The sequence below is a fragment of the Malus sylvestris genome, chromosome 3 (assembly GCF_916048215.2).
Source record: "Malus sylvestris chromosome 3, drMalSylv7.2, whole genome shotgun sequence".
In the NCBI taxonomy this organism is placed as follows: Eukaryota; Viridiplantae; Streptophyta; class Magnoliopsida; order Rosales; family Rosaceae; genus Malus; species Malus sylvestris.
In genome coordinates, this window is record NC_062262.1 from 21,862,677 (window position 1) to 22,006,855 (window position 144,179).

Genomic DNA, 144,179 nt, shown 5'->3' on the forward strand with positions numbered 1-144,179 from the left:
ATTTGGTATAAAGCTAACTGTCAGCGTTTAGAAAATTTACTCTCGTTGCTAGGGAAGGTGAGAAAGTCATCGGTTAGACCACTACAAATTCGACAAGCTACAGAAGAAAACCCGAGTTCCAAAAGTTGGTCAAAAAGACCATCAACTTGAAGTAGGGGTTAACAGTCTTTAATCATCACCTGATTGAGTTTCTAAAATCTAGGTACGATCCTAAGGTTCAGTCTTCCGCCTTCGCGGATAGGTTTGAGGTCCCAAAGTAAGGTGTTTGGTTCCTGGTTGGGTAAATTCCCAATCTGTAAGCTTTTATAACTAAGTTTTCTTAAAGATGTAAAAGTCATTCGAAAATGCAAAAGGAAAACTGGTGTAGTATGAGAAAATGGATCGATGGTGTACTTCATTTCACAATTTGGTGATGTCCCAAGTAAAATTTTGAGAAATTACGCTAGAAATATTGTTCATTGAAACGTACCATACTACTTCCTTTCTATATGCCACGTATAAAAGGTCTTTCACAGCTTTCTTGATACTCAAGTCACTCTTACAACGGGAATTAACTCGTGCCCCAATTCTAATGTTTGTCTATGAAAGTGACCTCAAGGATGACTGATCGAGAATGTTTGGGTTACCTAAATAGGTAATGTGGTTAGAAAAACTACGAGTTTACTATCCCCCTACAAGGCTTGCCCTTAAGTCTTCACGATTTTAATTTCTTTGGCTCACATAGTCACTGTTAATCAATCTATCAGTTGCGCTGCTAATTAATGCACATATGATATTTTGATATTGTTCGCTACCCTGAAACTGTGAACCGACTTTTTGGCATAAAGGTATAACTTCCAGATACTAGTACTTGTGTCCAGTATCTGAAATCATACCACCTAAATACTAGCTGACATGTCATGGTTATCAGACAGTATCGTCAATTAATAGGTTCACCATAGGCTGATTACAGGTTAGAGCCCGTTAAGGTAGATGGTTTCAAATGATTGGTAAGGAATTGGTATTGTGAGGTGGTTTCGTGTAGAGGTATTCTGACATGAATATGACTGGGTGTAATAATGATATACGCTCTAGTACTATAATCACGAGAAGATTGGCGCTAGGCGAATCAAATACAAGTCCTAATTGCCTATAGCAATCTAGGATAGGACTGACACCTACAATGGATCCAAAGTGAGCGTACAATGCGATGTGAACATACACGTGAAAAGACTGGCCATGGTCCAGGCGAGTACTAACACCAGTACAACATACAATGAGCAGATAACACAAATATAAACATGCAATGGTAAATCGATAATTCGATAATTTAACAACCCTAGTCAATGAAATACTATTCATAACCATAAACACCATTAAAGCATCCATACTAATACGCATACTTGTGCATCCCGTAGGACGTAGTATAATTGCATGAATTCCGTCAATGCAGTAACTTTATATACGTTACCCTAATCTAGGTGTAACGTAGAAAATTCTTTTTTCAAATATATAAATGTAAACAAACAAATATATATACTACATAAAAGAAAAGACCCACTCACAGTTACTTGTGTGGTCGTAGCCGTTCGAACTAGGATAGCCAGAGTCTTTGATAGTAATTGAACCTAAGTATAATATTGGGATCCATTAGTAAAACTCAATTAAAACATTTGAATTTGGAGAAATGGATTGTGAATTCAGAATCAATGCATCGAAATACGCTAAGAAGGGTCCCGGGCAATTTTCGTAAAAAGTCAACGAAAAGTCAACAGTCAACCCTAAAAAGTCAACCGAGACGCCCTGATAGTCAACTACGTTAAATATTTAGAATTTCACTAAATGGATGCCAAAAATGGACTCAGGGTGTTGAAATTAGCCTAGGAGGGTTTTCAAGAAAATTCTGAAAAGGTCAACAAAAGTCAACTAACGGTCAACAGTAAACTTTAACAGAATATTCTCTCCTCAGAAGGAATATTCTGTTAAGTCACCATTTAACTTTAATAGAATATTCTTCGGCCGGTTGCCGCTACAACCGCCGGAATCTAGGAATCCTGGTTTGAAAACTTTCCCGGCTCTTCCTAGCTTCGAAACTCAACTAAAACTAGCAATCTAATATGCCAATTTAAAGCTCAAAAGGAGAAGAAGAGAAATATACCAACATGGGGTCCTGACGTGGCTGGAATTGGCCGACAAACGGCTCGAAGCCTTCAGATCTCTCGCCGGAAAACTGGGGAAAATCCTCCTAATGTGTGTTTTGAATCAAATCATCCCCCAAACTCATTTTTAAGGTTAAAACAACATAAGAGCTTCAAATTAAGAAGGATTTAAGGGTCTCGAGGCTCACCATGGTCGGAGAAATGAGTGAACAGTGATAAAAGTCACTGTGTAGTTCCATTTTTCCACTTGGGCGTTCTTAGCAAACTAGGTACAAGAGTGGTAGTCTTCTGCAAGGTTGATAGTGGTGGTTTGGTTGTGAGGTTTGCCGGAGTACGGTGAGGTGGTGGTGTTGCTGCTGCTCGGCTCCATTGTTTTTATAGAGAGAATAGATGGATAGTTTAAGGGAAAAAGAGAAGAGAGAGACAGTCAAGAGAGATGAGATCCGGAGAGTGAGAAGGAGAGAACACAAGGACAAAAGGGATAGAAGACCCATATTGGTGGGTCCCACCATGCAGAAAAATCATACATTAAAAAAATATTAAAATAATAAAAGGGTAGTTTATCTTGAATAATGAATTTACCAAAATGCCCTTGGACTTCATAAGTCCAAAAAATCTTTGTCATAGCTCCAAATTTAATTATGTTTGTGCCCACGCGTTTGTATCATCAAGTACTACACAAATATGTTAAAAGAACAAGTTATACGTTTCTCTAAACGATGGTCAACGGAAGTCAAATTCCTTGCCTCTAGGGGCATTTTCGTCAATTCACTCATTTAAAATTAATAAAATCGTAAAGTTAGAGACGGGTTGCTACACATTCACTGAGGGGTTCCCTACTCTCTATGATGCAGAAATCTGTGATCCTGGTAACCGAGTACACCAGTGTGGAGTAGGATGACGCCAAGGCTACTAGGGAGATAGTAGCAGCCATGGTAGCAAAAGCTTGCTTGGCTGCTAAAAAAAGTAAAGAGTTGGAATCTAAACTTGCCTTTTTGAAGGGATCTGATGTCTCTGCCCCCATTATTCTGCAGCTTGAGACTGCTCACCAAGAGATCAGTGACATGAAAGGTCAGCTAGACATGATTTAGGGGAAATACAACGCTACAGAAAAACAGATCGACGTCGAAGCGATACTAGTGCAAGACTTCAAGCATGTCATTTCAGAGCTTTAGATTGCCCGCGATGCAAATGACGTAGAGTTGCTCACCGTGCATAATGACGTGGTTCGACTCAAGAAGGCTGCCAGTAGACTTGAGTCCAAGGAAATGGAGCTACAATAAGCGTTATCTGCCTGCGAGAAACTGACTTCAAGCTTATGTTAAAACCATAATATGTACTTAAAACTCCTACATTACCTAGATATACATATATATTCTTGCTTTTTTTTTAATAAGGTGTTACATAATTTTTATTCATGTATTATGTTGTAGTTCTAGTTAATTTCTATGATATTTAATAATTTTACATAAATCCACCTAGCCCGCCTAGGCGATGCTAGGCCTCAATCCACCGTCCGACTAGCACCTAGCGTCTTTTAGAACTTTGGTGATGAACATCAAAATTTGTTGTTAGCTGAGGTGGTGGTGGCGTGGAGGTGGGGATAATGGCTATAGGATGGTTGTGGTGGTGATGTCATGGGAAAGTGGTGGTGGTGGTGTTGTGATGGTTGTGGTGTGAGGGTAATGGTGGCGGCAATGGCACTGGTGGTCATGGCAAAGTGACTGCAATAGCAGCGTTGATGGTGATGGGACTTGTGGTATCGAAGATGGTTGCAAGCATATAAAAGAGATGACCATGGGAGTGATGTTGTGTTTGTCTTGGTTTTTATTTTAACGCTCTCTCATATGAAATTTAAAGAAAAAAAAATCAACTATTATGATGAAATTTAAAGTTAAAATTAAGGGCTACAAATTTCAAAATTTTTCCACGTTGGATTTCTTAACTTCTATACTTGTGAATCCAAACAAGTAAGGGCTAGTTTGGTATTGGTGTGTTTTAAAAAAATAAAAACTGTTTTTGCTGTGCTATAAGAATAAATAGCTATAAAATAAAGTTGTTTAATGTCTGGTAAACTTTTTTACAAAAAAAAAAAAAGTAGTGTCTGAGTGTTTGGTAAATTTTTATATAAATTGCTTTAAATATATTAAATGACTAAAAAAGATATGGTACTTAATGTGATATTGTCAAAGACAATAATGTAGGGCAAAGATTGTAATTTTGTAAAACATGAGGGGGTATACTTGTTATTTAAAAATTTCATTAAATAAGCATTGGTTATTATGCTTAAAAAAAACACTTTTTATAGAAGCATTTTTTTTATCAAGAAACAAATTTATTAAAACTTGAAACCACGAATACAACTATTTCCTATACAATCAAATTTAAAAGTCTCCATAGCCAAAATTGGTAAACAATACTCCCATAAATATGGGTTCACTATACTAAGGCCAAAGTGAGCTAAAGCGCCAGCCACAAAGCTTGCTTCCTTTCCACCTTATGCAAGAAAATTCAGAAGCCAGCCTTCTAATATCATCCACAATTGGCTTAAGGTGCCAAGGAGTATCCCAAGCGCCTAGCATTGCCTGAATCATAAGTCTGGAGTTCCCTTCCACCATTAAGTTCCTAAAACCTTTGTGCTTGGCGTACAAAAGGCCTTCCTTTACAGCAACGGCTTCCACAACATATATAGTGGCGCAATCTAGATTAAAAGCACTTGTACCGACCGGTTGCCCTACCTCATTCCTTAGAACAAAAACAGCAACCACTTTCTCCATCCTGACTAAACCATCAAAGTTTAATTTAATAAAACCAGGAGGAGGGGAATTCCATTTAATGCGATGCAGGGTATTGGTTTCACCCCAAGAAATCTGCTTAGAATTAACCTTGAAGTAGGACAATCCTACATTTGCTACAATCAATATACTCCGAGTAGGGATTCGATTTATACTCCTAAACACTTTATTATTTCTATCATTCCAAATTTGCCAGCAATTAAGAAGAGCTTTACTTAAGTCACTCAAACCACATAAAAAAAATTTATTAACCACGCAAAATGTTACTCGGTTGAATTTTGGTATGCAACTTTTCATGTATGAGGAGCCACGAAAAAATCTTTACCTTTAGGAGAATCATCAACTTCCACAATTTCTTCAGCAACTTATGTCTGTTTACATCTTGACGATTATGGTTCTGGATCCAAGTTGCCGACTTTATTAAAAACTCACCATGAGCCAAAGGACCCCAAATGAAATAATCATTTCCATTTTGAACAGGAATAGGGATAATACATATCTTCCTAACAATATCTAAATCTAGGACTTGAGAAAGACGAATTATATCCCAACAATTATTAACAATGAAATCACTTACTCTAGCTTCCCAATTCAAAGTTGCCCATTGATTCTCTGGGATAAAATGGAACAATGGGTATGGAGAAACCCAATGATGGATTCAAAATAGAATATCCTTACCATTACCCACATTCCACCTCATACCCTTGTAAATAACATCCCTACTCTTAAGAATGCCTTTCCAAGCCAATGAATGCTTTTGTTTAACTTTACAACTCAAGAAATTATCTCGCTTTAAGTATTTCCTTTTGACAATTTGAAGCCACCAATTATTCTCATTTGTGAATACTTTCCAACCTAATTTGGCTAAGCATGCATTCTTGAAATGATCAACTCTGATGATACCAAGCCATCCATGCTCCTTTGAGGTGCAAACTTTCTTCCAAGCAATAGGCTTTAATTTTTTGTCCCTCGCCCAAAAAAAATCTCTGCACTCTTTATTTATCTTTTCAGTTACTCAATTAGGACATTTGAAACACGACATTACATGATTAGGCATACCAATCAAATTTGACTTAATAAAGATCAATCTTCCTACCTTAGAGAGAGTATTAGCCTTCCAACCAGCAAGTTTTTGTTTAACTCTTTCATTAACTCACACTCATTCACTAGGTCTTTCCAGAACGCAATATTATGAATACCTAAGTATTTACCAATGGTTGTTTTGTGTTGTATATGCAGAATGGTTGTAATCGCAGTTCTTGTATGAGCATTGGTATTACATGAAAAATAAAGAGAAGACTTATGAAAATTTACATGTTGTCCTGAGGCTTTAGCAAACATATTTAATGTGTTCAGAACATTCCTTGCTCCTTTTAGAAGCATGGTAGACCCTACTTCTGCTTTTCTATATTTTTCTACTGTCATTGACAGCACTTCTTTTTTTTGTTTTACCAAACATATTTATTGTTCCAGATTTTTTAATAAGTTTCTTTTTTAGAGCATCACAACCTCAAACCAACCCTAAATTAATGGTGGTCAATTTCAAAATTCTAACTTTGTCTAAATTTTAAGAGTTCGTTTTGCTCACCAGCTGAGTGACATTACTATCAAATCACAACTCGCCACATGACAAGTCTTGAATATAATTTGTTATTATTTTTTATATTTAAAACTCTCATAATCACTTTTCGTGGTAATTAATATACACCAAGAGATTAATCTAATACTTCCTTCCTCACTCTGTATCTTCCCTTTCTTCATAAGAATATTGGGGGAGGGAATTAAGCCATTAAAATTTTCTTCCCAAATTTTCTCTACCGTCTTCTTTCCCACTTTGTGGCTTCGTAGGCGGTGCTAATTGATTTTTCACTGCCATATCTGCATGCCCCCTCTCCGGATCTTCTTTCTTCTCTGGAAGCAAATAGTGAGGGTTTTAGATCTTTGGAAGCAAATAATAGAAGAAAATATTGAAAACCCCAATCGAAGGCTATTCAACAGTGAGGCGTAATGTTGTAAAAGTTTTTCTGTTGAAGAGAATGGTAAATATTGAAAACTTGAGTTTGAGTGTCGTGTTAAAATCTATGGAAAAGAAGTTCGTAGAGAGTTTTGTGACCAGATATCTCCACCAAGTACCTCAAATTGCAAGTGTGTATCATATGGAAACATTGAGAAGAAAGAAGAAGATGGATCCGGAGGATCCAAAGAGAATACCATCCCAAAATTTAATGAAGAAATGAAAAACACAGATTGGGGAAGAAGATGGTAGAGAAGATTGGTGAGAGAGTGAACCACTAAATTACTCTAATGGTGTATATTACTTAAGTATGAAAAATAATTATGAGAGTTTCAAATATAAAAAATAATGAAAGATTATATTTGAGACTTGCCATGTGACTAGTTTTGATTAGGTTATAGTGCTATTTAGCAATGTTGAGTGACAAGTAAAGCCCCACAAAAGTTTTGCTCTAACCCAAGATAACAGTTACTCTTCCTTCATAATGGTGCCCCGTGTCTATTAACCAAGATTACCTATGTGTTTAATTTTTTTTTTTTGAACAAACAATATTATTTACACAAAGCGAGAGGGGGTGGGGTTAGCCTCTCAATGAGCTAGCAATAATGTGGTTCAAACTCGCATTTGATGAAAATCAAACCTAAGACCTCTCACTTACAAGTGAAGAGGATTACCTATGCGTTTAATTAAATCTGCATGGAAAAGAAAATTAATTAAATGATTAAAAAAATTACCATCGTATCAATTAAATAAGGGAACTTTAACAAAAAACTCTTGGTACTGTTCACTTTAACGAAAAACCATATTATTAAACTAAAAAGTCAATCCTAGTACTATTCATTTTACCCTTTATTTTGTCCTTATCACTAAAACTTAAAGTTTTCAAGCTATTTTCATTAGTTTTCCTATTAAATAATTGATTGAATTATGCTAAATTCAATGACATCAATTCCTCTTCCTTTAAATTTTAGGAAAACTAATGAAAATGGTTTGAAAACTTTGAGTTTTAATGATAAGGACAAAATAAAATGTAAAGTGAATAGTACAAAAATTGACTTTTTAGTGTAAAAATGTGGTTTTTCGTTAAACTGAACAGTACCCAGAGATTTTTGTTAAAATTCTCTAAAATTTTTGGACACACAAGTTTCCTCATTTTATTTTTTATTTTTTTCTCTGTTCAGTTTTTTTTTCTTCTTCCTGTTGTAGAAGAAGATTTATTCTCTTAAAAATAAGGTAGATTTGTGCTGTAGCCGAGAAGAGAGGAATAAAAATAGGATAATTCAATTAATTGTCTAATTAACTTAAATTACTTATAATAAAATATTTTTTTGTCAAATAAAAAAGAAAAGATAGACAATTTGGTCTTCTAGCACAAAATAAAATCATAACTCGTAATTTCGCACAAACCAAATTTGTTTTTTTTTTTCAAACCTCACCCATATATAATCACAGCATCTCTAATTTGAAAAAAAAAAAAACACATGTATTTTGTCTCTCTCTTCCTCTCTCACATTTCTCTTTACCATAATATAGTTTATTTAACAAACACTATTATCTACACTTAGGAGTAGAGAGTGGACTTAACCATACAATGTGTTAACAATAACGTGGTTCAAATTCACCTTGGCAAGAATCGAACTTAAGACTTCTCACTTACAAGTAAAAAGGAGTACCACTAGACTATAGTACTAAGTGACAATATAATTTTTTTTTTTTAATTTTTTTGTTTATACACACATAGTGTATGGGCTTCATTGAGTTGGACATTGAGCAAGAAATAAATGGTATCATTTAATTATTATTTTCTATAAAGTTTTTAATTAAATATATAAGGTAATCATGGTTAGTCAAATGTACGCGAGCACCATCCCGACCTGCTAATGAAGAGTCCGTTTGCCCACCCTAGTGACACGATTACGGAGAATAGTAACAGTTACTTTAGATTAAAGGGTGAGCAAAAAAGCACTCAAATTCAAAATTTATTTCACTCTTCCAAATTGAAAAAAATATGATGTGCCTAAGTAAATGAAAAATAATAGAAAAATTATTATTTCACTTGTCTTGATGAATTAATATTAAAACACACTGAAATAAAAGAAAAAAAAAAAGAAAGACGTGAACGTCATTTTAACCTCTTTAGTCGACGCTAAGAATTTTCTTAATAGATAATGCTAGGGAGACCATACACCGAATGACCAAACTGATTGATGGTGGACAATTTCAGGATAACTTTTGTTGATTTCAAATATCTTGAGACTAAAGTGAGGAGTTAAGTAAACCTCAATAACCATTTTGATTAAAAATCTTTAAAAAAAAAAAAACTAAAACGATAAAACCAACAATAAAGAATAGGAAAAAAAAAAACTGTAAAAAGTTAATTTGGATGAAGAGAAGCGAAACCGAGATAGCAAGTTGGAAAAGAGAGGGAGAAGAGAAGAAAGAGAATTCCCCTGCCTTTCAACCTTTTCCCTTTCTCTCTCCAACATCAAAATTGAATTGGGTGCAAACCAAAAACATGCAGGCTCAATTGTGTACTCCTTTGCTTCAATCAATCTGCCCAAACAGGTCTAATGGACCACGCTTTTTAGCCGTATAGAAGTCAAAAACTAACAAACCGATAGTTTCCCCGGAAACTCACACCATGGAAGGTATCGTCGTTTTCCGCTGCATCTGGGATCGTTTTTGAGATATGGGTTTTCTGTTTTCTGATTGATTTACGTTAATTTCTGGTATTGCATTGTTTGTTTGTATTTGCCATTTGGGAATTTGATTATTTTGTATGCATGGGGAGCTTGTTCTTATGGTGATGAGGGTAATCTGGGTTCTTTAATTTTGGGTAATTGATTGCTGGGAAACTTTTAAAAGTGAAGGAAAATGGCATTTTGATCATGATGGTTTGTGTTTCCTACTGTATTTGAGGACAAATACTTAGCCTAATAATTTTTTCATATATTTACAAAGGTTTATGTTTTCCACATTTGCCTTTCGTCACGATTTTTGGGCTTGGGGTTATTAATTTTCTAGTTACTTTCTGGATTTCCTTCGGTCTACCGGCACAGAAGCTCTGGTGACGGCATTAGGCACCACGTTAGGGGGATCTCAGGAAATTCTTGAATGTTTGTATAGATGATGCTAATTCTTAACCTGGGAGGTTGGTTGTACTATATGAGTTCTTCTGTAAATGATACGGTCTCTGTTTAAGGTGTTTTCCAAATGTTCTAGTGCTTGAATAACAAACCTCATGTAATTGAATCTTGTATGATTGTATTGGAAAATCTGTTTTGAAACAAGAAAGTTTAATATGGATAAGTTAGGTAAATGCCGATTATTTTGGGGAGCTTCAATTGAGGGATCCCTCCAATAAGATTATTTGAGGGACACCCTTGTGAGGCTTTGTGGTGTATTTTAATGATCTGAACCATCTAGTTTTTAGGTCTTTCATCAAGTATCGTGCTTTCAAAAAAGTTATTCTAATCCGAAACCATTTAACCACTTGATAAAATGGTTGTCATTTTAGTTGTTTTCTTGAAATAATGTGCTTGTGTATTTTCTTCACTATAATTGGATGTCTTACACTGTTTGGATGAGGGAAATAAACTTGGAATTTGGATAAAAGTCAGAATTTATAAATTGACATGCACCAATTCCCTTGTTTGGATTAATAACATAGAAATTTAGAATTTCCGCGTGGAAAAAAAACTTGGAATTTGGGACCTCCAATTTCCTAAGTTTAAATTCCATGTAAATAGGTGTCATTTCCCAATTTCTATGATTGGGAGTTTAAAATTAACAAATTCCGTTTTCAATTCCATTGTTCTTTTAAGTTAACCAAACAACAAAATTCACAAATTCTAGAAAATAAAATCCCTTCATTTCAATTTCCGTCATTTTAAAATTCCTTAGTAATCTTAAATTTCTTCATCCAAACATAGTGTGATTTTCGATTTGTCTAATTTTTTTGCAAGCATGATCTTTGAATGATGGATAAAAAAGCAATTATGATGATTGAAATTAAAATCTTAAGCCGGCCTCACAGTGTATCACAAAAGATTTACTGAAGTTGGTAAAAGAATAAGAATAAAAAAGCTTAATCCGGTTTAAAAAAAGATTGTGAAACAGGATAATGTTAAGCATGCAACTATGACCTTCTTCCATGTACAAAATGTGTGGAAAATTTCTTGTGAAACAGGATGCTGTTAGGCATGCTACCATGACCTACGTACTTTTATGCAAGTGGCACATTTGACTCATTGGTCCAGGTTGTGGAAGGGACTTGCACAGTACATAAGCCTTTGAAGCAGGAAGTTGCATGGGAGATGTAGCTTTGCAATTATGACTTTCATTTTCCTTTATGAATGGTTACAGGGAATCCCCCCTAGTTTTCCAATTTGAGCACTGGGTGACTAGTTTTGGAAATGTATATTGGATAGGCTTAGTTTAACCTGTAATCATATAGCAGATTCCTGCAACCCAGTAAGGAATTGCATAAACTTCCCACCATTTTATATTTCTCTCAGAAGGTCTTTCTTAGATATGGTGGTTGTCTTATTATTGTTGTCTTAAACGAGAAAGAAAGTTCATGGGAACAACCATAATCATAATAATGGTAATGAAGAAAGTTATTCTTGTGACTATCATTGCTAGAATAACTTTGTAAGAGTTCTCAGTTTCAAATTTGTAATCTTTGATATTGTTGAATCCAGAAGTGACCATTCTTAGTGTGTTTCTCACTCTCTCAGTTGTTTCTTGGAACCCCTTCTTTTGGGGGATATTGAATTGACAGAGTATTTGTGGAACTTTCTCATTTGGTGTCTTGCATTATTAGTTGGTATTGCATCTTAGTCGTGCTGAGAGGAGAATTTGGGCTATTCAGGATCTGTGGTATTCTGTCGTATGTCCTTTTGTCTTTCATTGCTAGATAATCCGAAGAACCGACCACTTTGGTCCTTGTAATTTCAGTTGGAAAGCCTTGGGTGCCTACCAAAATCTTAATTCACTTGCTTGGCTGGTGGTTCTTGGTGAATTAACACATGTAATATGCCAGAAGAGAAGACAGTACTCTTCATTATCTCCTTGGTGTGCACTAAGAAAACCTGTGGGAGAATCTTCTGACCATGTCGTTCTTTCCTTGTTCTGCCACATCACAAATCTAGAGTAGATTAATTCTGGCTTTTGGTTTGGAATGGGTGGTTTGTGGGAATTGCTACTATTGACTATATTTATTCATCATGGGGAGGGATTTCAAGAAGAGAAATGTCAGCCTGTGGCGATAGGCTGTTTTGGCTCTATTTGGGTGTTGTGGTAGGGACAGAATAGCAAAAGCCTTCATAATAGTAAGGTAGAGTTGGCTTCACTGGTGACATAATAGAATATCATGCCAGGAGATGTTCTTGGAGAGACATTTCTCAAGGCTTTGGTGTTTTGTTTTCTGATTTGGTTGCAGGGAATGGAGAGATGAGCCGTTTGTGGAGACAAAAAGATTGGAGATCTTTTATCTGTGCCCTATGTCATGCTTTTTTTGGTTTTCTGTAAAGTTCCTGTTTCCTATTAAATAGAGAAAAACTGGGTTGGGTTAACTAGGAGGAAAGCATCTTTAGTTTCCAATAAGTGGAGATGCCAATAAATCGAAAGGGTTTTTCTAGAAGATCAGAAGTGCAGGATTTGAAATAGTGAAGGATTTTTGTGACTGAACTCAAGCAAACAGGGTTTGGTTCTTGTTGAGTTCTATCTTATTCCACGGGTCGTTGACATGCCCTGATATTAGCCATGTTTATCTTTACCACCACAATTTATAGTTGAACAAATGAAGCATTATATTCATACATAGAAGCTGGTTCAAAAACAATTATGCCCTGATGGATGTTTATTTATCTTAATCATTGATTTCATTTTGTGACTAATGCATCCCTGTTCACTTTTTGGTTGATATTTAGAATCAAATGAACTGCATTCTGAGGAGAATAAAAATTCCCAAGACAACAATAAGAAAAGAAAGCTCAAGACACCAGCCCAGCTTATGGCTTTGGAGAAATTTTATAATGGTAAGGATACTTCTCTTGGCCTATGTTTTGTCTTGCTCAGTGTTGAGCCATCAAATTTCTCAAAAGAATGTTCTTTTTTACTTTTTCCAGAGCATAAATATCCTACGGAGGAAATGAAATCACAACTTGCGGAGCAGTTAAGATTGTCAGAAAAGCAGATATCTGGATGGTTTTGCCACAGAAGGTTAAAAGACAAAAGATTGTCGAGAGATGAAACACAAGGTAATGGACGGCAAGATCGTTCAAGTGGTGTTATTCAGGATCGAGCTAGTGGACTTGGGCAGGACTCTTGTGGCAGCACTAAACATGGAGAGCATAGGTTTATTGATCCAAGGGAAGTTGAAAGTCGAAGGCTTTCTGGGCATGATTTCGCAGCTGCAGATATCACCCGCAATTATAGTAGTCACTATACAGAGAGAGTTGGTGACATGGAAAATACATCTTCAGAAAGTAGCTCGTCTTTACAAGATAGGTTCTTGACTCAAAATGAGGATCCGTATGATGTGGAAACTTCTAGATACCTAACACATACCAAGGGCATGGAAAACATGGGATATAAGCCCTCAGGGTTTTTGAAAGTGAAAGGTGAAGCAGAAAATGCTGCTATTACAGCTGTTAAGAGGCAACTCGGGAGGCAGTATCTGGAGGATGGTCCTCTGTTAGGTGTAGAATTTGATTTGCTTCCTCCTGGTGCATTTGAATCACCGATTATGGATTCAGGCCATGGTACGTCATAATATACTCTGTTCATAGGAACAAATTTCATATTCCATGAAATAGTCGTCTGAGAACAGAAAGATTGTTAATTGTTTTTCGGATCTTGTTACTTAGCTTGTATTGATGCTCTCATATTTTTCTTGTGTGAGTGATTAGTGTGAAGTTTTTATTTTTGTTGTATAATTTCAATCTGCTTTGTGCATAAGGTGTAAACATAAATATTGTTAATTTGAGTGAAAAAAAAAAAAAAACCATTGAAACGAGATCTTTAAGGTGTGACATTTAATTTTATTATGCAAGTTGTTCTATATGGAAGGCTTACGTTTATCTGCGGGCACTGGGCCTTGTTCGGTGAAGTAGCATAGACATGGAAATTTGAACTTGATGGAGCCTTTAATTTAGTATATTGTTTTATAAAAAGCTCACGAAGATAAAATTTAGGCCTTTGAACAGTGAAACACAAGTGCTTGTGTTTGCTTTCCTATTTTTTGCATTTATTTTAAAGCATGGGTAGTTAGCATTTGGAACTGTTGCTTTCATGTGTTTCTAATGTTTGATTTGGCTTGATCTTGGTAGTTATGATGATTAGTGGATTGAAGAACTTCTATTTCTTTTAGACTAATAGCATACATTTTTTTGTGTGTATGCAAATGCGAAACTGTAGCTTTAACTGAAATCATTTTCATTTTGCTTCTACTTACTCTTTATATTTTTTTTTAATGTTGATGAAGACGGAATATTGTTGGGGAATATGGTATTGTGGGCAATTATGTTAAGAAGGAATGCAGTGGGAAGTTAAAAAATAAATAAATAAATATTGTTCATGAAAACACCCAGCTGCTTACTTTTATAAAGTAAAAAAAAAAGGTAAAATAATAAAGTTGCTGGGTTGGCATTAGCAGTTGAGTCCTGTAGCTGTAATTCTTGAAATATTAGATGTACATGGTATTCTGAAGCGAAAAAATATTTAGTTGACACCTACTTGGGAGTTGTTTATTTTCTGAGCATGTTTCTTAAAAATGCTAAACATTGCTTCTCCTCTCTTCTATCTTGACGCTATACTCTAGCAGTGTGTGATTGGCTTCCATTCAGATTCTTCAGTCTTTCAGTATTCACCTGTACTGTTTGAATACTTATATATTAGGTTCCTGCAGACTAGTCTTATATGTCTGTTTTGTTCATTGCTATGCAGAACCATCCACTCTTGGTAATCCTGTCCTCCGTTCTCCTGATATATCTGGAGTGAAAGGGCAACTAAGTCCAAGCACTGTAAGTGGACCTGATGCATTTTCGTTACACTTTGACATATCTGGTGGGGGAGAGGGTGTGAACTTTGTGACGGGGCTAATTTATTGGTTTATTTTCATTATATACGAATCACAGCAAGGAAAACTTATCAAGTCAATTGCTATTGCATGAATGTATGGTTCAGATTCAGTCTGGCAACATAAATCTGGCAAGAAAACATTTATAGCTGGATCTCACCTCCTCATTATCTCCTGGATGTGAGAGGAGGTCGCCTGACTTATGTATTGGCAGTCAACCAGCCCCATTTTTATGAACCATTTGATCTCTTGCATCATTGTCTTGGCATATAAGCAAATTACAGTTCCATAAGTTGAAAAAGTTGGGATTAGCACAACTTTCTCCTAATTTGTGTTCTTGAAGCAAATAATTGGTTGTTAATACTTGGTTTCATGGAAGCAAAATAAAACTCTTCTATGATGTCTTCACTCCCACCCCCGCCTAACTGAAATGCTTATAAACAATCTCTCTCTCTCTCTCTCTCTCTCTCTCTCTCTCTCTCTCTCTCTATTGTGATACTCTTTCTGCCTTTTAATGCTCTTGCAGAGATATGAAGTATACAACTCCAGGTTGAATTCCCAGGATTCATATTTACAGCAGGAAAATCCTAGCATCATGCATGGGTTTGATCTTCAGGAGAAGAAATCAAGCAAGCAATTGAGACAAAAGTCGACTTTTCTCAACAATACCAATCCTTTCCCTGGAAAAAATTCTCCCTTGGATATTTACGATAAACCTTCTGGAGGGATTTCTGCTTATAATAGCAATAAGAAAGATAGAATGAGATCTAAGGGTTACTACGGTAGGAAAGTTACTAGTGAACAAACAGAGCCTCGCTTAGATGAGTATGATAAATTTAGTAACCCCAAGACTGTCCAAAGGAATGATTACTTGAAGTCAAGGCCTTCAAGTTCTATAGTTAAGCATTCTGAGACTGCCTTTTGACTTATATGCTCTATTATTCAACGAATGTCATATCAAAAGTACTTGCCTTGTGACTTTTTTTAATTGCTTTTTGTTCCAGGAGGAGAAGTTTGATGGAGAATGTAAGGCCATGAAGGACTATCACAATCCGCTTAGAGCAAAAATGAATTCTACAGATGAATTGGTGGTGAGTTTGAACTTTAGTGGGACAATGTTAATAGGGCATGCCTGGCATTGATACATAATTGCATACAATTACTTATTTATGTATAGTGGTTGGCATTAGGTTGACATCCTTTTTTTCTTACTGATCAAAGGTTACAAAACAAGCCAGAGTTAATCTCCCTCAACGAGACTATGCACCAAATTCATTTGCTCAAATTCCACCTCGTAAACATCAGATTAAAGGGTTAGTATAGCTTAGGGGCATCCTTTCAATTGTGCACGTGTGCATTTTTCCTCTTTGATTTTGATCATCAATTTTTGCCTCTTAAAAAAACATGACTAATATATATATATATATATATATACACATGTATTAGGGCTTTTTTCTCTCTATTGACTGCTTTAGTTAAGTCTGCAAATGCCACATTTTCCCCAGTCAGTTTAAATAATGTCTGCATGTTAAATGTTTGGCAGCGACCTTACATGTCAGAGCTAATATTGCAGATACGGTAGATGGCAAAATCTTTTCTAGGTTAGGCTGTTATTGTTTCCCGACTAGCATTAGAGTTCATACTGAATTGCTTCACTCTATTGTTTCAGTTACCGGGCCATTTCCTTTTACCAGGGTGACATGCTATTATTTTGTAGTAAATTGTATATGCTCTAAATAAGGATCTTACTTTGAAGAGGGATTCTTCGTCTTGTTGATTTCTGTATAACCTAAACTCAGATTACGGATGGTTGGAATGGCATTAGAATGAAGCTGTCGCTAGATGGAATCTTGATCGTCCACTTAATCGTAGTTTTTACACGAATTTAGCTGCATTTAGTTGCATGAAATAGGAACAGTACCCAAAGTTTAGGGCATCACCCGTAAGTGGCGCGCTGTCAAAACCAAGCGCAATAGCGTTCTAGGATTCATATAGCCGACCCCACTTAGTGGGAAAAGGCTTTGTTGTTGTTGTTGTTTTGAATATATCATTACGAGGATTAACTAAATGTTACTATGTCTGTGTTGTGATCATCAAGGATTAAACTTGTTGCAACATAAATATTTGACGGATGATCGTACATGTCTATTTCAGAATTGCCATGGAGATGCCATCTAGCTTCAGTGAGGATGAAACTGCAGAAACCAATTCTTCTGTGGATTGAGGTCCCCATAGTTGAAGGATGGAAGGCCGTAAGCGATTCACAAGGCCCTAGGGATGTACAGTTGAAGAGAACATGTATTCTATTTAAGCACTTGTCGTCGGAGGGAATCGGTTTTGGCCTTTCAGTGATCATTTGTTAATATGTGTAGAAAGTGGTTTTGTGTACTGCTTTAATTGTTACCGGTTTGTTTCGTGGAAGAAAGCTGATCAAACTCACATTACTTCTTTTTTGTTGGTTAAATGATGCCCTTGCTTTCAGCAACTATATTTGGCTTTGCTTTAATTGACGTGAACTGAGGGATTGTCACTTGTTAATTGTTTCCAGTTCACGCAACTTTTTGGGTAAAATTCCAAATTGGTTTCAACCTGTTATAACCAGTGTTCTAAAAGGTGGCCTAGGCGGTGGAGAACAGATGCAATTTAGGCCGAAACGTGGAGAAAAATCGGGTACAGGCTAAAGGCCCTAGCCCGCCTAGGCACGCTAGGAGGAGGCTAGGCAGTTCCATTGTTTTTAATTTTTTTAATTAGGTTAAAAGGGTTTTTTGAATAACCTACTTAATTAGTGAATTTTCAAATTTGGTTTTAAGTTTTTCTTACTTTTGTTGCATTTGTATGTGATGATTGCAATATGGCTTAAGTTTTAAGTTTTGACTTTCTTAAATTCTCAATAAAAGTATAGTTTTTATTCTTTTAGTGTAAGTAGCCACTTATTTATATGTTATGTAATAAATTTAATTAAATCCGGCTAGTCCGTCTAGGTCCCCATCCTAGGTTCCACTGCTAGGCCCCAGTCCGCTGCTCAACTAGCGGCTAGCATCTTTTAAAACCTTGGTTATAACATTCTAAATAATTGCCTAAAAATTAGACATTTAGTAGGCCAATAGCGTTAACATAGGTAATAAATACCCTAAATTGAAGTGAGTTTTGACTCTCCTGGCATTTATGAAGCTCTAATACATGTGTGTATTTTTTTAAACGTTAAATAGTTATTTGGAATATTTTGAACTTTTGAGATTCATTTGAAATATACCTAGAAATTAAGAGTAGTTATTCGTATTGTAGCAGTAGTAGTAGAGCCCCAAGCCCATCTTTTGACGTTTAAGATATATAGCTAGGCCCAAGCCCCAACCTTTTCAATGTGTACAATCCAATTTACCAAGTCATATTTGCATATGCTTAAACTGGTGAACGTGGGACAAAAGGACTTGTGTATTTTTTATTCAAACCTCCAACACAACGTATTAAAATGGTGAAAGAAAGCAGCTTTTTAGTATTAATGATATTTTTTTTCATTTGTAAGGGAGCTGTTTTATGTTTGAATTTCGTGGATGGTGAGCTTGATACTAATTTATTCCTTCACTTGTTAGTGTAATTATATTGTTGCATCAAGAAAATAGTATAAAAATGCAAGTGGCCATTTACCATAGTGGTGGAAAGGTATTGAGCACTTACAGTGTGGGTTCAAACTCCGTCGTTAGCTAATCTAATATCTAATCTACAAAATCTATCTTCTGACCAAAAAAAAAATAAGTATAAAAACAAAGTGGTGGATTTCGTTGGGTCGTTAGGATGGGAGATATATTATGCGATTCTAGTCATATGCTTCTTATTTGGGGCAGAGGCAGATGAACAATCAACGTAGTTGTAAAGGGGATGCTTTGCGTATAGCTGTGACATTGTGAGAACGTGGGATGTCTCTTCCTTAAGACTTATTTGTCATGCATTCCCCTCCTTTAGATTTGGCTGATGGCTCCTTCCAATTAACCTAATATTGTAGGGTACGTGTCACATCCTGGCCCGGGGCGGATCATTTTCCGGGCCCGCTCCACCCCCGTAGCACGATATTATCCGCTTTGGGCTTACCATTCCCTCACGGTTTTGTTTTTGGGAACTCACGAGCAATTTCTCAATGGGTCACCCATCCTGGGAGTGTTCTGGCCTCCTTTTCACTTAACTTCGGAGTTCCTACGGAACCCGAAGCCAGTGAGCTCCCAAAAGGCCTCGTGCTAGGTAGGGATGAGAATATACATTTAAGGATCACTCCTCTGAGCGATGTGGGATGTCACAGTACGTAACTTCCATGATGAAGGCATAAAATCTAACAACTTTTTATTTGTGTTTTTTGTAAATTTCACTATTCCAATGTTACAAAAGTTTCCAAAGTAGTAGTGGAAAGTGATAAATTAATGAGAAAAATATTAATACATGAGAGGCGGAGGAGGAGTTTTTTTGTTTGAATGAAAAAACAAGAGCATTTTTCCTCGTATTAAATTTGATATAGAATAAAAGTAGTATGAAGATATGCTTGATATTAGACACATATTTTCTTCACATAACACATGTATATATAATTGCAGTATGCAGCTTAACCAACGAATTATTTGATTGGGGTATTGCCCCCAGTGGGCATTCATTGGCTCCGTCTGTGTCCATTGACATGATTTACAACCTCCCTACCCTTTTATCATCTTCAGTCGCCTTCTGCTGTGTTGAGGTATTGGAGGAAACAGTAAGTGGCGTACGTAGTTTACCAACAGTAAATAAGTTGCAATTAAGACTAGGAACAAGAAAAACACAAATGAAAGCTAGAGTCGGAGTAAAGGAGATAATGCCTCCACCCGCCACAGTGAAGGCACGCCATTGGCACTGGTGGTAATCTGAGGAGTATGAACCTAATCACTCAAGTCATATAATTCGTGGTGGTCAATTCTCCACGTCTTAGTCCAAGAAAAAGGCATGGTAAAATTAACAACGATAACATAACAACGATATAACATCATAATACGCAGCGGGATTAAATAGAGCACTGTACCAACATAGTATATTTCTGAGTGTAATGCTCAGATGTCAAGTTAAAATGAAAATGGAGAGTTTCTGAGATGTTATTTTTCTTCAATGTACAAGAATATATGGCGTTCTAAGATTCATATAGCCGATCCCACTCAGTGACTTGGATTTTCCAAGTCTCCAACCAAGAAGTTTTCCTCACTCGGGAAATTAAGGGAACACTACCCCAACCTACATGCTCCACTCAGAAAGCTTCAACATACAAGCTTCAACAAAAGAAAATTCAAAGAACTTAGCGAAGAAGGCTTTGGTGTATTTAACACAATACGTTGAAATGAAGGAAAGCTTATTTATTGATATCCCCGATAAGCTACAAATATGTACATATACATGAGTCAAAATAAACACACAAGAGGGAGCCTTCACAAAGGTTGCTTAGGAGAAGTCTCAGCAGTCGGTAGAGCCCCAGAAAGAGAAGGCACCGGAGGGGGATCATTTGGAGCCTCAGTACTGGACAGAACCCTAGGAGGAGGAGGCATCAGAGGTTGATCATTTGGAGCTTCATTACGCGGTACAGTTCCAGAAGACGAAGGCAATAAATGCCTTTGGAACAAACCCACAAATCTCTGATGATCAAGTAAAACCTGACCATCAGTTTCCTTCATCTGGTCAAGCTTCCTCTTCATGTTTGTAGCATAGTCATGTGCGAGCCGGTGCAACTGTTTATTCTCATGCTTGAGCCCTCTAATCTCCTGTTTGAGACTCATCACTTCAGCCGCCAATGATTCAACTTGGCGGGTTCGAGCAAATAGGCGTTGGGCCATATTAGACACAGAACCTGCACACTGAACACTGAGAGCCAGCGAATCCTTAACAGCTAACTCATCAGACCGTTTGGAAAGTAGTCTGTTATCTTTGGGAGTGAGAAGGTTCCTGGCCACCACCGCAGCGGTCATATCATTCTTCATCACGGAATCCCCAACGGTAAGAGGACCAGTTTGGGAGACGAAGGATGGGCGCCATATGTTGTCTGGAGAAGGCGGGGCTGCCTCTTCAACAAGGTTCAAGTCAAAACGACGGTCGGAGGGGCCAGACATTTTCAAAGGTGTTGAAGAGAGAAGAGGTCGGACAAATCAAGATATTAGAAGTGCAAGAATGAAGCTTCTACTGGTGGAGATTTAAGTGTGCTTTGAAACTTAATGCCAGCCTCTATAAAAATCTGCACTCGACGGAGCTTCAGAAATCAAAGAGGCGCCTGCTCAGAAATCGAAGAGGCGTTTGCTTTCTCAAAAGTTGGGCTGCTTAGAGATCACGAGGGTTGATCTCAGAAATCGAAGAGCCGTTTGCTTTCTCAAAAGTTGGGCTGCTCAAAGACCACAAAGGCCGATCTCAGAAATCGAAGAGGCGCTCGCTTTCTCAAAAGCTGGGCTCCCTAGAGACCACGAGGGCCGATCTCAGAAATCGAAGAGGCACCTACTTTTCCAGCCTTGTCAGCACCTGTCACACGCACACTCAGCTTTGCGGAAATTATGGGCATTCTGTCAAAGACTTCTGGGGAAGTAGAAAACACATGAATCTTACTGTTCAATCACCCACTTCCCACACGCAACAATAGCTCATGGGTACCACAGATAACTTTGCCAAAGTTCTCTGCCAAAGTTGAGCACGTGAAGCTTGCAGCTCCCACTACATCGCTCTGACCAAGAAGGGTAAAAGAATAGCAAAGAAACAGCACTAACAAAGTTTAGACCCATAAATTTTGAAGGTCTAGCTACCATATTATTACCCACAAGGGTAAAGGAACAGTACCACTGCTGGATAATTGGAAAGTCCATGTATGTCAACCTCTGTGCTTCGTGGCAAGGTAGACTAGCAAACATGCCCAACCTTTACTCACATTCGAGAAAACACTCCCAATAAGATTGCTTGCTCCAAAATCGAAGAGGCACCGTCCTCCGAATCTAAAGAGCCAGACTCCTAACATGACTACTTTCTTAAAAATCGAAGAGCGGGTAAAGGAACAGTACCATTGCTGGATAATTGGAAAGTCCCTGTGTGTCAACCTCTGTGCTTCGTGGCAAGGTAGACTAGCAAACATGCCCAACCTTTACTCACATTCGAGAAAACACTCCCAACAAGATTGCTTGCTCCAAAATCGAAGAGGCACCACCCTCCGAATCTCAAGAGCCACTCTCCCAACATGATTACTTTCTCAAAAATCGAAGAGACACTGCTCCCCGAATCTCGAGAGCCAGACCCCCAGCATGATTGCTTTCTCAAAAATCGGTGAGGCACCGTTCTCCGAATCAATCGAAGAGGCGCTCGCTTTCTCAAAAGCTGGGCTGCTCAGAGACCACGAGGGCCGATCTCAGAAATCGAAGAGGCACCTACTTTTCTAGCCTTGTCAGCACCTGTCACACGCACACTCAGCTTTGCAGAAATTATGGGCATTTTGTCGAAGACTTCTGGTGAAGTAGAAAGCACATGAATCTTACTGTTCAATCACCCACTTCCCACACGCAACAATAACTCATGGGTACCACAGATCACTTTGCCAAAGTTCTCTGCCAAAGTTGAGCACGTGAAGCTTGCAGCTCCCACTACATCGCTCTGACCAAGAAAGGTAAAAGAATAGCAAAGAAACAGCACTAACAAAGTTTAGACACATAAATTTTGAAGGTCTAGCTACCATATTATTACCTACAAGGGTAAAGGAACAGTACCACTGCTGGATAATTGGAAAGTCCCTGTGTGTCAACCTCTGTGCTTCGTGGCAAGGTAGACTAGCAAACATGCCCAACCTTTACTCACATTCGAGAAAACAGTCCCAACAAGATTGCTTGCTCCAAAATCGAAGAGGCACCGTCTTCCGAATCTCGAGAGCCAGACTCCCAACATGACTACTTTCTCAAAATCGAAGAGAGGGTAAATGAACAGTACCATTGCTGGATAATTGGAAAGTCCCTGTGTGTCAACCTTTGTGCTTCGTGGCAAGGTAGACTAGCAAACATGTCCAACCTTTACTCACATTCGAGACAACACTCCCAACAAGATTGCTTGCTCCAAAATCGAAGAGGCACCGCCTTCCGAATCTCGAGAGCCAGACTCCCAACATGATTACTTCCTCAAAAATCGAAGAGACACTGCTCTCCGAATCTCGAGAGTCAGACCCCCAGCATGATTGCTTTCTCAAAAATCGAAGAGGCATCGTTCTCCGAATCTCGAGAGCCAGATACCACAGACCACTTTTTCAAAGTGCTCTGACAGAGTTAAAACATGTGAAACTGGCAGCTCCCACTACCGTGCTATGACCAAGCAGGGTAAAGGAATAGCATTACTACTTGTTGTTAGGGAGACTCCTATATATGTCGACCTCCATCCCCAACGGACAGGCAGACCTGCAAAAATGCTCAACCCTTCATCATATCTGAGAGGGCACTCCCAACAAAGCCTTTCGAAATATTCAGCTTTCTTTCCCCCCGATAATACCTCTGCAAACAAGCTATACTAGAGCAAGAATATCTCATATCATCAGGGTTAAAAGCAAGAGTATCTCATATCATGCTTTTTCCCTGTTTTTTCTTTTGGCCTTGTTTTTACCTGCAAGACAAGGAGAAAGAGAGCAATCAGTCAGTACTTGGAATCAAGCTTCCAGCCAGGAATTGACTGCCTGGAACCCCTTACCTGATTACTTACCTGGCATTGCTCTCGAGTACTCATCTTCATCATCTTATGTTTCCAGGGAAGATTCCGCATCTGCTTGAGGAACAGATAGGGCAAGTGCGAAGGATACAAGGAAGCATGTGGAGACAAGCGTAACAGCACACGTGCCGATACATCCATTACTTTGTCAAAAGCAAAAGTATCCCATATCAGCAGGGTGGAACGTACTCTAGATTTGATGGACTTGTTTTGACCCTCAAATTCTTCAGTCGGCCTTATACTCTGGAGGAAACCAGAAAACCCTCCAGCTCAGTTCAAGAATAAGCCTGTGGAAAGTTACTTCTTCAAAAGCAAAAGTATCTCATATCATCTCTTCTCATTTTTCTTCTCTTTATCCTTCATGCTGCTGCAAGATGGGGAGAAGGTGAACAATCAGTCGGAGCTCTGATTGCTTACCTTGTCTGTCACCTCTTTCAGCAGACCCCCTAGCTCGGCGACTTGGGGGACTCCTACTACATGGTTTGTATCGCGCTTGACCAAGCCTGAAACTACAAGTAAGCTTCAAGTGAAATTGATACATTACCTTGTGCATCTCCACCAGTTAAAGATACCACCCCTGGATGGAGGAAGAGTACTTCCAGAGAAGATGCCACATCTACCTATGAGACAGATAAGGCAAGTCAAGACGACACCACACTCCGATACTTAGAAGTTTCGTGATTACGAGATCATTATCCCACAATATTTCCTAATGTCATTTGTACTAAATCATTCACTCGTACTCACTAAAGGAGAGCTTGAACCTATGTACTTGTGTAAACCCTTCACAATTAATGAGAACTCTTCTATTCCGTGGGCGTAGCCAATCTGGGTGAACCACGTACATCTTGTGTTTGCTTTCCTATCTCTATCCATTTATATACTTATCCACACTAATGACCGGAGCAATCTAGCGAAGATCACAAAAAGCGACCGTTTTCGTTACCTAGGATCTATCTTGCAAGAGAACGGAGAATTAGATGGAGATCTCAACCATAGAATACGAGCTGGATGGAAAGAGTGCATCCGGCGTGTTGTGTGACCGTCGTAGGCCACTGAAGCTCAAGGGAAAATTTTATAGGACGGCAATAAGGCCAGCGATGTTGTATGGCAGAGAATGTTGGGTGGTGAAGCATCAACACGTACACAAAATGGGTGTAGCGGAGATGAGGATGCTTCGTGGGATGTGTGGGCACACGAGAAAGGATAAGATTGGGAATGAGGATATCCGAGGTAAAGTAGGAGTAGCCGAAATTGTAGGAAAGATGAGAGAAAATCGGCTCTGGTGATTTGGACATGTGCAAAGAAGGCCGACTGACGCTCCGGTTCGAAGATGTGACTACGGGACAGAGGTTCAGGGCCGAAGGGGTAGAGGAAGACTTAGGAAAACTTTGGAAGAGACTCTAAGAAAAGACTTAGAGTACTTGGATCTAACGGAGGGCATGACACAAAACCGAGCGCAATGGCGTTCTAGGATTCATATAGCCGACCCCACTTAGTGGGAAAAGGCTTTGTTGTTGTTGTTGTTGTTGTTGTTGTACAAGAATATATAGGAATTTACAAGAGTGCTTTACCAAGTAATTAGAGATCCAATAAGACGCCTAATTACAGCAGTGAGACTGAAAATGAAACAAAAGGCATTGCCCTAATTAAAAATATTAATAAAGATCTCCACTGGCTCCATTGCTTCTTCCTTCTTAAAACGGTAGGATTAGGGTAAGTGGTGGATTGCCCTAATGGTTATAAGATCTTCCTCTTTAACGTACTATGTCCTAAGTTTGAAACTTCTCCCTCCTCTTTAGTGTAGATTAGTGTAGAATATCGCTTGTACTGAAAAATAACAAGATTAGAAATGATGAATTTCCTTCGCAACTAATCCTCTTCTAATCCTTCCAAATGAAAAACATTCACTTCCCCTTTCAATATGCCTTGAAATATGACAGCTTTATTCTAATTCAACCATGTGTACCAAATGTGCTTTCAAGGGTTTAGCTTTGGAGCTTCCAGGGTGTATTAAGCATATTAACGTATTTACAATGTATCACTGCAATCCGTGTTCGCGTGTTGCCCTTTCATATTGGTGTCAACTACTAGATAACCATATATGGCTTTTCGAGGAGAGTTTTTTTAGTGTGACCGTAACATGGGATGATACACTACCTGTCATCATACAAACGGTGGGATATGTGTGTTAAAAAATTAAAAAATAAAATTTCTCACTACTTATATAAAAACACGTGGTATACTATTCGTATTCCGGTCACAATGAAAAATTCTTCCCTACAAACTATTGTTTATATAACTATATTAATTAAGGACTCATTTTGAACTGCTTTAAAAAAGCGTTTATGCTTAGAAGCATTTCTATTATAAACCCTTCTAAAGCACATTGACATTATTAACAAAAATACTTGCATTCTAGAAAAGCACTTGAAGTACTTTCTAAAAGAAACACACAATAAGTGTTTTTTTGAAAAAAATAAAATAAAAAAAGCACTTCAAATGCTTTTTTGAACCTAGAAGAACTTGTGCCAAATATGATTACAAGTGTTTTTGGCGATTCGAAAACAGTTCAGTTATTTGAGTAAACATGACAAACACTGTAGACAACATGAACTTTGTAAGCTTAATATATATCCTGTGCTACATCGTCTGTAACATCATGCAAATGCTAGCTGGCCTCAGTTATCCGATCCATTGCTATTTTTCACATTTCTCCATTTGGCAGAATCATTAACCTGAACTCTACAATCTATATAATTGCACAAACAAAGCTCGTTCTTTTTTTTCTTGGACCACTTATAGCTTTAGCCTCACAGATCGTCAAAAAGTTGAAAGGCATGACGAACTACATGCTTTAGAACACCGACAGAACGAGGGATGCCTCACCCACGTTGGTAAAACATTGACTTGTGCTAACCTAGCAATTCTTTTTTGTTGGGCAATAGTAATTAGTTAGGGTTTATGTGGTAAGGAATGTTAAATCATGGATAGATAAGAACACCGTCGATCCCACTGAGACTAGAAAAGGTTTGGAGTTTGGACCACTGCCAGGAAGAAAGTATAACCCGCTTTTTGTAAAAAGTGAACCTTTAAAGAAAGTTAAAGCTGAGTTTCCCTATAAATCAATTGACAATATGAAGAGTAGCATAACTATTTATAATCACATCCAAGGTCCTTCTCATCAATAAGGGATTTATTATCAACATGCTCCCTCAAGCATGACGAATTTTCAAGCTTAACACGTGGATAACACAATGGAGTGATGTGGAGCACGTGTGGCCATTGAACTTCATATGGGAGACAACCTGCTCTGATACCTTAAAGAAAATTAGCGTTTCACCATAGAACCAATTGACAATATGAGGAGTAGTCCAAATACTTATAAGCACACGCAAGATTCCTCTTCTTATCAATATGAAATTCATTATCAACAATTTTCACGTGTTGTTGGTGTCAACCAATGGAAAAGCCAACTGCTCTTGTCAAGAGCATCATGCAGGAACGTTTATTAAGGACACATGCATGGTTATAATTTACCCATAAACAAGTAATAGCGTCTAGCAAACTTCATTTTTTTTGGCTGTTTTAAAGTCCCTAGTTAATCATGTATCCCTATTGCTAAATATGTATCTGACATGCATGCCATTTTGAAAAACTATTAATATCTCTCAACATCATATAGAATTCACTTAACGAGGCGTCCAACTTGATTGTTAGACAACATAGCGGCATGAGATTGTACTTTGAACAAAATATTTTATTTATTTATAATATTGTAAAGTAGGTATAAGTCTCTATTTTTCTTGCACATCTTTTTTTTTTCCTTTTACGCACATATGTTTAGTGCGCTCGTTATTTTCATTATAAATTGATTTGAATTGATATTAGGCGGAAATATCATGTAATTAGAAATTAAAGTATGCTAGATTGATTAGTTAATGACACACCCTAACCCGAAGACTAGGACGTGCTGGCCGTCACGTGAGTGTGACGTAACCATAACGCAAGCGGAAACGATTTAATAATAAAATACGAGTCAACGAAAACCACTAATTTCAGTTATTTACAACCTAGCATTCTATGTGCATAAGAGTGTACTAAACACACATAAACAGAGCATAAGCATCTAGGTGCAGTCAAGTAGGAACATAACTAATTTACAACACCCTCGGGTGAATCCTACATTTATTTAGTCTGTCAGAACGCCGAAGCAGTCCTCGTAGGCCACCAACGCCTCAACTACCAACTAGAACCTGGAGGGGCGAAAAACAGAAAACGTGAGTGGGCGAAAATAAGCTTTTCCAAATCATTTCATAAATCCACAATTATAACCCCTTTTTGGAAAACCTGTATACTTTCCCAGAAAAATAGTATATAGCATATATATCTCAACTGTCTCGATCATCAATCTTATAACAGATTCAATAAAGAATGTACCATGCCAATTTCAACAGTTTAGTATGAATGCATTAACATAATATAATCAGGTAAAAGAAATAATCAATCGGAGGCCCTCTAATAGCCCTGAACGATTGAACCTAGAGCTCAACATCTATCAATCTCACTCTGCCGGAGTCACTCCGCGTGACCTGTCCGGCCTTCTGCACATAAGTCGGAACCACCTAATGTAGTCTGAACGACTCATGGTAATATTCGCTCTAGTGCTTCTCTCATCAATCATCTGTATACAATAACCTAAGGTCACCCACCAGTCATAATCTCACTAACACTCTACGACTGGCCCGTCGTACCCACTCCGCGTGGACTGTACGACCAGCATCTACTTGGATCCAAGGCGAGCGTGCGATGCGGTGAATACTATAAGCACTAAACCATGGTGCAGGATATGAGCTCAATATATCATCATCATCATAATATTAATTAAATACTTACCTGTGCTTCCACAGCACCATCATACATATATGCATCATACGACAGTTCATAATATCCATAATATTCTATGCATGGCAATCACATCATATTTCATTTCATTTCACTATACTTTTCATTTAAATTTGATTTCTGGGGAAATCGAGTATATAGGTATATATATAGAAAGCAATGCCCACTCACTGGTATGTCGCCGGGTCGTAACCCCCTTGACGCCCCTGGATGTGCTCGTCCTCGTTAAAAGTTCCACCTAGAAGTGAAATAACTTAAAACAATCATTTAACGCACATTTAACGCACCTAAACCAAACTAGGTAAATAATTCTTCATACGATGCTCAAATTGGGTATATGAATATACCACAGTGACCTACACAACCTCAGGATCACCCCCAAATTTTTAAAATAATTTTTGGAGTCCTCACGCGCCCCCACGCGCCTGACGTGGCACGGACCTACGCGCGGCCCACGCGCGGCCACGTGACATGCACACTGACGGCTACAGTGAACGGCGTTAGGGAATATTCCGTCAAATCCTAGTATATTCCGTTAAAAACTAACGGTTTCCGTTAAAGTTAACTAACGGCGTCGGAATATTCCGTCAAACTTGACGGAAGATTCCCTGTCTTCTCCGGCGAGTCACCGGTCGCCAGCGACTGTTCGCCGGTTTCTGGAAAATTTTCAAATCCACTATTCTCCTTCGTTTTTCAACCAATTTCTTCGCATTTTAAACCAAAATGAAGCATTTAACATGTACTATCACGTTGGAAGGGTTTTAAGGCCTAAAAACTACGAGATCATACCTTCCAAAATTCCTCAATTTCGGCCAAACTCGAACCCGACGATCCCGACGTCCATTTTGATCAAACGAGGCACTCCGAGCCTCCTTGGAACTTCCTAAGACTCGTGGTGATCTCAGTTTAGCCTAAAACACAACCAAATTTAAGTTCGTGAACAGTGTCAATTCACGGGGTGTTTTGAAACTAGGATTTCAGAAATGAAACTTACTTGAAACTTATACCCCCGTGCTCGTGAAGTTCCCAAGATCACGAAGATGATCTTAGATTGGACGTTGGTGCACGTTTGTGGTTGTTCTTGGTGTTTGTCCGAGAGCTTGAGAGAGTTCGAGAGTAAGAGAGAGAGAGAGTGTTTCTGAGGGAGAGATGAGGAAGAAAGAGGGAGAGAGACAACCTACGGGTTTTGGGGAAGGATTTCAGGAGGTGGGGATCCCACCTAAGTCCAATACAAAATTATTAGACCAAACAAATGTAAATCTAAACCCTAGTTTAAGATCTTAGTGTAAAACAAATACCAAATTTACGCACCTTAATCCCGTTTAAGGGCGTTTCTGTAATTTCACGTCGTCGGAAATTGAAATTCCGGGACGGGCTGTGACAGTTAAGGTCACCAATGAACTAAGTTCAAATTTATTAGTAAATGAAACACAAATCAATCAACCAAACTTAGGTTACTGTAAGTTGTCCTAGTCAACAATAGTCAAGTTCAATACACATATTAACAACTAAAACATGCAATGAGGAGTAGACACAGGAACTAGTCAACAAGTACAGATTTGTCAGAACAAAAACCCCAAATTCACGAAATAAACTTAGTAGACTAGTACATTAGCCTAGTCAACAACAACACAGTTATATCTCACAATGCAGCAATATAAAGTTAAACAACTTCTCACAACAGTCCGTCAACTAAGTAGCTCATACAACATACCATAAACATATCTAGATATGTAAGCAAGTTTAAGCATGAAGGAACACAAGAAGATTTGACCCGAAAAAAAAAAACCCACCTTTGGGTTAAAAAACTGAGGGCTCCACGAAGTTCAATCTACTAGTGCAAATAAGGTTCATACAAAGTACTACATCAAGCTTATTTCCTAGATCTAATCTAAGGAACAACTTTACCTTTATGTAACCTTACTTTGCACAAGATGGAGACCTCTTCGGTCTTCACGAAGAGGCAACTCCAACCTTTAACTCTTCTCCTTGTGGCACCAAGAGCAATATGTCCAATGCAAAATGATATGATAATGATGATAATATGGAATCTGGATTCAAAAGACCAGCCAGTTCTCCAATCAAATAGTTGAAGGAAGAAACCAACATGAACCGGAAAACTAGGTCTAAATGAAGATTTGAAACTTAAGCTCCTAGGGAATCTAAGTTAGAGAGGAAAAAACAGACACTCTTTTTCAAAATAATCTATCTCAGCCTCAGAGGAAATGAAATCCTCCAACCATATTGATCAAAACCTTTGATTGCTGCAAAACAAGTACAAAAAGACACTTGTCAAATGAAATAAATTGTTCGTAATATTTTATTTTTTTATTTGTTTTAATATTTTAGCATATTTTTTTTTCAAACTAAATTCTTCGTAATATTGTCATTCAGTAGTACGGTCTGATGGTATTTCTCTCCACTTTAAAGTGAGAGGTCTTAGGTTCGAATCTCGTGGATAGCGAATTTGATACCAAATTAGACTGCTAATTGTGTGGCTTTGCCGAACTCCTCCTCCCCTTAATATAAAATATCGATGTACTAAAAAAAAAAAATCTTCGTAATATTCTTTTACTTCCACATCAACAAAAAAGTGGGATCCGCAATTGCCACATAATTAACCTATATATGCAAAATATAATATACCCTTGTATTTATTAAGTGTTATCTTATTTCACATTTCGATTTTTCATTTTCTCTTTTTTGATGCATGGCACAACATGCAAAGGCAGAGTTATGAAGGGACCACGATAGTCTCAACCCCATCCTGACATTTTTTCTCGCGTAAAAATTTAGTGTTATGTTAATGATTTTCAAGGTTTTTAGTAGGCTTATGACCCAAATCAAACATTTTTAGTTTAATTTCTTTTATTGACTTTGATTTGAGGTTGGTGGCTCCTATGGAGTCCAAACAATCCGATGCTTGTGAGCTTTGAGGAGGAGGGAGAAAGGAAGAAAGTCATAGAGACTTGGGGTTTAGGTTTAAGGAATACGATAATGATGGGGGACGATACCATAGCAGACTAAACGACGGTGTTCAATTGCTCATCACATGACATAGTAATTTTTGTAAGATTATGAGAGCGTTTCAGATTGAGCCTTACGGGTCCCTTCTAAGCTAAAATTCTAGTTACACCACTCCTCACTAGCAGCGTGGTGAGAAAATAAATTGAAATAAAATGAATATGGTAGGATAGATAGGGGGTCCACTATCTCCTAGTGCGAGAAGAGACCTGAAAATCCTAAAAACTTCACTTCTAGTACTAGCCTACGACGTAGACAACTTGAAGAACTAAGCGACAAACTCTTAAACAAGAGCAAAACACTTAAAATGATATAGAACACAAATTTCAATATGATAATTCAAACAACTTCTACTCCTTCTTTGCCTTACAAATACAAGATTTATCGGCTTACAACTTACAATGAGAATTATAAAAAGACAAATAAAATAAATCTTACAATAAAACTCCTAGAAAACTAAAAGACTTCAATTAATACTAGAAATCTCATAAGCCACAAATTTAAAGCAATATACATGCATTATAGCTCTAAAAATTCATGCATTTTATTATCACTTTTATCGAATGATATTTTCTTTCAATTATGGATATTAATAGGGCTTATTATACAAAAATGGTCCCTGAGATTTGCATGATCAATATAAATGGTCCCTGAGATTGTCCACCATCCATGATTTTGGTCATTCCGTTAAAAACTCTTTGGGCAATTTTCAAAACTTCGTAACTTAATCATTTCTTAACCACATTCGACCCATAATATATCAAAATGAAGATAAGAAAGTGTAGAATAAGATTATATCTATTTGAAAGCTCAATGGTTGCCAGAGATGGCCGAAAAATAGCCTGAGAGGTGACTGTTCCGCAGGAAAACTGAAAAACTCGCCGGAAACTGGGTAAACTTTAAACGTTCATAACTTCTTCAATACTCAGCGAAATCGAGTGATTCAAGAACTAAAATCATACTTCTCAACGAGACGAAGAGAATGGTACCTTTTTCGAAGGCTAACTTGCTGTGTTTTGGTCGGACAACGGCTCAAAAGTGGCTAAACATTTTCTAGTTAGCCACTTTTGAGCAGTTTTTCGGCCAAATCACGGCTAGTTAGCAGTTAAAAAAGATACCATTATCTTTGTCTCATTGAGAAGTATGATTTTCGTTTTTGAATCACTCGATTTCGTTGAGTATTGAAGAAGTTATGAACGTTTAAAATTTACCCAGTTTCTGGCTAGTTTTCTAGTTTTTCCGTGGACCAGTCACCTTTCAGGCTATTTTCCGGCCATCTCCGGCAATCATTGGGCTTCCAAATAGATATAATCTTGTTCTAAACTTTCTTATCTTCATTTTGATATATTATGGGTCGAATTTGGTTAAGAATCGATTGAGTTACGAAGTTTTGAAAATTGTCCAAAGAGTTTTTAACGGAATGACAAAAATCATGGATGGTGGACAAGCTCAGGACTATTTCTATTGATTTTAAATCTCAGGCACCATTTCTATTGGTCATACACATGTCAAGAACTATTTTGTATAATAACTCTATTAATAGATAATATAGATTTGTTGTGTTGAGATTGAAAATATACGAGAAATGAACATCTTTTTCTTTATTTTCTATGTTTTTTTAAAAATTTTCACCAATAACAAAACAAAGATAAAAAATAAAAATGTGCATCATTTTCATCAATAACAATAAATTAGAAGTCTAGTGATATTTTTTACCACTTATAAATAGAAATTTAGTAATTTGAAGCAACAAATTAGAGAGAAGAAAAGGACAAAAAGACCAAAAATCTAGTGCCAAATGATAAAATATTATTTTTTTCCCAAGCGTCAAATGACTCAAATGAGGAAATTAACTCGGGTATCTTCTTTTCCCCTGACCTCCTTTTCTCTTCAACCATTCTACTTCGAGGTCTCGCCATCATTTTATCATATAATTTCTTACACTTTTTCTGCAGAAAAAAGAAAGAAAAAGAAAATAATTCCACCTCTCTCTCCTCTCTCTCTGGATTAAAGCTGTTTCTCTCTCCTCCTCTGCAACTCACAACCAAAAATCAGATCATCCTCTCCTTTTCCCTCACTTTCTCCTCCTCTAGATTCTCTGTCTCTCCCTCTCCCTCACAATCTCCGGAGTCAGCCACTCGGTGACTCGTCGACTCGCCGCTTCCTCAATTCTCGGAATCACTGAACTCTCGCTCCATTTCTCTCTCGGCTTCGTTCGGCGCCGGACGACGAAGCTTCTGGACTTCACCTAAAGACGTGAAGACTCCAAGACTCTGAGTGTGTTGGCTTCTGTACGGACTGAGGGAGCTGGATTGGAGTTGGACTAAAGGTGCCGACGATGGTGGATTTGAGTGTCGGTGGAGATTGGCGCCTGTTTGGGGACGAGGATATGGGGTTCCACTTGGCGGCTGAGTTTAGAGTCTGTGAATGGCGGTGTTTGGGTACGAGAGTGGTTGAGTCCCGAATTGGGGTTTAGAACCTTGACTTGTTTAGGGTTTCTGAGGAGGAGAAGAAATGTCGCGGACCGATAGGATGGGTTCGGATCTTAGCAGGACCGGCCCCGTTGAAAGAGACATCGAGCAGGTATTGTTCTACGAATTGGTTTCGATTATTTTTTGGGTTTAATTTTATTTTCTGCTGTTTAATGGTGTTGCTGTAAATGTTGAATGCTTTGTAATTTGCTTAAACTAATAAGGAGGTGTTATTTGATCCAAAATTGAGTGGTTTATCTTGTTGTATGAGACGCTATATTGGTGGTGGTGGTGATGATGGCGATAATGATGTTGTGAGTTTTGTTCAATGTGATCAAGTGGCAATGAGTTGCTTATTGGATGAAAGGATTAGTTGAATGAGATTGTAACTCGTGGGATGTGCAGCGATTGCAGCTTGTGGATTTTATAGGACTACATTTAGATGAAGTCGTGGAGTTTAGTTTTTGCTAACATTGATATTTGGGGGTGTTGCTCAAATGGAGTGAAAGACAATTGACTACTGGGTTTATGGGTTTCCTATTTATACACGTGATTCTGAGTTAGCTAGTTATGCATTGTATATTTTGTTCTGGTCACATTATTGAAATTCACTATTTTTTTTCCACTACTTTCTGCGATATGGGTTTGGGGGTTGGATAGTTGAAGGGAAGTATCTTGGTTGCTCTAAGTTTAGGGATGACAGCTGTTTGGGGTTCACGTATGTGTTTAGCAATCGAGTTGCGTTACCTTGCAAACAAACAAAAAATAAAAGATCAATTTAACTGATTGTTGTTTTATGACATACAATGTATTGATTGTTCTTCAAAAAATTGATTGTTGTTTTATCACATACAATGTATTTAATCTACACAAACCAAGGAACCAAAACTGGATCAGGAGCAGTATTTGTTCCTAGCAAGTAGCAAATGATGATGGTTGATGCACATAATTTGGAAAACATGAAATATGAATGATTTTAAGTGGTTGCAGTGTAATTATATTCATTCAAAAGGGAGGGTTAGAGACCATAGGATTCCAAAGCAAAGAAGCATGTCAATTTGGGATTGATTTTAATGTAGTAGAGGTGGAGGATGTTGGCAATATAATCTCGAATTTTCTTTGATAAAATTAAAAAGTAAAAATATTAGATAATCTGGGGCAATAATTGAATAATGATGGAACTGAATGCTTTTGTAACATTTGGAGATAGGAACTTTCTTTCTTATTCCCACCTTGCTGATAGGTTTCACTTCCTTCTATCAACACTTCAAACTGGTGCTTAGGAATTTTGCATTCATAACCTGTGGAGCACCTCTTCCCGGGATTAATACAAGTATAGATTGAATTGTTATGAGTGGTTATGTCATCTTTCACTTAATTCAGTTTGATTTTTCATTGGTTGAATTAAGTGTGCTGATCCTTCAAAGGAATTGTATACCAAATGATAGCAAAACTCAGTATGAATTATTAAAAGGAATTGTATACTAGAACTCAGTTTGAATGCTCGCTCCTATGTATATTCTATCTTAAAATGTCTTTGTCCTTTTCATATTTTTATTATTTAGGTGTTTAATGAATAAATAATTTACTTATCCTTTCGTGTACTTCTCTAGTATTCTTTTCTTAGTATTTTCTTCTCATACATAAAAGTGCTGAATATGCTTATGGTAGACTCTTGACTGTTTCTTACGACAGGCTATTACTGCTCTAAAGAAAGGGGCATGCTTGCTCAAGTATGGAAGAAGGGGGAAGCCAAAGTTTTGTCCATTTCGTCTTTCCAATGTAAGTTTGATCCTGAATTTTCTTTCTGATTTACTATTTTAATTTTGTGTTTGTGTCTGCCTTTCTTCATATCCATATTGTTCTTTTTTTTTCCTTGCAAGAGTACCATATGCATCCTTTACTTCCATCCATTCTCAACCCATCCTTAAACATAGAAAGATTTAACTACATGATCATATTCAGCACCTACATCAGGCAGAATAAAATCCTATTAAACTAATTAAGTACACCTACCCAGATCCTCTTCAACAGTTTCATCTGATTCCTTTCTCATCAACAATCTTTTATGATATTTATTCATGAGGCATGTAATTGTGGCTACAAGCTTTTGTACTTTTCAATACAGTAGTTTCATGACACTGTCATACATTATTTTTCCTGTTAATAGATATAATTCATCATTGCTTTCTACTTTCAGGATGAATCCGTTCTAATATGGTTCTCTGGGAAGGAGGAAAAGCTCCTTAAGCTAAGCCATGTGTCTAGAATTATTTCTGGGCAACGCACTGTAAGTGTCTAACTGTGAAGATGCATAACCTGTATATCTCCACTCACATGATTTTGACTATATTTATATTACTAATTTTATTTTTTTTTACAATGTGGTTGCATGACTACGTCATTTTGATGATTTTTTTATTGAAAATGATGCTGGAAAAAAATTGGTTTGCGTTTAATATACGATTAAGTTGTAACTTTAACTTTTAAACCAGAAACCACTGATTGTGGACAAGCTAGATATTTTGACCGTATTTAGCCATGGGTTACCTGTTTGTATTTTATTTTCTCTTTTCCATCTTTAAATATATACCACTGTGTGTGTAGTACTGGTATATGTCATGTGCCATTCTGGATCATAAGAAGCCTTGGATTTCTCTATTCTTGTGCCATTTCTCCTCCTTCCTCCTTGAATTTACTAATTTTAAGGATGATTTTTTTTAGTATTTTGATTTGTATGATAATTGTGATACTGGCGATTTCTCATTATAACTGTCATACCTCAGTGGGTGTGCATTTGTGCTTGCGTATTGTTTTCTTTTTAATTTAATCAGGAGCTCCATATCTTTATGCATCTGCAGCAACATGATGCTAATGTATGAGTAAAAAATTAAAAGATAAAACCTTTCTGTTTTGTACTGATAAAACATGGCCCCTATTTCTTCCAGCCAATCTTTCAAAGGTATCCACGGCCTGAGAAGGAGTACCAGTCATTTTCTTTAATATATAGTGACAGATCACTAGATTTGGTAAGCTTCAATCTACTCTCTTTGATTGCTATCTTGTCCTTCGTTCTACCCTATGGTCATAGTAGAATGGTTTTACTATTGTTTTAAAGTGTATATATTCAGTGATATGATTCTTCTGTACTAGATTTGCAAAGATAAAGATGAAGCTGAGGTTTGGTTTAGTGGCTTAAAAGCATTGATATCCCGAAGCCATCATCGAAAATGGAGAACAGAGTCAAGGAGTGATGGAATTCCATCTGAAGCAAATAGCCCTAGAACATACACGCGGAGAAGCTCTCCTCTAAATTCTCCATTTGGTAGTAACGATAGCTTACAGAAGGTATGGCTTCTTTTTCCTTTGTATGCTCTTCCTCACTTGCATTCAAAATGTAAATTATATTCTTTTATTTCGTTCAATTCAGGATAGTGCAGATCACCTTCGCCTTCATAGTCCATATGAAAGTCCTCCTAAAAATGGTCTGGATAAGGCACTTTCAGATGTGATACTGTATGCTGTTCCTCCTCCCAAGGGTTTCTTCCCTTCAGATTCGGCTAGTGCTTCAGTACATTCTGTGTCATCTGGTGGCTCAGACGGTGTACCTGGGCAGATGAAGGCAATGGCAATGGATGCTTTTAGAGTTAGTCTATCCAGTGCTGTTAGCTCATCAAGCCAAGGTTCTGGTCATGATGATGGTGATGCCTTGGGAGATGTTTTCATGTGGGGAGAAGGCATAGGAGATGGTGTTGTGGGTGGTGGTTCTCACAGAGTTGGAAGCTGTTTTGGTGCAAAAATGGATTCTTTGTTGCCCAAAGCCTTAGAATCTAAAGTTGTACTTGACGTCCAAAACATTGCCTGTGGTGGTCGTCATGCTGCTTTAGTAACTAAGCAAGGGGAGATTTTTTCTTGGGGAGAGGAGTCAGGGGGCAGGCTTGGGCATGGTGTAGATGTTGACGTTTTGCAACCAAAGCTCATTGATGCACTTAGTAATATCAACATTGAGCTTGTTGCTTGTGGTGAGTACCATACTTGTGCTGTTACCCTTTCTGGTGATCTGTACACATGGGGTGATGGAACATACAATTTTGGTCTACTTGGACATGGAAATGAAGTGAGCCATTGGGTCCCCAAAAGAGTAAATGGACCCTTGGAGGCTATACATGTCTCATCCATATCTTGTGGGCCCTGGCACACAGCAGTTGTAACATCCGCTGGGCAGTTGTTTACTTTTGGTGATGGCACATTTGGTGTTCTGGGCCATGGTGATCGGAAAAGTGTTTCAATTCCCAGGGAAGTAGAATCCCTAAAGGGCCTTCGCACTGTACAAGCAGCTTGTGGCGTTTGGCATACTGCTGCAGTTGTAGAAGTCATGGTTGGGAATTCAAGTGCCAGCAACTGTTCATTGGGAAAGCTGTTCACTTGGGGAGATGGTGATAACGGTAGGCTTGGGCATGGTGACAAGGAAGCAAAACTTGTGCCTACCTGTGTTGCCGCTCTTGTTGAACCCAATTTTTGTCGAGTTGCTTGTGGACATAGTATGACAGTTGCTCTTACAACATCTGGTCATGTCTACACAATGGGAAGTCCTGTTTATGGCCAGTTAGGAAATCCTCAAGCTGATGGAAAGCTCCCCACTCGAGTTGAGGGAAAGCTCTCCAAAAGTTATGTGGAAGAGATTGCTTGTGGTACCTATCATGTTGCAGTTTTAACTTCAAGACCTGAAGTGTATACTTGGGGAAAAGGAGCAAATGGTCGTTTAGGTCATGGGAATATAGATGACCGGAACTCCCCAACATTAGTTGAAGCTCTGAAAGATAAGCAAGTCCAGAGTATTGCTTGCGGTGCTAATTTTACTGCAGTTATTTGCCTTCATAAATGGGTTTCAGGAGTTGATCAGTCAATGTGTTCGGGTTGCCGGCTTCCTTTTAATTTTAAAAGAAAACGCCATAATTGTTATAATTGTGGGCTTGTTTTTTGTCATTCTTGCAGCAGTAAGAAATCCCTCAAGGTTTCCATGGCCCCAAATCCCAGCAAACCTTATCGTGTCTGTGATAATTGTTTTAATAAACTGAGAAAAGCTGCTGAAACTGGCACTTCATCCCAGACCTCTGTAAGCAGAAGAGGAAGTATCAATCAGGGGTCAAATGAGCTTATTGATAAAGATGATAAGTTGGACTCCAGATCTCGGGTGCAACTTGCCAGGTTTTCTTCAATGGAATCTCTGAAGCATGTGGAAACCCGTTCATCAAAGAAAAATAAGAAACTAGAATTTAACAGCAGTCGAGTGTCACCTGTTCCAAATGGAGGCTCACAGTGGGGAGCTCTTAATATTTCTAAAACTTTTAATCCAGTGTTTGGGTCATCCAAGAAGTTTTTCTCAGCTTCTGTTCCTGGATCAAGAATCATTTCTCGAGCTACATCCCCAATTTCAAGGCGCCCCAGCCCACCTCGTTCTACAACACCAACTCCAACTTTGGGAGGACTCACATCGCCAAAGATTGTTGTAGATGATGCTAAAAGGACAAATGAAAGCCTTAGCCAGGAGGTTATCAAACTAAGATCACAGGTATCCACTACTTATATTTTTATTTTTCAACTAGTATAGGTGCACGGCTCTCTCGCAAGTCAGCTGCTAGTGGAAAATTTACTTGATATCTTTTTCTCCTTTCACCAATTTTATTTCATGAAATTAAGTATGGGAGAACTAATAAAAAGTCCCTTACCGAACCCTTTGTTTATTTTTTAATTTTTTAATTCAAAGCCCTCTTAAAGTGTGACTCCTTATTTGTTTTTCAACTAGTATAGGCGCACGGCTCTCTTGCAAGTCAGCTACTAGTGGAAAATTGACTTTACTTGATGTCTTTTTCTCCATTCACCAATTTTAATTTCATGAAATTAAGTATGGAGAACTAATAAAAAGTCCCTTACCAAACCCTTTTTTTTTTTTAAATTCAAAGCCCTCTTAAAGTGTGACTCCTTATTTGTGTAGTGACGGAAATTAAACCCCTACAACTTATTTTAATTGTGGAGTTTTGAAGAGTATCCTGATTTGTGATAATTTAACTATTGGTGAGAATTTATAAGAAATCACAAGTATGATTCTTTTTTTAATTTAGGATAGGAATTATACACAATGGAATGGTAGAAATCAAAATCCCTCTCCCCTCCAACAAAAGAAATGATCTTTCAACACGAACATTAAATATTCCTTTTGGTCAAATTATTGCCAAATTAAAATTCAATTACCGAGTATTTCAAATGAATGGAGGAAACAAGCGATAATTTTTTGGGCAGAATTGATCAACAGAGTTGAAGATGAATATTCTCAAAGGAATGGCAGACAATGATGCATGAGTTTTCATGTTTAGCTGAGCAATTAACAATAAGAAATGTAGCAAAGAGTGAATAAAGAGAGAGCAAAAGAAAGAAATCAACTGGTGAAAAAGAACTGTTTTCAGGGATAATTAAAAAGAAACGTACCAAGAAAGAAAATAACATGATTGTTTCAATTTATTATTCTATTTCTACTTTCAGAAATATGACTTTTAATAGATAATTGATTTTATGAATCTACTTTGTCCGAAGGAGTGTTAGGAGTGTTGTTGGCTGTCCATTCCCTTCAAATTTACTTTCCAATACCCAACTATTCATATTAGACTTGTTCAGTTTTCTCTTTGAGCGTTTTGTCTGACTAGTATTATCTTTCAGGTTGAAAGTCTTACTCGGAAAGCCCAACTACAAGAAGTTGAGCTGGAAAGAACAACTAAACAGCTGAAGGAAGCAATAGCAATTGCAGATGCGGAGACTGCAAAACGCAAAGTAGCAAAGGAAGTGATCCAGTCACTTACTGCCCAAGTAAGAATACGATGGATGTTTATGTGCTTTGGTATAATACTTCATTGTTATTTTCTAACCATTGTCTCAAATGTAATTTGTTAGTTGGGGATTATATTGTTCTTTATGTTGTAAGGTTTGCTATCTTTTGAAAATGTAACTAAATGTACTTAAGGGTTCTTTTTCACCAGAAACAGTGAAGAAATGGCTTCTCAGATTGATTCTGGTTGTCATTTGACATGTGGCGACTGCTTGCTTAGTATGTTTGTAGAGATTCTTTTCCTGTCCCACAACAAATGTGTATGACATGTTGAACCACATCGAACTGTCAACGATAATTATCTACAGTGCCATGTGCTAAAATAATTTTCCTGAGTCAGTTCTGGTGATCTATTTAAGCGGCCGGAGACAAATAAATCCTTACTGTATAGTCACTTGTGCTCTTGTAGGCCAAGTCTTGCTGATGGTTAATTTTGTGTTTTGTATATGTTGACCAGTTGAAGGACATGGCTGAACGGCTGCCTGTTGGAGCAGTGCGGAATATCAAATCACCCTCTCTAGCTTCTTCCTGGGGTTCTGATCCTTCCAATGAAGTTTCTATTCCTCCGATTGACCGATTGAACGGTCAAGTAACATTCCAAGAACCAGACTCCAATGGATCAAACAGCCAATTGCTTTCCAATGGGTCCAACACCACCAGTAACCGCAGTTCAAGTCACAACAAACAAGGACATCTAGATGTAGCAACCAGAAATGGGAACAAAATTAAAGAAAACGAATCTCATCATGAAACTGAATGGGTTGAGCAAGATGAGCCTGGTGTATACATCACACTTACTTCCCTACCAGGAGGTGCCAAGGATATCAAGCGAGTTCGTTTCAGGTATACTGTACTTGCCTACATAACGGGGGGTGTGTTTTTCCCTTTCCGATAAAAGTGTGTATATGTATATATATAGTATAATGTTCTCTTTCCGAACTCTAGACTGTTTTCAGGCAAGAATCTACCTAATAAGTGGGTTGGATTCATAGATTGCTTATGTTGGTACGGTATCTGTGAGAGAATAATATATATATATATATATATATATATATAGAGAGAGAGAGAGAGAGAGGGAGAGAGAGAGTGAGAATTTTATATGCACTATAGAAGTTTAACGTATCATTAGTATACTCTAGAAGTTTAACATATCATTAGTATACTCATACTGTATTCCCAATTTATATCATTGTTGAATGCAGTCGGAAGCGATTTAGTGAGAAACAAGCAGAACAGTGGTGGGCAGAGAACCGAGCAAGAGTATATGAACAATACAATGTGCGGATGGTAGACAAGTCTAGTGTAGGCATTGGGAGCGAGGACTTGGCTCGCTGACATGTGGGAGAGCAGTCATCTGTAAATGGGATTGATATTTTTTTCAGGTTCAAGCTTGGGTTACGAAGGTCTAATTCGTTAATTAGCGTTGGCTTTTATTCTCATAAAGGTTTGAAGAAGCAAAGGTTTGGTATAGGAGGGAGATTTTATATGGGTTTGATTGCGTTTTTAATTTTTTCCATTTTTCTCTAATTTTGTTGTATTCCAATTTTTCCCTATGTTCCTTGTGTGGGGGTTTGAGGGTGAGAAATGTAAATTCCTAAATGTGTTTACGCAATGGTTCATAAATGTGTTTACGCTGTGTATGTTCGAGGCATCGCCTACGCTAACATGCGCGCATTGTACATGATATAACCTTCTCTACGCTGCCATATGATGTGAAGTGAATACTGTAATTTCTTCTTATTTTCAAGATGGCCAAGCTCACAGGGCAATAGACTTGTATGAAAAGACGAGGAACACTGGATTTATGCCTAATTCAGTAACGCTTACAACTGTTATTTCATCGTGTGCATGACTTTGAGATTGAGGGAGAGGTATGAAGATTCACAAGGAGTTGATAAAAAATCGATTGGTTAAGGATTCCTTCCTTTGTTATGCTCTTGTCGATATGTGTGGAAAATGGTGTTTAAGATGAGTGGCCAACGATTGTCTTCAAATATATTTTGCGCTTTCCTGTAGAAATGACACGCGAGGACTAGACGGGATGGAGAAAAGAAGTTTACTCCTCGAGACATCTTTTGGGAAGCCTAAAACACTGGACACTTTAGAAGAAATAGAAGCCCTCGAGGGATAAAAACGTTGTTTGTTTACCACAAACCTTGCTCTTTGTAGGTAGGGCTGCACATATCAAATGGTTTTGTCAGAGGAACTTTGAACAATTCAGTACGTTATTTGAACAATAAAGTGCTTTGATGCAAATGTTCCGATCATAATATAAACCATGTGCGTTTCACTCTTTCTTCGTATATTCTGTTTTGCTGAATTGCACATCTTGGTTTTAGGCTCTTTTTGTTTCTGTAATAACATATTAGATTTCCACACTGATCAAACCAAACATTTTCAAAAAGTTGAGTACATTTGGTTGCACGAAGACCCTTATACATTTCTTCACAGCAAACACAACCCATATATAGAGAAAAACCTAAAGCTAGATTGAACATGTGGTACACTTACAATATTGACAAGAGAAGCCAAACCTAAAGTATAGACTTCACAAATCCGTCTAGCCGCCCTGGGCGCTAGGTCCCAGTCGCCGCCCAACTAGCGTCTAGCGTATTTTAGAATTTTTATAGAAATAAAGTGTTACTTGGTAGATTTGAACCCCAATCTCATAATTGTCTATAGGTTACGTGGTTACGAGGGCAATGATTTTTTGGTCCAATGGCAATGGGCATTATATGACCTTTTGTACTTGTTTGGGGGAAGAGGAAGCTTTCTTGTGGCGTTGAATAGGAAGAAGAGAGTTTCACGTTAATTAGTTCAAAAATAGGGTTTAATTTTAAAAATAATTTATTAAAGAAAATTCATTTTATTTTATTGAATTTCGATAAACTTCAACAATACATAAAATACGTTGACAAGAATTAAAGATACTAATATTAATGACATGTTAAGTTACTATGATGGAAGTATGTAAGTATATATTTACATTATAGAGTGGGAGATTTGAGCTAAGGTAGCATTCTACTTACATATATATAAAAAAGAGAATCCACTAAATCGTAATGTTAAGCGTTGGCGGGTTCCTGTTTTATACATGGGAAGATGTGTTTTTGTAATAGTGTCATCAAGTTTAGTTGGTAGAGAGGTACAAGGCCCATCTTTTCCTTTTCTCGTCTTTGAGGGTTAAGATTACCATTATTTATTCTAATATAAAATAAAAGTTTATCATTTTGTTTAGTAATCCGTTGTCGTCCAGCGGTTAGGATATCTGGCTTTCACCCAGGAGACCCGGGTTCGATTCCCGGCAACGGAACTTTTTTTAAATTTTAATTTTATTAAAATGATTTGTACTCTGAAATAAATAAAAATAGGTTGGGTGTTTTAAGTTTGATAATCAGAAAGACAAGAACATAATGACGGACGGACGGACGGCAAAAGCCCAAAACCCTGCTCTCTGCTTCTGAGTCTGCCTCAAGCAATTGGTGCCCCACTCCTCTTCCCCTAATTATTTCCTCACCAAATCAATACCCTACCCACTTCCTTCTCTGCATATCAATTTTCATTCATCCAACATCGCACAGAATCCGCACAACCATTGACACAGGGATTCACAGATGGTAAGGAAAACAGCTGCTTGACTCGCGTTGCCACCGGCGCCGTAATTGGCGGAGCTATCGGCGGTGCCGTCGGTATTTCTCCATAACCCACTTTTCATATTTGCTTCAAGACCCTTGTTTTTGTTCTACTTTTCGCTTTCTTCCCTACCTTATCTTGGCTTTGTTGTGGAATCATCCTTTGATGTTCTTATTTCATCTCTTCGATTATTCTTCCATCTTTTAAATGCTTCTTGTTCGGTTTGGTTTGACGGGCATATGCGGAAGTAAAAGGGGTTTTGTTTTGGGTATTCTAATTTTTGTTGCAGCTTGTAAATTGCGAGCTTATAAAAGACGTTAGGCGCTAGTCAGTCAATCGGTGGGCTGGAGCTTAGCAGCTAAGCGGACTAGCCGGATTAAGTAAATTTATTATATATTAATGTAAATAAGTGTCCACTTAAAAAATACATAATTGCATTGAGATGCATAAATTGCAAAATAGAATGACATATAGATTATAAAGTATTAGAACGGAATGAAAACATGGGAAACAAACATATAATGTGTGTTCATCTAGGTAATCAACAATTCTCTTATAATTTATAGAATACAATAAAATGAAAAATAAAGTTATTTATTTTCTGCCAAAGTGAGTCTGGATTTAGGCGGGTGTCTAAGCAAGTCTAGGCGCCTTTTCTTAATTTTTAAACGTCTAAGAATTAATCGAAGCGCTGGTCAGCCGCCTAGCACCTAGGTAGGGCCTAGGCGGTGCTAGGTGGGGATTTTTAGAACAGTGGTAAATTGGGGTTTCTTTCTATCACTTTTTGGGGGTTTTCAGTAAATAGGTTGACTTGAATTATGTGCACATTCTTAGTGTTGAAAGATACCATAGCTCAATTTATGTTGCCAAGTTTCTGTGTCGTCCTGGTGCATATGTAAGGACTTTGTTTTTGTGTTTTATGTTGAGCTTGTGCTTTGAATTAGAAGATAATTTTCGGGACAAGTTATTGTCCCTCAGCGGGGATCAGGAAGAATTTTAGGCTCAAGATTCTTTATACCTCATTATCCTTTGCTAAGTGAAACACAAAATATGCGTAGAGAGAGAGGTAAAAAAAAAAAAAAAAAAGGAAAGGGCAACCCCAACGTGTAATATTAGCAAACTTTAGCCGGCCTGAAATTGTCAAAAGCTGATTACCTATGTCCCTTTTTTATTTTTAACAAATCTCTCATGAATCCTTCACTTGTTACCGAAAGAATATGTCTTTCTCGTTCTCTCATGTTACTCTCCAAGACTGTTTTGTTATCTGTTGCTAATAGTATACGCCTTTCTTACCGTCTAGTTGAGTTGAGGGACATCTTGACCAACTCTTTTCCAGACAGTATTTACACAGCTAACCCTGAAATTGTGTGAAAAGACAGTATATAGCGAGGGACAAAAGTCAGGTATTGTTTGGGGTGCGGATAACTTTAAAATCAAAGAGAAAAATTTGTGATTGGAGTCTGTCAAGTCAGTGAAATAACCAGTTGAAAAACAACCATTCTCAACTTTTCGAACTGAATGAAAACAAAAAATATACATTTCTTCAACTAGACATTGCACAATGACTATCATTTTGCTTTATCTTTAAACAAGCGTCGTTTGCAGGACTGTTTTACCTTGAGAGTTTTCTGGATTATTAATCTTGGAAGATCGTTTTTCATATTTATATTATTTTGCCTCTAGCAGAATTCATAGAGCATTTCGTCCTTGATTAAATGGAAACCAGGGTGGAATTGATAAACTGAATAATATTTGTAAGCTATGTTGAGAAAAATGGGTTGACTCACGTTTTTGTATAACTATGTTTCGGGTTCATGATTTAAAAGTTTGATTGAGGTGTTTTGCACTGTTTTATTTAATCATATTTCTATGTTCAGGTGCAGAGTTTGGTACATATGAGGCTCAATGGTTTAATGCTGTAAGGTTTAAGGAACATCGTGGGCTGAACTTCAACTTGTGAGTTTTCGGTCAAAACAATATTCTTCTACACTCTCATCACTTTTTCTCTACTACACCTTGAATGGACACCACAAAACTATTGTGTCTCTTAAGAATGTGTATTAGTTCCAAGTTGCTGAAGCAAGGCAAGCTCGTCCACCAAAAGATTTTCACTCTAGGCTTACAGAATGACCCTGCTCTTTGCAAAAACCTGATAGACTTTTACTTCTCTTGCCATTTTTATGACTCTGCAAAGCTTGTTTTCCAATCCATTGAAAACCCATCCAGTATTTCCCTGTGGAATGGCCTCATGACAGCTTATACCAAGAACTTCATGTTCAACGAAGCTCTTGACCTCTTTGGCAGTTTGCTGCGCTACCCTTATCTTTGTCCTGATAGTTACACTTATCCAAGTGTCCTTAAGGGCTGTGGTGCATTGGGTGAAGTTAGTTTGGGAAAAATGATCCATAACCATTTGATAAAGATTGGTTTCGTATCAGATATTGTTGTTGCCAGCTCTCTTGTGTGCATGTATGCTAAATGCAACATTTTTGAGTGTGCTATACGACTGTTTGATGAAATGCCCGAGAGAGATGTGGCATGTTGGAATGCTGTAATTTCTTGTTATTATCAAGATGGGCAAGCTCGTAAGGCAATAGACTTGTATGAAAAGATGAGGAATTCTGGATTTATGCCCAATTCAGTAACCCTTACAACTGTTATTTCATCGTGTGCAAGAATTTCAGATTTAGAGAGAGGTATGGAGATTCACAAGGAGTTAATAAAAAGTCGCTTGGTTTTGGATTCCTTTGTTTGTTCTGCTCTTGTGGATATGTATGGAAAATGCGGATGTTTAGATATGGCAAAACAGGTTTTTGAGCAAATCCCAATAAAGAATGTAATTTCTTGGAATTCTATGATCACAGCATACAGTGTATCAGGTGACAGTAGATCCTGTATCCAACTTTTTAGAAGGATGAATGATGAAGGAACGATTCCCACGTTAACTACTTTTAGTAGCATACTGTTGGCCTGTTCAAGGTCAGCCCAACTACAGCACGGAAAATTCACACATGCGTTTATTATAAGAAACATTATTGAGGCTGATATCTACATTTACAGCTCGCTCCTAGATCTCTACTTCAAGTGTGGAAGTGTCTCATCAGCTAAAATTGTCTTTGAAAAGATGCCGAAGACAAACGCAGCTTCTTGGAATGTTATGATTTCTGGATATGTGAAAGTGGGTGATTATTTTGGGGCTCTGGCCATGTATGATGACATGAAAGTAGCTGGTGTAAGGCCAAATGCCATCACAGTAACTAGTATCTTATCAGCTTGTTCGCAACTTGCAGCACTGGAAAAGGGTAAGGAGATTCACAGAACTCTCATTGATAGTGAGTTGGAAACCAACGAAATAGTGATGGGGGCTCTCCTTGATATGTATGCTAAATGTGGTGTGGTGGATGAAGCACTTGATGTTTTTAATAGATTACCAGATAGAGATCTTGTGTCATGGACCTCCATGATCACTGCATACGGAGCTCATGGTCAAGCTTTAGAAGCTTTAAAGCTTTTTGGTGAAATGCAGCAGTCCTATGCAAAGCCTGATGGAGTTACTCTTCTTGCGGTTCTATCTGCTTGTAGCCACGTGGGGCTAGTTGACGAAGGTTGTCACTATTTCAGTCAGATGATCACTGATTATGGAATTAAACCTAGAGTAGAACACTACTCTTGTTTGATGGATCTTCTTGGACGTGCTGGAAGATTGGATGGAGCATATCAAATTTTGCAAAGAACTCCGGAAATTAGGGAGGATGTTGACTTGTTAAGCACACTATTTTCTGCTTGTCGTTTGCACAAGGATCTAGATTTGGGTGTGAAAATCGCAGGGTTGTTAATGGAGAAGAATCCCGATGATCCTTCAACTTATATTATGTTATCAAATATTTATGCTTCTGTAAAGAAATGGGATGAAGTGCGGAAGGTGAGATTAAAGATGAAAGAATTAGGATTAAGGAAAAATCCGGGCTGTAGCTGGATTGAGATTAACAAGAGGATCCAGCCTTTCTTTGTTGAAGACAAGTCCCACTCACAATCAGAAATGGTATATGAATGTCTCGCAAGTCTTGCCAGTCACATGGAGAGAGATGAGTTGTTTCCAAATAGAGCAGCAGATATATGATATACTATAGAGAAAGCAATCTGTATATTCTTGCTGGAGAACTTAAGACACATATTGAGAATCCCTGGTATAGGATTCATGGAACTTCATGTTCCTTCAGACGCAAGGAGATGTAGTATGGAACTTTGCTTCTGATTTATTGTCAGATTTGGTACTTTGGTCTAAGTCAAAGGTGGGGGGTGAAACTATTGATAATGACACTGCTGGAAAGGAATGTGATAGGGGTTTAAGATGAGTGGCCAACGATTTTCAAATATATTTTGCACCTTCGTGCAGAAATGATAGAGGAATGTATAACAAATCTTGTCCTGTATTTGAAGAAGTTGGAATCATGCGAGGACTTGGACGGAATGGAGAAAAGAAATTCACTCCCTTAGACATCTTCTGGGAAGCCTAAAACACTGGACACTTTAGATGAATATGAAGCCCTCGAGGGTTAAAAATGTTGTTCGTTTACCACAAAGCTTAAATCGGGCAGGTATGCCACGCAAGTTTTTGTTATGATAAATTCTTTGTAGGTAGGGTTGTGCATATCAAATGATTATGTCATAGAAACTTGACTAATTGTTATCAACTTTGAACAATACAATACGTTATTTGAACAATAAAGTGCTTTGATGCAAATGTTCCGGTCATAATATAATCCATGTGTGTTTCACTCTTTCTTCATATGTTCTGTTTTGCTCAATTGCTTATCTTGGTTTTGTGCTCTTTTTGTTTCCGTAATGACATAATAGATTTCTACACTGTTCAAACTAAACATCTTCAAAAACTTGAGTACATTAGGCTGCAAGAAGACCCTTATACAAGAATGAATTTGGAAGAAGCACCAAACACAAATTTTATGCTTCTGCAATTTTCTACTTTCCTTTTTGAGGGAAGCATAAAACTCCTTCGAGAGTGTAGCCCAATAACCCAAAAAATGAGCACGAAGTGCTCAGTCCAAGGGTTAGCTGATTTGTTAAGGGGTTTTGCCTCTTGATTAGTGATGATCTAGCGTTTATGGTTACTTTCGTGGTCACCTAATTAGTATTTTCTCCAGTTTTTATTTAATTGTACGATCTAGGGTATAGAGTATAATTCCTGCATCTTAATTTTTACAATATAGGATTAGGCGTATACTTACTTGTGGTGTAAGGTGGATGGAGGCACAATGGAGAAGCAATGGTGGCAGTGCAGCTTGTTTTGGTCTTTTCATAGTTGCTCGTAGCTTGATACATCGTCGGAAGTCTTATCAAGCTACTTTGCCGAATTAAAATGAACAAAATTTTGTTCTGTTTACCAAGTCCTGGTTTTAACTCCACTTAGTGGGAAAAGGCTATGTTGTTGTTGTTGTTGTACTAAGTCCTGGTTTTAAACATGAAGTTAGAATTCATGACGGTTCTGTTGCGCACCTTGATATGGACCATATGGTCAGGACACAATTGAAGACTTCATGTGGGCGATGACATTTATGGATCAAGCAGCCAATTTTTTTCCAATGGGTCCAACACGGATCAAGATCCTCTCCTGAGCAGATGGAGAGGATCCTCCTGACTAGGCCCATCGGGCCGTTCATTTTTTATCCAACGGTTATAATTATTATAACTTTTAGAGGGTCCCCTGTTTGTAACCGTTGGATAAAAAATGAACGGCCCGATGGGCCTGGTCAGGAGGATCCTCTCCATCTGCTCAGGAGAGGATCCTGGTCCGTCCAACACCACCAGTAACCGCAGTTCAAGTCACAACAAACAAGGACATCTAGATGTAGCAACCAGAAATGGGAACAAAATTAAAGAAAACGAATCTCATCATGAAACTGAATAGGTTGAGCAAGATGAGCCTGGTGTATACATCACACTTACTTCCCTACCAGGAGGTGCCAAGGATATCAAGCGAGTTCGTTTCAGGTATACTGTACTTGCCTACATAACGGTATGTGCCTAAGTGGGGGTGCATTTTTCCCTTTCCGAAAAAGTGTGTATATGTATATATATAGTATAATGTTCTCTTTCCAAACTCTAGACTGCTTTCAGGCAAGAATCTACCTAATAAGTGGGTTGGATTCATTGTTGAATGCAGTCGGAAGCGATTTAGTGAGAAACAAGCAGAACAGTGGTGGGCAGAGAACCGAGCAAGAGTATATGAACAATACAATGTGCGGATGGTAGACAAGTCTAGTGTAGGCATTGGGAGCGAGGACTTGGCTCGCTGACATGTGGGAGAGCAGTCATCTGTAAATGGGATTGATATTTTTTTCAGGTTCAAGCTTGGGTTACGAAGGTCTAATTCGTTAATTAGCGTTGGCTTTTATTCTCATAAAGGTTTGAAGAAGCAAAGGTTTGGTATAGGAGGGAGATTTTATATGGGTTTGATTGCGTTTTTAATTTTTTCCATTTTTCTCTAATTTTGTTGTATTCCAATTTTTCCCTATGTTCCTTGTGTGGGGGTTTGAGGGTGAGAAATGTAAATTCCTAAATGTGTTTACGCAATGGTTCATAAATGTGTTTACGCTGTGTATGTTCGAGGCATCGCCTACGCTAACATGCGCGCATTGTACATGATATAACCTTCTCTACGCTGCCATATGATGTGAAGTGAATACTGTAGTTTCTTCTTATTTTCAAGATGGCCAAGCTCACAGGGCAATAGACTTGTATGAAAAGACGAGGAACACTGGATTTATGCCTAATTCAGTAACGCGTGATTTGTTAGTCGCTATATGACACAATGACACACTAAAGTTCAATAGAAATCATCTACTTGCATCCAGAGTCTACACGGCCCAAAAAAGCAAAGTAGCCTCTTCAATTGGACTCACGTATCGGCATGCTAAAGCTAATAACCGCATTAAACTCAATACGGCCCAATAAGCAAAGTAGCCCAACATGGTCAATTGATGTAGTCACTCCATGAATAATGCCCAACGCCTACACGGCGCAATTTGTTGGAGTTCTCTGGTTTTGGGTTTGAGACACAAAGTTGACAAAACATACGTGATTCTTTGGTTGAAAATCTTGAGAGGACGTGTGTCATTTAATTGTGGCTAGAAATAGGCTGAAATATCTTTAGCATTTCTGAGCCCCATTGTGAACTGATCCTACCTTTTAGAGTGTGACTTCAGAATAAAAATAAAATCATATTATTATGTCGGTTATCACGCCTTCCATTCAAAGAATAATTTTTAGCTTCAATTGCACTTTATTTGTTTGATGAAGGGATATTTTAATTGAAAGAGCACCAAACCCTAGCTTCAATGGCGATGCTAGCCCTTTGCTAAGACTTGGGTTGGCGGCACCCTCTCCTTTCCTCCTCCTAGCCTATTCCATGCCATCCTACACCTTCCACAGCCGTCTTTCTCGTTTTCCTTCCCTTTTTTCTTCCTCTCCCCCACCCTATTTTGGCTCCCACCGCATCAAATCGGCTTTGCCGATTTTTGGGTCCTTGGCATGCCTTTTCGACGATCATCACCTCTTTCGTTCCTCTGGATTGAGGTCTCCCTCCTTTTCCTCATCTCTTTCATCTTCTCTCTAAGTTCTATTTTCAATTTTCTTTTCCTTACCCACCAACCCCATTCCCCTTTCTCAACATACCCCCACCTCATATTTTCTCATCCTCTTTGCTATCCCTCATATTTCCCCTCCCATAACCAAGTTTTAGATTTTGGAGTGTTGGATCTGGTCTTGCCACTTGACCTATTCCCCCTACCCGCTGCCGAACTGGCATGCCGACAAAATTTGGCGGTGTGGTACGACTCACGTTGTAACAAGGGTGTTTTACACATTGCCTTTGTCTTTCCTCTCCTCCTGCTACTTGTTTTGACCTCCCTTGCAGTTATAGTTGCGGATAGTGTGGCGGGTGTCTTGATTTGGCACAACACTTTCAAATCTACTCTTTGGTTCATGTGCCTTTTCTGTTTTGGGGCTGTTGTGGTGCTACGTTGCTTTCTTCGACTTCTTGATTGGGTTTTTTTCCTCCCTGGCGGCGACCTTGGTGGCTACTGGCGGTTTGCTGCTCGCTTTGGTTTATAGGGTTTTCTTTGTTATGCTTTGTTATCTTTACTTTCTTTGGGCTTAAGTTAGTATGGGGCTCTCTTTTGGATTGTTGCTCTCCTATTACTTGGGCCTCTTTATTTTGTTTTATATCTTCTTTGTTTTTGAAGGGTTGTAATATTCCCGAACATTAATGAAGTTTTATTTTTGACCAAAAAAAAAAGAATAATTTTTAGCTGAAGGGAAGAGGGAGTTTGACTAAACCACACAATGAGCAAACTAATTTGGTATCGAATTCGCCATCCACGAGATTTAAACCCAAGATCTCTCACTTACAAGTGAAGAGGAATATCATCAGACCGTAGTATTGAGTGGCTAACTTGTCGCACTTAAAATAATTAGGTTTAATGAATCTTGAGAACGCTCAAGTATACAATGCTCAAATAGATGGGCCTTGTATTCATGGTATCCTTAAGGACACGTGTTGATGTATTTGGTATGTGGGAAAGAGGGTTTGAGAATGGAAAACGGTTGCATTTCTCATGTTTGGTAAGTTTACGCTTGGGAAATGATTTTTTGGGTCATTGAAAAATAAGAGGTCATTGGAAAATAGGAGGGAAACCAAAAAATGCACTAACAACTATCAAGTTAGTAAGCAGTTTTATACTTAAGCAGTGGGCAAGAGAATTCAAGTATGGGAATTGCTTTACCAAAGATGAACCCTAGATGAGTGTATTTATATAGTGGAGAAAGAGACATTTTAAGGATAAAATCCTCGTTCTAAGACGGGAGGATCCTAGAGGATATCTAAGTAGATATTGCGCCCTCTTAAGAGTTGTGATTATTTGCGGCGCCAATTCTTAGATTGTAGGAACTCTAAGATTTATTAGGATCTGATTAAGTCCATATCCGAACCAGATCGCGTATCTTGCCGGACAAGCATGGTCATCTAGTATAGTTGTTCGGACTTCATGTATTGCCTCGGAACAAGGTGATGACGGCACCGCTGCTTTGTCTGCTCTAGCTCCACTTGGAGCTAGTGAGTCCATGACTGGACTTCTAAGATAAGTGTATGCTGATGAGTCTTACTCCAGCCTTGAAAAATCATGGTCCCACATGTGGGTACCCTAACCTTAATTAAATCTAACTTATTTGGCATGCCTAATTAGGTCATGGCTTGTTTTAAATGTCCTAAGAAATGGGAGTTTGTTAAGTACTAAAGTAAAACAACATCATTCCCTAGCTCAAAGGGAGTCTTAAATTCTAGGGATATTCTTTTAATAGGTTTGAGATGGATTGTGGGAAAAGGCAAGGACATTCAGGTCTTGACCTATAATTGGGGTTTTCCTTTCCTTCTTTTCCATCTTTTACCTGAATCCTAAAGAGGGAATGCTTATTGGAATTTGTGATTGTGATTTTATTGATAACAATAGTTGGAACAAGACCTTATTGATTTGTCCTTTTGCTAATGGTGAATTCATTGTAAAGTCAGCAACTTGGTTGCAAGTTAAGCAACAATACACCTATATCCTGTGTTATTGAATAAAATGTGGAAATTTTAATTCCACAAAAGATAAAAAGATTTTGTTGGCTTCTTTTTTGTGGGAGCCCTCACAACCCAGACACAACGACACAATTATCAGCGGTGCACTCTATTACTAAGCTAATAGTTTGCTGTGCCCAGGGTTTGGGTATTTTCGATTTCTCATTTTTTACAGGTATGCAGACATAGATTCGATTCCCGTAAGGGATAGGTACTTATTCCCAACCGCTTTAGGCTCCACACACGATTGAGATTTCACAAATCTTTTCCTAATACTAGTCTTGTTTGTCCTTTTTGTAATATTGGTGAAGAAGATCAACAACATATTTTCATAAGATGCAACTTTGCTCAACAAGTTTGGAGAATATCCAGTGGCCCTTTTCCTGTTAGTGTTGGGATTTATTTAATTGATTGGTTAACTCAGAGTTGAATGCTAGCAATGAGGTGGAGTTGTTTGATTTTAGTAGGGTTCTCCTCCTTTGCTGGCACATATGGAATGATAGAAACAATTTGATCTTTTGAAATAGTAAAGGTCTATCCTGCCAAAGTTGCAATGGTGGCCCCTACAGTTGGTAGAGAGTACTATAACACTAATAGAAGCCCAAGTTCAATTCGTATCTCAATGTTGTTCATACATGTCCTTGCATCATTAAATGAAATGCTCCTACTTAGAGGCTCCCACCACCAACTTTATGGACTCGTTTAGGGGCTTTAAAAAAAAAAAAAAAAAACAGCTATTGCACACAACATTCCCACTCAAAATCAACATGGTCCAACTCTTTGAGTCTCTATATAAAGTCCTCACATTTGAGGATTTATTTGAGATATACAATGACTCCCTATATATTGGGATACTTTGAGGTCTTCAATTTCAGTTCGTTGGAAGTCTTAGGTCCTTATATTTAGGGACTCTATTTAGAGCCACCATTGGATGCTCTAAGAAGCAGCATGGCCTAAGCACCAGATTAAGATATGTATAGCCTAAGAAAAGTTGCCCAACAAGGTTAACTGGTAGAGTCGTTAATCTATGAATATAATACATAACACTGTTAATCAACCGGATAATATAAGCTCTTAATTGTATCGTCTATCACGTCTTCCCGTTCAAAAGACTAACTGTTAGTAATGAAAATGTTTAGACATAGAATCAATAATCCATTGTCGTCTAGCAGTTAGGATATATGGCTTTCACCCAGGAGACCTGGGTTCGATTTCCAACAGTTAGGATATAGTACTCGTCGTCACAAACGCGTGGACTCAAGTTAGACCTGAATCGGATTTGTAATGAAAAAGTTACGTTGCGTTAAAGTACGTTAATTATGAGTATTTTTGTACACGCGCGTACAAATTTATCAGTCCCTGAAATACTGTAGGAAGGCAGATTTTGTACATTAAAAATAGTACAAAATCCACCAATCCCTTTCTTAATTGGTGGATCTGGTTCCCGTCACCAATCAACTTCCTCAAATCCCTCTCCACCACTCACATTTTTTCCTTTTCTTACCTCACCAATCAGGAACTCCCTCTCACTGTCATTTTCAGAAAGCAACTATCTCTCTCCCAAAGACTCTCTTTCACACTCTCACTCTGCAACTCCCTCAAACAGACACCAAAACACACAAACATGGCTTGAAAACCACACCATCGAACTCGTCTCACCACGACAAACACAACCGTGCCCTTGGATTGTGGTTTGACCGAGTTTTAGATGTTGAACTCGGAAGCTCCGACTCAGCTCAGTTTTTCTCCGACGAGTTATGAGCGAGTTACAAGTTTTTAGGCAGTCTAAAGGCCTCCACTTAACTCCTTGAGGTCTTTAGTGAAGGTTTGAAGGAGAAACAACCTCGAAACATAAGGTTTCGAGAAGTCGGAGTTTGAAGGAGAAACAACCTTAAAAGCTACAATCGTGTTCTTCTCTTCATAAGCTTCATTTCCATATAAATTTTATGAAAAATGGTTGAGAAACGAAGAAGATATGAAGGTTTGAAATTTTACCCAGAAACCGGCGAAAATTTCAAGATTCCGGTGAGTTCAGATGGAGGCGGACAACGACGACAACCGGAGAAGATGACATAATATTCCGTAAGTTGACAGAATATTCTAATGGCGTCAGGTAATGTCGTTAAACTCTGTTAGCTATTTAACGGAATATTCTATCAAACTAACGGAATATTCTTGACGACTGCAGGGCTTTGCCTGCGCGTGGTGGCGTGTAAGGCCGCGCCTTAGCCGGTGCGTGGTGGCGCGTCCGGCCTTCGATTAACCTTCTGTCAATTTGTGTAGGTCTGTGACGTCGACCAGTTTGATTTCGTATATTCAAACCCTATGTTTGAGCAATCTAAGGAGGTTTTATTTAAGTTTCCGTATACATGTTATTAAACTAATTAAATTAGTAATTTCACATTTAGGGGAAACATATCCCGAGGGCGTACGGGGTTAAGCAAGGCTCGGAGGCTTCGTTTCGACTACGTAACTGTGATTGGGTCATTTCTTTGTATAAGTATACGCATACTTGCTAGTTTCCAATTATACTTTGAAAAGAATATACTATGTATGCCTTGCTTAGACTAAAATTACATGAAGTAGTGAAATCACTGAACTTAGGGAATTATTCTGCACCCTATAGGTTCACAGGTATGCATGAGATACCATGATATTATAATTACAGTTGTGATTATTACTACGTTGATTAGAGTTATCGAATCTTTGTGGCACGATTTTGTTTATGTCATCTGCTCATCATTGCTGCACCCTGGTGTTAGTACTCCGCCCAGGGCCAGGGCCAGTCTTTCACGTGTATGTTCACATCCTCACCGTTTGCTCGCCTTGGATCCAAGTTAGGTGCCAGTCCTATCGTACAGATTGCATTAGGCAATTCTGACTCGTATGTGACCGCGCTTCGGTGCCAGCCTTCATGTGATTATAGTACTATAGTGCATTTATTACACCCAATCTTGTCGTACATGTTGCATTAGGCAACTCCGACTCGTGTATCAGCATGTGTCGATGAGCATTTGTTATGTTATGTTTTCATATTACGAGATTATGTGATATTGGTCACCTTGTGCTTATTTGCTATAGTTATGCCTTATTGATTTCTTGAGACTTTGTAGGTTACGGTAAGTATTTTCTTACCATATGTAGTACGTATATTTTTGGAAATTATACTTGATTTTACGGCGAGGGGTTATAATGTTTTTGAAAAGGTTTTTACAAATGTTATTTTCTGACCCACTCAACTTTTCTTTTCGCCCCTCCAAGTTTAGTAGCTGTGCTTATGTGTAAATGAGGATTCTGGCAAATCTTAGGAGATGGTTATCTTCAGTGGTATAACCTTCATCCTATTTATTATACTGTCTTATGCTTTGACATCACGTGTGAAATGGGTTCAATCTTGCTCGCCTGAGCACTCTTTTGACTAGGCACTTTTAGGTTTAAATTTATTCACATCCTTTTCCCACTACACTACACTTTATGGCTCTGTCACCTTCCAGGTATCGGCCAACATAACTCGATTCGGAGTACAAGTGGACATTCCAGGTCGGGGTGTGTCATTTTGTACATTATTTTTCTCTGTTGAATATCTTGAGTTCGTGGAATCATTCTTTTGTTCTTTTCAGTACGATATTTTTTCATCTGAGATTTTGAGATTTTGTTTGTAAGAGAATTTTGGACCATGTAAATGCTTGTTATATGGTTTCTTCAGATGGGCATGCTTTGTAGGTATTCTTATTTTTTGTTGTCCCTTGTAAATTGGGGCTGTTTCTATCACTTTTCTTGGGTTTTCAGGGAATGGGGTTGAAACATGCTCACATTCTTGTTTTGTAGAAAGGAAGTATGTCTAAATCTATTTTCTTCGATTTCTGTGTCGTCCCGATGGATATTCAGATGATAGGCTCTTGTTGAATGAATTTGCTTTTGATGTTTTCACAAATCTCTTATGAATCCTGCACACTATCTTAGGAACACAAAAAAAGGATGAGAGTTAATAAAGGGTTACTAACCTCATCATTTATGGTCTAACTTTGATCCCATTTTGGTTTGTGGTTCAAGAATATGAGATTATTGTAGAACAATTTAATTTGTCAAGTTTTGCTATCATTCTGCTAAATATGCAGATGAAAGAATCTTGCATAAGCACTTTCTATAACCCATTCATGTCTCATCAGTTTTCTAATTCGACGATGACAAGTTTTTTGTACTCTAACTTAGAGTGGAATTCAATTTATATGTGGTATTGAAATGTTATATAATGTTTAACATTTGGGTCAAGTGAAAACCTAGAAGTGGTTTGATCGAACTGAATGAAAACAAAAAATATATATTTCTTCTACAAGACCTTTCATAGTGACAATCATTTCGCTTCATCTTTAAATAAGCGTCTTTTGTGGGACTATTTTACCTTGAGGGTTTTTTGGATTATTAATAAAGGAAGGTCATTGTTGATATTTATATTATTTTACTTCTAGCAAAATTCCTAAAGCATTTTCATCCTTGATTAAATGGAAACTAGGGTGGAAGTTTGATTGGGGTGATTTGCAGTGTATTATTTAATCATATTTCTATGTTCAGGTGCAGAGTTTGGTACATATGAGGCTCAATTGTTTAATGCTGTAAGGTTTAAGGAGCATCTTGGGCTAAACTTCAACCTGTGAGTTTTCGGTCAAAACAATATTCTTCTACACTTTCATCGCCTTTTCTCTACTACATCTTGAATGGACACCATAAAACTATTATGTCTCTTAAGAATGTGAATTAGTTCCAAGTCGCTGAAGCAAGGCAAGCTCGTCCACCAAAAGATTATCACTCTACGCTTACAGAATGGCCCTGCTCTCTGCAAAAACCTGATAGACTTTTACTTCTCTTGCCCTTTTTTATGACTTTGCAAAGCTTGTTTCCCAATCCATTGAAAACCCATCCAGTATTTCCTTGTGGAATGGCCTCATGACAGCTTTTCCCAAGAACTTCATGTTTAACGAAGCTCTTGACCTTTTTGGTAGTTTGTTGCGCTACCCTTATCTTTGTCCTGATAGTTACACTTATCCAAGTGTCCTTAAGGCCTGTGGTGCATTGGGTGAAGTTGGTTTGGGCAAAATGATCCATAACCATTTGATAAAGATCGGTTTCGTATCAGATATTGTTGTTGCCAGCTCTCTTGTGTGCATATATGCTAAATGCAACATTTTTGAGTGTGCTATACGGCTGTTTGATGAAATGCCCAAGAGAGATGTGGCATGTTGGAATACTGTAATTTCTTGTTATTATCAAGATAGGCAAGCTCGTAAGGCAATAAACTTGTATGAAAAGATCTTGTATCCAACTTTTTAGAAGGATGAATGATGGAGGAACGAGTCGCACGTTAACTACTTTTAGTAGCATACTGTTGGCCTGTTCAAGGTCAGCCCAACTACAGTATGAAAAATTCATACATGCGTTTTTTATAAGAAACACTATTGAGGCTGATATCTACATTTATAGCTCACTCCTAGATCTCTACTTCATGTGTGGAAGTGTCTCATCAGCTTAAAATGTCTTTGAAAAGATGCCGTAGACAAACGCAACTTCTTGGAATGTTATGATTTCTGGATATGTGAAAATGGGTGATTATTTTGGGGCTCTGGCCATGTATGATGACATGAAAGTAGCTAGTGTAAGGCCAAATGCCATCACAGTAACTAGTATCTTATCGGCTCGTTCGCAACTTGCAGCATTGGAAAAGGGTAAGGAGATTCACAGAACTCTCATTGATAGTGAGTTGGTGGAAACCAACGAAATAGTGATGGGGGCTCTCCTTGATATGTATGCTAAATGCGGTGTGGTGGATGAAGCACTTAATGTTTTTAATAGTTTACCAGATAGAGATCTTGTGTCATGGACCTCCATGATCACTGCATACGTAACTCATGGTCAAGGTTTAGAAGCTTTAAAGCTTTTTGGTGAAATATAGTAGTCCAATGCAAAGCCTGATAGAGTTACTTTTCTTGCGGTTCTATCTGCTTGTAGCCACGTGGGACTAGTTGACGATGGTCGTCACTATTTCAGTCATATGATCACTGATTATGGAACTAAACCTAGAGTAGAACATTCCACTTGTTTGATGGTTCTTCTTGGACGTGCGGGACGATTGGATGAAGCATATCAAATTTTGCAAAGAACTCTAGAAATTAGGGACATGCTAAGCACACTATTGTCTGCTTGTCGTTTGCACAAGGATCTAGATTTGGGTGTGAAAATCGTAGGGTTGTTAATTGAGAAGAATCCCGATGATCCTTTAACTTATATTGTGTTATCCTATATTTATGCTTCTGTAAAGAAATGGGATGAATTGCAGAAGGTGAGATTCAAGATGAAAGAATTAGGATTAAGGAAAAATTTAGGCTGTAGCTGAATTGAGATTAACAAGAGGATCTAGATTTATTTAGATTTTCCATTTGTTGTTTGCACAAGGATCTAGATTTGCCTCTTGATTAGTACTTTCGTGGTCACCTAATTAGTAGTTTCTCTAGTTTTATTTAATTGTACGATCTAGGTTATAGAGTATAATTCATGCATCTTAATTTGTACAATGTAGAATTAGGCATATACTTACTTGTGGGAGAAGGTGGATGGAGGCACAATGGAGAAACAATGGTGGCGGTGCAGCTTGTTTTGGTATTTTCTTAGTTGCTCGGAGCTTGATACATCATCGGAAGTCTTATCAAGCTACTTTGCTGAATTAAAATGAACAAATTTTTGTTCTATTTACTAAGTCCTGGTTTTAAACATGAAGTTAGAATTCATGACATTTCTGCTGCGAACCGTGATATGGACCATATGGTCAAGACACAATTGAAGACTTCATGTGGGGGATGACATTTATGGACATGATAGTTTGTTTCAAGTTTTCTTTTCGACCTATGTCCTGGACATGGGTTACCGGTCAACAAACTTTGCCTGTCAACCACTGTTGACAAAATTTGCTTGACCGTCACATTTCAGCCTGGCCGAACGTCACCTCCCGTCGCCTACACCGGTGGCGCCTTGTATATTACCTTATTGATAAAAATTACTGTTATAAAAATCCCCTCTTATCATCGCTTAGGCCCTGCCTAGGCACTAGGTGGCTGGCCACCCAGATTAGTCCTTAGGCGTTTGAAAATTAAGAAAGTGCACCTAGACCTGCTCAGACATCTGCTTAGCTCACTTAAGCGCTTGCCTTGCCCGCCTAGGCACTTGCCTAGGTCAATACTCTTACTTAAATAAAAAATCGATAACTTTCATTTTGTATTTTATTTTTTCAATAAAATGTAAGAGACTTGTTAAATACTTGGATGAACACTTATTATATATTTCTTCCTCATGTTTTCAATATGTTCTAATATTTTATAATTTATATGTCATTTGATTTTGCAATAAATGTATCGCAATACAATTATGTGTTTTTTAAATATAAATATACACTTATTTACACAATATAGAATATAATTACTTAAATCCTGAAAGGCGGAATATCCGGTATATAAAAATAATAATCTACTAGACTGACTAGTCAAGCCCTCTAGTTAGCAAGCTCTCAGTTTTTTCTAAGTTATTAGCATGTCAGGTGAGCATGATTGTGAGCACATACTAATTAAATATTCAAGTGATACATGTAGCATGTATATGTATGTGAGGTATGTGACACAATATAAGTAACTTTGAACACAAGATGTTTTTTGCCGGAAAAACCCACCTCTGGGTTAAAAATCGGGGATTTTCCATTGAGTCAAATCCACTAGTATAATCAAGGTTCTTACAAAGTACAACGTAAAGCTCAATCCTAGAGCGCTATCTATGGAGTAGATTTACCTTTGTGCAACCTTGCCACACACAAGATAGATTCCTTTGGTCTTCACGAAGTGGCAGCTCGTCCTGAGCTCTTGACCTTGTGGCACCGAGACCAGCTCACGAACTATGCATATGATGATATGACAATGATATGCAGATTTGGATTTGGATGTCTAGTCAGTTTCTCTAGTTAAATAGTTGAAGGAAGAAACTGACGAGAATCCTACAATGGGTCAGTTTTAAAGATTTGAAACTAGAAACACTTGACCACTAATTTAATGCAAAACCAAAGACAATGCAACCTCATTCTTCAATGATTGGGTGTTTAATGCATGAAAGAAGGTTTTGCAACTAGGGTTTCATAAATGAAGAACAAAGAGGAATGTAAGGTCTTAAGGCCTTTCTCACTCTAACTTCTCACTAGAAATATAATCTGAAAACCCCCAAAAACAAAGAACCTTGGCTGGGGATCTTAACCCCAAAAGCTTTGGTTTGTTTTTCACCTACAAAGGACACATGTCGTCCTACAAACTGATCAGAAAAGATTAAGGGCTGAGATCTGACTATCGGTAGAAAGTTGTTAGGAAGCCCATGTGGGTAGGTCTTAATTTGTGTGCCCAGCTTGCTAGAAATTCACACGCAAACCTGACTCGACAACTAAGCAAGTCAGAATGAAGTAGGAATGTAGACGTGAAATGCACATGCATGAACAAAACTTTTGAAGTGAGGTGCGTCCCATCCTTGCACATTTCTTCACAGCAAACATAACCCATATATAGAGAAAAGCCTAAAACTAGATTGAACATGTGGTACACTTGCAATATTGACAAGGGAAGCCAAACCTAAAGTATAGACTTTACAAATCCGTCTAGCCGCCTTGGGCGCTAGGCCCCATTCGCCACCCAACTAGCGTTTAACGTATTTTAGAACCTTTATAGAAATAAAGTGTTACTTGGTAGATTTGAACCCCAATCTCATAATTGTCTATAGGTTACGTGGTTACGAGGGCAATGAGTTTTTGTTTTTTTTTGTTCCAATGGCAATGGGCATTATATGACCTTTTGTACTTGTTTGGGGAAGAGGAGGCTTTCTTGTGGCATTGAATAGGAAGAAGAGAGTTTAACGGGCAAGTTTCACGTTAATTAGTTCAAAAATAGGGTTTAATTTTAAAAATAATTTATCAAAGAAAATTCATTTTATTTTATTGAAATTCTATAAACTTCAAATGTACATAAAAGACGTTGACAATAATTAAATATAATTAATGACATGTTTACTTACTATGATGAAAGTATGTAAGTATATATTTACATTATAGAGTGAGAGATTTCTAAGGTAAACAAACATTCTACTTACATATATATAAAAAAAAGGAATCCACTAAATGGTAATCCTCAGCGTTGGCAGGTTCCCGGTTTTATAAATGGGAAGATGTGTTTTTGTAATAGTGTCATCAAGTTTAGTTGGAAGAGGTACAAGGCCCATCTTTTCCTTTTCTCGTCTTTGAAAGTTAAGATTACCATTATTTATTCTAATATAAAGTAAAAGTTTTTCACTTAGATTAGCAATCCGTTGTCGTCCAGCGGTTAGGATATCTGGCTTTCACCCAGGAGACCCGGGTTCGATTCCCGGCATCGGAACTTTTTTTAAAATTTTAATTTAATTTAATTTTTTAATTTGATTAAAATTATTTGTACTCTGAAATAAATAAAAATAGGGTTGGGTGTTTTAAGTTTTAGATAATCATAAAGACAAGAGAACATAATGACGGACGGACGGACGGCAAAAGCCCAAAACCCTGCTCTCCTGCTTCTGAGTCTGCCTCAAGCAATTTGTGCCCCACTCCTCTTCCCCTAATTATTTCCTCACCAAATCAATACCCTACCCACTTCCTTCTCTGCATATCAATTTTCATTCATCCAACATCGCGCAGATTCCGCACAACCATTGACACAGGGATTCACAGATGGCTAAGGAAAACAGCTGCTTGACTCGCGTTGCCACCGGCGCTGTAATTGGCGGAGCTATCGGGGGTGCCGTCGGTATTTCTCCATAACCCACTTTTCATATTTGCTTCAAGACCCTTGTTTTTGTTCTACTTTTCGCTTTCTGGAATCATCCTTTGACGTTCTATTTCATCTCTTCGATTACTCTTCCATCTTTTAAATGCTTCTTGTTCGGTTTGTTTTGACGGGCATATGCGGAGGTAAAAGGGATTTTGTTTTGGGTATTCTAATTTTTGTTGCAGCTTGTAAATTGGGCATATGCGGAAGTAAAAGGGATTTTGTTTTGGGTATTCTAATTTTTGTTGCAGCTTGTAAATTGCGAGCTTATAAAAGACGCTAGACGCTAGTCAGTCGGTGGTCTGGAGCTTAGCAGCTAAGCGGACTAGCCGGATTAAGTAAATTTATTATATATCGATGTAAATAAATGTCCACTTAAACTTAAAAAATACATAATTGTACTGAGATGCATAAATTACAAAATACAATGACATATAGATTATAAAGTATTAGAACAGAATGAAAACATGGGGAACAAACATATAATGTGTGTTCATCTAAGTAATCAAGAATTCTCTTATAATTTATAGAATACAATAAAATGAAAAATAAAGTTATTTATTTTCTGCCAAAGTGAGATTGTATATAGGCAGGCGCCTAGGCAGTCAAAGTGGGCATCTAAGCAAGTCTAGGCGCCCTTTCTTAATTTTTAAATGCCTAACAATTAATCAAAGCGCTGGTCAGCCGCCTAGCACCTAGGCGGTGCTAGGTGGGGATTTTTAGAACAGTGGTAAATTGGGGTTTCTTTCTATCACTTTTTGGGGGTTTTTAGTAAATAGGTTGACTTGAATTATGTGCACATTCTTAGTGTTGAAAGATACTATAGCTCAATTTATGTTGCCAAGTTTCCGTGTAGTCCTTGTGCATATGTAGAAGTTGAAGGACTTTGTTTTTGTGTCTTATGTTGAGCTTGTGCTTTGAATTAGAAGATAATTTTCAGGACAAGTTATTGTCCCTCAACGGGGATCAGAAAGAATTTTAGGCTCTAGATTCTTTATACTGCATTATCCTTTGGTAAGTGAAACACGAAATATGCATAGAGAGAGAGGTAAAAAAAAAAAGGAAGGGGCAACCCCAACTTGTTAATATTAGCAAACTTTAGCCGGCCTGAAATTGTCAAAAGCTGATTACCTATTTCCCTTTTTGATTTTTAACAAATCTCTCATGAATCCTTTCACTTGTTACCGAAAGAATATGTCTTTCTCGTTCTCTCATGTTACTGTCCAAGCCTGTTTTGTTATCTATTGCTAATGGTGTACGCCTTTCTTACCGTCTAGTTGAGTTGAGGGACATCTTGACCAACTCTTTTCCAGACAGTATTTACACAGCTAACCCTGAAATTGTGTGAAAAGACAGCCTTATCACATAGTCAGTCATCAGTTTTCACTACTACCTTGGTAACGAGTTTGTTGTATAACATGCACTTCTGGACGGTACAAGTAATGTGTGATATTGGCATGTTATGTAATATTATGTTGACAAATAACGTTTTGCTTCATCTGAAAAAAATTTCTTGTTAAATCTGATGACTCATTATGATTTTAGTCCACAGATTTCTCGCTGGACCATAATAGCATAAGAGTTATTGATTATATTAATCTGGAACATGATAGATCCAGAATCACTTACGATAAATTAGTCAGCTAACTTGAGAAAAAATGGATGTTTGTTTTGCCTTGCCTAATCATAATGCATTGAATATGTTCAGGTTCAGTGTATGGGACGTACGAAGCTTTAAGGTTTAAGGTACATCCTCAGATCTTGTCTCTAGTTATTATCATCTTTTGTCTCATGGTTTTTCATTAGTACTTTTTTAAGCTGCCATGACTAATGTATAAAAACTGAGCATACAGGAATGTCTATCTAAACAGTATGTGCTTGAGATCAATATATATATCTAAGATAGTGAGGGACAAAAGTCAGGTATTGTTTGGGGTGCGGGTTATCTTTGAAATCAAAGAGAGAAAATATGTGATTGGAGTCTGTGAAGTCAGTGAAATAACCAGTTGAAAAACAACCATTCTCAAGTTTGCGGACTTTCTGAAGCCACAAACGCCAAAAGAGACAATGGAGTGACCTTCTAGAAATACCTTCAATTTTTGCTCAGAAATAACCCATGTCACCCAGCCAGTAACAATCCCACTGGATCTGGCGTCCACCAACGACCTCAAATAAAGAAAACGTTTTATGCCCACTACTCCTTTAGGTAATGCAAGGTTCATCCAAGAAAAGTATTGGCCGTACTCTGAGTGATGGTTATGCTAGCTAGTGGCATGAGATAAATGAAAACTTCGAATGGTACATTTATGATGATTCAATTAACATTAGTGGTATCCATGTTCAGAACAAAAATTGTTAACGATTCCATCATTTGTGGTTAGGATGCAGTAAGACCAAATATCATTGCAATTGTATTTCACATGTTAAAAGTATCAAACATTGTTGTTAATAGTCTGCCATGCATTTAATTTTATTGTTGTAATTATGCTTGCCCAAATGAAAAATTAAACACATATGTTCTGCGTGTTGCAGGTGCCAGGATTTCTGAAGATCAGGCACATTGGACAAAGAACAGTGTCGAGTGCGGCTCTATTCGGTCTTTTCTTAGGTGCTGGAAGCTTGATACATTGTGGGAAGTCATATTGAGCTCTTTCCAGAGTCTTAGATGAACTAATTTTGTTCTGTTTACAATGTTCTGCATTTGGACATGAAGTTAGATGTTACGCAGGTGTGTCATGGCGACCAGTTGTTTGATCAGAGTACTTTTTTTCTGATGTTTCTGCCTTCAACATTATATTGGAATTGATTTTCGATTTCTTTCTATCGACAATTATTTATAAAGGAAAACTAATGAAAAGGGCTTGAAAACTTTGAGTTTTAATAATAAGGACAAAATAAAGAGTAAAGTGAATAGTACCATGATTGACTTTTTAGTGTAAAAATATGGTTTTTCGTTAAAGTGAACAGTACCGGGAGCTTTTCGTTAAAGTTCCCTTTATAATTGTCCTAAGGTGAGGCAGACAATTTTATTATCTAATCGGTTTGCAAGGTTCTAAAAGACACTCGTCGCTAGTCGGACGGCGGGATGGCGGCTAGGCGGGGGTTTAGATGGACTAGGTGGATTTGAGTAATTTTATTATATATTGTACAAATAAGTGTGTGCTTATGTTTAAAAATTACATAATTGCATTGGGATACATAAATTCCAACATATAATGATATATAATTATAAAGTATTACAACATAATGAAAACATGGAGAAGGAACATTTAATGTGTGTTTGTCTAAGTATTGAACAAGTCTACAATTTATTGAAAAAATTAAAATGCAAAATGAACGTTATCTATTTTTTGTCTAAGTGAGAGTCAATACTTAGGCGGATGCCTGGGTTGGTTAAGTGGGAGCCTGGGTAGGTCTAGGTGCATTTTCTTAATTTTCAAACGCCTAAGAGTTAATCGGAGCGGTGATTAGCAACCTAACACTTAGGTGGCGTTAGCGAGAATTTTTAGAATATTGTCAGTTTGTATGTTACCTGATTGCAGAAAACATGGTAATGTCATCGATAGGTCTTCAACCAAAAAGATAAACCGAATGATTGTGGAGTTATTGAGCTTCTCATCGCTGCTTAGCTTGTTTTTGGTTCTGATTTTTGGATTTTACAGTCGGGAAATTTGGAGAAAAAATGGTCAAAATGTAACCAATAATTATAATTTTGACCAAAACTTGATGTAAAAATACTTAAAACATTTTATAATTCAAACCAAAATTTAATGTAAAAATACTTAAACGCCCTTGTTCGCTCGGAACCTTTGTCATAATACTCGTTGAAGCTCTTCTCAATACTGTAGATGGTTGTATCTGAGCATGCAGCTCTGCTTCCCTGACCATCTTTTCAATCTCCCTGTCGGTAAGACCTCCAGATGAGCGGATAGTAATCTGCCTCTCTTTGTTGGTGACCTTGTCCTTGGCAGAATTAGTGACAATACCATTGGCCTCAATATCAAACGTCACTTCGATCGAGGCAGGCCCCTTGGTGCTTGAGGAATGCCAACAAGTTCAAACTCTCCCAACATCTTGTTGGTAGAAGCCATCTCACGCTCTCCTTGTAATACATGACTGCGTCATCATGAGGATAAAAGAATTCAAATTTGGTTTCTCGGGGGCGAAAACGAGTTACGGTGAATTGAACCCAGTAATTGATATAGAAGCAAAACCGACTATGTTACGAGAAAGAGAGCCGGAAATACCGCACAATGAATAAAGAAGTTATAATTTTATAATTATTTTAGTTAAGAAAGGATACTGTAGTATTTTCACGTCAAGTTTTGGTTTTAGACTAAAATTCTATTCATGGTCTAAATTTTGACTATTTTTCCAAATTTAATGGCGTCTCACCTCCGCCCTTGTTATGAATTAAGTTTAGCTTAATCATACTTAATAGCTTTACGTAGTTAAATAATTAGTCGGTTGCTGATAATTAGGAAATATGGTTGTAATTGCCTTGCTTGGGTTGTTATATACCGCCACTGGTGTGTGTTGTTGGCCAACAGTCATTTTGATTAAACAACTCTAATACAAAAATATAACCGAGAGCATTTACTCTTCTTCTTCATCATGCCTTCCTCCATTGTTACTGAGCTATAGGTTGATGTTGAAGCAGTTGTTATCATTGGGATCACCCAATCGATCTTGGATTTCCCTTACCCCGTCACACAAATACTTCCCATTTTTCCGCCATGGACGTTCGTGTTGCCGCGCTCGAATCTTCTGTTGCTGTGATTCCTGAGGCCATATCTACCCTTTCTAAAACTCTTGATGCTAAAATGGTTGCTTAATCAATTTCGTCGCAAGCTCCCTTATGGGAAAGGTAGAGCTTCTTCTTCAGAGACCATTCATGCTAATCCAACTGGTGCAGCTGATGAAGCTGAACCACAAGAATTGGGCTTTCATCGTTCTCCTCATCGCGAGATCTATGACGGTGGAGGTCAATCACTGCAGCCACAGTGGTAGCAGTTAGGGATGGGCAATGGTTATGCGACGGGTAACCGCAGGTAATTTATCCATAACCGTTTATGCTCATACCCGCGTAACCGTTTAGGTAAGTCGTTGGGTAATTACCTAAACGGTTATATCTATACCCATAACCGTTTATAAACGGTTAATCGTACATATAACCGTATACCCATTTAACCGTAACCGTTTAATACCTGTTTACCCATTTATTCTTTTTAACCCGTTTATCTTTTTTTTTTTACTATTACCTTTTTTTGACCCGTCTACATGTTTTTTAACAACTTGAAAATTAAAAAAAAATTGTCATAATTTTTCTTTTGACAATTAAACACTGTTATAGGTACATTCATCATACATTTCCATATTTTCATTTTTTAAGTTCTTATACCATTCCAATAATTGAAATAATAGTTTACAGATGATATTTTTAATGGTTACCAATGAAGGTACATATAATATTTGCTAAGTATTATTGGGTTACAAAAATTATTTAGAAAACATTCCTATCAAAACATTTCTGTCAATTTCACGATTACCCGCAAGAAATTTAAATTAATTTGGCCAATTCTTTGATGATGAAAATCATCATTCCTATAGTAGTGTTATTGAGAGAATGACCGATGAATTCCTTGCTAATTTATTGGGTGCTAAATATTATTGGATCAAGAACGTAGTTTGTGTTAGTTTTACATATATAAAATAAATGGGTAAACGGTTACCTGTTTATAACCTTGGTTAATACCCATAATCGTCCATTTAAATTTCACGGGTAAACGGTTATACCCATAACCGTTTCTTTATCTAAACGGTTACCCATAATCGTAACCGTTTAATTTAAATAGGCGGGTAACCGTGATTATCTATAATCAATGGGTATTTACCTAGCAGTGCATTGATTTTCCCGTTTCATTGAAGGAGACGACCCACTCGCCTGGATCTGCAAGGCAAAACAATTTTTTGCCTACTACTACACATCTGAGCACCAGAAAGTAATGACAGTGTCCTTTCATTTGGAATGAGAGGCTCTTCAGTGGTTCCGCGATGAATTGCCTTCAGACCACCCCTCGTTGGGAAGAGTTCACCAAAGCCTTTTGCAGAGAATTTGGTCCATTTGAATTTGAGGGTAATGATGAAACTTTGTTCTAACTCCATCAATCAGGTACTCTAAAGGACTACATACTTGAATTTAGACGTCTTGCTAATTATACAAAAGAAGTTGGTCCAGGTCTAGGGATGGGCAAATACTCATTGGTTATGGGTAATTGCGGTTACCCACTCATTTAAATTAAATGGTTACGGTTATGGGTAACCATTTAGATAAATAAACGATTATGGGTGCGGTTATGGGTATTAACCGCGGTTATAAACGGGTAACCGTTTATCCATTTATTTTATATATGTAAAATTAACACAAAATATGTTCTCTATTGGACAAAACTTAGATCAATGCTATTGACTATAATGTGATTTATATAACGGTGTTTTAATTAATTAAAAAGTAATAAACGATAATCCGTGCAATATTTTTATCCTTAAATTGAATAAATCAAAAGAAATTTAAGTGAGAAAAATAAACGGGAGCGCACTGAAATCATTTCCCTTGCAGTATGCATGCTTTAGATTTGTTTATGTATTTACTGTAGCTATCTGTTGATCTTGGATCGAACAAACTGGAAATCAAACATTCTTACAGGGCTATTGATCCCGTACATTTTCTTTACCCTTCCTTCAATATTGTTCAACATCTTCAGGTTATTTTCTACACATAGTTCCTGTACAAGTTATATATTTCCTGTTGTCCTTGTTTTTTATTTGTTCTATTCCCTAAAAATCTTTATTTTTCTAGGGGTGAGATTGGAAAATGGATTGCTCTCGTTACGTTGACATATAAATAATCCACGTAATAGTGCCCGCCGTTGTGTCTTTGCCAGCAATTATTTCAATTATTAGAATGGTATAAGGATTTAAAAATTTAAAATACAGAAATGGATGATGAATGTACCTATAACGGTGTTTAATTGTCAAAAAAAAAAAAATTATAACAATTTTTTTTTTAATTTTCAAGTTGTTAAAAAACATGTAGACGGGTGAAAAATGGGTAATGATAAAAAAAAAAGATAAACGGGTTAAAAATGGTAAATGGGTAAACGGGTATTAAACGGTTACTGTTAATGGATATGCGGTTATGGGTATGGTTAACCGTTTATAAATGGTTATGGGTATGGGTATAACCGTTTAGGCAATTACCCAACGGGTAAACGGTTATGCGGGTATGAGCATAAACGGTTATGGGTAAATAACCGCGGTTACCCGCCCGCCATAACCGTTGCCCATCCCTATCCAGGTCCACTTAAGAGTTGTTTCTCAGGGATTTGAAATGTGAATTGAAGTACGATGTTAAGTTGTTTAGGGCTACTAATGTTCATGAGGCGATTGCCATTTCTGTGCAATTAGATGAGAAATTAGTTGAGCTTAAAACCACTATATATGTTGCATCACAGAGTGCTAAACCTCCTCCATTGGCCTTACCTCATGCTGTTTACCCAAAAAATAGACAAGTAGCACTCCCATTTATGAAACTCACTCCCATTGAAGTCTAGTGTAAGAAGGAGAAGGGAGAATGTAGGTATTGTGAGGAAAAGTGGGTGAGAGGTCACAAATGCAACCAAAACCAATTACTCATGCTAGATGTGGTTCAAGGGGAGGATGAGGATGTTGAGATCAATGAAGAAGTTCAGGGTGAGTTCTAACAAATGTCTCTAAGTGAAGTGGCTTTTTATGGTACTGCAACTAGTAAGATACAAACCATGAAGGTTGAAAGGTTAGTGAACAAACAGCCTGTGAAAATTTTGCTAGATTATGAAATTACTCACAACTTCATTGATTCAAGGCTAGTTAAATAATTAGGTTGGCAATCGCAACACACCAAGTCTTTTCATGTCATGATTGCAAATGGGGGAAAAAGTAAGAAGTCAGGGTTGCTGAAGGAATGCATCATTGGAAATTAGAGTTATCCACCATCAATCATGTCTTATAGGACTTCAGTTGTTAACTATGGAATTTACCAAGGGTAATGTGCACTACAAGCTCAGTCATACAGATCATGTACCCTCACCAGTGCAGGAGATATCATTCTAGCAACTTGACAAGGAATTTTACAGTTCCAATTTGGGTATGTTTTTGTATTCTATGGAATCTGGTAAAATAAAGGCTTCTGATTTGGATAGTCATCAGCTCATTGAATTGCAGAAGTTACTAGGGAACTTCGAAAGACATATTTGTGATTCCCAATGCCCTTCATTCTTAAAGAGAGCATGATCACATGATTCCTTTATTGCTAGGAACTAAACCTCCCAACATTAGGTATTACCACTATGGACCTCTGCAGAAAATTGAAATTGAAAAAGCTATTCATGAGTTGTTGCGGGCTGGATTTACTAAGCCTAGTTACAACCCATTTAACTTTCCATGTGCTCCTAGTAAGGAAGAAGGAAGGTACTTGAAGGCTATGTATGAACTATAGAGAGTTAAATTCAATCACCATCAAAGACAAGTATCCAATTCCCTTGATTGATGATTTGCTGGATAAGTTATTTGGGGCCAAGTACCTCGCCAAGTTGGATTTAAGATCTGGTTATCATCACATAAGGATGGATCCATTGGATGTTGAAAAGACAGCCTTCAGAACCCATGAAAGCCACTATGAGTTCTTAGTTATGCCCTTTGGGTTAACTAATGCTCCTGCAACCTTTCAAAGTTTAATGAATGATATGTTTAAACCCCACTTGAGGAAATCATCTTGGTGTTCTTTGATGACACCCTAGTATATAGCAAGTCCTAGAGTGATCACCTAAGCCATCTACAGACTACCTTTGAAGTACTCATACATCACCAACTTTTTGTCAAAAAACAGAAATGAAGTTTTGGGCAAAGTCAAGTGGAGTACCTTGGTCACATTGTATCAAGTGAGGGAGTTGTTGCAGATCCTGCTAAGCTAAGAGTTATTGTAGATTGGCCTATACCTAGCAATGTGAAGGAGTTAAGGGGATTCCTAGGGCTTACTGGTTACTATAGAAAGTTCATTCCAGTTGAGGCAAGATTTGCAAACCCTTGTAAAAGCCAACTAGGAAAGATGGGTTCTATTAGTCTCAGGCAACTGAGGATGCTTTTTAGCAGCTCAAGAAGGTTATGATGTCACCACAAGTCTTTGCATTGCCTAATTTTTCCCTGCAATTTGAGATTGAATATGATGCATCTGGTCAGGGTATTGAGGCAGTTCTATAACAACAAGGCATGTTTATTTCCTTCACCAGTCTAGCTTTAGGCCTAAAGAATCAAGCATTATCAACCTATGAGAGAGAGCTAATTGCAGTGGCCCATGCAGTGAGAAAATGGCATAATTATCTGTAAGGAAATCATTTTGTGATTGAATCAGACCACAACAGCCTTTAAGTTCTTTCTCAATCAGAGGGCTAACACCACTTTTCAACACAAAATGGATTACCAAATTGCTGGGTTATAACTATGAAATACAATACAAGCATGGCAGTGATAATGTGGAAGCAGATGCCTCATCAAGACAGCCTGGAATTGGTGATAGTTTTGAGGGTTCTAATGATCAATTGGGGAGTGAATTACAGTGCAAGGCAATTACTTACCACACCGTGGGTGGAAGGATGAATTAAGAAGAACCAATGAGAAAGAAGAGTGGATATTACAAAGAATTCAAGAGGTTATTTCCCAAACTGCATACACGGATACCAGCTTGAACAACCAATTACCCAAGTTCCAGTTTGAGAATAGGTTTCTCAAATACAATTCCAGGATTGTAGTGAGTCTTACATCTCCTTGGAGGTCCAAGATCTTTGAAAAGCACCACTGTACCACAATGGGAGGACATGAAGGTGCATTGAAGACCTACTAGAGAATTAAAAAGGGTTTTTATTGGTTGGGAATGAAAAAGGACGTTAAGAATTGGGTTGTTGAATGCAGAATTTGTCAACAGAATAAATACGAAACTGTTGCACCCCTAAGAATACTGCAACCTCTTCCTATTCCTCAACAAGTGTGGTTTGACATTAGTATGGACTTTGTGGTTGGTTTACCTCTGAGTAAGGGAAAATCAGTAATTATGATGGCAGATAGGTTATCAAAATATGTACATTTCATTGCATTATCCCATCCCTACACTGCTACATCAATTGCTCAGGAGTTTGTGGAGAACATTTTCAAACTACATGGTATGCCCAAAACCATAGTTAGTGATAGGGATTCTGTATTTCTCAGTACTTTTTGGAGGGAATTCTTCAAACTTCATGGTTCCAAGCTATGCATGAGTTATGGATACCATCCTCAGAATAATGGTCAAATTGAGCTAGTTAACAGGTGTCTAAAATCCTATTTGAGGTCTACACTAGCAATTAGCCTAGAAAATGGTTACAGTGGCTTCCATGGGCTGAATGGAGATATAATACCTTTTTTCATACCTCTGCACAATTTACCCTTTTTGAGATTGTTTATCCCCCTCCACACTTATCAGCTTATGAGTTGGGAACTACTAAATTGGAACTTCTGGAACAAGGTTGCTAGCTAGAGATAAGTTGTTGTCAATGCTCAGAACAAATTGGTAGTTGCTCAAACAAAGAGTTGGTTCAATTGCATACATGGTCCAATTGAAGTCAAACAAAGAGTTGGTTCAATTGCATACATGATCCAATTGCCAGAGGGTTGCAAGATTCATCCAATGTTTCATGTTAGCTGTTTGAAAAAGCACATTGGCTCTAAAGCTTCTCTAGTACTAGTGCTGCCACAAGTACTGGTGTTGGAATGGTGCCAACAAAACCTCTATCAATATTGCAGAGAAGAATGTACAAGAAAGGGAATGCAGCTAGAGTGCAATTGCTGGTTTAACGGGCAGGAAGCATTGAGAAGGATGCCACTCGGGAAGATTATGAAGATTTTGTGTTGAAATTTTCTACTTTTCAGTTTTAAATTGTAACCTTGAGGACAAGGTTGCTCTCGAGGAGTGGGTAATATTATGAATTAAGTTTAGCTTAATCACACTTAATAGCTTTACTTAGTTAATAATGAGTTGGTTGCTAATAATTAGGAAATATGGTTGTAATTGCCAGCTGGCAATAATTGCTTGGGTTGTTATATTCGGCCACTAGTGTGTGTAGTTGGGCAACAGTCATTTTGATTAAACAATTATAAAACAAAAATACAACTGAGAGCATTTGCTCTTCTTCTTCCCCACGCCTTCCTCCATTGTTACTGAGCTATAGGTTGAGGTTGAAGCATGTCTTATCAGTCCTTCTGTCAAAGCCTATTAGTTTTTCTTCATTTATAGGAGCAAAATCGACAATGTAAACACTGATTAACCTCTCACCCTCCACTTTTGCTCTCCCATTTAATCCGAAATGCGACTTCAATTTGGGACATAAAAAAAATGTAATGGAATTGGATTGGATTATTGGCTAAAGAGAGTGATTATTGAATTAAGAAACACTTTTCATAGTTGATAGAAATTTTGTTTTTTGATAGAAATTTTCAACGAAATGCTAAGAGTTTACGGAAGATGATCAACAAGGAAATGCTCCAAACATGGAGGAGCTTCCTCAACCCAAATATTACAACACATTACAAAAATGAGCAAATATTTTAATTAAAACAAGAACATTTGGCCTCCTAGTTGAAATAGGTCGTTAGTTGTATTCGTCTAACTAGGAGGATATATATATATATATATATATATATATATATATATATATATATATATATATATATATATATATATATATATAAATAATAGTACAAACCCTAATATGAATATATAGCAAACATGCCAAACTTGTGAATCCTAATATGAATGACAATGAGTTATACCGAAAATATTTGGAAGGATAAATGACTTGGCTTACAAGTCATTGGACTTTCAAGGATTCTCGGTGCCCTAGTGGAGTAAGAATCATGGAGTCTTAACCATATGCAATCAATAAGGATCCTTATTAAGTAAACACAAAGATTTAAAATCATGAAGGGTCTCTAATTGATTTAATAGAGTTTGGGTTGATATCCTTTCCAATAATAGGCCTGTAACCCTAGTTTCATGTTGATCGATTTCGTGGCATTCTTACCTGCAGTATCGGAGCCACTTACGTGTTTAGGGTTCAATGCTGGTTTTCTGATATTTTCGATCCTATAATTGATGATTTGAATCATAAACTACATATTACATTTCTGTGTGTATATATATATATGTATGTATGTATGTATGTATGTATGTGTGCATGTAATCTATGATTTCATGTATGCATGCAGTCTCGTTTATTGATTTCCTGCAATTTAGCTATTTTTGAAGGAAGGATGATATCAGAATGACATCGAGATGGATAAAAAATTTAAGGATTTCCCATAAAACTCATGAACTGATGAATGCTGTGTAAATCAAATACAAGGATTGCAGTTTCTAATCCGCTAAAAAATGTTTAGAACATTGAGTTGCTTGTTGTCCAAGCAATTGGACCTGACTTATATGAATAACTTGATTAGCTAATTTGCTCAAAAGTGTTTAATTATTTTAAGTTCAATTAAATAAGTTGGTGTATAATGGAGCATGAAACTGTCACGATTATGTACTTCATTTGCTCAAATGTGTTGGAGGTATATAAATTGCACTTTTGTGTTTTATGTTTGGATTATGCAACCCTAATATAAATAGTTTCTATCCAAAGATGTTGCTGTGTTTATATGATTTTGGTTAAGTGAAAACCATTAAGCAAAGTTTTTCATCGTTTTTTAATAGATCAATAAGAATAATACTGATTAAATTGCTTGCTTTGATGCCTGTAGCTCCTCACATGACTTCACTCAATTTCACTAACATTGAGAAATTGATTGGTTCAAATTTTAAGAAGTCGAAAGCCGATGTAGAGATAGTGCTAGGGGTTATGGACTTAGACTCGCACTGAGACAGGATCAGCGTGCAGCTCTCACTGATGCAAACACTGCTGACCAAAGGAATAAGTTTGAGAATTGGGAGAAGGCTAACAGGATGTCTTCGGTGATAATGAAGAAAGCCATGACACAGTCAATGAAGGTCCAAGTATTAAAGGTCTAAGCTTTCTAGATAGAAATAGAGTCTGAAGCTCGCAAACAAAAAAATTTAGTTTATTCACTAAGGCGTTTCTTCAAACATTTGGTGAGTTTGTTGTCGTCAACCAAACAATGTTGTGCACATGTCAACAGATATCGACATATGTCGAAGCAATATGATAAGTGATATCGAGAGAATTTGTTAATTACTGTCGACGCAACCTGTTGAGATATGCCTAACAGATATTACATCAAACACTTGACAAGCACAAAAAAAAAAAAATGGATACCAAACATTCGAATGGTCCTTAGAATACCTTCACATGTATATTTCTGGACTCTAGGCGATCTTGATACTATTTTGGTCTCAATGTACATCCGCTGCTGATTAAAGGTGTGAAATGGATTGGGTTGTTCCGTTTGACACCTCTAAGCATGAGTGTATGAAAATCGCAGGGGTTTGATGTGAAATGGTCTGGGCCATTCCGTCGGACACCATCAAGCAAGCTGAGGCAAAACACTTTTTCCATTGTCGCAGGGGTTTGGTGTGAGGACTCATGACTCCCTAGTACCGACTTAATAACGGAGAAAGCCTTAGAAATTGTATGTTGATCATTTTTGTATAGCCGCCATTTGGAAATGCAATGCAAAGCTTTATTTTCTTTTCTTGCAGATAAAGATGGTGAAACAATAGTAGTACATTACAGCGCACTTAGACCATCTCCAACCATTAGGATAAAGCCTAAAAATTTAAGCCAGAAAATTATAAGCCATAAGCCAGCTGCTTCTCTTTCAACCCTTGTGGCTTAAAATTTTAGCCCAAGATTATTAAATAATGATTTTAGCATAATTTTTTGTTTTTGGTAACTTTTTTTGAAAATAAAAGTTATGAAGATTATCCTAATTTATTTTATGAATATTTTAATCTAAAAATATTTAAATTCCGATAAGTAATTAAAAATCATACAAACACATAGGTATTTATAATTTTTTAAGTTAAATTGATTTAAATAAATTTTCTTAAATTATTTTAGACGTTAGATTTAGTTTTGGGCCGTCAAATCTTTTTTTTACTAATAAATTTGATCTCATTTTATCATATCTGCTAGATTATAAGTGAAAAAAAAAATATTTGAAATATGACAGTTTGGTGGGTCCAGAATAATTTAAGTCATGCTTAAATCCTAAGGAAAATCTAGCCCAGAGATACATTTTCTCTTCTTGACATTTTTTAGCCCATGGTTGAAGATGGTTTGGGAGGGATTTTAAAGCTTATAATTTAATCTTTATCTCATGAGTTGAAGATCATCTTAGAGGTGTCAAATGGGATGGCCTAGACCATCCCGCTCATTTAAAGTCGGCTCATGTGCTTAATAAATGGAACGGACCAACTCAACTCATTTTTATATAACATTAAAGAGAAATTCTATTTTAAATTTTTTAAAACTAAATATCACAAATATTAAATAGGTAATATTGTTTTAAAAGAGAAAAATTGTTAACCCAAGGATGTTGCAGTGCATTAGGACCAAGATATATAAATCTTTAGTAATCGCGTTTGATTGATAGAGAAAAGACATGTGAACCAGAAATCAGGTCTTCCACGATATTAACCTGAAATCCAAGATTGGTTCTTTAAATATTAGAATCAAAATCAAACAATGAACCATAAAATTTGATCGAATACGGAGAATTTAATTATTCAATGTATTATATGGGTCTCATTAATTTAATTACATATATAAAACAAGGAGGGAAGAAAGTAACGCCTTTCCTTTAAATTTTTTTTTTGAACAAATGATATTATGTACACTAAAGAGAAGATAACGGGCTAAGCCTCACAATGAGCTAGTAATAATGTGGTTCAAATTCGGTTTTGGCAAAAATCGAACCTAAGATTTTCACTTACAATTGAAGCGGAATACCATTAGACCGTAGTACTAAGTGGCTTCCTTTAATTTTTCCAAAACCCCTACATTACCCGTGCTTTACAAAAAAAGAAAACTAACGAAAAGTTCTCAAAAACTTTAGTTTTAATGAAAAATGACAAATAAATGTGTAAGTGAATAGTATCGGGAAAGGTAAAAGTGTGGTTTTTTTGTTAAAAATAAATAGTACCGGGAGTGATTAGTTAAAACTCTCAGAGAAGGAAAAGTGTGACGTTACAATAGGGAGGAAGGAAATCAAGGAAGCCCTTGTGGGTTTTCATTATTGTATGGTGGCGAAAGTGTTGACAGGCAAGGAAGTTAATAGGCTTCATTGATAGATTCACTTCCTTGTGGAGAGGGAGAGATTGTGTATCGGAGAACGAAGAATATTCCTGGCTAGGTTTATCAGTCAAAAAGATATGTTCAGGGTTATTGATGCGGAACAACCATTGACGTTTAAGGAGGCCCTAGTTATGGTGGCACACATGGCCAAGAAAGGCTACAATTGTTGGGAGCCCCTAAGTCTGGGGACGCTGTGGGTACAGATTCATAACATGCCCCCGCTAAGTATGACGGAGTCTGTGGCGTTATCAACAATAAGGGTAGTATTGGAAAAGATAAAACTTAGCTAGAACTTTATGTTATTCTAGTTAGTTGAGTAGTTCTTTCATAAATATATATATAAGCATCAAGTGTAATCTTATTGAAAAAGTGAAATACAATCACATTTATATTTTTTACTTCTCTATCTACATTTTCTTTCTTCACTAAATCTCTCTCTCTAGATTCTATCATGGTTTCATCACCATCTGTCTACCGACTCTCCCGATCCTAACCGCTTCTGCACCGCCTCTTTGCACAAACCCTAACCGCCATTGCAGACTCTTCATCTCCATGGCAGACTCTTCATCTCCTTCCCCTGACATTGTTTCTACGATCAATTCCTCTGTTGTTTCCCCACCTTCCTCCATTACGATTCAGAACATTGGGTCTATGGTGCCAATCAAACTCACCACCACTAATTACCTTACCTGTAGCGCTCTCTTTGCTCCGATCTTCTGACGGTACAATCTCACCTGCATAATTGATGGATCTCAGGTGGCTTCGCCCAAATATTTGTGTGATTCTTCTGGAAATCTTACCTCAACTCTGAATTCGGCGTTCGTCGCTTGGTATGAAAATGATCAGAATATCCTGATTTGGACAAATTCAACTCTCTCCGATTCTTTGATTCCTTATACTGTTAGTGTGGCTTCGTCTCGTGAACTTTAGGCTAAACTCGAATCAAAACTTGCGACGACGTCACATTCTCACATCCATGAACTCTGATCTTGGCTTCATTCTATAACCACCAAAGGTGATGCCTCTGCAGCTTCTTATCTTCAGCGAATTGAAGAAATTGTTGATGCTTTAGCTAGCGCCGGAGCTCCGATTGATGATTTTGAGTTGATCTCTGTGATTCTTCACGGACTGCCTCCTGAGTTTGATTCTTTTGTTGATACGATTCAGTTTCGCATTGGATCCACAACTATTGATGAACTTCATGGACTTTTACTGAGCAAAGAAATCCAGATTGAAAATCGCAAGAAATCCACCTCTGCACCAATTTAGGCTTCCACACTTCCACTGGAATTCTCCCTTTACCTTTTGAACCGCCAATGTCTCAGGCCTACGTTGCTCAACACTTATCAAATTCCACCTCTCTTTCAGGTCATGGTTCTGATCCCAGCTTCTCAAACCTTAGAAACTCTCAGAATCGAGGCAATTTCAAAAACAACAATCAGCGAACCGATTTCAATCGCTCCAATAATCAAAAGTATAATCACAATAGTAGTTCTCGATTCAATAATTCAGGCTATGCTAATTCTGGGAGAAGAATTACTTGTCAAATCTGCAAGCAATTTGATCATGAAGCTATTGAATGCCCTCAGCAGCTGAATCCTACTTTTAGCGCCTCCTCTCCATCTGCATTTTGTGTTAATACTTCTACTCCTCAGCACTCATGGTTGCTTGATTCTGTTGCATCCTCACACATGACCAACTCCTATGCGAAGCTGCAAAATCCGGAATCCTACACTGGACATGAGCAAGTATACATTGGAGATGGTAAATGTTTGCCTATACTTCATCTCGGTTCCTCGAGTGTATCTACTTCTTCTCACTGTTTTAATCTCAAGAATGTTTTACATGTTCCTGATCTCAAGCAAGATTTGTTATCTGCAAACAAATTCATTCTTGATAACCAATGCTCAATACATCTATATCCTTTTCACTTTACTGTGAATGATCTTTCTATGGAGAAGGTGCTTTTTAAAGGACCTGTGCAAGAAGACTTTTATCCATTTCAAACTTCCAATGCTGCCAATCAACATGTGTTTGCAGCTTCATCTAAAGCACCTCAGGATATATAGCATCAAAGGCTTAGTCATCCATCTTATGGAATACTAAACAAAGTTGCATCTCACTTTGGTATTTCATTTTCTATTGGTATAAATAAATCTCTGTGTTCCAACTGTGCAATGGGCAAATGTTCAAAATTGCCATTCAATTATGTTTCTTGTTCTACAAGTAGACCTCTAGAGCTTATACACACAGACATATGGGGACCTTCACCAACTGTATCTGTACAAGGTTTTCGATATTACATCATCTTTGTTGATGATTATACAAAGTATTGTTGGTTATTTCCACTTACATATAAATCTGAAGCTTCCTTGGTCTTTACTCATTTTAAGTCTATGGTTGAGAACTTGTTGTGCATTAAAATTGTTACTCTAAGATCAGATTCTGGTGGAGAGTTTCTAAGTACTTAGTTTTCCAAGTTCTTAAGGAATAATGGCATTATTCACCAACTAAGCTGTCCCCATACTCTAGAACAAAACGGCTATGCTGAAAGAAAACACGTTCATCTGGTTGAAACAACAAGAACTTTTCTTGCAGCCTCTAAAGTTCCCCATGAATTTTGGGTTGATGCTTTTGCCACATCAATATATCTCATCAATAGACTTCCCATTGCATTACATTGTTCTCCATGAGAATCTCTTTTTCACAAACCACCAGAGTATACCTCTCTTAAGAGATTTGGTTGCAAATTGTTTCCTTGGCTCAAACCCTATGTCAGTTCCAAACTTGAACCCAAAAGTCAACCTTGTATCTTCTTGGGATATAGTTTACAACACAAAAGGTATACATGCAATGATTTTGTCACTCAAAAGGTCTATATTTTTAGGCATGTCCTTTTTGATGAAGCTCAGTTCCCTTTTCATCACATCTCAAGTTCTTCAAATCTGCCCATGTCTCAACCTTCTCATTTCAATCCTATACCTACATCATTAACCTTCTCTACAACCCTTGCAGTATCTACCATATCCCCTTCTTCATCTACCCTACTTTCTTCATTCTCTCCAACCCCTAACCCTCTCACTCCTCAACATTCTATTAGTCACACTTCATTCTCCCAATTCAACCAACCAACCAATATTCACCCTAGGCAAACCAAGTCAAAATCTGGAATTGTAAAGTCTAAAGCTTATACGGCAACTAAACATCCACTTCCACCTCACCTATCTCAAGACTATCTTCCAACTACCTATTTTCAAGCCTCTAAATATCCGCACTGGAGACAAGCCATGCAGGAAGAATTCAATGCATTGTGTAGCATTGGTACTTGGTCTCTAGTACCACCACATCCTTCTTAAAATCTGGTAGGATGCAAATGGGTTTTCAAAATCAAGTGGAAACCATATGGGACAATTAACAGGTACAAAGCACGGTTAGTTGCAAAAGGGTTTCACCAGCAACAAGGCCTCGACTACACTGAGACATTCAGTCCCGTGGCTAAACCTGTAACCATCAGATTGCTTCTTACACTGGCAGCTCAATTCAACTAGTTCCTCCATCAATTGGATGTAAGTAATGCCTTTTTACATGGCAACTTATCAAAATCTGTATTCATGATTCAACCTCCGAGTTTTGAAGTCTCTACTCAACCTCACCATGTTTGTCAACTGCATAAGTCCTTGTATGGTCTTAAACAAGCCCCCCAGGCTTGGTATGAGCAGTTATACACTGCCCTGTCTTCTCTGGGATTCACTGGTTCCAAAAATGACCATTCACTTTTTATTAAAAAAGGTCAAACTTTAGTCTTCATTGTAGTATATGTTGATGATATACTAGTGACTGGTCCAAATTCTCAAGCCTGCAAGGATACTATCTCTCAACTCAGCAATCTATTTCCTATCAAAGATTTGAGACCTCTTCATTACTTTCTGGGCATTGAGGTTAAACACTCATCATCGGGGATTTTTATTTCTCAGACAAAGTACATCCTTGATTTACTTAAGAAGTCAAATATGATTGGTGCTAAACCATGTGAAACTCCATTTAGCACTTCGTCTTTGGATCATGATTCCCCATTGTTGTCAGATCCTATTGAGTATAGATCATTGGTTGGTGGGTTACAATATCTTACTTGGTCTCGACTGGATCTCTTTTTTGCAGTAAAATTAGTTTGTCAGTTTATGCATCAACCTCAAGAATCTCATCTACAAGTAGTGAAACGAATTTTGAGATATCTCAAAGGCACTCTAGAGCTTGGTTTTTGGTTTCCCAAAGTCTCCATTTCTCTCAGTATCAATGCCTTCTTTGATGCAGATTGGGCAGGCTGTCACATAGATAAGAGATCTACATGTGGTTTTTGTATATTTTTGGGCAGTTCACAGTTTACTCATCAGTTGGAGTGCCAAGAAAAAACCTACAGTAGCACGATCTTCTACTGAAGCTGAATACCGGTCTTTGGCAAACACTGCAGCTGACATTACATGGATCTGCAAGCTCTTGGTTGATTTTGGTTTGCAACTTCCATGTCCTCCCAAAATCTGGTGTGACAACATCTCAGCTTTATCATTAGCCAATAATCCTATTTTTCATGCCCGGACAAAGCATGTGGAAATTAACTACCACTACATCCGTGAAAAAGTTCTTTCCAAAGCTGTTTATGTCCATTTCATTAATACTCAAGCTCAAATTGCTGATATCTGCACTAAGTCTCTTTCAAAGACTTGATTCCATCTTCTTCGAGACAAACTTTCACTTCACACACCTCAGTTTAGTTTGAGGGGGGATAATAAGGGTAGTATTGCAAAAGATAAAACTTAGCTAGAACTTTTTGTTATTCTAGTTAGTTGAGTAGTTCTTTCATAAATGTATATATAAGCATCAAGTGTAATCTTATTGAAAAAGTGAAATACAATCACATTTATATTTTTTACTTCTCTCTCTACATTTTCTTTCTTCATAGAATTTCTCTCTCTAGATTCTATCAATCAATAGGTGGAATGATGGGTACAATTATTAAGGTTGATAAGTCTATTAGTAGAATTTTTTTTGGAAAATTCCTCAGAGTGAGGATTCGTTTCAATGTACGAGAGCCCTTTATGCGTGGAAATTTTGCTAATTTAACTAACGACAGGGTGATCTGGTCGGATTTTAAATACAAATGTCTACCAAGATATTGCCTCATTTGTGGTTTACTAGGGCATGTAACGAGAGTATGCAAAGAAAAAATGTTGGGGGAAAGATGGATGGATGAGAATCAAGACAACAAGTTGAAGGAACTACTTGCTATCAAAGGCCTTGAGCTGATGTTGATCTACTTGGGAACCCACTATCATCTGGGTCCCAAATTCGACGGCAGTAATCTCTGAGAAGAAGGATGGAGCCATAGGTATTGCAAAAGGTCTAGAGAAAAAAATGAGAAGGGATCAATGGAAGATGTAGAGATCAAATAGTTCTGATTGGAGAAAGTACGATGAAGGAAAGGAGTGGGATGAAGAAATTTATAGTATAGTAAACTCTCTCCGGTGAAGATACGAACACATTGATACTGCGAGATCCCCTTACAAAGTGAAGAAAATTGCACATGAGAAGTACATAGATAAGGAAGCCTTAATGGCAAAACTGAACAAACAGAAAGAAGATGAGGAAGAAGCAAGGCGTGCGAGGGAAGTTTCCTTTGACACGGGCTTCATTGACCCTGGGGGAACCATTGCCCCTGAAGCGAAAAATGTCATGCTTAAACAACATGAGGAAGTGATGGAGCTTGGTAGAGAAATTCGAGTCTAAAAAAAGAATGGCTTGGAAATATATTTAAACATTATAGTACAAGAGGTTGATGATAATACGTGTTTTCGTAAGCAGATAATGAATGATAATGTGATGACACAACACTCAAATCCATTTGAATTCGAGTTGATTATAGCAACAGTTGAAGAGAAGAGAAAATTGAGGAAAGAACACACATGGAAACAGGGTGGAAGGAGAATGTTAAAAGGGGATGCAAGCGAATTCCCCATTCCAGAAACTTGTCTTTATTTGAAGTGCTGGAGGAGACCAGCCCAGAGAAGACTCCGCGGTTGCCAAGAAACTTATATGTTGGAACTGTCAGGGTATTAGGGGACGTAAACAATCTTGGAGAATGATGGCAGTGTATGCTAGTATGGAGGAGAAAAAAAGAAGGAAAGAACAGTGGTTGTTCCTCGGTAAAAGAATTTTGAGTGCAAATGACCCTTGTCTTATCATTAGAGGTTTCAATGATATTTTACAAGAACGGAAGACGGAGGTAGTAACAAAATAACTGTTAGTATGCGGGATTTTTGGGAATATACTACAAAAAATGGCCTAATTGATTTGGGCTATGAGGGCTTCCCGTTTACTTGCAAAAATAAAAGAGATGACAAATTCATCCAACAAAGACTTGATTGTGGACTAGCAACGATGGAGTGGATCCAATTATATCCAGAAGCAAAAATTCTACATGAAGTATTAGAAGGCTTGGGTCGTGCCATGTTAATCCTGCAAATCGAACTTCTGCTACCAAAAGGAAAAAGAAGGTTCTTGTACTATGGACATCGGAGGAAGAGTACAAAGGGTAAGAGTATCGTCGGTGACACATAGAAGAAAAGCTTTGAAGGATCGTATGCTTTTAATTTTTGTAAAAAAACTGAAGGAAGTCCCACGGGGTTTCTCAGACTGGTGAAGACAAAATAGGAAAAATAGAAAGAAGAAAATCGTGGGTTTTATAAAGGAGAGCTTTAAAATGCATATCAATTAGAGAAGACCGATTGGCAGTGGGTAAGGGAAAAAGAGAGAGTTAAAGGAAGCTATTAAGGAGGAGGAGATTTACTGTTAGTCAAAATTATGGGCACAATGGCTAAAAAAAGACGATAAGAATACTAAGTTCTTTCATGTGCAAACCGCAAACTTTGAACCTTAGAAGGATAAATCGCGACTGAGGCTTGGAAGACACCTAGGGAAATTGGCAAGAAGAGGAGGGTAGGATTGGCCAAATCATGGTCCAACACTTTGGAGCTCTGTATGCTTATGCCCAATCACGCAGAGTCTAGGAGGTTCTGGAGTGTGTTCCTACGAGATGATTTAATTAAAGTAGTGAGGGCGTTTTGACATTCAGGCAAGATATTGAAGAAGATGAATCATATCCTTATTACTCTCATCCAAAAAATAAAAAGCCCGAGGCAGGTTCAACAATATAGACCGTTTCATTATGCAATGCTTCTTACAAGGTTATTGCTAAGATCGTCACAAACCATCTGAAAGGATTAATGCCAAAGGTGATTAGTGAAAACCAGTCCCCTTTTATTGTTAGAAGACATATTGGTGGCCTATGAAATCCTACATTCTTTGAAGTGCCAAAGTGATGAGAAAACTTGAGACATGGTCATCAAGCTTGACATGGAAAATGTGTATGATAGGGTGGAGTGGAAATTCGTAATGAGTATGATGGAGAAAATTAGTTTCGTAAGAGAGTTTTCCACTAGAACTGAAGACTGTATCTCATCCGTCTCCTATATTGTACTAATCGACGAGAATCATACCAGATTCATCAAACAGAGTAGAGGGTTACGACAAGGTGATCCATGATTACCTTTCCTCTTTCTTATTTGTGCGGAAGGTTTCTCAGCCTCGTTAAAAAGAAGTGAGGACTTGGGTCTTCTTCCCAGTTTTAAAATCCCGAATGATGGTCCTATGATTTCACAATTGTTCTTCGTGGATGATTCTGTGTTGTTTTGCCGTGCTACTGAAGGAGAAGCCCGATGAGTCTTAAATGTACTAGATTGCTATTCTAGTGCCTCTGTTCAGCTAGTCAATCTGGAAAAAACCTCTATTTTCTTTGGTACGGGCTGCTAAAAAAATATAAGGAAGATCGCTAAATGCTTGAATATTCAGATTCAGGAGACTTTTGGGAAATATCTAGGGAGTCAATCATATTTTCGGCACTCAAAAAAAGCAATGTTTGAAGAGGTGAGAAGGAATAACGAAGGAAAACTAACTGGTTGGGCTGAACAATTTCCATCAGCAGCAAGGAAAGAAACACTGATCAAAGTAGTGGCAATGGTGATGTTGAACTATACAATGTCTTGCTTTAAATTGCCTATCTCTTTGTGCAAAGAGATGGGACAATTAATTGCAAAATATTAGTGGCAAGGGCAAGGACGCAAGTGAGGAATGCATTGGGTTTCTTGGGGAAAAATAACTCAAACTAAGCAGTTTGGTGGTTTAGGGTTCCGGGACTTGCAATTTTTTAACTTGGCGATGTTGGCAAAGCTGAGTTGGCGGCTTATTTCAATTAGGAGATATTATTGTCCAAGGTCCTAATTGGGAAGTAATATCCAGGGAGCTCTTTCTTAGAGGCAAAAAATGGTCATGTTGTGGGGGTGGAAAGGAATATTGGAAGGGAGATCGATAATCGAGAAAGGTTTGCGATGACGGGTAGGAAATGGTAAAATGAACATGCTTGGAACCGTGGATCCTGCTGCCCTGCACATTTAAGGTACGATCCTTCAACACTAATGTACTGCCAATGGTCTATAACCTAATTGACTAGAATACCCAAAGGTGGATGATGGAGCTCCCAAAACAATGGTTCGATCTGGATGAAATTGAGTTAATTTGTTCCATCCCAATTAGCTATGAAGGATGTGAAGATTAGTTGATTTGGCACTATACAAAGAAATGTGTGTATAGCGTCAAAACTGAATACGAGGTGGCAATGGATCTTTTAAAAAACGATGAACTCTATAAAAAGGGAATGTGTGTGAGTAGTACCTGCCAAACCAGCTGCTATATGTGGAAGCAAATATGGCATTTGTTGGTCCCAAACAAAATGACAATTTTTATTTGGAAGTGTTGTAACAATGCCACAACAGTGAAAAGTAATTTGAAAAAAATGACAAATGAAGGTGTGTAACCTTTGTGCGTTCCGTGAAAGGGAGAATGAGACGGTGGAGCATATCCTATTCTATTGCGAGTTTTGTATCGCTTTCTGGTTATCTTGCGACCTTCAACCAAACTTTGCCAATCTTGAATGTACAAACTTTATTCTTGCTAGAGTCAGTTGAATATCAGAGTGCGCAACGAACAAGATTACAAAATAATAGGAATATTATTACACTAACGAGAATGCCGAAACGGTTACAAAACCCTATAAGAGGCTACATCTTGAATGACTTATTATTCTATAAGCTACAAAACACTATATATACATATATATATATATATATATATATATATATATATATATATATATATATATATATATATATATAGAACTAACCTAATCCTATTAAGCAAGAAAACGAAACCCTAATAAGCAAGAAAATGAAACCCTAATACTTGATGAAATTGAGGTTCTATCATAAAACCAATTGGCAATATAGGGAGTAGCCCAAGACCATATAAGCACATAGCAAATTTTGTCCCTTGCTGATGTGGGACAACTATCAACACGCCCCTGCACGTGTGGTGAATTTTCAAGCCTACACGTGAACAACAACTGGGTGACGTGGAGCGTGTGTGGCCGTGTGGCTTCACACGAGGACAGCCCGTTTTGATACCATGATGAAATTGAGGTTCCACCATAAAACCAATTGGCAAAATGGGGAGTAGCCCAAGACCATATAAGCACATAGCAAACCTTCTCCCTCACTGATGTGGGACAACTCTCAACAATACTAACGGGCTAAGCCCAAATTCAAACAATAAAATAATCCTAAATTCCAACAGAATCATATGTGCCAACGGTTTCGAAAACATGATAGAAGAAGCGAGATTAAAGAAGGAATCGTCTTCAACCTATGGAGGATCTGGAAATGCAGAAATGATGTGAAATATATAAGCACACAAATTAAACCCTCTTTTTATCAATTGTAGTAAAGAATGTAAGTAGGGATCGTTCTAGGCCGGGGATTAGGAGAGATTGCTAAATCACTTGAAAACTGACTCAAAAACGTAAAAACAAAGTTTAAAACACTAAACTAGACTCAAAGAATGCAAAACTAAACTCTAAAACACTAAAACAAACCAAAAGACTCAAAACAGCACATAAACACTCAAAACTGCCTTAAAAACACAATCTGGGCAGTTTTGAACACCAAACACAAATTTGGACGAAAATAGGTTATAACTTGACTCAAGACACTTAAAAACACAAACTAAATTGATTTCTAACTAATCTAGCACTTCAAAATAAAGGGGGAATTGGTTTTGACGAAATTGAAAACAAAACAAAAACTTTGTAAACTAAAATAGATTTTAAAACGAATTTGATTAAAGTGAATGGATGGAAAGCTAGCTAAGGGGTTTTTCTCCACACATGTTACACTTGCATACAAAACGATTTCCAATTGCTTTTCAATAAATTATGAATCCTCAATACCCCAAGTTAATTAGATACGCTTAAATTAACTTTCAGATTTCCCTTAAGTCAATGAATTGGATGGAAAAAGCGCATTACAATCAAATTATTCCTCAAAAGTTCCCTACATGAAAGCGCACAATAGAGATACAATCAAAGATCATTACGTTCAATGAAAATCATAAGTATTGACGAGACACTAGTACTATGAAAGCGCATGAAACTTATGCCAAGAATTTACTTAACGCGATTGTGATCAACAACCTTTACTACTTGCGAATATAAGTTCATAACGATTAGGTAAAACTCCTTTATATCCTAGCATTAGATCTATGCATGAAAATTAAGCGTGCACTCTCAACCAACACACACAAATCAGTTTTAATTCATATAGATAAGCAAATTGAATCCACAACTTATGAAACGCAATTGAAAGTAATCAAATCATATAGCAAGCATAAACATGGTTTCGAATCCCCCCTAGCCAAGGGGGGTTTAGTTCCTCATACGCACAAAGCAAAGATAAATAAATTTAGACATTGAAATCCAAAGAAAGAGAACACCTAGACACTCCAACTTGGACAGTAGGTGCATCCATGAACTTCTCCTTCCTCCTTGCTGCGGCACAAAGATTGGTGACAGGTTTCTGAGGTTATGAATGGTGTAGAATGGATAGAGGATGGTATGGTAGTGGTTAGGATTGATGGGTGGTGCGGCAAAGGGTGTTTAGGGGCAGGACTTATGGAGAATGGTGGTGGAAAGCTGCGGCAGAGAGCAAGGGATGGTTTCTGGCGTGAATTGATGTATATGAGAGGTGGTAATTCGGCCAAGGCTGAAATATGAATATATATAGGCACCTAAAACCCTAGGGTAATCAGATATGGACTTCTAGAATCCAAATCCACAAGGAAAATGGCTTAAACAATCAGAATCCTCAAGGGAAAAGGTTAAAAGGTGCGGCAGGTTTGGATAAGGCAGGATAAGGCTTCTAGAAAGCCTTGCAAGGCAAGGAAATAGGTTCTAGCTAGGGTTATGCATGGCAAGGAGTTTCCTTTCTGAAATTGGTGTGACATCTTTCTAGAACAAGGATTAAGGTGTCCTAAAGTGTTTAGGACTCCTCTTAGTAGCTGAAACATTTGCTCATTAGGAATAGGAAAGCTTGTCTTGATCAATCCTTCTTCTTTTTGGACTCATTTTCCTTCTTTGACTTGGAAAACTTCTTTTGTTGCTGAAACTCAAAGCCAATTAGGTTTAACTTTCCTACTTCAAGTAGGAAACCTTGTTTAATTAGGAATCTTCATTCTTCTAGGAATCCCACTTCAACGAGGAATCCTTCTTCAACTAGGAATCCTTTGTTGACTAGGATTTTATCTTCAATTAGGCACTTTCCTACTTCAACTAGGAAACCTTGTTCAAGTAGGAATCATCATCTTCAAGTCTTCAATTTCGTCCATTCCCTTGGCTCCAAGGATGTGACATCCATTCCAAGCTCCATTTTGCTCCAAAAGGCTCCAAAATGCATCGTTTTGTATACTTTGCCCTTAAAACCTGAAAACACATAAAACTAGCTTAAAAGACTAACTTAACTAAGGAAAAACAACTTAAATGCACAAGAACTAGCTAACTCAGGCACATAAATATGCTCCTATCAAGAAACGATACAGTGTTTAAAGTGATAAGTGTGATGTCGTTCAGGCTATGTAAATATGGAAAACAAGGATTGAAAAGTTTAAGAAAGCAATAGAATTGGAATCGCAGGCCAATAATGGCCTACACACTGCTATGATGCTTGCCAACAAAGAAAAATCATATGTGGATGGCAATGGCTGGAAGAAACCAAGCTTTGGGGTGCTTAAGGTTAATTGTGATGCAGCGTGGGATTCAAAAACTAAGAAAGGAGGAGATGGTTAGGTCGTACGCGTTTTTGCAATCATGTGGCATTTCGCAAGTGGCACGGGAGGCCTGTTTTTCCCTTCTGCAGCCGCGGGGGAGGTTGCTATGGTGATAGCAACTTTATACGCCTGTTTGAAGGAAGGGATCACATGAATTATTGTGGAATTTGATGCTAAGATTGTCATAAGCATGATCACAAGAGAATTACAATTGGAAGCTGCGGATGTTGGTGTCTTGGAGTTCGCATACTCTTCTCATCGTGCCACCAACACTGCGCATGTAGTTGCAGCAGATGTCTTCAAGACAGAAGAAAATGTAGTGTGGGACTGTATCGGTCCTGATTTTCTTTTCAATATTCTGATAGAGGATGTAAACATATCAATTCAACTTTAGTAAGTTCTATCTTCAGAAAAAACCAAATTTAATCAAGGGCAAATCAGTCAAATGCAATCGGATTAAATTAAATATTCTCAAGCTCTCCTAGCACGTTTCTCAACCCAGGTTGCTTTTTCTTTCTTCTCTTCATTTTCACAAACCGTCAATGAGATTAACATAAAAGCAACTTAGTCTTCCATTATCGGCAGATATAGAGTTAAATTGGATTTTGGTTTCCAGATTGAATGGCAGACATATGGTCCCCACGTTTCTCTTTACAGCAGTGTGAAATTGAGGTCAAGCTTCACACCTTGAATCAACTTTGGGTATTTTCTTCCAAAGACTTCCAAAACGGTAAAGTTGAGTTTGTTCAAGTTTGACATGTCGTTGTAATGATGTGAACAAAATTATGGTTAGCTCAATGGATAAAAATTGTCCATGAGTAAAACATTCAGGTTCTATTGGATATAATTTGGTTTAAATTTACATGAAAACTTTGGGAAACCATCGGTGTTGCGTTTTAAGAAAATTTCGGATTTCTATGGCGTTTATTTGTAACTTCGGGTTCAAATTATGAACCTCAAGTTCATAGGTATGTACAAGCAAACGCAAATGTATCACAAAATCCAAAAAATATTTGGCTTATGAATGCTGTTGGGTTGCAGCCTAGCAGGATAAGCCACGGGCAGAAAGCCCAGCCACATGAACTGAGCTGTTTTGGTTTGGGTGCAGGGCAGGCCTATAGTGAAGGGCCGAAAGAAGAAGAAGCTGGTGCCCAGGTCCATGGCGTGGGCTAGGTATTATGCAGGGTGGTTCGAGGCCCACAACTAGATGGGTTGCAGACGGGTTGAGCGCAAGGAAAACAATCAGGGGTCCCAGGCCCAAAACTGGCCTGAACCTGCATGCAAGCTAGGAGAAGCCCGCCAGGGCTTGGTAGGCCGAGCGCGGGAAAATTCCAATGGAACTTTTGTGGTGCAGGGCGGGTGTCGACGAAGCTAAAAAAAACTTGAGTTTGTGCTGGGGTTAGCCCAGCAGCTCGGTTAAAAGCGGCTCCGCTCCAACGGTTCAAATGACTTCAGGCCGTGGCTCGTTGGCTTGGCGACGCGGCTCAAACAGCTTCAAACCGTAGCTCGCGCGGTTAAGGTAGAAAACCCTAAATTTTGATTTTGTGCCTCTTTTCTTTGGTTTCTCAAACTATCATTCAATGCACAATATAATATAATAGAATAACGTGACCACAATTTAAGCGGAATATATAATTCAAAATGCGTAAAAGTTGGGATACATGCATCTTAGTGAATGTTTCATGCAATTAAGGCTAAAAAAATGTTGACAATTTATACCGCTTTTTAGAAGAATTTAGATTGTATGATGAAAATTGTGAATTGGTTTATAGCAGAAAATATCCTTCAAATTCCTTAGGGCAGTGTCAGAAGCGTACTTGATAATGTGTTGTGACCAATTCACTAAAGGGAGAGAAGGAGGTGCATCATCACAGAGACAAAAGCCGGGAACTTATAGATGATATTTCCCCTACGTGAGTACCATTATTTATAGTAAATTGTTAGGAGAGAAAAACTTGCTCTCAAAATAGTACAAAACCTAATAAGAAAGAATTACTAGATTACATAGGAATTCTAAACCATTTTACAAAAAATACATAATTACACAATATTGTGAGAATTGCTAAGGAGACTTTCTCAAAGAATGAGACTCTCTATAGATTCTCTGCCATCTCATATTTTTGGCACTATATTTTTTAAAGTTGACATAAAAATTAATGTTAAACTGTGAAATAATAAAGAATTCACGAAGAATCTCAGTTTGAGCTTCCGGCAGAACAAGTCATTGTATCATAAAAGGAGTTGCGCTGAGAGTCTTCAGCATCGTTGAATACGGCAGATCTTCAATTCAACAGTCTACCGACTCTTACGTACTATATATGGTTGGCATTTAATAAAATTTACTTTCCGCACCTAGTTGGTTGGGAAGTTATAATGAATGAAAACTATTAATCCTTGTGCGGGGAGATCCCACCGTCCTCTAACAAATAATAATTTAATTTACTAGCATTATCGTTCGTAAAAAAAAGTAAGATATAATTTTTTTGGTTTAAAATTTAAAACGTTTCTTAGATATTTTATATCTTATGTACATAGTAAAAAAAACAAAAAGGGTTCTTGGCTAAAATCTGTAATAAGATTAGAATTTTTTTTTTGAGGAAAAAAAAAGAGGAGAAAAACATATTACCAAGTATTAGATGTGAATTTTTTTATTTTTTTGTTTAAACCTAAAAGGGTTTTTCTTTTTTCTTTTTTTAAGTCGAGCAATAATGTTAGTAAATTAGAAATCAGATTAGCCATTAACGGGGCTCAAACTCACGCTGTCAATACCTTCCACCACCTAGAAGGGTTATTGGCTATTTAGATTTTACATGACAACCAAGCAGTGCTATAATAAATTGGTTCTCTGTATATTTAAGGGCTCGTTGAGGTAGATAACGTAGAGAAGCAACAAGAATATGTGGTAGAGGGTAGATTAGAAACAAGATGTGGTACAGCCTCACAGGTAGACAATTACAATTATCAACGACAAAGGTACGAAGCCCAACCAAAGCTGAAAGGCATGGTAGGGGTAGATTGAGAAAATTACGTGTTACATGTAGATAAATAACATGCTTAATTAGGAGACGCATTCCATAAAAGAAAGAAAAAAAATTAAAAGACCTACATCACATGTATATGATCCCTGAGGGAAAAACTGAAGAAAACACAACAAAAAATGATGAGTGAGGTGAAAAGGGAAGAAGATTGCAATACATTTAATCAAGACAAATTTGGTATTGTTTTTTTTTTTTTTTTTTTTTAAACTAAAACTACCTCACGTTATAGTTAAGCAATACAAAAGTGTTTGGTAAAAATAAAATATCTTGTTTATTTTAAAAGTTATGGACTCTAGACAATAGTTTTTAAAGCAGCATGCAAATTGCTTTTGAAAGCTACTTTAATAAAAAGTAGAGTTGAGCATTTAATAAATATTTTTAATTCTTATAATACCTGCATTAGTTCTTAAAAATAACATTCTTTTTCATTCTATACACATTTATTCATTGGACAAAAGTGACCGCCGTCACCTACTATTACAGACGTTAACCTTACACTGCCACTTCCATTACAACCACAATCTTCACCTTGCCACCACCACCACAACTACATCATCCACTGTCATCGCTAACACAACCACAACTGCCACCACAACTGCCGCCATCGCCACTACCATTACCACTGCCACCACAACCACCACCACCTCTACCACCATTCTTACATTTGTACCCTAACCACCTCACCCTTTCAGTCTTGATGAAATTGTACCTACAAAACAAATAACACCTTTGATCAAAGACCAAAACGTCACGCGCTAAGGGTTTGGCCAATGGATCTCTGCTGCCTAAGTTCAGTAACTCTGAAAAGAGTGAGTGTTTAGGGTTTGTATGCATAGCAAAAACTTACCAAAGTTTGGTGGAGATGAGGTATTTATAAGGAGGTGGCGGGCCTAAATGTAGGATTCTACCTTACTCGTGGCGACTTCCCATTGGCCAAAGTTATGTTATCCGTAAGATGAATGAAGAAATAATATCCCTAGATATTAGTTAGGAGATAATATCTTAGGATGATGATGGAGGTATCCCTGATTGTTTGTGATGAGGGTTCATTACTTGTTTGAGTTGATCATAAATTAGGAATGTATTAAATATATGATTGGGTAATTAATCCTATTTTTAATACCTTTGACTTTTCCATGCCACGAGCATAGGAGCTTAAGTAGTCGTAGTCCGCTACTTGAACTTCCAAGGATGTTGAGGCAGCGCGTGGGAGTATTTGTGTGCCCTGCCCATTTACTGAGAGCAATTTTGTCTTCTTCGGGATAAAGTCCATGTGTCGTCTCCATTATTTTTTGGATTATTTTTTGCTCCACAATTACCACCACTGTTGTGGTCGCCACCACTCCTTACCATATCCATTTTGATCATTATATTCAATTATATCACTTAAACGTTAAAATTTGTCAAACGCTTTTACATTGCTTTTCATAGTCACAACACTTTTAAAAATATAGTTTATCATACGTTTAATTGCTTTATTTTATAACTGATTATTCTTAAAGCACAACAAAAATTAGTTTTTTTTTACAAGCACATCAATCCCAAACTGAAAAGAAATTTGAAAAATGACACACCCCAACCCGTAATGTCCATTTGGACTCCGAATCGAGCTGTGCTGGCCAACACCTAGAAAGTGACGAAGCCATAAAGTATAGTGATGTGGAAAATGTGAACAAATTTAAACCTAAAAGTGCCTAAAGACAAGAGTGCGCTGTGAGTGGGAATGAACCCATTTCACACTTGATGTCAGAGCATAAGTCAAGTACAGTAGTATGGGTAAGGATCATACCCTCAGAGGTAGCCACCTATACTAAAATTCGCCATGAATCCTCGTCGATACGAACTTTTAGCATCTAAAACCTGGAGGGGCGCAAAATAGAAAACTTGAGTGGGAAAAAACAAAGCTTTTTGAAAACCATTTCTCTTTTCCAAAAATAATAATAACCCCTCACCGTAAAATCCGTATAATTTCCCAGAAAATAATAATACATACGTATATAGAAATCATGCTTGAGTAGTGAAACCCAAGTATATGCCATGTCAAGTATCTCAGTAATGAAATAAGTAAGCCAGGTGAAATAAATCAATATAAAATGATATGGCAGCCGGAGTTTCCTAATGTGACCTGTACGGCTGAACCTATAGCTCATTAAATATGCCTACACACGAGTCGAAACCACCTATTGTGGTCTGTACGACAGGGCTGGGTGTAAATAAGTACGCTCAAGTGCTACGATCACATGAAGGTTGTGTGAATAATCGTGGGTCACCTACGAGTCGGAACCACCTAATGTGGTTTGTACGATAGGGCTGTGCACCAAACTTGGATCCAAGGTGAGTGTGCGGTGTGGGAGGTGAACATCACGTGAAGGACTGTGCCTTGGCCACGGGCGGGAGCACTAACACTGGGGTGCAGGATAATGAGCTCTACATGCCTCTACGTATAACCATAACCAATACAACCACTAACATCATACAGTACTCACTTGAAACTTACCTGGCCTCCGCAATGTCATACAATATTATGCATATACATACCAATGCACATAATTAAATGAAATGCAAGCATGACATGGCATTTAAAAACATAAATCCATTTAAAACAATTTCTGGGAAAATAGAAAACATATATATGTATATATAGAAAACCAAAAGCCCACTCACCTAGAGTCCGAGCTACAACTCCTTAGCATAAACATCGAGGCGTCACAAATGATTGGCGCCTAGAACAATTATCAAAACATGTCTTAGAATTCTTGTCAATAGAACATGTAACTTACATATCCTATTCGGGAAGATCCGTACATCGGATTTCCAATCCGTAAGTTTCTAATATCCTCAAATATTATGTACTACAACATATCAAAGTTTGGTGACGATCCAACGGTCGGAACATCGATTGCTATAATAATTAGGCGGCGGACCTTAATGGAACTACATTCAAATGATAGAAATTCATCAATCGGACTTCACCAATGGAATTAGGGTATTCAAATTTAGCCTAGGAAGGTTAGGGGACGTTTCGGCCCACACGCCGCCGCAGGTGGCAGTTGGTCGCCCCGACTCGCCGGAAAATTCAACTATTTTTAAAAATTCCAAAATTTTACAAGAATGAAGATTTTGATGAGTAGATAAACTTTCATACCTGTGACTAAGGCCAATTTGGCCGAAAAAAGCCTCCATTTCATGAAAGCCCACCGGAAACCCTTAAAATTGGGTAGTTGTTGATTCGCCACCAAAATGAACTTCGATGCCTCCACCAAAGCTTGGACCTTGCTCCTGGGGTTGAGAGGAGTCTTTTGGTGGTGATCATCGATGGTGAAACTCGTTAGAGTCACCGGAAAAAGGTTAAAATCGTCGGATGTCCTTGGGTTTGTGGCTTCGATTTGTGAATTTGGGTAAGAAATTTGGAAATCTAACATTATAGAGACGTAGGGCTCGTCAAGGGTTTTCCATGGACACTAAGATCACCCAAAATGGAATTCGTACAAAGGAGATATGAGCAGGTGAAGTTGCCGGGTCGGGTGGAGAAATCGGGTTTGGCCGGTTCATGCCCACGACTTTAAACGTTAATAACTCCTTCATTATAACTCCAAATTACGTTCTGTTTGCGCCCACGCGTTCATAGCGACGAGTACTACAAGGATATACCAAGAAAACGAGTCTGATGTGAAATGACAAGGCAGTCAACAAGAGTCAACGTCTTTGCCTCGAAGGACATTTTTGTAAATTCAGTTATTAAAATTATAAAAATAATAATTTTTAGGGACATGTCGTTACAATATACCCCCTTAAGAAAATTTAGTCCCTGAAATTTAAAATAACTTGTCATAAATAAGATACTCGAAAACAGGGAGGAACATATTTGTATAAACATAAGAAAGAAATCGAGTTAGAGTGGCTGCATAAAAGAGAATACCATTCCGTCGCGATCGGATTGCAATTATTCTTCTTTCATGCCTCCAAGCTCATACCTTCTTCCTTCCTCAATAACATAGTAATATAATACTCGTATAAACCGTAAGGTTGAAAACACCAAATTATTGTTTTGCTCCTCATGTGTAAATGTGCCTAGATCGTTCGATTTATGCCTCGATCGCGATACCGTACTATCCTAGAGTGCACCAAACCAACTGCTAGAAGTGTTTCGACGTCCATGTTACCACAACAATAAGACCCTGGAGCAAAGCAGTGGAAATATACGTAGAGATAAACACATATTGCGAAAAGCTTCATTCGTGACTAATCACTAGAGTTGTTCTCTAGTATCGGCTTAAAAGCGTGCCATCACTCAAAAGCAAGGTAAAAGAAAGGCATGTTAGAGAGTCAAGCAAAGGTGCACCTCATCTGGAGAAAGAGACGAGTCAAGAATTCACTCTGGCAAGAATGAGCTGTCAATGCATGATTCCGCTTCAGTGGCATCTTTGTCGATCCAATAACTCCAAGACATGATCGCCAACACTATCAAAGCATAATATAAAGGCTCTTCTCGAGATTCACTCATGTACTCAAAGTCGTACACGAAGAAGGTTGATAATCTCTGAATGTCGACTGGGTATTAGCCTTCCAACACATGACTCATTTCATCTTGACATGCAATAGCACAGGCACCGATGACGACTACCTTATAAAGCAGTTTGTCCACTCACTTCGAGGCACTGCATTTGACTGGTACACAGACTTGGAACCAGAGTCAATCAATAGTTAGGAGCAGATTGAGAGAAAGTTCCTCAACTACTTCTTCAGTGCACGTCGCATGGTAAGCATGATGGAGCTCACCAACATAAAGCAATGAAGAATGAGCAAGTAATCGACTATATCAGATGTTGACGTGCATTAAGCCTTGATTGCAAAGGTCGGCTCTCGGAGTTGTCTTCTGTGAGATGTGAATACAAGGAATGCATTGGGGTTTGCAATACATCTTTCAAGGGATCAAACCTTGAACCTTCGAAGAATTGGTCACCCAAGCTCATGACATGGATCTAAGCATTGCAAGACACGATGAAAGGAAGGATACAGTTTGTGACAATACAAAAAAATCTAAAACATTTAAACAACAAAGAAAATTAAACTGATTGGCAAAATGAGGCCTGCCCCAGCCCTTACAGTTCCATAGCATCAACTTCATTAGTCAACATATTCTAGATTGTAGCTTGGTCCCGCTCCTGCTTTAGCCTTACTTCTTATCCTCTTCCTATTGTTGGAAATTTAAATAGTTTGAGTAGACATTTCATTGTCCCACATTGGCCATTCCCAAAAGATTTTATCACTTTATAAGGCTTTGTCCTTTATAGAAAGTGATTGGAGTAATAGGCCTGGAGACTAAAATTGGGCTCACCCTTGGGGCTGGGCTTTGGGGTGCATTAATTAATTGGTAATTAATATATAATTAATTATAAATAATATATAATTAATATATAATTAATTATCAAAAGATGGGCCTTGGGCTCGGGCTCTAATAATTAAATTATTTAATTAATTATTTTTCGGATTTAATTAATTATTTTTTAAAATTCGAATTTGAAGTATGAGAGTTCTTTTTGAACACAGAGCAAAGCACCCCTTGAAGAGAAGTCTCCCAACAGTCACACCCCATTCTCATACCTGTTGCAAATAGGCATCCATCTGCTATATATACATCCATCTACATGGCATTTAGTAGACAGAAAATAATCAACTTCATCTTCTACATTCCTAAACCTTCTTACTGAGAGAACCACACTAAATTCGCCAGAAGTTAAATTTTCCGGTGATGGAATTTTAACTTGATCGTTGAATCTTGGTGAAGCAGACGTCCGTAGAACTACAAGCACAGAGTAAGGACGAAATTTCTGTTTCAAGGACATTGCGGTACGCAAGCCTCGATCTTCAAGTTGTTTTTTTTTATAATTCGTATTCTAGTTTATATTCTGTTAATTCCTATTGCATTTATTATTTATTAGCATATATAAATGATCACAGATTGTTGACATACATCTAACACCTATTACCTCTAATATGCACTTGTTCAATCTCTCCACCTTCAATTTCCATAAATACTTCCTCTCCAGCCTCAAGATCCATAACCTCCTTAACACTCTTCCCACCAATGACCCTAGTATCAGAAACCCCATCAGACATAGGGCACCATTTAGACACAAGATCAACACAAGACACCCAAGTCATATTACCCCTAACAACATTATCATAGCTCCGTTCATCTCTGCGAGCTTAGCCCCTTCCTTTGTTTGCACTTCTACCTCTCCTCACAAGCATGTAGTCAATCCCTCATCTTCTTCAAATTGCTCCTAGGTGTTACCACCATGGGCATGAGCCTCTCTTTCCGCAGAGCTAAACTCATCAACTAAAGTGGGCTGAGGGAACAACAACATAACACCATCTGAGGCTCCTTCTTAGTCTCCTCGCTAACAAGGAAGTCAAATGGACATACCAACAACTTATCCTCAAAGATCCTATCAACTAGCAGACAACCACCATTATCATAATCCGTAGGGCAAGAGTGCCACTGCGCTTTTTTCCACAATAGAAACAAACTTGCCCACATGTTGGGTGATCACTTCAAGAATCTCATCATCCCTATATTGAACCGGCACTCTTGGAATCCTTAACCACACTCTAAGATTGGAGATAAAATCTGTGTCACGAAAATGGACATTCCACCTCTCCATACGAAAGATTTGCCCTCTGACATACCAGGGCCTATTATCCAAGGCAAACTCCAACTCCTTCTCATCAGTAAACTCAATGACATTACCACCTATGCCGAAAATGATCAAGATAAAACGGGTTCTTAACTCTATCCCCCCAGGTTAAACCAAGCTTCCACTTAATAGTCTTAGCATCAAGCTGCTTTCACACAAGTTTGCCCATAAGGACTCTACACTCCATATACTCGACATTAAGGTTGGAGTAAAGGTTGGTAGATACCCTAGTAACCCAATTTTCCAGCGTGAAAGTGTCGTGAGCACCTTCAACCACCACTGGGGGATGACCAAAGAGGGGTTAGCAAAGTATCCCTTAATTTATGTATGTTTATTTCAATTAATGTTTATTATTTTGTTATGTTTATATATAATATATTTGCTTTAAATTTATAAAATTAAACAAGATTAGAAATTCTGATGTCTTTGGACCTTGATTGGTTATATGCAATGTGTGTATTTTTTTTTCTTTCCCTTTTCTGAAATATAGCATCCATTCATATCAGCCTAGCCTATCTGAGGATTAATGAGAAAATACCCTCACAAAAGATTTAATGAGGAAAGGGCTGTTTTTTTTTTCCCTTTTACAACACTATTCTAGTTTTAAGGAAGAAATAATGAGTTCACTTACTAGGTATTGAACACAATATAAATATAATACGTAATCACTATCTATGTTCTATGTGAGTCAAAGTTGAAATTTCTCATGTACGTGTTAAAAATATTGCAATATTAATATGTAGCTCTAACCCACTCAAATATTTTGCATAATCGTCATCCCTTTGCTCCCCTCCTCGGATCCACCGAACACAAGCATCAACCACATCCTGACAAGGCATGGTAATGTGTCTATTTAATATTCCATGCTTCTCCATCACGAAGACAATGCATTTGTAGCTCTTACCTACTCAACAACAGCAGGTAATTCCCAACTTATAAATTCTAAAACTTTGGCTTTAAACATTTTTTTTTTGTTTTTGACAACCAAGAAACTTGAGGTTAGTTAATTAAAATTAACCATTTTTGTTATTATTATTTAAAAAAAAATACTAATTACAATTATGAAAAGTAAAATAATGTAATTAATAATAGCTTAAATTTGATGTATTCGGTAGAGCCATAGATAGTTATATATTACGAAGGTATGGGTACATTCTTTTGACTTGTAACTACTATTTTATCATTCATAACAGTGTTTTCTTGGTCAAATTCATAACAATGTTTTTTTTCTTTTACGAAAAAGAGGAATAAATGGTGACAATCTACGGTTATCCACTCATTCTGGACCGCAAAGGATATGGGGAATTTCACATGCTTGTGGCCACAATTAAACAGATTATGGGAAATTAAATTCATAACAATGTTGGATACTTTCTTTTGACACTTTTTTTACATTGTTTCCAATTGTTTGAAACATATATATATATATATATATGTAACATCCTACATCATCCAGGGGAGTGGATCATGTAAGCCTTATATGTATATTCCCATCTCTACCTAGCACGAGACCTTTTGGGAGCTCACTAGCTTCAGATTCCGTAGGAACTCCGAAGTTAAGTGAGTTCGTATGAGAGAAATCCCAGGATGGGTGATCCACTCGGAAGTTCTCTTGTGAGTTCCCAAAACAAAACCGTGAGGGCGTGGTGAGTGGATCCTGTAAGCCTTATATGTATATTCCCATCTCTACCTAGCACGAGGCATTTTGGGAACTCACTGGCTTCGGATTCTGTAGGAACTTCAAAGTTAAGCGAGTTTGCGCGAGAGCAATCTCAGGATGGGTGACCCATTGGGAAGTTCTCTTGTGAGTTCCCAGAAACAAAACCGTGAGGGCGTGGTGGGGGTCCAAAACGGATAATATCGTGCTACAGAGGAGTTGAGCTCGGGATGTAGTGGGGGTCCGGGTCGGGATGTGACATATATATATATGGGTATAAAATATCGATGATATCGGAAATATCAGTAGTTCAAAAACACGGAAATTTCGATGAAAATATTGGGATATTATCGATATCGATAAAAATTGAATAAAAACCACGGAAATTGTAAGAAAAACTTGGAAATTTTTATTGAAACTTTGCAGGATGTTTATTTAGTCAATTATCTATTAGTTTATCACAAAAAATTGGAAGGAAATGCATTGCATGATAGATATAACTGATTTAAGTTGATTATATAGCGAGCTGGCAAACATTGTGAGTGTAGAAAATATGTAGTAATTAATGAAAGAAGTTTAAACACACCATAATCATTTATATATAATGAATTAGTACAATATTTTACACTTTATACATTGCATGGTAAGATACATGAGTGACTTAGCAAGGTCTAAAATATCGATGATATCGGAAATATCGGTAGTAAAAAAACACGGAAATTTCGATGGAAATATCGGGATATTATGGATATTTTACACCATTACATGTACTTGATATGTTTTAATGTACATTTATTATAGCACATTAGATGTGATAGTTTAAATACCATAATATCTCATGTTTTATTTCTAGAAAAAGCCAAAGGACTTTGATTAATGAGGGTTGATTAAAAAAATGTGATATAGGTAGATAAGAGGTACGAAACCCAACCAACGCTGAAATACATGGTAGAGGTTGATTAAAAAAATCATGTTTAATATGTAGATAAATAACATGCTTAATTTGGAGCAGCATTCCATAAAAGAAAAAACAAATTAGGTGACTTACATAATGTATATGATCTCTGAGGAAACAACTGAAGAAAACACAACAAAAAAAATGATGAGTGAGGTAAAAAACCAAAAAAAATGATGAGTGAGGTAAAACAACAAAAAGATAGGTAGCAAACCAAAAATATAACAAGATTGCAACAAACTCTAATTAAGGGAAAAGAAGAGAAATATTATCATTAATGAAAGATAATGCTAAAATTAAAATAATATTAGTTACTTTACTAATTACTCGAGGGGAATAATTGGTATTAAAATAAAAAATAAAGTAATTAATAATAAGTGATGTTATTCCTACTCCAATGTCTTATCTTCCTACTTACCTTTTAATAAATTTTTTTAATTACAAATTTATCCATTTGCAAAAAGACTGATAAGGACATTAATTATCTTGTTTTGCTTAATTTTTTTTTTAAAAAAGAAAAAAGAAAAAAAAGGTTCGGTGTGGGAGACGATTTGTCTACCTTAAACTCTAACTCATATTTTCATCTCCTTTCATTCAAAGAAAGTAAAAAAAAAAATATCATTGGACTTAGAAGATGACTTTTTCATTGAAACGGTGGAAGATGACCCTTCTACAGAAGAGGTAGAAAATTATGTTTTCATTGAAAATGTAGAAGAATAATTTGTGTGTGGGTCATTTGAATTTGTCCATCATATTTTTGAATTTGTCGTTGGATACCTATGTCATTTCCATTTGAATTTGCAGACCTTAGTGGTTTTCATTTACATATTATTTGTTTATATTTTTTAAGTGACAATTTTATAATTTCATAAGTATGTATATATTAAAGGTTATTTTGAGAATAATAGTGGGTGGGGAAATAGCATATTAAGTTTTTAACTTTTTAAGGTGGGTGGGAATATAACGTGGGTGGGAAAATAAGACAATGGGGTGGGTCTGGTAGCTCTCTTAATAATATGTAGTTGTTGGATCTATTTCAACAATAAGACAACAATGGAGTTATATCAAACTTGTTTTTTTTTTTTTTTTGAATAAACGATATTATCTACACTAAAAGCAATTCCACCCATAAGACTTTGCACTAGCACCTAGCGCATTTATCCACTCAAGTGAACATTAATAGACCCCAGTGAACAGTAATAGGTCAAAGCATCTCCACCCCTAAAAAAATGCACTGGCACCCAACCCATTTAAAATATTTTAAAATATTTTATAAAAGAATAAATAAATAAAATAGTTTTAATTTCGGATAAGATTTTTACTCAATCTCGTCACGCCACGTGTCATTATCCGAACGTACTATTTTGTGAATAGATTTTCGCTAAGATTTGCAACCAATCCTGATGCACCACGTGTCACTATATGTTTACAATAATTTAGCCAAGATTACGATAAGATTTTCAACTAATCCCGACGTGCCATGTGGCATTGTCCAGAACCTCATCCTTTCTCTTTTTCTTTGTCCATATAAACCCTACATCTCTACATCCATCCTCACACCAAACTCAATCCTTCTTTTTAGCTCAGAATCTTTCTTCATCGTTTTCAAATCTTGAGTTTTTTTTACAATGTCTTCTTCAAAGAGAGTGCATAAACAATTTGTGGAGCAACAGAAAAGATTGTTGGCACAACAAGAAGAATTGATCAATCTCGAGGAAGGTGGAGGTGGAGATGAGGCCTTCGCAATGGAGGAGGACTCTGATGATGACCATAAAAGGCAGAGAGCCTCACATTCCCACCATGTCATGGAAGCTGTGGGTCAGATAGCCAAACTCAGACATGCCGCAAACTTCAATAGAAAAGGGAAAAACGAGGTAAAGATTTCTTGGAAGATTATTTTATTTCCAACAGCGTATTCCCTGATCATGGTTTTAGACGTCGTTTTAGAATACAACGAAGTTTGTTCAACAAAATCATGAGTGCTATTTGCAACCATGATCCATATTTTGTGCAAAAAGAGGATGCTTTTCGTGTTCTAGGTCTTCTTCCAGAGCAAAAAATTATGGCTACCTTGCGAATGCTTTCATATGGAGCATTTGCAGATCAAGTGGATGAGATCGCGAGGATGGGAAAAACAATTGTTTTGGAGTCCCTGATGCGGTTTTGCTTTGCAATTGAAGCCCTGTACACCAATGAATACCTCCGGAAACCCACGCCAAGGGACATGCGAAGGCTTCTGAGGAAGGGTAAGATGCGAGGCTTCCCTGGCATGATTGGAAGTATCGACTGCATGCACTGGACTTGGAAAAACTGTCCAAGTGCGTGGCAAAGAGCTTATGATGACAAAAAATGAGCCAAAAGTATAATTTTGGAAGTGGTGGCTTCATTTGATACATGGATTTGGCATGCTTTTTTTGGTGTTCCAGGAACTCAGAATGACCTAAATGTCCTTGCTCAATCTCCAGTGTTCGACAATCTGCTACAAAGACAATCGTCGAAATGCACATATTGGGTTAATGGCACTAAATACGACGGACCATACTACCTTGCAGACGGTATTTACCTAACGTGAGCTACGTTTTTCAAAACAGTGCCACATCCACAGACTGAAAAAGAAAAACACTTCGCAAAATGTCAAGAGGGGTGTAGGAAGGATGTGGACGTTGTTTTGGCATCCTACAAGCTCGTTGGGCGATTGTCATGGCTGCACCTAGAATGTTTGATGTCGAGGCTCTTCGATCCATCATGATGATGTGTATTATTCTCCACAACATGATTGTGGAAGATGAGTATGATTATGATGCCCTCGATGAATATGAGGCAGATCCGATGAACAATTCAAGAACACGTATCTACTGTGCTCATGACCGGACCGAAGATCCCGTGCAACACAAGCCATTGGAATGGGATGGATGTTACAATGAATTGATCGTTCAGAGGTACACTGATGTGTAAGAGCCATATTGGCACGTAACCCGCCATAATGACTTGATTGAGCACCAATGGGGATTGCATGAAGGTGAAGATAATTAAAATGAGGCTTGTGGTTGAAGAATAAAGTGTTTTTTTTTTTTTTTAAGTAATCTTATTTAGTGGGTTTTTTTTTAAGTTTCTATGGTGAGGTTATGTAATTTTATTTGGTGTTTTTTTTTTAAGTTTATTTGGTGAGTTTAATGTAATCTTATTTGGTGAGTTTATGTAATCTTATTTGATGTGTTTAAATAAAGTACAAAAAATAAATTTGAAATTGCATAAAGTTCTAAAAATAAATAAGAAATTACATTAAAAATTACATAAGAAATTAAATAAAGTTCTAAAAATAAATAAGAAATTACATAAAAATTACATAAGAAATTAAATAAAGTACTACAAAGAAATACGAAATTATACAAAGTCTGTGGAGCTAGGATATGTGGTGCTAGGATTTCTGTAGCTAGAACCCCCTCGACTTGTTTCAGCATCTCTTGCACGCCTCCTTCGCATGAGCTCTTTTTTTTTCCGATGTCCAAAAATATTTTGAATTCGGAGACAGTCCTACTAGAGGCTTGTTCATAATGTCACGATCTGCTTGAGCCATCCTTTCTTCTCTAAGCATCTCATTTTCTCGATGAAGTGCTTCTCTAATCATCTCATTCTCTCGATTAACTATTTCTCTTTGTCTCTCAGCCGCTGCATCATAGGCCTTAGTAGCTGCTATTATTGTTGCCATAGCAGCAACTTTTACCTCATCTCTAGCCTTTTCCCGTGCTATGTTCAGTTCACCTTGGCGAGCAAGTTCTTCCATATACTTAGTGTAGTCATTTTTTGAAGAACTACCTTTTTTCTTTGATGCCTTTTTACCTTGAGGCTTGAGGGACTGACGAGTTGGTTAGGTCTCCGGCACTTGTTCAGGTGTCCCTTCCGTATCTTCAAATGTGTTGGCTTCTTGTTAAGCTGTGTCTGCTTCTGGCGAACTGTGTAAACCCATGCCGTGCATGACAACTTCTGGACCGGTTGCCATAATTTTGTATCTAGGGCAATCTTTGACAATTTGCCACCATTCCCATTTGTTGAATGATTTGTTTTTGTTCTTTGCATTGTAGAATGCTTGTGCTTGTAGTGTCTATAAAAATGTGGGATGAGATAGTATTAAAAAATGCGGTTGGAATGCATAAATTACATAAGAAATTACATAAGAAATTAAATAAATTAAAATATTGATGAGGGTGGAATGCATATAAATAAATAAAAATATTGTCATCTGATCCACTAAACTTGTCCCACTACGCAGATTACAGGAAGCATGAGAGATGGTGTTTTTCCAACAAGTAAATGATACGTTGAGTTTTTTCCAACGACCTTGAAGACCTTGACTAGTTCTGGCGTCTTTTCCATGTACATTGCAAAACGCTTTTGTAATTGCTCCACATTTCTTGCTTATCCATCTCATTACCTGTAATTGGGTCATGAGTAATGTGAACCCAACATTCACACAACGTAACATCTTCAATGAGCTTCCACGTAGTCATTTTTTTCTCTCAAAGTGTACAAAATATTGAAATGTAGAAAGTGTAGAGAGTGTAGAAAATATTGAAATGTGATGTAAGAAAGTGGAAGATGAGGGTTAGGTATTTATAGAAAAAAGATTAAAATTTTTTAAATTTTTCTGTATTTTGTAAATAAATTTTAATGTTGTTAATTAATCTGGACCGTTGGATTTGAAAAATATTCCAATCCAATAGCCAACGAGCTGCCACGTGGCCAACGGTCATAATTATGACCGTTGGGCCTTTTTTTTGGGGGGGGGGGGGGGTGGGGGAACGTGGACCAATGATCTGTGATCGAACGATCAAGTTTAAAAGTGAAATTCAATTTCTTTTTACCGTTGGAAATCCAACGGTCTAGAAAAACTAGCCATTGGCAATCCAACGGCAAAGAGAGGGCCACGTCGCCATGATCCGGGTGATGGGTGAGTACGTTGACAGCGGGCCCCGCCGCCTGCATTCCTGTCTCCTACTCGCGCCCACTCGCAAGTGAAAGGCACGCGCTAGCCAAATAGGCCGGTCCCAAGGTTAGTAAAAAATGGATTGGTCTGGAGACTGGCACGGGATGGGTGCCAGGCAAGTTTGTGAGCTGGAGTGGATTGATAGCCTCCCAACCTGGTTTTTTGACTGGGTGCTGGGCTATTAATAATGTGGTTCAAATTCGCCTTTAATGAGAATCGAATCTAAAACTTCTCACTTACAAGTGAAGAAGAATACCACTAGACTGTAGTACTAAGTGGCTTTTATATTTTTCTTTTAAGAAAAAACGCCAGCTTTATTGACAAATAACTCATCGGGAGTACACATCTTGATTGAGTATAACCCTAATACATCTGGAAGTTCTTCAAACAGAACTACTGATCACGGCTATATAAGCTAGAATAGGCGAAGCGATGAGCCACACCACTACAAGTTCGCGGGATATTTGAAATTGTACACCATGAAACCTGGACGCCAACTCCTTAATATCAGAAGGGATACAACCGTGACTTGAAAAATCCATTGTACTACCATTGCAAGCTGCCAAAGATGCATCTATAATTGTGTAAAAAAAAATAAATAAATAAAAAATACATCCATAATAAGCAAAAATTGTGTCACTTAATATTACAGTTCAGTGGTATTCATCTTCACTTGTAAGTGAGAGATCTTAAATTCAATTCTCGCCAAAGACGAATTTAAACCACATTATTATTAGCTCATTGTGAGGCTAAATCCAACCCCTATTGTAGATAAATATCATTTGTTAAAAAATAAAAAATAAAAAATAAAAAATAAAAAAACCGTGGTTTTAAATTGGTACAGAAGTTAGGTACCCAATCCCGATGAAGTAGTGTGATATTAAATTGCTTGTCTATATATCTAATGGTTCGCCCGACCAACATTTTCCAAACTCATCAGCGTTTTCATATAACGTTCTTTAGATCGAGTAGTAGCTCAGCTTCTTGCTAAACGAGTTAAAGAAATAGAGTACGAGACGTAAGAGCCTGCTACCTTATATCATGGGGCGTTGGGTGAAGATTGTGATGATGCCCTGCGGAGAATTCTTGGGGAGAAAATGGAATTTACAGGACCTAGTCATAGCGACTGTCCTTTCATCTATGCACTTTCTTTGTTTATTTGCACCCTTTTATTTCACTTGGGGTGCATTTTGGTTGGCCTTTGCACTCCATATGTTAACGGGTTTAGGAGTGACTCTGTCTTTCCATAGAAATCTTGCACACAAAAGTTTCAGGCTTCCGAAATGGCTCGAGTACTTGTTTGCCTACATTGCAGTTCTATCACTTCAGGTATATTATAAGCGTACAAATATATATATATGTGTGTGTGTGTGTGTGAAAATCTCATTGTGAGCAAGGTTTTGTTACGTTTTTAGCATCGTTCTGTCTTTAAATAGTAGTTTTGTGAGCAATGTTTTAGTTTGGGGTGTTGCACATATATATGTAGGGTAGTCCGATAGAATGGGTGAGCTCACACCGTTACCACCACCAGTATACTGATACTCAGAAAGATGTTCATAGCCCCATTCAAGGTTTTTGGTATAGTCACATTGGGTGGATCATCGATAGCAGTTCCCGGTTTGGAAAGGTAACAGCATACACAACAATAATGGATCTCTCTCTCTCTCTCTTTCTCTCTCTCTCTCTTCCTCCTCCCCCTCTCTCCTTTTTACACACAGACTTCGAATACCGTCCTATGACTAAATAAATGTTGTTGAACTCTTAAATTAATAATGGAAAATTTGCAGTATGGAGGACTAAAGAACGTCCAAGATCTGAAAAAGCAGGCCTTCTATAGGTTTCTTCATCATACGTATGTTATACATGCAGTTGTTCTACCTGGAAGTTTATTATATGCCTTTGGCGGCCTTCCCTTCTTGGTTTGGGGACTGGTGAGATTAATTGCTTCTTCCCATGTTTAACATCTTGTTTTTTTCTCATTAGAGAATGATTTTACATTATTGTCAGAAGGCTTTACCACATATATTTCACTTCTTTTTCTTCTTCTTCTTTGACTAACGAGGGATGGAGAACCTCTACCCACAAGAGATGTACTAGTATATGATCTATTTTGTACCACAGAATACTTGGAGGAGCGATTTTAGTGTGAAACTGCTCCGTATAAGATTAGACTGATTGGATGGGACCAGTTTAACCATGTTCACTCCCCTTATTTATTAGTTGTGCCGCATGAATGATGGGGTACAGCGAGATCATTTTTTTTGAGGGTATAAATCTCACATTGGAAAAAAAAAATGAAAAAAATGAAAAAAATGAAAAGAACTTTGCATGTACTTATAAATAATTTGAACTACTCCCCAAATTACTAAACCTCATCGTCTTCACAGTTGTTATAGATGAAGCTTAAATTGCTTTTGCGATTGCAGGGAGTTAGGATAGTAAGTGTTTTGCACGGAACTTTGCTAGTAAATTCGGCTGGCCACATGTGGGGGAAACAACCATACAACACCGGTGATTTGTCCAGGAATAATTGGTATATATTGTACCTAAATTCCTCGCTTGCTACTATTTATGTATTCTTTCATAAATATGGAAATTAATTACATGTTTATATGTAATTTTAACCGTTTCAGGTGGTTGGCAATGGTTGCACTTGGAGAAGGGTGGCACAACAATCACCATGCCTTTGACTACTCAGCTCGACAAGGTTTGGAATGGTGGCAGATTGACTTAACTTGGTACGTCATCAACATTCTCCAAGCAATTGGATGGGCAACAGATGTGAAAACTCCAACTGAGTCCCAGAAGCAAAGAAAGGTGTTCAATGGTGAAATGGTGGCAACAGATTGAAAGCTAGCTCCAATTAAGGGCTAGTTTGGTATTGTCATGCTTTAAAAAAAAAATAAGGGCTTATGATGGTGTGAGAATAAATGCGTGTAAAATTAAGTTGTTGAGTATTTGGTATTTTTTTTTTGTGAAAGTGCTTTTAACAAAAAAAAAAAAGTGTCTGATTGTTTGATAAACTTTTATATAAATTGTTGTGAATATGTTAAATGACTAAAAATGATATGGTATTTAATGTGATATAATAATATTATAAAAAAGAATAATATATGGGCAATGATTGTAATTTTGAAAAATATGTGGGGTATATTTGCGATTTGAAAATTTCATTAAATGGACACTGATCACTATGCTTTAAAGAAACATCATTTTTTTAGAAGCATGATAGACTCTGTTTCTGTTTTTCTTTGTTTTTTTTACTGTCATTGGCATTAGTTTTTTTTTTGGAGTAATTAGGTTTTCATCCTTATTTTTACTACTCTATTGATTAAAACCTTATTACTTTTCAATTTTTGATCAAGGTCCTTTGTATTAATAATATCATTAATTATTTTAATAATAAAATATTTTTTATTTCTAAATATATTCATTTAATATTAAAAATGTTACAATTAGTATATTTATATTTATGGCTAAATTTTTTATCATATATTTTTATTTTTAGTTTGTACCCATTTTTAATTTGCAACCCTTTTTTAATTTGTACCAATTTTCCTTTCAGTTTTAATTTGTACCCATATATTAATTTCTTTTTTGTGCCCATATTTTTTAAAGTTTTATTTGTATTGTACCCATTTTTATTTTTGCTAAATGTACCCATTTTGAAGAATGTACCCATGTTTTGATACAATAATTTTTTGGTTATTTTTTATGAATGTACCCATGTTTACACACACACACACAATAGTATATTTATATTTTAATATTTTTAATCCCACAAATTATGGTTTTTTATTTAAAATCTCATTACTATAAACAACTATAAATTTTAATTTTTAATTTAAAAAATATAGTAACGTACATAGAAATAAATTATCAATTAATTTCAGGGACTTGGATCAAAAATTGAAAACCAACAAGGTTTCAGTCAAAGACTGTTCATAACTAGGGACCGCATCCAAAGTCTCCCTTTTTTTTTAAAAAAGTAATTTTTTTTGTTTTATCAAACACATTTGATGTTCCAAATTATTTTTAATAAGCTGTTTCAAAAAAAATAAAAAAATAAACCCACAATCCCAATCCAGCCCTAAGTATCAGAAGTTTAGGCCATCTCCAATAGAGATGGCTAAAGGTCCAAAAGCCAAAAAATGACCTGATTTGTCAAAAAATTTATCTTCAATCGATGGCTGAGTTATAGTTCTATAGAGCCCACATGCTATTATTTGGCCAAAAGGACATCATGCTAGCCAAATGTAGCACTCCTCTTAGGCCATCTCCAATGGAGAGGTCTAAAGGCCCAAAAGCCAAAAGATGACTTGATTTGTCAAAAAAACTCATTTCTAATCGATGGTTGGGCTATAATTTTATGGAGTCCACTAGGTCATTATTTAGCCAAAATGTAGCCCCCTTCTTGGCCCTCTATATGGTGCTCAGCTCCTCAATTGCAATGATTCATTTAAATCCAACGACCAGATTTGAAAACATCCAAAACTAGTTAATTAAATTAACAAATAAATTTAAAGTATAAATTAAAACTAATAAATGATTGAAGGGCTATGTTTAGCCCATTCGATTGGAAATGATATATGAGTATGACTTGCACTGATCATTAAAAATATTTTTTTGTAAGGCTATAATTTTGGACGAAGCTATATTTAGCCATTTCAATTAGAGATGACCTTAGCCCATTTTTTCTGGGGCCCAACTTCTCAGTTGCAATAATTAATTCAAACTCAACGGCTAGATTTGAAAGCATCCAACGGTAGTTTAATTAAATTAACCAATAAATTTAAAATGTAAAGTTAAAACTAATAAATTACTGAGGGGGCTACGTTTAGCCCCTTCAGTTAGAGTAATGTTCTAAAAGTCGGAATCGGATCCCATCCAGATCCACCTGTGGGGATCCTTAGTCATTCATCGTGTATCGTGCAGTCAGAAATCATTTGACTTTTTTTATTTAAAATTAAACACAAATAGTATATGATGAAAACTGATCGCATGATGTACGATGAACGACTAGGATGTGGGGATCCTAGATCTGGATAGGATCTTTTTCCTTAAAAGTGTTGGAAATGTGCCCTAAAACCAATCATATGATGATACTTTACGGACATTTCACATGTTAAACTAATCTAGTTTAATATCAAGGGCAAAGATTATTGTTTGAGCCGTCTCATATAAATGTTATACGCTTAAACGATAAGTCCAAGGAATATGTGATTGGGAGAACGCGATCTAAAGAAGTTAGATTCATGAGACCATTCTTTCGTAGACACATCCTAAACGTTCCTGATCATAGGATTGCCAATTGGGCATTGACAGTCCGTTAAGATCAGTACGTGCTGTGTCTTCTCTCAGGGAGAGTGACTAGTCTCGAGTCATTGGTATGTGTGACATCAAGACAAGCATGTAAGTGCTCAATAATGAATGAGTCCACTGAACACGATCAACGAGGAGTTCTCATACTCATGTCACATGAGAACTTATGGTTGGGATATGCAAAGTAGTCCTTTGACCTGAGGCATCATAGTTGTCTTGTGGTTAAGTCCTTGATCTTTGATTATGTCAAAGTCACTCCATCAGAAGGGTGTCCACGGCATCGTCGGGGTTAAGCCACTTAGCCATGGAGGCAAGTGAATGCGCAACAAGGGATCTCTAACCTTCAAACCGTTTGGGGGAGAATACTCTATGATATGATTAAGAATCTCTGGCCAGAGTATGAATGAGATTTAGGAAGTCGTTCCAAATCACATTCAAGGTAATCATATAAGCACACGAATCACATTGGATAGTAGACATGAATAAACTATCAAACCAAACAATGTGGTCAAGAGTATTGTATTAGAGAAAGACCGTATTGCATTTGTAATCCTAAACTGAATAGGTTCTCCACCTCTTCTGATTAGCTTGGGTAACCATGATATGCTGCTAGGTGTCACTCATGGTTTGTGGAAGCCCTAAACGTGTATAATCACTAAAGGGAGAATTGAAAGTAAGTTTCAATTCACAATCGATTTGAAATGGTTTTAATCGCCCACTGCCTCGCTAAAAGGAACCTAATGGATCGTACACCGTGTAAGGTGGAGATTGAAGAAACAATGGAGATGATTAAGAATAATTAAATGGTTTAATTATTTATGGTAAGGATTAATTAATATGTTAATTAATCAAACGAATAAGTTCGTTAAAGACCTCGGGATAGTTTTGGACCTTAAGGCCCAATGGGCTTCGAACGTCAAGCCCATTGAATTAAGTTGTATGACAACTTAATGAATAATGATTCACAAAGGCCCAATTAGCCCAATAATACCCTAAGGCTGGCCATTTAGAGATGGAGTGAGTTTTGGACTTATTTACAAGTTTGCCACTCCAATGAATTAAGGTATAAATATGACTTTATAGCCAAAATTCATTTAGGGTTTTCTTTTGGGGAAAGGATGAGAACATAAGCTCTCATTTCTCTCTAAAGTGGCTGGCCTCCTTGGAGGGTTTAGCTAGCAATTCTACTACTCCAAGGTCACTCATTTCTTCTCCAATCTAACCTTGGTGAAGAGACTTAGAGGTTCTCAATTTTGGGAACTTGGAGAACCATTTCATCCATCCAAATCCATAGATCTAAGATGCAAGGAATGAAGGCCCTCTCTTTGGGTGATTAGCCTTTGCTTATGCAAAGAGGAATCTACAAAGTTATAATTTCTCAACTAACAAATGTTGTTTTAAGTTGAGTCAAGGTTCACCAATCTACTAGGCTTTGAATTTAATGGGTAATGTTTTGTTTTTAAGTGCATACAAGCATGATTCCGCCTTTTAATTGTTAATTGCATGCTATAGATGTTGCTTAAATGAACATGTTTTTCACAAAATTTCCTTCAAGTGGTATCAGAGCCTAGGTCTAGTAGTTGGTGAATCCTTTTGGGTTTTGTATTATCATAGTTTATGATTTGAATGTTGTAATTGTTACAAGCTTTATTCTTGCTTCTTTGAATGTAAATTTTGTTAGAAAATTTGCCATCTCAAATGTTGTAGATGTAGTTCATATGAGGATGAATATTGGAGCTAAAATTTGGTGCCATGTTTTTGGGAAAATTCGGCCAAATCCAAAGGGTGGATTTTTGGGTTCTTGTTTGACTTGTTAAAAGTGTTTTCAAGTGACTTTTGGAACCCCTATGTACCCTAGTTTGGTTATATGTTATTTCCCTTAAGTTTGAGTGGTTTTGGGTGAAAAATTTTCATGGAAATTTTTGAGTTTTTCATGAGTGTTCTTCATTGTTCTTGACATTTTTGCTAAGAACTAAAAGTTTGGTGTTTTGATTCAAAGTTTTGATTTATTTCATAAAGTTTATGTTTTATGTTTTTCATATGTTTAAATGTATTAGATATTTGTTTAGAAAGGTGATGGAATTATTGGTGGGTGTGTAAGGATTAATTCCCTTTCACACACACCACTTGCACCACTTGCATGCTTTATGTCTAAAACTACCAATCAACACACACATCACTCCTTTCACCTCTCCAAAACCGGCCACTCCCTCAATGGGAGTACTTTTGGGGCTTTTATGCAATTACATGAAGTTTTGATACTTTTGTGTATTTTCACTTTGGCCCAAAAGTTTACGTTTTTACGTTTAGGTCCAAAAACGCTAAAGGACAAATTTTTTTGTTCCTTTAATGATGTTTTTCAATTTGTTGAAATTTTTGGGTTCTAGTTGTGATTACATGAAGTAGTGGACTTTTGTGTTTTTACAAAGTGACCCCAAAAGTTTATGTTTTTGCAATATAGCCCAAAAGTTGTGGTAATTGCATTTTGGCCCAAATTAGGTTGAGAACAAAATTGTTTTGTCTCTTTAAATGAGAATTGGATTTTCATTTCATTTAGCTCCATTTAAATCAATTTTATGGATACAAAAACCAAATGAAAATGTTGCATTCAATTTAATTAGTTAAAGTGTTAATTAATTAAAGGGTGATTATGAACCTAAGCCTACGATAATTGAGCTATGTGAAAGGCCGTTTCAAATTTGTTTGAACCATGGGAATGTGTAGATTAGATTTTGGTTGTAATTTGATTTGATCAAATGTTGTAAAAGAGCATAAGCTCTTCTTTACTTTAAAGTAATTTGTTTTATTCAAATGTTGTAAAGAGCATAAGCTCATCTTTACTTTGAAGTACTCCTTTCTTGTTTTATTTGATATGCATGAAAATGGAGTAGAGGGTCCAACGCCCCTAAGACAACACGCCTTAATGTGATTAAACGCGTAACTAAAATCAATCACCATCCCTAGACCGAGATTCAACACTAGGCTCGTGTTGAATCTAAACAAAGGTTCATAGTCATCCTAAGGCCCTAAGGCAACTATATAGTCCATCAAATGAATGCAAAGCGTATGTTAGTAGTATGATATACTCTTGCTTTAAAAACCGTTTTATAAGCATAGTGGGAGTATTATATACAACTAAATTCAATCAAATGGACCAATAGTTGTAATAGGACCAAAATTGTTTTAATAAAGATTAAAATGAATATTTATATGTGATGAGACCTAAAAACCCTCAACCAAACCATTATTAAGTTGAGAAGCGTGAGAGTGCTTTGAACACTCTTTCGTGGCCTTCCACCGTGGTAGGCTCCGATCGTTTGTGACTCGTACACCGGCTTCACCCTATCATGGGGGAGTACAAAGTGCGTGCTTACACTCAGGAGGAGTCTATATGCATACTTGATGTTGTGAAAGGTAGGCAACGAGAATAGCCAACATCATATCATTGTGAGGTTGTTCTTGAACCCCTACCCGAACTTGCATGGTGGGAATGACTTAACTAAGTGCAATGGAGCCAACATCATATCATTGTGAGGCTACGTTCTCTAGAGGCCAAATAAGATGAGTACTTGCAAGAGATGCAAATGAGCAAGCGTACTCTCTCATTATTATTAATGCTAGCCAACATCATATCATTGTGAGGTGGGCTTGGTAATAGTGAGTCTCCCATACCCTACTAAGAGTTACATCCAAAACTCTCGAATTCCAATGAGGGATATGGAATTTGCCAAAAATAGTGGGTGGTGCTATTTGATTTAAAGACCCGAATCAAATGGCTTAAAATCAATCAATTTATATTCGTTATGTATTTGTTTACCAATATATTTGCAAACGCTATCCAAAACTTGACAAAGAAAAGCCAAATGCTTTAGTTTCCGGACTTGGTACCACAATCCCAAAGATTGTCTTAAATGGATTGTATATGTACCTAAGTAGTCTAATCCTCACAATCTTCCTATTGATAATGTATCATTGGAAGAACATGTTAGATAAGTCTATCATAAAGAGGACAACACTTTTAATGTCATAGTTCTTCACTTACAAATCGTTGTATGAAGAAATAAGAGTTGCTTTGAACAACCCTTAGCTAATGCAAACACTAGTGCTTGTTTCTTTGTTAAATGAACAAAGAACTTGAGAAGAAAGCACAAGGGCATGGACACTTTATGTGCCCTGATTCTTCACTTACAAATTGTTGTATGAAGAAATGAGAGTTGCCTTGAACAACTCTTGAAAGTTTGTAATTATGTTTGGAACATAATGGTTGGTTGACAAAAATAGTCCATCAACATGGACTTATGATGATTTTGAATCATTGAGTGTTGAAGTGTTACACCACTTCTAGAAGCGGAAACTAGGCAAGGACTTCACCTTTGTGTCCCTATCCAAATGGTTCACTAAGTTTATTGTAAACTATATAGTGAGCAATAACCACACACTCTCCAAATCGTTTGATGTGTATAACATAATTGAAATAAGTTTCAAGAGAGATAGTGGGAGTTTAAGGACCATGACTATTGTAGTCAAAGGAGAAGTCAAATGAAGAAGATAAAATTAACTCCAAGGGAACAAACTTTCTTTATGAAAGGATGGACATTGGAAGGGGTATTTGCAAGAAATGTCTTGCAAGTGTCAAGAACACACCTTTCGAAGGTGTTGTAAATTGTTCTTGAATAGTTCAAAACAGTTGGTTCTTCTACTTGAATGCTTGATTCCGTATTAGTAACTATGTTTTACAATCGTTGTAAAAGTGTGATTAATAAGAAGTAGAAGATATATGAGAGAAGAAAAAGGTGCTTTACATTCGGAACGTGAATAAAATAAAGATCTCTACGAAAGCAGATAGTACTTACTTCCTCATATGAACTACCAAAGAAATTGGAAAAACCAAAAATTGTCTTTACATTCCAATTTTAAGGAACTTAATTCCGTCACTATAGTAGAGATGGATGAATGTTTTGTTTGACAAAACATTGTTCTTTATTAGTTAATGATTGGGTTATAGTAATCTAATTGATTGTCTCTATAGTAGAGATGATATGGTAGTGTTAACTGTTTAGAATATAACGATGCTTAAAACCCAAAAGGTTGCAAGGTAGTGACTAATCTCAACTGAGTTGTGATACCTCAAAAACATAAAATACGAGTTGGTCATAGATGGATGCTTTGGATCGTTAGATCGGGATCCAATACCTTCTTATTAAAATTGTATAGAGGCGAAATGTTCGAATCTTTATTCTTTTGGAAAGAAGAAAGAATCACAAAGTTGTTGACGTTAATTCACTTAGATGTTAGTGGCACTTGTCCACAACATAATACTACTCATGATGTATGACATTCACCGAAGATCACTCTCGGTTGGACTATAGTTTATTTTGAATAAACACAAGTCTGAATACTTTGCAAAAGGTTTCAAAGAATTCAAGAAATGTAAGTTGATGAGTAAGACGTCTAAAGTATTTACCTCCTTAGATTTGATCCAAGGAAAGATAATACTTTAGAACAGTTTCCTTAAAACATATCAAGGAAAGAAGCATCATAAGATAATGGATTTCTCCATTGAGAGAACAACGAACTCAAATAAGATTTAGTTCGTTGGATGTTATCAATTACCCATATATATAGGATATATACTTCTAAGACAATATGATTGTCAATTAGAAGATCTTCCAAAATTTTCATGACTCCATAGGATGTAGTTGGAAAGAAAGACAAGTCTTAATTGTATTAAGATTTAGGGTTGGGTGCTAATAAGCAATATTTGTTTGAAAATTATCTTGTGGGTATCCTTAAATTAACATTTGGATATCACTTCTATAAACCAACTAACAAATGTTGTTTGTTGGATAGTTCATTATAATCCTACCATAGGATTTGCCTAAGATATAGCAAATGAATGAGAGATAGAACTCAAAGAATGGGTTCTTTGAGAGACAAGATAATAATCAACAAATATAACAACCTAGTTCCTATATCACAAGCTCCAAGGTAGTCGAGAAGGATTTATAAACTGTCTCAGTTGAATGGTTTGAACTTTATGACTATGTCATAGAGTTACACCTCTTAAATCGAAAGAAATAAGAATGAAAATCCTTATGACTACATTGAGTGTATATATGATATATACTCAAGGAAATGGTAAAGTACCATTTGACCCGAAATAATGAAACCTTCATAAGCTAATTGGTAGCTTAAGGTGACTACAATCAAAGAGAATGGTTGACTTTGAAGAAACCATCTTTGAGATAGTCTTGGTTTCAATTAATTCGAAGATTGCTAGCTACAACTAAATGGTGATTCAATGTTTGGACATAATATGGGTTTCCGAAACCATTATTAAGATAGTCTTGATAATATATGTCTAAAACTATAAATCACAAGACATGTAAGTTGTAGAGATCCAACCATCATGGATCTTAGCAAGCTAGTGGGAGCTGTAAACGTCTTATGAGAGAAAGATCAAAACGTTTGATTTCTCATAAAGATGTAAATGAATCTTTTGTTTACTAGGTTTACAAAAGATTAGTGGGAGTTAATCATGTTCCTAAATTTCAATATATATATATATACACAAATATATGATATATTGATTTTGGAAATGAAAAGAATACTTCTTCGTTAAAGTTATGACTTTAAAACATTATATGAAGATAGAATGTATATGGGAGACATAATCTATATACATGGGATGGAAATCTATATTGATAGATTTTAGGATATAATTGGATTATATCAAGCCCTAATAATAGACAAGAGATGCTAGGAAGTTTCTCATATGATGATAAACTTCAATTAGAAGGACGACTCTAGTGAGACTAGCAAGTTGCCCTTCTCAAAGGGAACGTACCCTTTGACTCCCAAAGAAATAATGCGTAAATAGAATCCTTTATGCATACGCAGAAAAGTGATTTATGTATTTCATATTGTATGAAAACATTGATATGAGTTGTACCTAGATAGGTACAAGACGATATCAGTGCAAGCCCAGGATCAGAACCACGGCAACTGTCAAGTGAATCCTTAAGTATTTAAGAAATACTAAAGGATAGATTCCTCAAAGAATGAGGAAGAATTAGAGTAACGTAAAGAAAGCATAAATGTATTAGATTATGAATCTAATCCATCATTGGATATTTCTTCATTATGAATGAAGAGATAATCAGATATCTCTTTATTATGACTAAAGAGATATTTGGATGGAAACATTAAAAGTAATGACTTTAGTGTGTTCCATTATGAATGCAAAATATATTGCCATATAGAAGCTTACAACAATGTTGTTTGGATGGGAAAGTTCATTTATGAACTCTCTATTCGGTTCCAACCAGAAAGTGTCTCTAGTGTACCGACACTACGACACTAATGGGGCGATAGCTCAAGCCAGGGAATCAAGGTCTCATCAAGATCCGAACTCAAATGAGAGACTGAACCACATGATTAAGAATCATGTATAATGGTGACGTCGTTATTCTCAAGGTTGCTTCTATGGATAACATATAGATATCCATTGTCTAGGCCTACTACTCAGCCATTTATGAAATGACTACAGAAGAGGTATCATCACTGATGACCAAGCTGATTGGCTCTAGTGCAAGTGGGAAATTGTTGGAAATGTGCCCTAAAACCAATCATATGATGATACTTTACGGACATTTCACATGTTAAACTAATCTAGTTTAATATCAAGGGCAAAGATTATTGTTTGAGCCGTCTCATATAAATGTTATACGCTTAAACGATAAGTCCAAGGAATATGTGATTGGGAGAATGCGATCTAAAGAAGTTAGATTCATGAGACCATTCTTTCGTAGACACATCCTAAATGTTCCTGATCATAGGATTGCCAATTAGGCATTGACAGTCCGTTAAGATCAGTACGTGCTGTGTCTTCTCTCAGGGAGAGTGACTAGTCTCGAGTCATTGGTATGTGTGACATCAAGACAAGCATGTAAGTGCTCAATAATGAATGAGTCCACTGAACACGATCAACGAGGAGTTCTCATACTCATGTCACATGAGAACTTATGGTTGGGATATGCAAAGTAGTCCTTTGACCTGAGGCATCATAGTTGTCTTGTGGTTAAGTCCTTGATCTTTGATTATGTCAAAGTCACTCCATCAGGAGGGTGTCCACGGCATCGTCGGGGTTAAGCCACTTAGCCATGAAGGCAAGTGAATGTGCAACAAGGGATCTCTAACCTTCAAACCGTTTGGGGGAGAATACTCTATGATATGATTAAGAATCTCTGGCCAGAGTATGAATGAGATTTAGGAAGTCGTTCCAAATCACATTCAAGGTAATCATATAAGCACATGAATCACATTGGATAGTAGACATGAATAAACTATCAAACCAAACAATGTGGTCAAGAGTATTGTATTAGAGAAAGACCGTATTGCATTTGTAATCCTAAACTGAATAGGTTCTTCACCTCTTTTGATTAGCTTGGGTAACCATGATATGCTGCTAGGTGTCACTCATGGTTTGTGGAAGCCCTAAACGTGTATAATCACTAAAGGGAGAATTGAAAGTAAGTTTCAATTCACAATCGATTTGAAATGGTTTTAATCGCCCACTGCCTCGCTAAAAGGAACCTAATGGATCGTACACCGTATAAGGTGGAGATTGAAGAAACAATGGAGATGAGTAAGAATAATTAAATGGTTTAATTATTTATGGCAAGGATTAATTAATATGTTAATTAATCAAACGAATAAGTTCGTTAAAGACCTCGGGATAGTTTTGGGCCTCAAGGCCCAATGGGCTTCAAACGTCAAGCCCATTGACTTAAGTTGTATGACAACTTAATGACAAATAATTCACAAAGGCCTTAAAAGCCCAATGAAACCCTATGGCCGGCCATTTTGTTAAAGGAGTGGATTTTGGACTTAATTACAAGTTTGCCACTCCAATGAATAAAGGTATAAATATGACTTTATAGCCAAAATTCATTTAGGGTTTTCTTTTGGGGAAAGGATGAGAACATAAGCTCTCCTTTCTCTCTAAAGTGGCCGGCCTCCTTGGAGAGTTTAGCTAGCAATCCTACTACTCCAAGGTCACTCATTTCTTCTCCAATCTAACCTTGGTGAAGAGACTTAGAGGTTCTCAATTTTGTGAACTTGGAGAACCATTTCATCCATCCAAATCCATAGATCTAAGATGCAAGGAATGAAGGCCCTCTCTTTGGGTGATTAGCCTTTGCTTATGCAAAGAGGAATCTACAATGGTATAATTTCTCAACTAACAAATGTTGTTTTAAGTTGAGTCAAAGTTCACCAATCTACTAGGCTTTGAATTTAATGGGTAATGTTTTGTTTTTAAGTGCATACAAGCATGATTCCGCCTTTTAATTGTTAATTGCATGCTATAGATGTTGCTTAAATGAACATGTTTTTCTCAAAATTTCCTTCAATGTTTTCATATTAAATTGTTTCTCTTACAATTCATTTAACCCATAAAACCTTTTTTCATAAAAAAAAAATATTAATTGTATTCTTTAGTTTTTGTTCCCTATAAAATTTGTTTCCTACTCCTTGGGAAGTACCAAATAAATGACTACTTGAATCGGGATTTTGAGCATAAAGATTTCACTGACTTGTAAAAAATGGACCTAATCCTTGGGGATGTGGCAATACATCTGAATCTGAGAATAGCAACATGAACTAAATGTCCTATCCAAGCCAAGGAACTCACTCTGAATAGTTTAAAATAAAATATTAATTGTATTCTTTCTAGTTTAAGGATTATTTCTATTTTGAATTTTATCTCTTCCAAATTTTCAATACAAGTATAATTTTTTAAGTGTAAAAATATAATTATTTATATAATATATAATAAATTTACTCAAATCCACCTAGTCCGCCTAGGCACTAGGACCCTTCCTGCTGGCCGATTAGCACCTAGTATCTTTTAGAACCTTGGATTGGAGATGGTACATGAATATGGCTTGACACTGTTTATTTAAAAATATTTTTTTGTAAGGCTATAATTCTGGGGGGAGCTATGTTCTTGTCGACTTTCTCAATTTAGACTTTTACTAGTATTTTTTTTTCTCTCTCGTCCAAGTAGTCTTGACAAATAAACCATACAATTCAGATTTTATTTGTAACTTTTTTTGCTTATAGGGACAAACTAGAAAATTGGCCCACATGCTACGGCGGCTTTTTATTCCATAATGTATTTTCAATTAGATTAATCTAAAAAATGCACATTTTAGTTCAACCAATTTAAAGAAAAAACACAGGCCAATTAATCGTATTGTCATCCAATAATAAAAAACAAATGAAAAACGTTTTGTACAACAATACGACGAAAATGTTCTGTATAACAACACAAATAAGTAATATACAACCAGTTATTGTTGTACAACATTAAAAATTTAGGGTTAGTGAATGAAGGTTGTAATGCAAAATCCCAAGTCGATAGTACATTTCTTGCAGTCCATAAAAAGAGGAGAATAATTAGTTTTCTCGTCCTCAAACAATTGAAACAAAAAAAAGTCACATTCAAATTAGGCAGCAGAGAAGCCGATGAACAACCTCATATAGACATACATACACATACATGAGGCATGCTGGCCGAGATCAAGGCATGTCGGCCGTCACGTGAGGGTGACGTAGCCATGTGCATAGTGCGAAAGCAATAAGGATAAGAAATATATGAATAATTAAAAATTGAAACTACTAGAGTGCACTAGTAAACAGGAAGTGTTAGGAGTAAGATACAAAAGTAAATACTCCTAATCAGAGCATAACGAGTCTAGGTGCAGTCCAGTAGGACAAGTACTAGTTATACAGTACCATAAGATGTCCTACAATTATTTTATTATGTCAAAACTGCCGAAGTCCTCAAGGCCACCAACAGCAAGCTTACCTAAAACCTGGAGGGGCGCAAAATAGAAAACGTGAGTGGGCAAAACCAAATGTTTTAAAAAACCAATTCATTTATCAACATTTCTAACCCCTCGCCGTAAAACATGTATTATTTTTCCCAGAATCAGAATATAAGCATATACATAAATATATATATATATATATATATATATGTAAATATGTAAATATATCAATTCAAATCATGCTTCACATAATCATATTCATATGTATGCCATGTCAAGATATAACAGAGTAAGTAATTCAGGTGAGAATAACTTCATAGAAATATGACATATTAGCCGGAACTTTTGTGGTAGTCTGTACGGCTGAATTCATAGCTCAAAAGTCAATCTAGCCAGAGTCACTACGATGACCTATACGGCACTATACTGCACAAGAGTCAGAACCAAATGCAAAGGTATGTACAACAATATTGGGTGTAATATAATTTTGCTCAATACTACTCTCACATAATAGCTGAGCGATAATCGCTAGTCACCTACGAGTCGGAACCATAGTAAAGGTCTATACGACAAGACTGTGCACCTAAATTGGATCCAATATTAGCATATGGTGCGGGAGGTGACATTATAAATAGGCATGTGTCATATCTCTGACTAAATCACAATCACCCTAGGTGCAGTTTTATGAGCTCAACGTTATTCAATCACATATCACATCATCGATAATTCACATAACCAAACATAATTCACCTGAGCTTACCTGAGCATCCACAGCACACAATTATATAGTATGCATCATATACCAATTCATATGCGAATTATTAACTTATATGCATGGCATTCAAGGCATAATCCCATTAAAACGTATTTTCTGGGAAAATATCAAGTATATAAATATATACTGAAAACCAAAAGGCCACTCACTGGTATGTCGAAGGGTCGTAGCCCCCGAGTCGCCCTTGAACGCCCTTGTCCCGGGATAAGTCTCACCTATATGCGAATTAACTATAAAAACGTTATTTAAAGCACATAGATAATACTAGCTAATAACTTCTCATACAATGCTCAAATGGGGTGTTTGAATATACCAATGTGATCTACACAACTCCACGAACATCCCTATATTTTTAGAAAAAATTTTCGACCACCTACGCCCCGGCCAAGGCACGGCCAGATGCGGCCCGCGGGCACGTGCCTGGCACACTGACGGTGGTAGTAACGGCCTTAGGGAATATTCCGTTAAATTATGGAATATTATGTCTAAAAACTAACGATGTCACCTTACGCGTTAGCATATTTTGTTAAAATTGACGGAATATACTCCTTCTTCCCGGACGTCGACAACTGTTCGTTGGTTTCTGCAAAAACTTCAAATCCTGATTTCTTCCTCATTTCAACACCAAACTTAATGAAATTTGAACCATTTTAAAGATCTCACCAATATGAATCAAACTGTACCTGAGTTGAGACCTGAAACCGCCGGAAAAAGCCTCGATACTCGGCCAAACTTAAAACTCATCATTCTCACTATTCTGAGGTCCAAAATCATCCAATGAACCACTCATAGACTCGTGAGGACCTCCTTAAGCTACCTATAAGCTTGAAATCGCCAAAAACATGAGATTTTATGTTTGCATGAATACTACCTCAAATCGGAGGTTATGGTTTCTCGGGTTTTTCACGGTTTCAAGTCCTAAAAATGACATATATGAACTCAGGGACAAGCAAGGAGTTCAAATCTTACCTTCTTATCGTCGATCCATGCTTGAAGTGTGAGTATGGTGCTCGTCCGTACGTGAGGGAAGGAGAGAGAGTGAGTCCGAGGAAGAGAGCACGGGAGAGAAGAGAGAGAGGGTGAGTTTGTGTGTGTGTGTGTGTGTGTGTGTGTCCACGTGGTCACCAACCAAAACCACAAAAATTTCCTTTCTATTTTGTTCCAAAATTAGGGAAAAATGCAAGTTTGAACCACCAACAACAAGCATAACACACCACAACGTTCACATCCAAGGGTAAAATCGTCATTTCACATCATCGAAATTAAATATTCGCGACGGGCTGTGACAATTTACCCACCTTATAAAATTTCATCCTCGAAATTATGCACAACAATTACATCCACTAATAATCATAAAACAAGCGTGGATACATCTCTTTCATCCGATCCTCTGTCTCCCAAGTAGCTTCTTCCACTGAATGATTTCTCCATAATACTTTCACCAAACGCACCTTCTTATTCCTCAGCTCCTTATCTTTCCAATCCAAAATAGTCATTGGTTCCTCATCATAAGTCAAATCCGAATTAATTTCCAAAGGTTGAGGAGGAATCACATGTGAAGGATCTGAAACATAATGTCGAAGCATCGAAACATGAAACACATCATGTACCTTGGACAACTCTGGAGGCAACTTAAGCCTGTAAGCAACCTCACCGACTCACTCGGTGATCATATATGGTCCAATGTACCTAGGACTCAACTTTCCTTTGTTTCCAAATCGCACAACACCTTTCCAAGGTGATAGCTTCAGAAATACCCAACCTACATTATACTTCCAATCAGTGGCATGCTTGTCTGCTAAGCTCTTTTGTCGATCCTGGGCTGCTTTCAGGTTAGACTTAATTACCTGAACATTTTGAGAAGTTTTGTCCACAATCTCAGGGCCCACTAAAACTCTTTCGCCAACCTCTGACCAACATAGAGGCGTACGACAAGATTTCCTGTAAAGTGCCTCAAATGGTGCCATACAAATACTCGAATGATAACTATTGTTGTAGGTGAACTCCATCAAATCCAAACAATCATGCCAACCATCGTCAAATTGCAGCACTGAAGATCTCAACATATCTTCTAGTGTTTGAATAGTCCTCTCAGATTGTCCATCTGTCCGAGGATGGTATGCTGTACTATAAAGTAGTCTCGTACCATGAGCTTCCTAAAATGCTACCCAGAACTTGGAAGTAAATCTAGGATCCCGATCCGAGATAATATTAACTGGAACACCATGGTACTTCACAATCTTCGATATAAATAACTTAGCTAATCGGCTTAACAAATATTTTTCCCTCACTGGAATAAAGTGTGTTGACTTAGTAAGCCGATCAACTACTACCCAAATGCCGTCATATCCATTATGTGTACGAGGAAGCTTGTACACAAAATCCATAGTAATATTTTCCCATTTCCATTATGGAACGGGAACTGGCTGCATCAACCCAAACGGCTTCTTCCTTTCAGCTTTAACCTATTGGCAAATGGCATACCTACTCATGTATTTGGCAATTTCTCTTTTCATACCCTGCCAATAATAAAATGGTCTAATGGCATGATACATCTTAGTGCCTCCTGGATGCATCGCATATGCCGAAATATGTGCTTCATCCAAAATTTCTTTCTTTAACTTTGCATTATTCGGCACATACATTCTGCTTTCCTGGATAAGCATACCATCAGTTTCTCGAATTTCGAAATCTTTCTTTTTGCCTTGATTCCTTGCTTGAATTATTTCCTGGGTCTCTTCATCATTCATCTGGGCTTCGAGCACACGATCAATTAAAATTGGCCTAACTTGAAAATTAGCAAGCAAGGGTTCCTCTTGATCTTCCATTCCTAACTCTACTCTAGTGGACCTCAAATCCGCAAGAAGAGGAACATGACAATCATAGATGGCATTAAGTCTAGCTGGAGTCTTCCTACTAAGTGCATCTGCCATTGCATTTGCACGACCATGCTGATACTCAATCGTGCAATCATAATCACTAAGTAACTCAATCCACCTCCACTGTCGAAGATTAAGATCTCTCTGAGTAAAAAGGTACTGAAGACTCTTATGATCCGTAAAGATCTTACATTTCTCACCATAAAGATAATGTCTCCAAATCTTCAAAGCAAAGATTATAGTCGCTAACTCCAAATCATGAGTAGGGTAATTCTTCTCATGAGGTTTCAACTATTTCTCTATAGCTGCCACTTTATGAGAATCCACTTGAATGCCTTGAGCAGAAATAACATGTCCCAAAAATGCCACTTGATTCAACTAAAATTCACATTTGCTAAACTTAGCATATAGCTGGTGTTCCCTCAAACTGTTCAACACCAATTTAAGATGTCTAGCATGTTCAACCTTAGACTTAGAGTATACCAAAATATCCTCAATGAAGACAATAACAAACCTGTCCAAATATGGCTGGAATACTCGATTCATCAAATCCATAAAAGCTTCTAGCGCATTAGTTAACCCGAATGGCATCACAAGAAACTCATAATGACCGTATCGAGTCCTAAATGCGGTTTTAGGGACATCTTCATTTTTAATCTTCAACTGGTAGTAACCCGACCTCAAGTTAATCTTAGAAAATAGACAGGCACCTCGGAGTTGATCAAATAAATCATCTATATGAGGTAACGGATAATGGTTCTTAATTGTTACCATATTCAATTGCCTGTAATCAATGCATGATGCGAAAATTAACTTAACACACAAATTAAACCCTCTTGTTGTCAAATTGTAGTATAAATGCAAGTAGGGATCGTTCTAAACCAGGGATTAGGAGGGCTTTCTTAAACCTCTAAACTTACTCAAAAACATAAAAACAAAGTTAAAAACGTTTGAATAGACTCAAGGTACTCAAAACAGATTCTAAAGACTCGAAACTACCTAAAAACACAAACTGGGCAGATTTGACTCTAACACAATTTTGGACGAATTTAGTGTTTTGGTTTGAATCAAAACACTCAAATTACACAAACAAAACCGAAATTTAACACTTTGAAACAAGAAAGTCAAATGGGGATTTTGGTTGTGATGAATTTGAAACAAACAAACAAGTTATAAAACTAGGCAGATTGTAAGACAAATTTGAGGAATACGATGATGGATGGATTAGTTAGAGGTCCGTTCTTCACACATGACACACTTGTACATGAATCAATTTCCAATTGCTTTTCAATAAACTATGATGCTCAACACCCCAGATTAACCGTGATGCACAAATTAATCCTCAGATTTTCCTTTACTCATTGAATTGGATGAATGCATGCGACAACCCAAATTATTCTCTAAAAGTCCCCTATATGAATGCATAATAGAGATACAATCAGAGATCATTACGTTCAATGAAAATCATAAGTGTTGACGAGGCAATTATAACTATGAATGCATGATACAATTGCCAAGAATTCAATTAACGCGATTGTGATAAACAACCTTCACTACTCATGAATATAAACTTGTAACGATTAGGTGAAACTCATTTATATTCTAGCATCTAATTCATGCATGAAAACTAAGTATGCATCCTTAATAAACATACAAGAATCAGTTATGAATAAAATAGATAATTGAATTGCAATCACAACTTATCAAATCACAATTGGAAGAAATCAATTCAAATCTCAAGCATGTTCATGGCTTCAAACTTCCCCCTAACTAAATAGGGGTTTAGCCACTCATAATTGCAACAAAAGTAGAAAATAACAAAGTAGACATTGAAAGCAAGAGCGAAGTACACCTAAAATGCTCCAAAGTTCCAAGCTTGAAATGCCAAGGACCTTTGTTTTCACCACCTTGTTGTAGCACAAGTGTCTAGGATGTGTATGGATATATGGATGGAATGGATTTGCACGGCTAAGAGATGAAAGTGTATGGATTGGTGAGATGTGAAAATGTAGTGTCTTTGGATGGAGATGGAATCCAAATTATGGTGAAGGGTGGATGTATTTATAGGCTAGGGAGAGGAGTGTATGGAGTTGTAATGAGTGGATGTAATGGGTGTAGTGGGTGAATGTTTGGTAATGAGTGGATGTAATGGGTGTAGTGGATGAATGTTTGGTAATGAGTGGATGTAATGGGTGTAGTGGGTGGATGTTTGGTAATGAGTGGATGTAATGGGTGTAGTGGATGAATGTTTGGTAATGAGTAGTGTTTGGTAATAAGTGGATGTAATGGGTGTAGTGGGTGGATGTTTGGTAATGAGTGGATGTAATGGGTGTAGTGGGTTGTGGTAATGAGTGGATGTAATGGGTGTAGTGGGTGGATGTTTGGAGAATGGATGTGTTGGGTGAAATGAGTGGATGTAGTGGTAGGTGAATGTGTTGGGTGAAATGAATGGATGTAGTGGTAGGTGAATGGATGTGTTGGGTGAAATGAGTGTGCTAAAATGGTTATTTATAGGGAGAGGATAATGCACAAACTTCAAATTTCGTCCATTCCTTTTGCTCCAAGCATATGCCATCCATTCCATGCCCAAAAATGCTCCAAAATGCTCCAAAATGCACTTCTTTGCCACATTAACCCTTTGGACCTACAAACACACGAAAATAGCTTAAAATACTAAAATAACTATGAACTAACAACATAAATGCCAAGAAACAAGCTAACTAAGTCGTATAAATATGCTCCTATCAATGCACAGCCTCAAAGTTTTGTCTTTCTTCCTCACAAATAAGACTGGAGCTCCCCAAGGTGAAGTACTAGGCTGAATAAAACTTTTATCCACTAATTCTTGCAACTGAACTTTCAATTTCCTTAATTCAACAGGAGCCATTCTATAAGGAGTCAAAGATATAGGATTCGTACTTGGAAGCAGATCAATAACAAACTCCACATCTTTATCTGGCAGCAATCCAAGCAAATCCTCAGGGAATACATCCGGAAAATACCTAACCACACGTACATCCTCCACACTACTAGGAGCATCATCGTTTAATACCACATGAGCCAAATATCCCTGACAACCTTTTGACAACAATCTTTTGGCTTTCATGGCAGAAATAATACCATGCCTCACTTCACTAGGCTCTCCTACAAATGTAACTTCAGGTAATCCAGGACGATGAAAGGTGACTGTTTTTCCATAACAATCTATCTTGGCACGATTATAGTGCAACCAATTAGTGCCCAAAATCACATCAAAATCCATAATATCCAATGGCATAAGATTAGCTGGCATAACAACATCCTCTATCATCACTGGACATCCTGGATATACCCGATCCACAAAACATCTATCCCCTCTAGGCATAGAAAACTCTAAATCATATCTTAGAGGTGTAGGATGAGGTTGCGTCACTTGAGCAAATGTATGAGAAATAACAAAATGTGTAGCACCACAATCAATTAGTACTCACAAAATGACCAAGAATATTTAACGTACCCATGATTAAATCAGGATTGTTTTGAGCATCTTGCAGTGACATGTTATGGTTACCCCTAATTCTGCTGTCGTCCACCACGACCTCTGTTAGCATGAACGTCACGTCCCTGTCTCGGCTGACCTGACTACCTCAAAGATCCTGCAATGTTAGCAGCAATCTCGACCTGCTGAGGCTGTCCCCCTTGGTACCACTGTGATCCACTGGCTGAATGTGGCTGATAAACATAGAACCTCCCTGATAGTGAGGGTCCTGAGAGTACTGATACTGCCATGAAGTATAAGGAGCGGCGTCACCTTGATAATGATAGGCACCTCCTTGTTCAATTTGGGCATAACCACTAGATCCTGAAGCTTGCTGGGTCGGCATATGTGGTGGGAAGGAAGGCTGCTAGGGTCTCTGCTGATACTAAGGGCATTAAGCAGCCCTATGACCCATCTGTCCATTAGTATAGCATCCACCGCTGACTCTCATACACTCCCTAAAATGCCTATTATTACACCTGCGGCATAAAGGAGCACCTGAACCACCAAAGTCTCTCTGTCTCTAAAATCTAAGGCCTCCAGTAAATCTACCACCTCTCCTCTACAAATTAGAACTCAAACCTCGACTAGAAGAGCTGGAACTGCCACCACTTCTCTTAAAACTCTGGGTCTTACGAGGTCCTTGATATGCTTGCCCTTTTCCTTTATCATCTCGCATCTGGTTCCTATTCTTTTCTTCCTCATCCTCACTTTCATTGGGCATGTTCTTTGAATCCTCAATCCGTAGTAAAACCTCATAAAACTCCTAGTACGTGGCACAGGGAGTCGATGTCGCTATAGAACGCCATTTCTTCTTAGTACCCAACCTGAAACGACAAAGCATCTTAACCGGATTAGCAACAACCTCTAGATCATAACGCGACAAATCATTGAACTTCCTATAATACTCATTCGCTGACATCTTTCCTTGCTTCAAATGGGTAAACTCTTGTTTCTTACGATCAATGTACTTAGGAGGAATGAACCTTTTCCGAAACAACTCTTTAAATACTCCCCAGTCTGTAATCTTCATTGGGGTCAATTGGTAAGACTCTTGTCTCCACCAGGATGCAAGTTGCTCTCCCAAAAACCAGGTAGTCGTCTCGACCCACCTATCAAGAGGAAGATTCCCCTGACTTTGCATCTCAAGAAAGGTCTTCTCGATATGATTAAGCCATTTTCCGCTCCCTCATGTTCAGCTTCAGATTATACATAGTCTCAAGAGGTGTCCTCTGAAGAGGACGGAACGCAGACTGAATGGAAGTAACTATAGCTTCCCCTAATTGAACAATATCGGGGAAACTGGGCTTAGCTGAGTGACGGGGCTCTCTACGAGGCGGCATAGTTCTGACAGAAGACATCACAAGGATTAGAATATTCATGAATTATATAGGATTTCTAAACCTAGGCTCTGATACCAAACTGACACAGCCCGACCGAGATCAAGGCATGTTGCCTATCATGTGAAGGTGACGTAGCCATGTGCACAGTGCGGAAGCAATAACGATAAGAAATATATGAATAATTAAAAACCGAAACTACTAGAGTGCACTAGTAAACAAGAAGTGTTAGGAGTAAGATACAAAAGTAAATACTCCTAATCAGAGCATAATGAGTCTAGGTGAAGTCCAGTAGGATAAGTACTAGTTATACAGTACCATAAGATGTCCTACAATTATTTTATTATGTCAGAACCACCGAAGTCCTCAAGGCCACCAACAGCAAGATTACCTAAAACCTAGAGGGGCGCAAAACAGAAAACGTGAGTGGGAAAAACAAATGTTTTACAAAACCAATTCATTTATCAACATTTCTAACCCCTCACTATAAAACATGTATTATTTTTCCCGGAATCAGAATATAAGCATACACATAAATATATATGTAAATATATCAATTCAAATCATGCTTCACATAATCATATTCATATGTATGTCATGCCAAGATATAACAGAGTAAGTAATTCAGGTGAGAATAACTTCATAGAAATATGACATATTAGCCGGACCTCTGTGGTAGTCTGTACGGCTGAATTCATAACTCAAAAGTTAATCTAGCTAGAGTCACTACGATGACCTATACGACACTATACTGCACAAGAGTCGAAACCAAATGAAAAGGTCTGTACGACAATACTAGGTGTAATATAATTATGCTCGATACTACTCTCACATAATAGCTGGGCGATAAATCGCTAGTCACCTACGAGTTGGAACCATAGTAAAGGTCTGTACGACAAGACTGTGCACGTAAATTGGATCCAATATGAGCATATGGTGTGGGAGGTGACATTATAAACAGGCATGTGTCATATCTCTAGCTAAATCACAATCACCCTAGGTGCAGTTTTATGAGCTCAACGTTATTCAATCACATATCACATCATCGATAATTCACATAACCAAACATAACTCACCTAAGCTTACTTGAGCGTCCACAGCACCACAATTATATATTATGATCATATACCAATTGATATACGAATTATAAACTTATATGCATGGCATTCAAGGCATAATCCCATTAAAACATATTTTCTGGGAAAATATCAAGTATATAAATATATACTGAAAACCAAAAGCCCACTCACTGGTATGTCGAAGGGTCGTAGCCCCCGAGTTGCCCTTGAACGCCCTCGTCCTCGGGATAAGTCTCACCTATATGTGAATTAACTATAAAAACGTTATTTCAAGCACATAGACAAAACTAGCTAATAACTTCTCATACAATGCTCAAATGGGGTGTTTGAATATACCAATATGATCTACACAACTCCGTGAACATCCTCATATTTTTAGAAAAAAATTTCGACCACCCACGCGCCGCCAAGGGCCGGCCGAGGCACGGCCAGACGCGCCAAGCGGGCACGTGCCTGGCACACTGACGGTGGCAGTTACAGCGTTAAGAAATATTCCGTTAAATTCTGGAATATTCAGTCTAAAAACTAATGGCGTCACCTTACGCTATTAGCATATTCCGTCAAAACTGACGGAATATACTCCTTCTTCCCCGACGAGTCACCGGACACCGGCGACTGTTTGCCGGTTTCTGGAAAAACTTCAAATCCTTATTTCTCCCTCATTTCAACACCAAACTTAATGAAATTTGAATCATTTTAAAGATCTCACCAAGACGAATCAAGCCGTACCTGAGTTGAGCCCTGAAACTACCGGAAACCCACGGGAAAAAGCCTCGATAATCCGACCAAACTTAAAACTCGTCGTTCTCGCTATTTCGACGTCCAAAATCATCCAACGAACCACTCGTAGACTTGTGAGGACCTCCTTAAGCTACCTATAAGCTTGAAATCCCCAAAAACATGAGATTTTATGTTTTCATGAATAGTACCTCAAATCGGAGGTTATGGTTTCTCGGGTTTTTCAAGGTTTCAAGTCCTAAAAATGACATATATGAACTTAGGGACTAGCAAGGAGTTCAAATCTTACCTTCATATCGTCGATGCATGCTTGAAGTGTGTGTATGGTGTTCGTCCGTACGTGAGGGAAGGAGAGAGAGTGAGTTCGAGGGAGAGAGCACGGGAGAGAAGAGAGAGTGCGTGAGTTTGTGTGTGTGTGTGTGTCCACGTGGTCACCAACCAAAACCACAAAAATTTCCTTTCTAATTTGTTCCAAAATTAGGGAAAACTGCAAGTTTGAACCCCCAACAACAAGCATAACACACCACAACGTTCACATCCAAGGGTAAAACCGTCATTTCACATCGTCGAAATTAAATATTCGGGACGGGCTGTGACATTAAAAATATTAAAAGATAAATATACTCTTCAATATATTGTGTGTGTGTGTGTATAAACATGGGTACATTCTTCAAAACCCAAAAAAAATATATATATATATATATAAATAAAATATTTTATATCTAGTAACATTAGTAAATATTTTGGAATAAACTTGAGATACATTTTCAAATTAACGAAAAATAATGTATCCATATAAGTTAAAAAAATGCATTAGAAAAATATTGAATGAAGGGTACATTTTATATTTAAAAATGGGTACGTTTTAATATAACAAAACGGTATATTCAGCAAAGTACCCTAGCACCCTCCCCACTCCTCCTACCCTTGATTAATGAATGATTATATTAAAACCCTAAATTAATTATTATTTCTATTTTTAAAAAAATGGTCATTTTGGTTCCGGTCCCTAATTAACATAGTTGTTAGAATGTAACCTTGTTTGTTTAAATAGTTTGATCAAGGTCCTTGGCATCATTTAAGGAATTTAACTCATGGATTTATGCATTCAATATCCCACAAATCATGAAATTTAAAAAAATCCAAATAATATTGTTACAAGCTTAAAAATCAATAATAGAGTAATTTGTTGTGACAATCCGTCCCAATTTTTATGATTTTATAAATTTTTAAAGGTCGTTATTCATTATCCTATTCATTTATTATGGTTATTGTTATTTTTACTAAGGGAGGAGTTAGAAAAAAAAAATTGGGGAAAAAAATAAAAAAGAAGAAAGGAAGAAGAGGAAAGCTGCCTGATGGCAGCAGAATGGAGAAGGAGAGAAAAGATGGGAACTGCCCAATCAAGAAAAGAGGAGAGGGAGGGAGACAAATGGGAGAGAAGAACCAGGAGGGAAAGAAGGGAGGCCAGGAGCACCCAACCAATCAACTCGTGCGCCCAAAACAACCCGGTTTCGACCCGGTCCCAATTCTGGCTAAATCCCACCATTTTTCAGACTAAAGTCACTCATCCTTCACCTGGAAATTATCCCTAGACCTACCATCTTCCATATCCATCCAAAATTTGAAGGAATTTGGTTGAAGTTTGGTGGGAAAACCACCATGGGTGCCACGGGAAGGATTGCTCGAAATCCACTAAACCTGAAACAATTTCATTCAATTACCACTACAAAAACACTTCCCTACAACCCAGGAAAAAATTCCAAGCAGTGGTGGAGGCGTTGGAACAAGTTTGGAGGTCGAATCGAAGCACACCAAATTCTAGGGTCTGCACGGATTTTGGTGAAATTGAGATGTTTCCAAGCCAAATTGGCTTTGGTCATAGGTATAAAGTTTACTCTACTCATTGAGACCTACAATTCTATAAATTTTGGTAATGTTTAGAAATAGTTGAATTTTCCGGCGAGTCAGGGCGGCCAATCGCCACCCGTGGCGGCTGGTGCGGCGGCGCGGGACCAAAGGGCTGCCAATGCTATTTTTAGGCTATATGTGATGTCTTGAATTCATTTTTGAGAAGTGAATGACGTAGATTGATAGTTAGACCCAAAATTCTCTAGGATACGTTAATAGGCCATTATATGAATCGACGATCCGATCGTTGGATCGTCATCAAACTTTAATAGATTATTATTCATAATATTTGAGGAATATAGGGACTTACGGATTGGGAATCCAATGTATGGATCTTCTCGAATTAGAATTGTAAGTTCGTAAAATAAAATGTTAACCGCCACTTGGTTTTGGCAATTGGCGGAGATCCGACCGTTGGATCGTTCCGAAACTTTAGTATCTTATTATAGAAGCATAATATGGATCCTTGGAAGTTATGGATTAGAGATTTGATTTGTAGATCTTATGGACCGAATTGCGTGGACTTATGTGCGATGTAAGTTATGCATTGTATCAACAAGAATTCTGAGATGTGGTTTGATAATTGGTCACAGGCGCCAATCGTTTGTGACGCCTCGATGGTTGTGCTAGGAAGTTTTAGCACGGACTCCAGGTGAGTGAATCTTTCCTTGCTCATCTTATGTTTCATGATTGATAATTCTATAAATGCTTTTAAATAAAATTGAGAACTTATGCCATGACATATATATATTTATATGTTATAAAATACTATGAGATGGTTGAGTTAGATTTCATTGTGATCTATCCATATGCGTACTACTATAAATGATTGTTGTGACCTACGAATGGCTTGATCCCTGTTTAGGGTATGTAGGCAATCTAACGAGACGTTAGATGCAGCCATATAAGAAATGAGATTAAATAACCGAGACCATAGCCTTGTTTAAGGAACTGAGAAATATGTGTGGGCTTTTGGTTTTAAGTATATATGTATACACTTGATATTTTCCCAGAAATATGTTTAAATGAGATTATTCTTTGAATGCCAAGCATATAAGTTTATAATTCGTATATGAATTAGTATATGATGCATTATACATAATTGTGTTGCTGTGAACGCTCTGAAGTGCAAAGGTACGCAGGACACACAGGTAAGTTTAGGTAAGTTGAGGAAAGTTGCGGTAAATTCAAGTAAGTATACGATATTAGTTAATTGATGAGATATGTGATGAGATATGAATATGTCGTATAGGTCACTAGAGGTGACTCCGACTATTATATGCTAGCCATAATTGATGAGAGAGGTAATGAGATATCAATATGTCGTATAGGTTACTAGAGGTGACTCCGACTATTATATGCTAGCCATGATTGATGAGATATGTGATAAGATATCAATATGTCATATAGGTCACTGGAGGTGACTCCGACTATTATATGCTGGCCATAATTGATGAGAGATGTGATGAGATATCAATATGTCGTATAGGTCACTAGAGGTGACTCCGACTATTATATGCTAGCCATAACTGATGAGATATGTGATGAAATATGAATATGTCGTATAGGTCACTAGAGGTGACTCCGACTATTATATGCTAGCCATAATTGATGAGAGAGGTAATGAGATATCAATATGTCGTATAGGTTACTAGAGGTGACTCCGACTATTATATGCTAGCCATGATTGATGAGATATGTGATAAGATATCAATATGTCATATAGGTCACTAGAGGTGACTCCGACTATTATATGCTGGCCATAATTGATGAGAGATGTGATGAGATATCAATATGTCGTATAGGTCACTAGAGGTGACTCCGACTATTATATGCTAGCCATAACTGATGAAATATGAATACGTCGTATAGGTCACTAGAGGTGACTCCGACTATTATATGCTAGCCATGATTGATGAGATATGTGATGAAATATGAATATGTCGTATAGGTCACTAGAGGTGACTCCGACTTACATGCTAGCCAGGATTGATGAAATATGTGATGAGATATGAATATATCGTATAGGTCACTAGAGGTGGCTTCGACTTGTGTACTATTATGAGATACTAATCGCATGATTATTTGGTATTATTGTTGAGATGTTGTGTTGTGGTACATTATGATTTCTCTAAAAATTATACAAGTGTTGTAACGAGGATTACATGTGCTATATGTTTCCTATTAGTAATTTACTTACATGGCCACTCACCCTTGTCTTGTCTTCACCCTCCAGGTATTATTAGCTGAGTTTTATTATCACCAAAGACTCGTGGCGATTCTTAGTATCGGAGACTATTTCGAGGGTACGATTCTTATATCATTTTTCTGTACTTGCTTATGCTCTAACATCACGTGTGAAGTGGGTTCATTCCCCCTCACCAATGCACTCTGGTATTTAGGCACTCTTAGGTTTAAATTTATTCACAATTTTCCACATCATCACACTTTATGGCTTCGTCACCTTCCAGGTGTTGGCCAGCACAGCTCGATTCAAAATCCTAGTGGACATTCCGGGTCGGGGTGTATCATTTGTTCTTTATATAGTTCTAGGAAAAAAAAATGTACCAACGTAATTATTAATATAGCACAAGAAATAACTATTGATATATTTTAAAACATAAAGTAAACACATATAATTAGCATGGGTATGTTCATAAAAAAACTATTGGTACAAATTAAATTAAATGTATGGGTACATATTAAAATTCAAAACTATGGGTGAAAATTAAATTGAAAATATGGGCACATATTCAAATTCAAAATTATGGATACAAATTAAAAATAAAAAGAATATTGCTATAAATTAAAAATAAAAAGATACAAATTATAAATAGAAATATATGAAAAAAAAAATACTAAAAAGATTATATTTGAAAATGATTAATACTTTTTTCTAAATTGACATATAAAGTGACACACCCCGACCCAGAATGTCCACTAGTACCCCGAGTTGGGCCATGTTGGCCGACACTTGGAATGTGACGAAGCCATAAAGTGTGATAATATATAAAATGCGAATAAATTAAAATCTAAAAGTGCCTAAGTACACGAGTAGTCCCTCGCCGTAATACCTGTTTAATTAAACCATCATAAGGTGAGATAATGATTATACCATCATAAAAGACATATATGCTTAAAAGTGCCATGAATCTTCATCGATACGGAACTCTGCTGCTAGAACATGGAAGGGTACAAAAATAGAAAATCTAAGTGAGTGAAATAAAACTTTACAAACCAATTCCAACTACCAAAGATAGTAGTCCCTCGTCGTAATACCTGTTTAATATCCCGGAAAATAACAAGCGTGACTATAAATCAAAACCATAACCAAAATAATAGTCTTACGGTTATGCTACATCAAATATCTTAACAGCAATGAGTAACCCAGGTGAAATAAACCAATAGGAAATGGCATGTTAGCTGGATCCACCTATCATGTACGGTTGAATCAATATCTCATCACATATATGCTAGCATCTCATCACATATCTCATCACATATATGCTAGCATTTCATCACTTATGCTAGCTCGTAACATATTTCATCATATATGCTAGCATTTCATTACATATGTCATCATATATATGCTAGCTTCTTATCACATATCTCATCACATATATGCTAGCATCTCATCACATATGCTAGCTCGTAACATATCTCATCATATATGCTAGCATCTCATACATATCTCATCATATATATGCTAGCATCTCATCACATATCTCATCACATATATGCTAGCATCTCATCATATATGCTAGCTCATAACATATCTCATCATATATGCTATCATCTCATTACATATCTCATCATATATATACTAGCATTTCATCCCATATGCTAGCTCGTAACATATTTCATCATATATGCTAGCATCTCATTACATATCTCATCATATATATGCTAGCATCTCATTACATATCTCATCACATATATGCTAGCATCTCGTCACATATGTTAGCTCGTAAGTCGAAGTCACTTCCAGTGACCTGTACGACTTATCCATAGCTCAATAAGTATACCTGCACACGAGTCGGAACCACCTAAAGTGGTCCGTACGACAGGACTGGGTGTAAATAAATACGCTCATGTGCTACGATCACGTGAAGACTGTGTGAATAATCACGGGTCATTTATAAGTCGGAACCACCTATAGTGGTCTATACGATAGGATTGTGCATCTACCTTGGATCCAAGGTGAGCGTAAGGTGCGGGAAGTGAACATCACGTGAAGGATTGTGCCCTGGCCATGGGTGGGAGTACTAACACCGGGGTGCAGGTTTATAAGCTCTAAATGCATCTCATCACATATATCGTATAACTAAAGCAATCTCATATGACATATAGAACTCACTGGCAACCTATTCGACTATATTAGAGTTGCCTAAAACATAAATGTAGTCATGCCATAACTCAATCATTTCAACTAATACCATAACTTACCTGAACTTACCGGGGTGTCTTGAGTTCACCTTTGTACTTCAGAGCGTTCACCTTTAATTATGTGCAAGTAACATATACGTGAATATACCAGGATGTAAATCTGAAATTCAACCATATCATGATATTTCCAAACATATAAACATATATAGAAATGGCATAAAATGCATAAGCTGTATTGCCCCACTCTCGAACTAATTACCTTCGGAAATAATTATCGGTAATAAGCCCAACTAAACACTAGCTTAATTAACTATCATTACTAACTATTTTTCACTTCAATGTTACGATTCTTCACACATTGATTTATAATCAATATTTAACACTAAAACATAAGGTTTAATCTCACATTTTCCACCAATCTCCTTCACATTGCTCAATTCCTCAAACAAGGCTATTGCCTCAATGATTTAGTCTCATTTATTCTATGGTTGCATCTAACATCTCGTTAGACTGCCTATGTACCCTAAACAGGGATCAAGCCAATCGTAGTTCACAATAACTACTTCAAAACATTCACAGTAATCGTAAGCAATAATCAATTTATAAACGTTTATGGAATTATCAATCATATATATATATATATATATATACATACATACATATATATACATACATATATATATATATACACACATACAATAGAAATAAAAAGACTCACTCACCTAGAGTCCACGCTATGATTCTCTAGCACGCACATCAAGATGTCCTGAACGATTGGCTCCTGTGACCAATTATAGAATCACATCTCAGAACTCTTATCAATAGAATACATAATTCACATAAAGCACATCCTCAAGGACATTCTAAAACAGTTTGAGACCTATGGACCACAAGTCAACCGTCGATCTTTGATCGACGGTACGGTCTACAACCTTGTATAACTTTATCCGGAAGATCCGCATATCAGATTCCCAATCTGCAACTCCCAAGATACACATTATGCTTCTAGAATAACATACTAAAATTTCATTATGATCCAACGGTCGGATCTCCGTCAATTGCCCAAAACCAATTGGCGGCTAACATTTATTTTATAAACTTACAAATCCAATTCGGGAAGATCCGTATGTCGGATTTTCGATTTGTAAGTTTCTATGGTCCTCAAATATTATGTACTATAACATATTAAGGTTTAGTGATGATCCAACGGTCAGATCATCGATTCACATTTTTACCAAGTAACGTATCGTAATGAATTTAGGTTCAACCGATCAACCTACGTTATAGGAAAATCAAAACTAAATTCAAAACATCTAATTTAGCCTAAATGTGGCATTCAACTATTTCTAAAAATTACCAAAGTTTACAGAATTGTAGGTCTCAATAAGTAGAGTAAATCTTATATATGTGGCCAAGTCCAATTTGACCTGGAAAAGCTCCAATTGTCTTGAAACCCATCGGAACCCTATAAATTTGGTGGTCTCGATCCACCCCCTCCGGTGTTCCACCGCCCTAACTAGGGCTTAGGACCTGTTCCTAGGTTCATGAGGAGTCGACCCATAGTGGTGGTCGACGGTGGTAGCTTCAGAAATGGCCAATTGGCGCCGTGGTGTCCTCGGAGCCCCTCGGTGAGAATCATCACGAATCCAAGCCTATTTCCTTAAATTCAGAAGTGGAAATGGTAGAGGGAGGGTCTTAGAGTCATTTAAGGGTGGTGGCGATGATCAATTTACCGAGAAGTCACCGGAATCGGTGTCGGGGTGCAATCTGGAAACGAGTCGAGTCGCGGGTCGAGAGAAACCCGGTTTCCCCCCTCTTTCCTTTTTCTCTCCCGTTCCCTCCTTTCCTTTCTTTCTGATTGGCCCTCCTATCTAGAGGTGGTTCGGTATAGGATACCATACCGAAACTAGTATCCCGAATCCCAAACCGAAATTTTTCAGGACGGGAATTTGAAGACCAATCCCAAACCAAATTTTTGGGAATCCTAAATTGAAATATGAAATTATAAATTGTTGTTCAAATATATAATTCAAGAACACATTCATGAACTAGGAATGCATTTCATTCACACTACCATTTAATCTAAAACTAGCATGCCTGATTGTTTTTATCAGAGTCAAAATTCAAATTAATTAAACCCTTTTTGCAATCTGTTAAGACTTGAGACATAAAAGAATCAAGCATTCTGAAATCATCACCCATGGCAGCAACAATAATAAAATCCAAATGAATATAAAACAGAACATGAAAAATATGCAAGGTGTAG

At 37.2% G+C, this 144,179-nt stretch overlaps 6 protein-coding genes, 1 long non-coding RNA gene, 2 other non-coding genes and 1 pseudogene across 15 annotated transcripts; 9 read left to right on the plus strand and 1 right to left on the minus strand.

The window, feature by feature from the left end:
• The first annotated feature begins 9,345 nt into the window (after nt 1-9,345).
• Nucleotides 9,346-17,518, plus strand: LOC126614734 (uncharacterized). Of its 3 annotated transcripts, XM_050282381.1 has the most exons (9): nt 9,346-9,595; nt 12,881-12,988; nt 13,079-13,714; nt 14,898-14,974; nt 15,557-15,928; nt 16,035-16,121; nt 16,252-16,343; nt 16,574-16,631; nt 17,185-17,518. In XM_050282381.1, the coding sequence occupies exons 1-8, from the start codon at nt 9,589-9,591 to the stop codon at nt 16,593-16,595; spliced, it is 1,401 nt and encodes a 466-aa protein (XP_050138338.1). In that variant the 5' UTR covers nt 9,346-9,588; the 3' UTR covers nt 16,596-16,631; nt 17,185-17,518. The 3 variants fall into 3 exon arrangements, with proteins under 3 accessions (XP_050138338.1, XP_050138339.1, XP_050138337.1); XM_050282380.1 differs by lacking the exon at nt 16,574-16,631 and having other exon boundaries at nt 9,348-9,595; XM_050282382.1 differs by lacking the exons at nt 16,252-16,343; nt 16,574-16,631.
• Nucleotides 17,519-27,775: 10,257 nt separating this feature from the next.
• On the minus strand, nt 27,776-29,943 carry LOC126616407 (uncharacterized). 2 transcript variants are annotated; one of them, XR_007621150.1, is made up of 4 exons: nt 29,642-29,943; nt 29,437-29,558; nt 28,819-28,885; nt 27,776-27,998 (listed from the first exon to the last, which is right to left on the minus strand). It is a non-coding gene; the product is annotated as an uncharacterized LOC126616407 (long non-coding RNA). The 2 variants fall into 2 exon arrangements; XR_007621149.1 differs by lacking the exon at nt 27,776-27,998 and having other exon boundaries at nt 28,088-28,885.
• A 3,624-nt stretch (nt 29,944-33,567) lies between these two features.
• LOC126614946 (PH, RCC1 and FYVE domains-containing protein 1-like) lies at nt 33,568-51,374 on the plus strand. 2 transcript variants are annotated; one of them, XM_050282655.1, is made up of 9 exons: nt 33,568-34,254; nt 35,838-35,924; nt 36,343-36,432; nt 37,091-37,171; nt 37,296-37,490; nt 37,573-39,714; nt 40,857-41,003; nt 41,480-41,865; nt 50,837-51,374. In XM_050282655.1, the coding sequence occupies exons 1-9, from the start codon at nt 34,186-34,188 to the stop codon at nt 50,967-50,969; spliced, it is 3,330 nt and encodes a 1,109-aa protein (XP_050138612.1). In that variant the 5' UTR covers nt 33,568-34,185; the 3' UTR covers nt 50,970-51,374. The 2 variants fall into 2 exon arrangements, with proteins under 2 accessions (XP_050138612.1, XP_050138611.1); XM_050282654.1 differs by lacking the exon at nt 50,837-51,374 and adding an exon at nt 42,225-42,728 and having other exon boundaries at nt 33,569-34,254.
• TRNAE-UUC (transfer RNA glutamic acid (anticodon UUC)) lies at nt 44,264-44,335 on the plus strand. Its single transcript has one exon. It is a non-coding gene; the product is annotated as a tRNA-Glu (tRNA).
• LOC126614948 (pentatricopeptide repeat-containing protein At5g27110) lies at nt 44,416-50,287 on the plus strand. 3 transcript variants are annotated; one of them, XR_007620582.1, is made up of 3 exons: nt 44,416-44,711; nt 46,539-49,253; nt 49,884-50,287. XR_007620582.1 is itself a non-coding variant. In XM_050282656.1 (2 exons), exon 2 carries the CDS (start codon nt 46,676-46,678, stop codon nt 48,773-48,775), a length of 2,100 nt encoding a protein of 699 aa, XP_050138613.1. In that variant the 5' UTR covers nt 44,416-44,711; nt 46,539-46,675; the 3' UTR covers nt 48,776-49,399. The 3 variants fall into 3 exon arrangements, 1 of the variants encoding a protein (XP_050138613.1); XR_007620583.1 differs by having other exon boundaries at nt 50,145-50,287; XM_050282656.1 differs by lacking the exon at nt 49,884-50,287 and having other exon boundaries at nt 46,539-49,399.
• A 7,630-nt stretch (nt 51,375-59,004) lies between the features above and the next one.
• LOC126614950 (pentatricopeptide repeat-containing protein At5g27110-like) lies at nt 59,005-60,701 on the plus strand (annotated as a pseudogene).
• A 2,962-nt stretch (nt 60,702-63,663) lies between these two features.
• Nucleotides 63,664-63,735, plus strand: TRNAE-UUC (transfer RNA glutamic acid (anticodon UUC)). Its single transcript has one exon. It is a non-coding gene; the product is annotated as a tRNA-Glu (tRNA).
• Nucleotides 63,736-63,826: 91 nt separating this feature from the next.
• On the plus strand, nt 63,827-66,981 carry LOC126614949 (uncharacterized). Its single transcript, XM_050282657.1, has 3 exons — nt 63,827-64,137; nt 65,867-65,904; nt 66,691-66,981. Exons 1-3 carry the CDS (start codon nt 64,062-64,064, stop codon nt 66,802-66,804), a joined length of 228 nt encoding a protein of 75 aa, XP_050138614.1. The 5' UTR covers nt 63,827-64,061; the 3' UTR covers nt 66,805-66,981.
• Nucleotides 66,982-80,087: 13,106 nt separating this feature from the next.
• On the plus strand, nt 80,088-80,804 carry LOC126617064 (uncharacterized). The gene is made up of 3 exons (XM_050285133.1): nt 80,088-80,189; nt 80,292-80,435; nt 80,580-80,804. The coding sequence occupies exons 1-3, from the start codon at nt 80,088-80,090 to the stop codon at nt 80,802-80,804; spliced, it is 471 nt and encodes a 156-aa protein (XP_050141090.1).
• A 29,247-nt stretch (nt 80,805-110,051) lies between these two features.
• LOC126614302 (palmitoyl-monogalactosyldiacylglycerol delta-7 desaturase, chloroplastic-like) lies at nt 110,052-112,195 on the plus strand. Its single transcript, XM_050281888.1, has 5 exons — nt 110,052-110,460; nt 110,618-110,758; nt 110,919-111,062; nt 111,558-111,664; nt 111,765-112,195. The coding sequence occupies exons 1-5, from the start codon at nt 110,173-110,175 to the stop codon at nt 111,979-111,981; spliced, it is 897 nt and encodes a 298-aa protein (XP_050137845.1). The 5' UTR covers nt 110,052-110,172; the 3' UTR covers nt 111,982-112,195.
• Nucleotides 112,196-144,179: the final 31,984 nt, after the last annotated feature.

Excerpts from the sequence above, each read along its gene's own strand:
- LOC126614734 (XM_050282380.1), top strand. Across the intron at positions 13,715-14,897 it reads GATTATGGATTCAGGCCATG|AACCATCCACTCTTGGTAAT; the intron begins GTACGTCATAAT and ends ATTGCTATGCAG. Across the intron at positions 14,975-15,556 it reads GGCAACTAAGTCCAAGCACT|AGATATGAAGTATACAACTC; the intron begins GTAAGTGGACCT and ends ATGCTCTTGCAG.
- LOC126614946 (XM_050282655.1), top strand. The coding sequence starts at position 34,186 with ATGTCGCGGACCGATAGGATGGGTTCGGATCTTAGCAGGACCGGCCCC. Across the intron at positions 36,433-37,090 it reads TTATTTCTGGGCAACGCACT|CCAATCTTTCAAAGGTATCC; the intron begins GTAAGTGTCTAA and ends TATTTCTTCCAG. Across the intron at positions 37,491-37,572 it reads GTAACGATAGCTTACAGAAG|GATAGTGCAGATCACCTTCG; the intron begins GTATGGCTTCTT and ends CGTTCAATTCAG.
- LOC126614948 (XM_050282656.1), top strand. The coding sequence starts at position 46,676 with ATGGACACCACAAAACTATTGTGTCTCTTAAGAATGTGTATTAGTTCC.
- LOC126614949 (XM_050282657.1), top strand. The coding sequence starts at position 64,062 with ATGGCTAAGGAAAACAGCTGCTTGACTCGCGTTGCCACCGGCGCTGTA. Across the intron at positions 64,138-65,866 it reads AGCTATCGGGGGTGCCGTCG|GTTCAGTGTATGGGACGTAC; the intron begins GTATTTCTCCAT and ends GAATATGTTCAG. Across the intron at positions 65,905-66,690 it reads ACGAAGCTTTAAGGTTTAAG|GTGCCAGGATTTCTGAAGAT; the intron begins GTACATCCTCAG and ends TGCGTGTTGCAG.
- LOC126617064 (XM_050285133.1), top strand. The coding sequence starts at position 80,088 with ATGGCAGACTCTTCATCTCCTTCCCCTGACATTGTTTCTACGATCAAT. Across the intron at positions 80,190-80,291 it reads TTCAGAACATTGGGTCTATG|GTGGCTTCGCCCAAATATTT; the intron begins GTGCCAATCAAA and ends GATGGATCTCAG. Across the intron at positions 80,436-80,579 it reads ATTCTTTGATTCCTTATACT|CGAATTGAAGAAATTGTTGA; the intron begins GTTAGTGTGGCT and ends TCTTATCTTCAG.
- LOC126614302 (XM_050281888.1), top strand. The coding sequence starts at position 110,173 with ATGGGGCGTTGGGTGAAGATTGTGATGATGCCCTGCGGAGAATTCTTG. Across the intron at positions 110,461-110,617 it reads TTGCAGTTCTATCACTTCAG|GGTAGTCCGATAGAATGGGT; the intron begins GTATATTATAAG and ends ATATATATGTAG. Across the intron at positions 110,759-110,918 it reads GCAGTTCCCGGTTTGGAAAG|TATGGAGGACTAAAGAACGT; the intron begins GTAACAGCATAC and ends GAAAATTTGCAG.